The 141,345-nt window shown below is 42.3% G+C and overlaps 1 protein-coding gene across 3 annotated transcripts; it reads right to left on the reverse strand.

Moving 5' to 3' along the window:
• Window positions 1-1,536: 1,536 nt before the first annotated feature.
• On the reverse strand, window positions 1,537-95,964 carry kiaa0930. Of its 3 annotated transcripts, XM_073059191.1 has the most exons (11): window positions 95,621-95,964; window positions 52,451-52,599; window positions 42,432-42,536; window positions 40,501-40,578; window positions 37,230-37,331; window positions 31,501-31,641; window positions 28,677-28,871; window positions 24,820-24,852; window positions 17,429-17,603; window positions 11,189-11,344; window positions 1,537-8,009 (listed from the first exon to the last, which is right to left on the reverse strand). In XM_073059191.1, the coding sequence occupies exons 1-11, from the start codon at window positions 95,751-95,753 to the stop codon at window positions 7,969-7,971; spliced, it is 1,308 nt and encodes a 435-aa protein (XP_072915292.1). In that variant the 5' UTR covers window positions 95,754-95,964; the 3' UTR covers window positions 1,537-7,968. The 3 variants fall into 3 exon arrangements, with proteins under 3 accessions (XP_072915292.1, XP_072915294.1, XP_072915293.1); XM_073059193.1 differs by lacking the exon at window positions 37,230-37,331; XM_073059192.1 differs by lacking the exon at window positions 24,820-24,852.
• Window positions 95,965-141,345: the final 45,381 nt, after the last annotated feature.

Here is a 141,345-nt window from a genome sequence, read left to right on the forward strand (position 1 = left end):
TTTAATATGTTCCTTTTTGCCACAGCTGTGGCATTCTAAATCTTATACCAACATTCTTTTGCTGAATGCCCACTTTGGTAACTTTGCCAATAGGTGTCTTATTATTAAACTCAGTAGAGACTTCATGAACATGGGAAGATGCACTTAATAGCTGTGCTTCTTCAGATGCCATCTCCATGGAATTACTCATCTCAATTGCCTTCAGTAATGCTATTAATGCTTCTGTAAGCAAATGTTTCTGAATTGCCTGGCTGAACAGACCACAAACAAGTCTATCATGTAACATGTCATTCAGCGACTGCCAAAAATCAGTGTTCAGATAATTGCTTCAGTACTGCCACAAACTGTGAAACGGACTCACCCTCATTTTGATTCTTTCTATGAAGTCTAAAGCTCTCAGCATTAATCAGAGGTTCAGGTGAATAGTGGTCCTGTAAGACTTTATGTCTTTATAAAGGTTAGCGCCAGGCTTAGCAGGTTGCTCTAGACTGCGTAATAAATTTAACATTTTTTGCACCAATCAGTCTGAAAAGTTGGAACATGAATATCATCTGAAATTTGATTTGCCTGTGCAATATATTCAGTATTTAAACTCTGTTGCTTTGTTATTTCATCATATGGCCCCATACTTCCAAACATTGTTGCCATTTTCCAGATCATGATCATGTTCCAGAAATGTTAACTAGTCTTATCCATCTCTCTCCCTTTCCTATTTGTTTTATTTAACCATCCTGCTCCCGTTCTCTCCTCTCGGATTCTTTCTTCACCGCGCTTCCTGCGGCCATCGTCTTTTCACCCATGCACATTACACAGCGGTGCACCGCCGGCGTTGCACGCGGACTTCTCTTGCTGAAGGAAACAGAACGGTTAGTATCATGTGAGGATTCGTCATCTCGCTGCCAATTGTTAGGTTTGTGGTCCTGGAAAGCTGGGTGGTCGTGAATAACGCGCACACGAGAGATGGAGAGGTGAGGAACAAGCGTGCAGCTGTTTATTTTGTTTGTAAGTCGTCTACCCAGAATGCCCTCTCACATTACGTTCCGTATATAACATACAACTTGACAGAAACCCACAAGGGTCAAAATACACACGAATACATTATAATAAGGTTGTCTACTTATGTTTAACAGGAGCTTGGTCTATTGGTGCTGAATAACCACCTTCATTCCTTGTATTTTTGTATTTTGCCTCCTAGACACCTCACATTGGAGCTTAAAAGCTTTAGTTGAATGGTTTTGAGTAACAATAAACCTTGGTAAACAACCCCCCCCCCCCAAATTAAATTGGAACAAATAATTCAATAGAAGTTTCTTAGAGGTTTTGTGCATTCTAATTGAAGAACCAGCTTAAAATTTACGATTCAGCTGATATTGTCCTTTAATAGTTATTCAGCAGAGCCTTGTCAATCTGAGGTACAAGGAAGCACAGAAGGGGAGGTCAGCTGGGCTGTTGTACCTTGTGTATTCTTAAAATGCACTCTTTGAATGAAATGCTTTATTTTTACTGTTTCATTGAAATCATACAACAGACTTGTAATAGATTTATTGACTGTTTATTAAATTATTTTGAAGCATCAGGAACTTTAATAGTATATTTTCATACAAGACTGAAGCCTACTTTTTTCACAACTTGACACCTATAATTGGACTGTGTTAAACAATGCTTTTGGCCTCAACATTATTTAGGTTTAACAGCAGCACAGCTGTGCCTCAAGTCCATTTCATTTCACACAACAAAACACAAGGAGAAAGTGAATTATAAAGACAATTAGGAGGGCTGGAAGGAAGTTTAAATAACTTTTTTTTTCTTATGAATTATAAAAAAGCATTAGAAAAACTAGGAGACAAAAGATTGGTGAGCTGTAAATTATGCATACATAAGAATCAAAGTGAAAGATACATGGGATTTGAGGCTCCCATGAGAGAATGAACCACAATAATACCGTGCTCAGCCTGGCCATTAAAATGCCTCAATCATTCACTCGGACATACATATTCTTTGCTGTGTATCGAGGGTAGTATCAGTCCCAAGTACAGCACCTCAAATCAGATATTTCTGTTGATCTATCTAAAGGGAAAATACATATTTCAGATAAATTTTAAATTATTTAAAGGAGGTTTTAAAGCAAAGACAAAACCGAATAACTGAGGCTGGACTAGACCATTGTCAGTTTGACAAAATATTTTGGTGTTGGAATCAGCTGTGTTCCGCCACAGTAAAATGTCACAGATTCTAATGCAGATTGCAGCCCAAAGTACAGCAGCATTTTCCGTAATACGGTTATCCCCTACTAAATGTCAATCAGAACAAAGGCATTGCTCACCAATATTTGAGCTGAATCATACAGAAGCTAGGTTAGAAAAATTGTTCACATTCTATCATAATCTTGAACTCCCATCTTCAATGAAGCAAGTTCAGTGATGTTATATCTGGCAGCTCAAATTGCAAAAAAAAACATAAGTTTACCATCAAAGCATTTAAGCACTGCCTCACTTCCCACTGGGTTATTTCTTTGAAATCTTAATTCCCAGGATTGGAATTAAATAAGGAAGCTACACCTTTGTGGACAAAATCCCTCAAGTAAAGGATCGGCAAAATATTTTGTGTACATTTTTCCTGCTTTGGTTTGCCTTGGCGTAGAAGCCAGTAAATCCATCCTGGAAACTGTTCCTAGGCATAGGAACCCCCTCCCCCCCCCCAACCAATCACATTATTAAAGAGGAGCGAAGGGATGAGAAGGGGGAGATCAAATACATTTAGAAGTATCTACCATTTTAGTTGTGGTAGTACAGAAGAAGTGTTTACTTGTTGAGAAGTGGGGGTGATCTGTTCGGAAGTCCAAGTTAGGGCAGTGTTTCACTTGATTCACTGCCTGTAGGACAGGGTTACAACTATATTCATTGACAATTAAGTTTTGTATTAAAAGGATTCTTTATTTTATAAAGCTGGCAGAGGCATACTCCAACTGTGTGGATATGGTCCAGGCTCTTGATCTCTTTTGATACATTGTACTTTGGTATCATCCTGAGCATGGTAAATGAGATCAAGGGAGAAGGCAGACCATCAGGCACATTCTTTATCTAAATAAAGAAACTTGTCAAACTACTTCTGATAAAGAATAAAAATCTGGAACAATCATGCAGGCTAGAACAATATTAGAACAACAGTGTTGCTGAAAGAATGTAGGTTCTGTAGCAAGTACAAAACAAGTAGGTGGTTTTACAATGGGGAATTCCTGGAATTATTTCACATCAGACACTAGAAATCTGCACCTGCAAAAAGATGCTACAGGTAAGTGTACAGGTTTACACATCGCTATCCCAGCAGCTGTTGGAGAAATCTGATACAATTTCATGACTTTTTACAATTCATAGGAAGTTATAAAAATAACAAACCCAGGAGAGACTATATTTCAATAGACTAAATTCTCCTTCAATGAAAGATCCAATCAGTAGAAACATGGAGAAAAGTAGACTGAAAATTTGAAAATTACTGGTTCCTCTGTGGGATAGGGAGTGGAGTTAAGGTGAAGGTACGAATTCTTTTCCAAAAGGACTTTGTTCAGCAGCTCAAAAATCTCACATAACTTTTCACTGTGCTTAGACATAGATCGTATCTGTCTACAGACTGTGCCAAGTGGTCTTGTGATCACTGCCAGAAACAGACCGGAAATGTTGCAGCTTCCTGCTCTAATTGGCACATTGGAGTTTAAATATTAGCAGATAATGTTACCACGTGGGTAGCTAATAAAACAGACATGACTTTGTATTACTCGCATTGAACAGTAGAAACTAGCTTTTGAAACAGTGAGGTATTAAAATGCTATTTTGCTCCAAATGCCCAAAGTTCTATGTTATGAGAAAAATCAGAGTATATGAAATAATTTAGTGCATCATTGGATGATCAATCCACACTAAGTTGTAGTTGAGCCTATAGTTTAATCTGAAAGAATAGTAGCATCCACATTTTTTTCAGAATTCTCTGAAGAGGAACATTCTAACAAATGGTTTGACTGGTTCAGTCATTTTTATGATACAATCACTCTCGAGTCATGCAAAAAAAAAAGACAGAGTCCATTCTTCCAAAAGTTTGTCAAACCACTAAGACATCCTCCGGTCATAGACCTACTCCTAAACAATAAGAATTGGAGGAGCTATCAAGAGTGAAAAAAAATGTGTAGGTTTTCCATCGCATTGTTTAGGAGTAACTTGAGCCGATTATATTGCCATAATACTTAAATTTTGGGTTTACAAGGGTATTTCATCAAATATGTTAATTAATATTCATGATTAATGTTTAGCCATCTTCAAATATTAATAGAACTTCAACAGAATTGCATTTAAAATAATTCAAAACTCAATGTGTTATTGATGGACTCCAGTTTTTGGGTAAAAAGAAGCCATGCCAAGGCCAGAATCTATACGTTAGTCCCCTGTCCCGAGAAGCAGTGTTACATTTTGTACATCTAGGCCTTCACTCAAAGCTTAAATGATAAGGATGCAAAGATAAATATTTTGATACACACTGCCTAGCTAGAGCATCAAGGAGTAGGTAGCATTAATCTCTTGGAAGACACATGGATGGTTTTGATCTTGACCTATGCCATTGCCCAAATCATCTATACAAATAGATATAAGAAACTGAACAACTGTTTCAAAACAAGCCAGATTAAATGAATCAGCATTTTTACTCCATCAGAAGGAATAAATACCCACGTATCAGAATGAACTTCGCCTTAACTTGCAAAACAAATTCCTTTTTGAAAGAACCCATGAATCTCCTTCCTGCCTTCTAGCTTTCACTCTGAATCATTTCAGCATTTGACAAAGTACTGAATATTAATCTTGTGCAATGAGACAGCCTGTCAATTTCCTGCAAGAGCTCACTTATAGGAACTTATTTATTAAAGGAGAACTGTCAGTGAACAATTGAAAACAGCTCTTTTAAAAAGTCAATTTGGTTTGAGAGCGTTGAGGTAAATACAAAGGAGCAAAATAAGATGGCACAAACCCAAATAGAAATCACACAGATAACTTGTGTTGACGTTGGTTGGTAGTGCCTTTCAGAAAACTCCTACTAAACTAGAAATGTCAGCCCCCTTTGGGGAAAAATGGATTTTTCTGAGAATTAATCTTTAATGACAACTATTAAATATGGAAGGGGAGATAGGAGCATTGTAGAGAATATGAAGGTTTTCCAAGCAAATAGTTGGAGCACTCTTATTAGTGGTTGCGTGCTTCAGTTACTGAAACTTTTGCATTGTGCAAAACAGTAAGATGCTGAAATGGTGGACCAATTGTTTTGGAAGACTTTAAAAAATATGCTAGTCTTTATATTTTTAATACAGTCGTACTTAGGCATTGTGTCAACAATCCAAAGTTGTTTCAGCCACAGATATTTTTTACTGGCCATATTTCCTTATTCAGAATATGACGTTTGTTGAACATCTTCTGAATTAATCACATCTGTCCTTTCACCTCTGTTCCCTACTGTGAGCTTTCAACTGTAACCATGACACACAGCAGCACTCTGAAGCAAGCTGAGGATATGGTTGGAAGACTGTTCCTGGTACAACCTAATGTTGTAAAAACAAGCAATATTGGGGGGAAAGTGGCTGGTTTTGTCAGCGTAACAACCCCAATACAGGGCTATGCTACAAAACCTTTTAGTGACTCATTCAACAAAGCATGCAGGAACATCTGAACGCAACAATGGACAGCAAGTTCGCTTTATCACTGTCCAAGGTGAAGCAGAAAAACTACGGTTTCTGAGCACCAGATTCACAGCAGTGAATGAATCGCTGACCACCAGAACATTCAATAAAATAAGCTTTAGTTGCACTTCGTGGGTTCGGATTCCTGTTCAGTGCTATATCTATTTAGCGTACCATTTTTGTCCAAAATTTAAAAAAAATTACTTCCACTGAGCTCTCTCAACAACGACAATGAACCAATGAATTTGGCATTCAGCCATCTCATAATGGTAGCTCCCCTCACTCTTCCCTCCCCCGAAGGAAAGCAAGTATTTGAAGCTTTAGTTCCTTCCATATTATTCTAATCCTGTCACCACTTAAAAAATACACAAGTGGCAGATGTCCAGTCACTGTTACTGCAGTGCCTAGTAGCAGAAAAGAATAAATTTTTAAGCTAATAAATGAAAATATTACAACAAATACTCTTTTTAAAAGAGAAACACATCAATATCAGCAATTCAATTAGCCGTTTTGGGAAAGGGCAACATATGATCTTATTTATATGTACATGGAGTACTCTGTTACAAAACTTTACTTCTCACACACTTGTAGAGCTTGCCTTCGTGCAAAGTTTTCTATCAGAAGGTCATAATGGAACAGATTCAGTGTTAGCCACAGTGTTCATTCTCCTTCTACTTCATGAATGCACACCTATTCAATTTCAGGGTCTGCATTTAGGAGGCATCAAAAATGAAAGCCAAAAGTTAATATCCATTTGTGAACAAAACTTAATTTATGTTCCTCTAATGACTGGGAAGTTTTATGACATGGAAGCTACAGTTAGTAATGCTATTGCACTTTTCAATTAAACATCTCAAGAAAATCACCATGAAGTTGTTGTTCTGTAATGCAAGCAGCAGAATGTAGAAACTGAAGAAAGGTGCTATACAAGCATTTTAAATTTATCAACAAATAGAAATGACTTGTCTTCCATAAAGAAGAGGAAGAGGTCAGAGCAAAACCTTCCTGGATGGTAAAAATGGTGAAGCTCTACATTAAGGCCTGGTACAGAGGGATCCAGTGAGTGATTCATTAAATAGCTGCAGCTTCCTTATTCCACTTTGGCTGCATCAAGCAATGGACAACTTAAAGAAATTGTTAAAATCTTTAATCCCCAAATATGTACTGTATGTAAAATGGCATCAGCTGCAAGATTCCCTTTTCCCCTCACTAAAACTCACTTTTGTTTTGGGCCAGTTTGTACTGAGGGTTTCAATGGATAATTACTTAATCATTCTCCAGATGCACTCAAGGATTGCTACCAGGGCAAGCTATGCTGAGCTCCCACACAGGGACACCTCAAGACCGAATTTAGGTCATGTCACGTTTGAGAAAGTGCCAGCAAAATCCTAACTTAAACAGTTACGAATTAGTAACAGACACAAATCTTTACCCTTGCATGTAGAAATATTCCTAGAAAAGGGATTTTGCAATGACTTTAATATATACAATGTCCACAAAACAAGTTCATACCCAAATGTAAGGGTCCAATTAACAACCAACAGTCCAACTCCCTGGGGTTCATGAGCAACAGCCTAGATTTTCCAAGCATGTGTTTCCCTTTGAATATGATTGCCTTTGACAAGATCAACAAAGCTGCCTTTTCTTTTAAAATAAGGGCAGCCACTTTTCCCTCTTCCTTAACAAACCCCGTTGATTCATAGACTCCACAAAAATTAATAACACTGCATGGTCACAGTGGTTCCATGTCTTTTGTTACCTCTGCCCCATTTGTAAAAAAAAATCAAGTGTTACAACGTTACTGGTATAATCACACTATTCAAATGGTGATTTGACAAACGATAGAGTATGGGAAGAAAATTGTCCTCTACCTATTGAACACAGTTCCTTTAAAATTTAATGTAATGTTCTTTTTCTTTAATATAAATTTCAGCAGTTAATTCCCTCTGTCTTTGTTCTCCTTTCCTGGTGTTCTTGGGCACAAAGCAGTTGCCTTCGGAGACTATTCACGAAGCATTCTGTGTTGTTTATTAATTAAGCAGCAGCTCCTGACTGGACTCTGATCAGAAAACAAACGCAGTGTGATTACTAAATGAACACTGGCAACGTCCTGTGGGCAGGTGAAGGAGGCACTTTGATTGGCTGGTATTCTAATAAACTTCCCTTCCATCCCAACACTAGGTGGTAGCGTCGTCAAGAATCCAGTTGCATTTAGGCACTTAGCTGCGAGTTTGTAAGGCAGTGCCTTCTCTCTGCTATGTCATCAGGATTGGTTTCTGACGGACTTCTAAAATATCTACGAGAGAGAAATAGAGAGACCATGAATGTAATTTGAAAGGTCAAGATTAAATCTTAACACTAAGGTTCAAATGAGCGCTGGGGCTCAGGAACAATGATCCCAATTCCAATTTTCTCTTTATTTGGAATCAAAATATCTGATAGAGAGAAACATGGGTTTGTACATGGAATTACTCCAGAGCACTTAATGAGCATTTATAATTACTGGCTTTTTAAGAATAATCCTGTTTTAATTCAGTTAATTTGCTGTAATTCACTTTAGATAATAGGTTTGGAAAAAGATTATGGAATTACTGTGACCTGAGAATCTGATGGCACAACAGGATGTTGCTGTTTCCTAGCAAAACTGAAATTTAAAAAAACTGGATTAATATGGATTAGCAAAAAGGTCAGCGCGGATGTGGTGCCCAAGGGTCCCATTTCTGTACAACTCTAACCATTCTACTCTGAAGGTGAAAATAAAGAGAGTTGTGTTTAGAGGATTCCAGATTTCAGTGGGAGTACTGGTACTTGTGCGACAGAGTGAAGCCTTCAAGACCTATTTTTAGAACATTGAGCACAACGTTTAGTCTAACACTTCTGAATGTGCCAAGGAATTGCTGTAGTATCAGGAGGTGTTATCTCACGGCACTTTATAACATCTTACGGTGGCCATGTTCAGAGGCTTCACCTTATAGCTTCTTATGGTGGTCATGTTAGCAGAGACTCCAACTGCTCCTTTTGATGAATGTGGAAGATTTTATAAGTAGGCACGTTTTCCCACGTGTTCTGAATAGTATCATCAAGGTTACTAAAGTAAAATTCTTTTGTCACATTTAAGTAATCTGAGATCAGTACAAGACATTTCTTTCTTTAATTATTAATTTACACATTATTTTTGTATTGATTGGATGTGATAGGAGGGAGGGAATTCTGCAGAAATTCATTCACAAGCACTTCACCACTGGGCAAACTCTGCCTCCCATTCTTCTGCACAGTAGCCTGGTAGATGTTAGTGGCTGGAAAACATGTTTAGAAACTCAAAACAGCAGTAAACATATGGAAAAGCGGGAAATGAATCTGCCTAGAATACCCTACAGATTACTCGACAACTGCAAGGTAAACAGAAGGATTGATATTTCATGAGGTCCTTCCCAAATCTTTGATCCATCTGCTCACAGATGCTGTCTGGTGTATTTCCTGTTGCAGAATCAACAACTCCAGTCTGGGCAAAACTGAATGTTTTATAAGAAAAGAAATCTGATTTACCAAGATTCATTAATTAATAATGAATTATTTATGAACCGTTATGTTGTAGCTATGTAATAATCCATTTACAATTGAAAAGAAAATCAAAAGGGATGACTTAATAAATCAAACTGGAATAATTTGATATTTAAAGAACCTCACATACTTCCAGACATCTGTGCCTTCAAGGAAAGGTTTACTAAGAGGTAAATTAAATAAGTGAACTTGCCAGATTGAATCTAACAGAATTTGAATTAGATTAATTTAACAGATGGCATCACTTTTAAGACCAGTGAAAAGTATTTCATTCTGCATTCTTCTCTCTGATGCACCAAACTCGCAATAGTTCCTAGCTCAAATCCATGAATCAATTGCACACCCATTCTTGGCGCCTTGGTCTTTAAAGTTCAAAGTTCCAACCTCATTTATTAGCAAGTATGTATACTATATACAACCTTGAGATTAGTCTTCTTACAGGCAGCCATGAAACAAAAACACAATAGTGCCCATTAAAAAGTCCCACACAACAAACACCGTCAAACACCCAATGAGTGAGAAAACAAGAACAAGTCATGCAAACAATAAAATAGTAAACAAATAACATAGAGAACGTGAACTGCAGAGTCTCCAAAAGTTAGTCCACAGCCACACAGGCAGTTCAGTGCTGAGGGGAGTCCAGGAGCCTGATGGATACAGGGCACAGCCACACAGACAGTTCAGCGCTGAGGGGAGTCCAGGAGCCTGATGGATACAGGGCACAGCCACACAGACAGTTCAGCGCTGAAGGGAGTAGGTGATGCACCATCAATAACTCTCGGAGACGTGAGTCGAGATAGGCTTTTATTAGCTGGAAGAAAGCACAGCCAGCACTGTCAGCAGCCAGAGCCCACCACACAACATCCTGGAGACTGAGGGAGGAGCAGTGCCTCCAATCGCCTTTATACAGGGGTCTGTGGGAGGAGCCACAGGAGCAGTCAGCGGGGGGGGGGGGGGGGCGCATGTCCAGACAGGTAAATGTAGTTCACCACAGTAGGCCTCATGGAGCAGTCAGTTGAATATCACTTCATCCTTCACCCTCGGCCTTGACACCTTGATATTTTTAATTGGCCAAACATTGGCTCATTTTACACTTGTGGGCCCGGGCCCCGCCGCTTTGATCTGGCCTCAGGTCTGCTCCAGCAATGGCCAAGCATCAGTTTATTTCTTGCTTCCAGGCCCAGGCCCAAGCCCTGTGCTTCAAACTGGCCCCAAGTCCACTGCAGCAAAGGCCACCGTGGCTGTACCTGCGTTCTCAAGAGTGCATTTCACAGAATCCTTCATGACACCACGAAAACGCCAGTTCGTACAGACAGTTCAAAAGCACAGCTCCCAAAAGGAAATTACAGGCTGCAGGTTGCAGTGATTGTAATCCAGAAAATAATGTTATTAATAGAGTAGTTAGTGGTTTTGTTTGCTGTCTGTAAAGTGTTTCCGTGTCTTGCCAGCGCCATCTTTAAGAGGAAAAATCTTTAAAAGGAAATAAGAAACGCTGCCTTTCACAGGGCAAATGGGTAGCTATGTGTTAATTTAGTAATCACATTAAAATATTTTCCTTTATTTGGAAAGTCAAATACAGTGTTACTCTCCATTTTTCTCCCTTGGTGTCTCTTGATCAACTGTCCATTAATAACGAACGAGCAATACATTTCCTTTTGCTCTGATATTGTTTTTGGATGTCTACCAAACAGAAATGAATCTGAGCAACACACACAAAATGCTGGAGGAACTCAGCAGGCCAGGCAGTACAGTCGACGTTTCAGGCCGAAACCCTTCCCGAAACATCGACTGCACTTTTCTCCATAGATGCTGCCTGACTCGCTGAGTTCCTCCAGCATTTTGTGTCTGTTGCTTGGATTTCCAGCATCTGCAGATTTTCTCTTTGTTAGCAGTGAAACTGATGATGGAATTTACCTGTCGTAATGCGATGCATTGGTAATGTGACATAGGTGAGGTGTGCATAGAGTAGAAAATTTTCTTCTGTTCTATTCAGCTTTAGCCAGGACCCAACCAAGGATCTTCCAGTCCCTGACAAAGAGCGAGATCGTAGGTTGGATACACCATGCATGTCTGCAAAAAAAAAAGATCAGGTAAGGGATAGTGCTTTTAAAATGTAGACATATTGTATCAATCATCATTTCAAAACAGCCGGGGCAGGGGTGGTTGGAGGAAACAGTGGAATGATGAAACTCGGCAACGTACGTACACTACTCAAACGGTAACTGGAACTACAGTTTTCAGTACCCGTATGTAGTGAATTACTCTGCTGGGCCAGTAAGTTAGGATCAGAAAGCTGATAACGAGGTTGTACCTGAATCTTCAACTAGCAGTTTAAGGAGTGGGTTTTTAAAAATCATTAACTTTTAATCATTGCTTTGCAATGGATTGAAGGTGCCTTGGATTGCTTACCTTGGCAACCAACATTACCAATGCTGGAGATACTGCATCATTATAAGTTATTGGTAAAGAGCCCTCCTCCATAAATACATCAGCAAGAAGCAAGCCAAAAGAGGAGTGATACAGAGGGGTCCAAAGCTCATTTTAAAAGGGTTTGTAGAAGAGAGACAGACAGACGGAGGGAAGAAATTTCAAAACCTGCAAGTGCAGGAATCAGCAATAGTCTGTGGAAGTGGGAGACAGAAAAGCATGTATATGGAGCTTGAAGAAGAAACAGAGTTGGGGGGTTGCAGAGAAATGGATTCGAATACTAGGGCAGGAATATTAAATTAGGGACTTAAAATCTAATTCTGGAAGCAAAAGTAGGGCAGTGTAGAAATGTTTAGGCAAGCATAATAACACAGTATGTCCTAAACTCACAATATACTGAAAGTGCTAATAGAAACAATGCTGTAAATACTGAGCTGCAATGTGAAGGGAGATTTACCAATACATTTACCCTCCTTATCCATGAGAGATTGGTTCCGGGACCTCCCACGGATACCAAAAAACATGGATGCTCGAGTCCCTTATATAAAATGGCGTAGTATTTGCATATAACCTACGTACATCCTGCTGTATAGTTTAAATCATCTCTAGATTACTTATAATACCTAATACAATGTAAATGCTATGTAAGTAGTTGTTACACTGTAATGTTTAGGGAATATTGACAAAAAATCTGTACATGTTCCTCTCGCTCACAACACAAGCAGCAAACGAACGAGACACGAGGCGAACAATGATCAAACAATGAGTAAGACTTGTAATACCCGTACAGTAGTTGTTACACTATACAAATAATATGACAATGGCCACGTATCGGAAGCAAACAATTAAAATTGCTCATCTTCCTCTCTTGCCTTTCCCTTTCATGCCTTTTGTCATTTATTCCTTCCTTAGCATAAACATTCTGTTCATTCATTCCATCCCTTTGCTTTTCCTGCATTTTAGATCTTCTTTTTCCCTAACTATAACTTGAAACTTCTACTGGCCTGTCTTTATCAGTGCAGAACAGGATACCAACTTTACAGAGTTGTACGCGGTCATCTATTCGTTTATATGGAGGATGGAGGAAGAACCAGTAAAGGGATTTCAGCCAAAGAAGCACCTGATTAATTAAAATGGTGGCAGAGACGTGAACAAAGGTGTCAGTGGCAGATGGCCGAAGCATTAGAGCAGAGACACATTCCACAAGTAGCAGTCTCCGTGATGGAGAGGATATTAACTGTCCAACCTGTAATCTCAGTACTAGTCGGACAGGGCTCAAATGGTTGTAGAGCCTGCTTCACCTCAAGACAGTGGCAACAAAGGGAATTGGTTTTGAGATTATGTCTGAGGCTAGGGTTGACAGCAGTAACTCTCTATTTCCTAATGCTCAGCTTGCGGGGGGGGGGGGGGGGGGGGCGATCCTATAAATGCCAGAAAAACCAATCAACCCAACAGAGCTGGAGGAGAGTTCAACAGAAATGCAAGAGAAGTTGAACTAGGTGTCAGATGGAGATACAAAACCACAGATGCTGTAATCTGGAGCAACAAACTATCTGCTGGTGGAACTTGGTGAGTCAAACAGTATCTGGGGGGGATATTTCAGGATGTGAGACAGAACATCAATAATTCCTTCAATGACCTGTTCGTTGAACTAGGTGGTGCAAGCATTTATATGGAAGCAAATTAACCCCTTTGGGTGACCCCTTCAAGGGGCAATCTTTAGACGAGGAAACAGAAGGGACAAAGCATGGATCCTTGGAGAATTCCTAGATGAACTGATAATGGGAAAAGAAGCCATTGCCAGTGATCCTCTGGGCACAGTTGGACAGACAGCTCCAAGGAGCTTTGAGAATTCATGGTCAACATACTATTTTTTTGTGTGTATGGCCTCATTAAGGCCAATTCAGCACCTGTGGATGGAGTCAGACAGTAAAAGGCACAGCTAGTACAAGAGTCTGCAAACCAACATTGCTTCTGATCTAGTGATGAGGCTTTCCACCTCAGAACATCAGAGATGTCCTCCTATTTCAGAAAACAGTGTCTCCCTCCCCTCTGCTATTGATGGAGCCCTCACAAGCACCTCTTCCATTTCTTGCACATCTATCCTTGCCCTATTCCTCCATTCTCAAGACTTAACAGGTTTAGAGTTACCCTAGTCCTCACCTACCAACCCATCAGCCCATGCATTCATCATATCACTTTCCACAAATTCCAACATTACCAATGGGATCTCACCAACAGGCATATCTTCCCCTCTCCTTTCTCTACAGGGACAGCTCTCTCCAAACTCCCTTGTCTGTTTGTCCATCTCACTGAACCTTTTCCAGGCACCTATCCCTGTAACCGGCCCCTTTATCTCCACCTCACCACCCTTCAGGGCCCTAAGTACTCCTTCTAGATGAGGCAGTCCTTCACAAGTGAATCCATCAGTGTTACCGATTGTATCTGGTGTTCCTGACGCAGCCTCCTCTACATCGGTAAGACACAATGCAGGTTGGAGGATCATGTTTGTTGAGCAACTTCACTCTGTCCAGTATCTCCGGGTGGCCATCAATTTTAATTCCACTTTCCTCCTATACTGCCGCCTTGAGGCTAGACACTGATCAGAGGAACAGCACCTCAGATTCTGCCTTGGGAGGCTCCAACCCGACAGAATGAATGCCAACTTCCCCAATTTATGGTTTTCCACTTTCCTCTGTTCCCCCTCCCTATTTTTCTTATCCCACCAGCCCCCATTACATCCTCTCTTTCCCCTCCTTTGCTCTCTCAATCTGCCCATCACCCACACAGGCCTACCAGCTCTTCTCCCCACCTCCTTCCATTTACTCCATGGTCCGATCCTCTCCTATCTCACTCTATCTTCATCAGCTTCCACTTATCAGCTGCCAACTTCTTGCATCATTTCCACTCTCCCAGCTCCCCACCTGCCTATCACCCGCTTGCCTGTATCTTCTAACTCTTACTCCAGCCCTCCCCCCACTACCTTTATGCTGGCCTGTCTCCCTTCTATTTCCAGTCCTGATGTTTTGAAGTGTCTCAATCTCAAAATATCAACTGGCTGTTTCCCTCCATAGATGCTGCCTGACCGGCTGAGTTCCTACAATCTTTGTTGTTGCACCAGGTTCCAGCATCTGCAGTCCCTTGTGTTTGTCTCTCTCACTTGTGCTCTAATTTCCTGGTTTGCTGTTTCCCAAATTATCATATTAATCAGTCAGAAGCAGGCATTTCACTCAACACAAAGCTAAGTTGCTGCTTTTAATTCCAATGTAGTATACAAGGACAGAAAATCCCACACCAACAGATCTTGGTTACTCACCTGTGTATAATTCAAAGGTAATGGCGTTCCAGTTGATAAAAGATCCCGAGTTTCCGTGAAAGCATGATGGGAAATTGTTGCAACAGATGGAGCTGACTACCCCAGCTGCGGGTCTCCCTCCTGTTATCCAAACAACTCCAGGCACTTCCCTAATCTTACTCCACAAGTGACATCATGCGCAGGGATGACCTGCCCCAACATGAACAGATTATAATATGCAACTCCATCAAATTCCTTTGACGATTTGGATGTAATTTTAAAGAAATCAAGAGATGTTCTTGCTTTGTCCTCCCACAAGGTACTGAATTTAGATGATCAGACACGATCACATTGAATGGTGGAGCAGGATCAAACTGAACAACCAATTCCTATACTGTATTCTAGAGCAGCACACACAAAACGCTGGAGGAACTCAGCAGGTCAGACAGCATCTATGGAGAGGAACAGGTAGTCAACATGTCAGGCCGGGACCCTTCTTCTGGACTGGTCCTGACCTGCAGAATGGCTTGTGTCCTATACTTCCATGTTTCTTTTATTTCCTTACCTAGACATGGACCTCACTAGTAAAGTCAGCATCCATTGTCCACTCTCCCACTGGTCCCGGAAGTATCTAGCTGTTGCATTATTTCAAAAGTAAATTACAGTCAACAACATCTGTGGATTGGAGTCCCAGGTGGTCCAGAGTGGCCAGTTTCCCTCTCTAAAGGCCAGGTGAACCAGTCAGTGTTATGCAACAATTTAACAGCTTTACAGTAAGACTAATGGTGACCATCTTTTATCCCTGATTTACGTAATATACTAAATCTAAATATTCTAGTGGCCCTTATGGATGCAAATCAATGGCCTAGATCCATTGCTTAGGAATGTAAGTGTTTCTACTCTGACCTTAATTCTATTCCTACACGTGTTTTAGAACTTATATCTCAGGGCCCATGGCAAAAGTGTGCGCTAACCGTATCTCAGGGTCAGGGAGGCAGATGCAGAGGGAGAAAATGGTTGCCATGATACAAAGTGACCGGTTAGTTTTTAAACAAACTGTTTTTCCATGCCCAGGGGGAGAACGGTGATGTAGTTGCTGTTTTTCAGATCCAGGGGGCCAGGTTAAATCTCGACCTCCCCGGTGTACCAGACATCATTCTGAATGAGCCACATGCAGACATGAAAATGTCAGGTGACACTCTCCGAACTTAAAAGTACAGTCAGATTTTATACTTTTTAAGCTCAAAGATAACAGTCAGTGATTAAATACAGTGTCAATGGCCACGACGGCTGTACGCTTCAATGTTCCAGGTGTAGGCATGTGGCCCCCTAAAATACTTACAATGAGAGCACATCTCAACTAACGTGAGCACTTCTACCTATTCAAACACCTTCGCTGGAAATGCAGACATCCAAAACAGATTTATTTTCCCACTGGACTAAGAGAGCTCTCTGAAGGCAATGGGATGCATACTCTGGCAGCTTTCCACAGCCTAGATCGAAGTCTAGTTGTAGCCTGTACTAATTCCATACTGGAATTCCTGAAAGATGTCCCAACAATCCCTAAGAGTCCCTGTGACCGTGCCAGTTTTTTTTAACCAGGTGCTTGGGGTTCCTTTCAGATTCAAAAGATGTGCTGGTAGGTTAATTGGCTCTTGTAAAATCATCCCTTAGTGCAGATAAGAAGTCAAAGGAATTGGAAATGAAAGAGAACAAATTACAAGCTACTATAAAATAAGAAGGGGGAAATGCACCCATGACATTATTCTGTTGAGAGCTGGCACGACCTAAATGGCCAGAATAGCCCCCAGTGCTGCAGACAGTAACTACATGCTGTGGACACACACACAATATCATTTTGAAACAGACAACCCCACAGTCAGTTAATACAGTAATTCTCCAGCAGAAAACAGCAGTCTAAATTGTTTAAATCGGCAAGGAAATGATAGTTAAGCTGATTACCAATCAACAGAATTTCAGGTTGCTCCCCTTGGTAAACTTACTGAATTTAACTCTTAATTCCTGTCATTTCATTCTCCAATTAAGAAAAATTAAAGTGGATTGGGAAAGCAGCATTTTCAGTTTCTTTCTCAGAGTAGCAATTAGATTAAAATAATGAACTTTACCCTCCTTGGAATGGTTGTTTGCTTATGATGCTACAAGACAAAACAAAACCTCTGCTTAGGAAACGTGTGTGTTGCAAGTTTACTCTCATATTTTGCTGCTGGTTGAAATCTTGTCTCAACAGCCTGCCAGAGTAACGGAAAGGAACTTGCCTAGCTAACCATTGGAAACATGTGGATAGTCATCAGTTGAACATCGATTGGCACAGAAAAACACACAGCAGGTTACAACTGAAGATCAATTCAATTCATTGTCTACAGCAGGTACAAGTAACTCCTTAGAAACTACACAGAAAGTACAAGACACACCTGCTGAATCTCCGTTGTCTGAGCCATGTCTGAAGAACTCCTCACTGTCGTTGGCTGAATGAGATTTCTTCATCTCTGCCATTCTATTTTTAGGTGTTTTTCTGCGTAACGAAGGTGAGAAAAAGGATGGTCTGTTGTTGCGTTCGGGGGTTGGAGGTGTGCTGAAGGAAGTCACCTGAAAGTAAACCCAAAACAATTTGATTTCTCCCCCATATAGCCCTGATAACAGGCATATAGAAACAGGAAATTGTACAATGAGCGATGGATGATTTCCAGTGAAACAGAGAGCCAACAGATCACTATTTACTCTGTTGGGTTTGCCTTGTTAAATGATTGGTTGAAACGAAGCTGTCCCAAATGGTATTCTTCATAAAGTGGCCTCTGGAGGAAGTGTGACTAGTGTAAAGTAGTCACACTTATGCAGAGGGTTGCTGAAAGTGTGCTTGCCTTGTTAACGGGATTGGTTGAAATGGAGCTGTTGCACCCTTTCGTGTGAAGATGGATATACAGTTGATGCAGGAACATTTCAGAGATACACAGAGAGAGCTGCGCAACAGGTCTCATTGTGAATTATGCAGTCACTGAGACAATGATGAAACAAATATCAAAATTCAACATTATTCTCCTTATACATTTACATGTGTTAAGAATGTGTTGATGTGATTGCAACAAAAACGTCATTCAACAATTATGAAAGATGAAGAATTCCATAAAAATAAAGTTAGAGGTTAAACTTGGAATAAAAGCTTATGGAGTAAATATGCATAAAAGCAGTATATACATAAATACCAGCAAGTATTTACAATATAAACAGCATCTACTGTGTCTGGTGCACCTGATTCAGCCCCCTTAACATTGCTGAGACACACTGTAAAATGGGGACTGTTTCAATGAGCACCTCTGCAATATCCACCACAAGCAGGACCTCCCAGCGGCCAAACAGGCTAATTCCTATTCCCAATCTGACGTGTTGATCCATGGCCTCCTCTTGTACCAAGCTGAGGCCACCCTCAGGGTGAAGGATCGACACCTTATATTCCAGCTGGGTACCCTCCAAACTGCTGGTATGAATATTGATTTCTCCTCCCCCCCCCTCTATTTCCAATTCTGACCTTTCACTTCTCACCTGCCAGTTACTTCCAACTGGGTCCCTTCTCCTTCCCTTTCTCCCATTGTCCACTCTCCTCTCCTATCAGATTCTTTCTTCTCCAGTCCTTGACCTTTCCCACTCACATGGCTTCACTTCTCAGCTTCTAGCTAGCCTCCCTCCTCCCCAACTTTTATTCAGGCATCTCCCCCCTTCTCAGTCCCGAAGAAGGGTCTCCGCCCGACTGGTTACTCGTTTCCATCGTCGCTGCTGACTTGCTGAGTTCCTTCAGCATTTTGTGGGTGTTGCTTTGAATCCCCAGCATCTGCAAATTTTCTCGTGTTTGAACATAATAAACAGGTTTTTTAATGTTTACAGTGCAGTCCAATGACAGGGGTAAGACTGGGTTCCAAATTTTTCCTCCTTGTCTCTCAATAACACTGGACAATTAAGCATTAAACAAAGCAAAGCTGTCAAAACAAAAGTAAAAAACAACAGTAAATCAGGTCATATCTAAAATTAGAATTGCTGCCTAACATTGCTTGCACTGCTGAATCATAAGCACCCCAAGCCCTTACCCCACCTTCTCTTTCCCCTGAATTTTTAATAGGCCACTACATAATTCCTTTAAGGAACATACATACAGTACTGTACACAAGTCTTAGGCATATATACACACACAGTAGCTAGGGTGCCAGAGACTTTTGCACAGTACTGTAATTTTATGTATTGCGCTGATAAGACCATAAGACAAAGGAACAGAGTTCAGCCATTCTGCCCGTCGAGTTTCTCTGCCATTCCATCATGGCTGATCCTGGATCCCACTCAATCCCATATACCTGCTTTCTCGCCATATCTTTTTATGCCCTGACAGATCAGGGAATGATCAACTTTTGCCTTAAATATATGCACGGACTTGGCCTCCACCGCAGTCTGTGGCAGAGCATTCCAGAGATTCACGACTCTCTGGCTAAAAAAATTCCTCTTTACCATTGTTCTAAAAGTCTCCCCTCAGTTTGAGGCTGTGCCCTCTAGTTCTGGATACCCCTACCATAGGAAACACCCTCTCCACATCTACCCTATCTAGTCCTTTCAACATTCAGTAGGTTCAACCACCCCCCCCACATTCTTCTAAATTCCAGTTAGTACAGACCCAAAGCTGCCAAACACACCTCATGTGTTAACCCCTTTATTTCCAGAATCATCCTTGTGAACCTCCTCTGGACCCTCTCCAATGACAACACATCTTTTCTGAGATATGGGGGCCAAAACTGTTGACAACAGTCCAATGTGTCCTGACTAGTGTCTTATAAAGGCTCAGGATTATCTCCTTGCTTTTATATTCTATTCCCCTTGAAATAAATGCCAACACTGCATTTTTCTTCTTTAGCACAGACTCAACCTGTAAATTAACCTTCTGGGAGTCTTGCATTTCACGACAAATATGAGTGATGATAAAGCTGATTCTGATATGGGTCCCCATTGTAGACTAAAAATGGGAAGGGACCAACAGGAGGGGATTCATGGTTGGGAAAAGGGGAAGGGAGAGGGGAGGAAGTGGGAAGCATTAGACAGACATTCTGTAATGACCAATAAGCCAATTGCTTGGAATCAAAGGACCTTGCCTGGTATTTCAGGGCTATGTGAGTCAGCATCTGTGCCACCCCTCACCCCTGTCACTCTTCCCTCGCCATTCCCAACACCTTCTGCTCCTGCCAGATTTACAAACTCACTCTCCGCTCAACATTGACACGTACACTACTGTGAAAAAGTCTTAGGCACCCGAGCTATATCTATGTGCCTAAGACTTTTCCACAGCACTGTACATCTGCAAGTGTCAGGGGAATTGGAGAGTACATTTCCTAGGCATCACAGAAGGCAATTGGCACTGCCCACTGTTCTCACACTCCTGCAACTGGTCTTGGTACCCTGGCCTCCAGCCAGACAGGAGAAGTACCTTCTGGAGCAGGCTTTCCTCGAGGAAGCCGCCAATCTGACACACAGCCCACTGGTATTGTAACCAAAAGGTGAACAGCCACTCTAAAGGCCATCCTCCTCAACGTGTTCAGTATTGGGAGCGGTGACATGTCTTGTAAAAAGCATTTGTGTTTCACCCGGGCAAGGTTCCCAAGAACAATAATCAGTCTTGTCTTTGCAGGATTTCCCTGAGCACTGGAAGTCATTTACCCGCATGTTGCTTTCATTCATCAGCTGGCTCCATTCACTGAAATGTCCAGCTCATTCGTGGCCAGCAGCTTTGCAGCATATGGCATTGCTTTGCCTTCAGGGTCATCCTCTCACCCACTGAGTTTTGAAAGCACCCTCAGGTTGATGGTGTGGTCCTTAGACTCTCCAGAGTGAGGCATCAGCTGTAGACCTGCCTGAAGCTGTCAAAGTATAGATTACAGGGCTGGCGCTCAAAAGGAAAAAAACTGCCAGAGACATTTGAATCATAGAGCAACAGACACTAAATGCTGGAGGAACTCGGCAAGTCCGGCAGCATCAATGGAGGGGAGTAAACAGTCCATGCTTTGGGCTGAGACTCGTCATCAGGACTGGAATGGAAGGGGGCAGAGTCCAGAATAAAGAATGGAGGGGGAGGAGTACAAGCTGGTAGGTGATAAATGAGACCAGATGAGGGAGACGGTGGGTGAACTAAGAAACCAGTAGGTGATAGGTGAAGGAGGAGGAAGAATTTAATAGGAAAAGTCTGTGGACCATGGGATAAAGAGAAGAAGGAGGGGTACCAGAAGATGAGGAGAAGGTGTAGGAGAGGAGCCAGAATGGGGAATGGAGAAAGAGAGAAGGGGGGAGGGTGAGAGGTTACCAGAAGTTAAATAAATCGATGTTCATGCCATTAGTTTGGAAGCTACAGCTGGAATATGAGGCGTTGATCCTCCAAACTGAGTTTGGCCTCATCAATCTTCCCTCGCCCATAGTGGACTCCTAATTCTCGTAGTCTTTTCCTCTCCTCCCTCCCAGAGTGAGTTCCCAATCAGTGGCAGGAGCCCATCTGCACTCTGCAGACAAAGCTGACCTCACATCCCAGGTCAGCAAAGAGTGTGACTACTTCAGGAACTGAAAGAAAGACCAGTGGGCTATTTACTGGGATCTTCAGTTAAAGAAAAGAGCTTTTCAAAATCTGCATTCCCAATGCCTTCATAGTCAGATTGGTTAACAAGAGCAGCGGAAAAACACTCGTATTCCCTCTCATTCCATTCCACTCGGCCCAAAATTGGTGAGTAACATCACACTAATCTGATATACCACAAAAATCCCTGCCGAACTACAGTTAAGGCAGTTTGGTTGCCTACACCCACTCCTACGAGCTGCTATCTATTAAATCAGAAGCATATTCTCCTTACAAATAAAATAAATTTGCTAATTAAATCAATCAGTGATCAGTAAACAAAGCCCTGAGCAGTTTGAGAGTTAATATTCATTGCACGGATCAGTCTGTGGAAGACAGCTTATCTCAGCTCAGCTGAGATCTGACAAATATAAAACTGTCTTCAGCTTTGGGGTTGCACCACGCAATCCGTACAATGGATTTGACAGAAATCAGAGGAAATCATTAAAGGAACTATCCTGGCCTTACTCAAATCGACAAACCCAAGCACCTGCTGCCTTTGTCCTATGCCAACTGCAAACGGACCAGAGCCAGGCTAACTCTTTAATTAACTGACAGAGGTTCTAGTCAGATCTCTGCAGACAGCTCAGTTATGCTGCAGTCTTAATCACAGAGTCACAAGGCAGAGTTCATTACAATGCAGCACATAACTCCTGTCTTGCAGCACAAATAACGCCATTTACAAATCTTGGTACTTCAGGGATGGAAGATTAAGCAAAGGAGGGGAAAACAAGGCGGGAGAGGAAAGATGGAAACACCTTAAACATCCTGTCCCCATTATCAGCAGCTTTGCTTTGCACAGATCAAGTTGAAATAAAGCATATTAAATTCTGATTCAGCTAACAGGATGAATGCCCATTTTCCATGTCAAATTGTACGTGAAAAGAGCTACAGGAAATTTGTTTGACAGACCTTAACATAGGGCCTAAAGAATCACTGTCAAGATCATAAAGCCTGCCATTACCCCATAATAATTGGCACTGAACAATTTATTATGAATCCATAAAATGTTTATTAATCCACACAAATAATAAGAGCCAAATGAATTACTCTCCCAGGGAATCAAGCAGCTACAATAACTGATTAACCAAATTGCGAGACTTCAACATAACACTGAATATAAAAACATTTCATCAAATTTAAATGTTTTGTTTGATCAAATGAAGCCCGAGTTTGATTCCAAGCTTCCCAGAAGGCTATGCATGATTCTCACAGTATAGTGTGGAGAAAGCTCTCAGAACCACAAGGAGGGTAAGAATTTGGACAGATATAGACCGACGACAGATTATAGATATAGAAATGAGGAAACCAGCATGGATCAGTTAAAGGCAAGTTGTGTCCAGCTAGCCTGATGAAGTAGCAGACAGGGTTGATGGGTGAGTTGTAGTTAATGTGATTACATGGATTCCAAAAGGCACTTGAATTGGTGCCACATAAGTCACCTTGTCATCAAGGGTGAAGGCCATGGAATAAGAGCAGCTGTATCGACATACATAGAAAATTAGTTATGTAACAGAAAATCTGGAGTATTAGGTAAAGGTTGTTTTTCTAACTGGAAGGAAATGTGTAGTGCGGTTCTTCAGGGCCCGGCACTGGGACCACTGCTTTCCCCAATATATTCTGAATGAATTGGGCATGAGAGACAGGGTTAATTTCCAAATACATTTGACACAAAACTCTGATGTAGAGAACTGTTGGATGCTAGTAGTAGTTTATAAGGGATTCAGGCACCCTACTGGAATCGATGGGTAGGTGGAAGATAAAATTTAATGCTGAAATGTGAAGTATTCCATTTTGGTAGGAAGAATAGGAAGAAGAAATATCAACTCAAAGATATTGAGTTCTAAAAGGAGCTCAAGAACAGAAGTATCTCAGGTACATGCATGTGGTTAATTAAAAGAGGCAGGGCAGAGTGAGAAAGTGGTTAACAGAGTATATAGGTTCCAACAATTTAGTCAGAGGCAGAGAAACAAGAAGAGTTAGAGTGGTTTGGCCATTGCAGTCCAGGGTACCAACTCCAGGAAAAATGTGAAAGGATGCAGAAGAGATTCCAATGATAAGCAACTTTAGTTATATGAGTACTCTGAAGAACCTGGGGTTAATCTTGGAACAGAAGAGATTGATTTAAGTTCTAATAATGGTATTTCAAATCTTAAAGGGTATACACAGAGCAGATAGAGAAAAAAACTTCCATTGGTGAAAGCATCAAGGTTAGAGGATGAACTAGAGGCAACTGGGAAAAAACAAAAAAAAATTGATATGATTATCTTTTTGAACAAAAATACAGTAGTCACTAAGGCCTGAAATTTATCAGGAAAATGATCAATTGGATAATTTGAATAGAGTTATAACCATTCTATGATTAAAATGGATGAGAGGTGTTCAAATTTAAAAGAGCTTGATGCGAGTCTTCTTGCTGACGTTGCGCTGACTGACAGAGTTTACTCTCAGACAGAGTGAATTTACAAGGAATAAAATCAAAAGTCTTACCTCTTGGTTCATTAAAACAAAGCCTGTTTATATTTGAGAATCCCTGTTATTTCATTCACTGGCTTTGTACTGATTGAAATGTTGTACTAATAACACCAGAAGCTAAACAGCATTGACCATTGTGGCAGAGAAAGAAAATCAGCAATGGTGTACAGACAGTAAGTTTGTCAGGGGCAGGTAGACATGCAGGTACCTCCTAACCAGCAATGGCATACAGACAGTAAGTTTGTCAGGGGCAGGTAGACATGATGCAGATACCTCCTAAGGTCAAGGGTTCCTAACCTTTTTTATGCCATTGGACCCCTACCATTTGCCCAGGGGTCCATGGACCTCAGGTTGGGAAGCCCTGTCCCAAATGAATATAACAGAATGGTATTTACTGGTTGCAAATCAAGGTTCAAACATAACTAGTAGATTTTACACTTCTGTGAATGATGTTACCATCACAAGCATCTATGCATGCAACACTGGATCTTGCCACAAGGTTACATGAATGACCCAGTCCCAATCATCAGGCAGGCTTTAGAACAGGGGTTGCCAACCTTTTCTCATGCCATGGACCAATACCATTAAGGGTCTGTGGGCCCCTGGTTGAGAACCCCTGGTTTAGAGTTTCAGTTTGCTTTAAAAAAAGGCACAACACACAGCAAACACAACACAGACTAGTGGGTGCAGTCCACCTACCCAAAATGCACTGCAGGAAGGAGAAGCATCCCCCTGGTGATGAGAAATTGCAATCTTGTAAGTTAGATAATGTCACAAGCATGGGGAAGACGATCATTGAACTTCTTTGTAAACTATTAATATTAATTTTTAAGAGAACATTTTCTGGTGGAAATAAAAGGCGGTGCCCTTAGGAAAGCATTTGCAATTCTTTTATGATTTATTTTAAAAGGTCCATCATTCTCCCAAGATCTCTCCCACATCTCTATTCCTCCCTTACATATGCTAGTTAGTACAACCAAATCCGCATCAGTTTGCCTGACCCAAAGTGGATCTAGATTTGTGATCCGTAACTGTGAGCTTGGGGAAGTAAGTGACAGAACCTCAACAGGTAACCAAATTACATGCTGGAGCGGGAATTTCAATTGACTAATCACTTTCCTGGAGATAAAGTGAACTGTAGCATCCCAACTGTTGTCCTGGAAACAATAATGACAGAACAACGCTTACAGTGTACATCAGTCAAAATCACAGATACATAGTTTATCCATTTTGCTTATTCACACAAAGTGATGTAATTGAAACACAGGGATCCATTTCTAAACCAAATCTGGTGAATACATTTTGTTCAGACTACTGTGTGAATAGGGGAAGTAATGGATAGGTATATAAAAACCATATAACAATTACAGCACGGAGACAGGCCATCTTGGCCCTTCTAGTCCATTCTGAACGCTTACTCTCACCTAGTCCCACCGACCTGCACTCAGCCCATAACCCTCCATTCCTTTCCTGTCCATATACCTATCCTATCCTATATTAAATAGTTCTAGTGGGGCAGGAATGAAAAAGCATAAATTATCTTATCCTGTTCCACAAATATTTGATAATTCATTTCAAGAACTTAAGAACATTGGAGGATAATCCTTATTTGAGTCTGGTGCTTCTTTTGGACATTGTCCTCGGACCATTCAACATCACCTCTCTGACCGAGACCACAAATCAGAATGCTAACAACACCACAAGCCACACAAGGGTTGGTTTTTGAATTTGCACTTCCCCCCTACCCAAACCCCAACCTCGGCATAAAACTGATTAAAGAAACCATCTGATCTTCACGCTTCATCATTTTAACAACAATGTAGATAAGGAGGATTGAATTTAAACATACTTTTGCATCACATTGCCATGATCAACTGCATGGAGGTCTTCTAAAGGGCTGTCAGGTGCCTAAAAATAGGGTTCGATTTGGGTCTGACTGTGCTTGACTTGGTCCACAGCTGACATCTGAACTTAAATTCCCATTGCTGCACATGCCATCTGAACTCTAGGCCTCCCTACTGGGAGGTGGAATATTCTATGAGTGGTGAGTGAGTCTCAGGTGGCAGACCCCACCTCCACCCTAGGACAGCTAATGGGCCTTTGACATCTTGTGCTGCAAAAGGCCTTTCAAGTGTTTCGGAATGTCTCTGGTCATTAAACGTTTCTTAAAATTATTGGAATGACTAAATAAATATTTAAAAAACATATTTAATAATCTTTCACCTTTTCTGCAATTAGAACCAAGAGAAATAAACAACTTTACTCTTTCCATCCGGGTTGGCGACCCTGTTTGTGCCACGTGTGCCAACCATAGCTTGTACAAAGCTGAGAGGGTCAGACGCCAAGTGTATCCGGCCCCTCTGCTCAGAGTCCAGTGGTGGTGAGGATGCACTAGTGATCCATCTCCAGTGCAGTCCCAATTTCTGTGCAGCAAGGAGTCAGAACAAAAGTTAGGGACAGCCAGGGGTCTGTACCTGTGGCTTTCTTCCAAACTGCAGGTTAGTTGTGGTTCTTTATTACCAAATGGTGAACAGTAACCAATGGTGGATAACTGTTTGTCAGGTTGGAGGCCAGTGACTAGTGGTGTGCCTCAGGGATCTGTACTGGGTCCAATGTTGTTTGTCATATACATTGACGATCTGGATGATGGGGTGGTAAATTGGATTAGTAAGTATGCAGATGATACTAAGGTAGGTGGCGTTGTGGATAATGAAGTAGGTTCTCAAAGCTTGCAGGGAGATTTAGGCCAGTTAGAAGAGTGGGCTGAACGATGGCAGATGGAGTTTAATGCTAATAAGTGTGAGGTGCTACATTTTGGTAGGAATAATCCAAATAGGACATACATGGTAAATGGTAGGGCATTGAGGAATGCAGTAGAATAGAGTGATGTAGGAATAATGGTGCATAGTTCCCTGAAGGTGGAATCTCATGTGGATAGAGTGGTGAAGAAAACTTTTGGTATTGTTACGCCTGTGCCCCAACTCTGAGGGGCCGAAGAGTGCAAAGTAGCCCCCTCCTTTTTGAGAATCGCAAGATCGCTATTAATGCGGGTCTGGGACCCAGGAAATGAGAGAGAGACACGCAGAATCCACAAGGGGTTTGGAATGTCCTGGCCCTTCAGCGATACAAAGCCACGGAAAACGGCCATTGTCTCTTGGAGATGGAATTGTGTATTGAGTACTGTGCTATTCATTGAAGCCCTCAGGGGAATGACCAATAGTGGGCTGGTTGAGGGATGGCATCATCCCAACCTGATTGACATCTGAGACCCCGTGAGTAAGGATAAAAGAGGGTCTGGGGAACAACCCCTTCAGACGCACCAGGAGAAACACTAGAAATCCCGTGACAGCGTAATAGCGACAGCCGGTGGAGAGCCCACGTGCATCCTTTTCCATTTGCCTCGGAATTGGTGGACCTCACCACGGAAGAACAGCTTTAGCTAAAGGGAGAAACCAGCCCCAACGACATTTCGAATGATCGACATCATAAAAAGGAAAAACTGGCAAGTTCTAAAAATCCGTCTCTCTCTCTCCAACCAAAAGCTGCAGCCTGAATGAACTTGAGTGACTTTTATATTTCCATCGGACAATACATTATCCCAAAGACAACGATAGAGCTATTTCTTATTGATTATTATTATACCCGTGCTTTTAGATTTAGTATTGACAATATATATTATCTGTATGTTTGCATTGATATTATTTTTGTGTATTTTTATCAATAAATACTGTTAAAAATAGTACCATCAGACCTCAACGGACCTCTCTATCTTTGCTGGTAAGTGACCCAGTTACGGGGTACGTAACAGTATGCTGGCCTTTATAAATCAGAGCATTGATTATAGGAGTTGGGATGTAATGTTAAAATTGTACAAGGTATTGGTGAGGCTGAATTTGGAGTATTGTGTACAGTTCTGGTCACCGAATTATAGGAAAGGTGTCAACAAAATAGAGAGAGTACAGAGAAGATTTACTAGAACATCACCTGGGTTTCAGCACCTAAGATACAAGGAAAGGTTGAACAAGTTAGGTCTTTATTCTTTGGAGCATAGAAGGTTGAGGGGGGAACTTGATAGAGGTATTTAAAATTATGAGGGGGATAGACAGAGTTGATGTGGATAGACTTTTTCCATTGAGAGTAGGGGAGATTCAAACAAGAGGACATGAGTTGAGAGTTAGGGGGCAAAAGTTTAGGGGTAACACAAGGGGGAATTTCTTTACTCAGAGAGTAATAGCTGTGTGGAATGAGCTTCCAGTAGAAGTGGTAGAGGCAGGTTTGGTATTGTCATTTAAAGTGAAATTGGATAGGTATATGGACAGGAAAGGAATGGAGGGTTATGGGCTGAGTGCGAGTCAGTGGGACTAGGTGAGAGTAAGCGTTCGGCACAGACTAGAAGGGCCGAGTTGGCCTGTTTCCGTGCTGTAATTGTTATATGGTTATATTGTTTTAAACAACGTCCCTTGGGAAGATTAAGCCAACCTTGGCATTGTGGAGAGGTCACGGGGAGCAGGTGACTCTGAGAGCCTTGCTCCACTCCAAAGGCTTTCTGTACTTACTTGTTCATTCAGGGGTGACCCTGGCTCAGAGCCCTCTTCGGTGCCATAGGGTGAAGTGTCCCCAGTCGCTACACGGCTCACTGCCATTTCAGCGTGCCCCTTTCCCTGGGGCCCTTTCATCCGGACAAATTCCATATTGTTGTATTTATAAAACCCAAACGACATCTTCTGAGCCATCTTAGCAGCCACACTTACCTGAAAGAAAGAACACAACCCACACATTACTGCTTTAGTCAGCATTCTCTAGACCCCTCTCAGATTCAGCAGATCTGCGACTTCTCCAGTGTGCCCCGAAACAATCGGTCACTGCAGGTTCCCCTGCAGCATGGTTCATCCAAAGTCTTCTCGACATCATCTACTAGGTGACGAGGCTGCACCCAAGAACCAGAACTCATTTGCCCCTCTCTGGTCTGGAAACGGAGATCATTTGTGGAACTGCACTAGTGCTTTGGCAGAGATGTGTTGAGTCAAGGCAACAGACACAGAGTATCCAATTTTAGGACTACGACTGACCTCATGCAATTGATGAGTCAAAGCAGAGGATTGCACTATTGAAGAAGCTGGTGTGGTGGCTGAGAAAATGAAAGAGAAGTCTTTTCAAGAGTGGAAGTCTATCTGAACCTGACCGAGATTCTCAGAGCTCAGACGGGGCAGAGAAAGACAGAACACAAGAAACATTGTGTCAGTCCCTACTGGATGCCTTCAAAGCAGTGTGAACAGCATTTACTAATAGCTGAACAAGAAAAAATGTTTTTCTCTAATCTAATTAAAATTATTCAAAGAGATAAATGGTGTAATTGCTAGTTTACACACGTTTAAATATAAAGCAACAGTGTTAGCAACAAGACTGTGCACAAAGTACATCAGGGAGATGATTTGCTCATCTCACATTAGCAGAGCTGTTCTGAGTGCTGCAGTCTACCCAAAGGACAGTCGTTCTCTTTCTACTTCCTCCTTTAAAGAAAGAATTCCATGCACTTAACAAATTCTCTCTTCATTAGTAAACTAGGCCCTACTACAGAGCGCCAAAGTCCAGTGTTTAATCCCTGAAGTCAGCCCACTTCTGGAAGAAAATTATTGATCTGATAGAGATAATTCTGCTGTGCATTTTCAGTGTTTTCAAAGTTCAAAGCAAGTTTATTATCAAAATGCACACTTATTCAGAGTTATGCCAATCGTGCTTCCATTTATTTGGTGTGCAGTTAACTGATTATCTTACAGATGTGTTCCCCTCACACTCTTTCCCACATAAAAGGTGGTCTCTAGTCATCATCCACCACTGTCCATTCTTGCTGATTGTCGTGTTTTACATTTGTTAACTTGCAACACACATTCACAGTAGCCAGTGAAATGCTGAGCCTCTTTAAGGGTCTTTGGGGCTACCTTTAAGTTGGCAATGAAAACCTTTAAAAATATCTTGATTAGATTACTGTCAAAAGTAAGGACTGTTTATATATACTGTTCTCAAGTGAAACTTTAAACTCTGGGGTTATTCAGGAAACACATCCTTACCCTGAGCTTCAGTGATCAAACAGACACAGTATTCTAGAATCAGGTCTGACTGTGGTTCCAAGACACTTAGGACAGAATGGAAGGAAAGCTCATCCAAATAAAATGTTTTCAGTCATCTTCAGTCTCTCTTTCCATGTGTCCTTTTCTACCTAAAAGATTGCCATCTCTGCTCTGGAAATGGTAGGCAAATTGCTTGATATATCCAGAGTTATAGTGTCATGATCTATTGCTTTGCTACACTCCTGCTATGATGAAATTAAGGTCTTGTATTTTTCAAACAGTGCAACATTACAGAAGAACTTTGTTTTTCCTCCCCCTGCTTCCTGCAGTTGTCAGGCATTTAAAACTTAAAGTTGCTACTAACTCTCACCACCCCATCCCACCTCGCCAATCCTGTGCCTTGATCCTTCAATGAGTTGCAGTCAAAAGGAGGCTGGGGGTTCAAATAACCCATAGAGATATTAGAAGCTTTCACATTTATCGACACAGCACTACAGATTGGTATTCAAAAATAAAGGTATTCACTTCTTGCACAGAGGGTAATAGTAAAAATCAAAGAAACATAGGCAGGAACAAACAAAAAATACACAAGATGGTGACTAAAAATTTAAATAATACCTAACAAAAGAGATCATGAAATTATATTAGTATTTAAATCAAAAGTATGTGGTAAAAGCTTAAGTATGTAAATGTCTCATTACTGAACTGCAATTTTCTGAAAATCCCTGAGCAAAAACAACAACATTGGAGTTGCTGTAACATTAACTTGGCAACAAGCTTCTCGTTGGATTGCCAAAAAGCACCAGGTCCACCAGCAGGCAACACTGGTTTGTCATTAAACAAGAAGTCAGCTCTCTCTCTCATTTTTGTTCACCCTCTTTCTGAGCCAAACAACTCACTTTAGTACATTATTGATAGAGCAAATTCTCAGAGGCAGCTGGTAAAAGCATGTGGGGGAAGAGGGCATTGTTACCAATGTGGAGACGCACAAAACCAGAGAGAGATTAAGCACATACTAAAACAACATTTTACATTTTAATAGGGTTATGGTACCAAGTACAGGTGGGTGAAACAGAGAGGCACTGGCACTTAGAGGTACTTGCATTTCCGTACACACAGTTATACAGTTCCTACATTCAGGTCATAGATAGAGCCAATGCTAATTTTTTGTAGATCAATGTAGTCAGTCCTATTCCTCAATAACAACTCTTTACCCCACCCCACACTTGTAAAACCTAAACTCACACACAATCCTGCAAGATTACAAGCTAGCTCAGAGCTAGCACACCAGGTTAAAAAAGAGCTCTCTCACCCGGTTATCATACACCTTTTTCAGAGCTTCATATCTGATTGACCCCTGGAAGATCACACCTTGAAATGAGTTGTGTTTATCGCTAGCGACCAACTCCACACAGACCATTTCTCCTTCTCCCACAGACATGTCACTGAACACCTGTAACAAACATAGCAGAAGGCAAGGTTATGCAACCATCACAGAGGTAACAGGATAACTGTTCAGATACAGTGAATGACAAAATAGAAGTTAAAATCCTGATCTGGTTCTAGATTACACAGGACACTCACATCCAAAACTTTTTTAAAAAATCTTCTTTTGAAAGGCTGAGCTATGGACACTTCCTTATGAACTGAAATCATACAGCTACTCAAAATATTGTTAACTTGGGGTACATCAGTATTTTCACAGTTCTATGGCACTGAAGTTCAGCTGCATATAAAGTAAACAGCAGTAATTTAAAAAATATATAGCAAAATCATTAGTGTGACTTACAGCCAAAGTGTTGAGCATTTTAATAAGAAATGCACCAAAACTGCCCTTTGTAGATCACTTTGATGTTACAATATATTGTAACATTAAGGGAAGTGTAAGATTACTTGCCTTCCCTCAAATGATTAGAAGCTTCACAGATACATTTAATTCTGTCGTGTTATGAAACCTTTAATATTTCAGTTAACACTGGGGCAGGGAGCAATGTTCTTTGTAGAAAGGAAATATAATGAATCACTTATCCTAAAATTAATTTCTTTATTTATTTTGGTCATCTGTCCCAAAGTCTCCTTTTGTCAGATTCTGTTTGGTGAGATTTCCAAGGGCCTTTTTTCTACTTTCTAAATTAGACACAATATAAACACATGTTGTTGAAATAATCACAAAATGCATCTGCAAACTGACAGGCCTTCCTCCACAAACACGTGACGCAGTGGACGGGATCAAGGCCGTAAACCATGTGACTGACTCGCTGAACTACTCAACATATTTATCACCACAGGGAGAGACTGGAGTAGAATTGCTTCCTATTGGATAAACAGACTGCGGTTAAGGTAAGCACTCTGTCCAACTACAGTAAGCTTTGGGTTGAAGAAGAAAAAGTCATGAAAATACTTGACTTACACGAAGAAACAGGAGGTTTTTTTTGTTATGTTCCCATTCCAGGAGTCCAATCATATACAGTGTTCTCGAGTTTCTGGAGAACCGTATGACAGTTCATGTATTTGGTAAGCTATGGCAATCTATGGCCTTTTGAGGACAGCTATTGAGGGATGAGAAGGAATTTGGGACTGAAGCACGGAGTTACATATAAAAGCATTTCTATGTGCATAATGCTCTTAAATCATTTTCCGGTGCAGAAGAAGCAGTCAGTGTACTGAAAGCAATGCAAGACATGTTTACGCACTCTAATCTCAGACTGCATAAAATGGCTTCCAACAGTGCTGAGGCCAAGCAACGTTTCCCATCTGAAGATACGGCCAAAGTTCTACAGAATCTTGACCTTGGACCTTATCACTGACACCTTACGTTCCAGGTTACTGATACCAAAAGGCCCTTTAAAAGTTGTGGCAAGCTATTGACCATCTTGGACTTGATGCTCCAGTCAGCATCAAGGCACACTTCATGTTAAGAGAGTTGACCTCGGACACTTGCAGATGGGATGCCCCACTCCCTAAAGAGAAACAGCAGCAGTGGCACCAGTGCTGTTCTTTCCTTCAGCATCCTAAAGGTTTGAAGATTTCAGGAACCTACACAACAATTCCACTAACTACAATTCAAGAGAAAGAGGTCTGCATCTTCTATGCTCCGTCAACTAACGCTATCGCTGCTGTTGCGTACCTGAAGGTCACAGACACTGCTGGATATAGCAAAGTTGGATTCATCGTGGGTAAGGCAAAATTCACTTCAGAAGTGCAGTAACACGCACCCAATCGTAATTTCAGGTTAGTACCATGTCACTTCTCTGCTCATTGGACATTACTATGAGCAAGTATGTCACCAGTGCTTATAATGGTTGAAGACCATTGGTTGAATAGCAAGACTGTTCTCAAGACCAGTCTCTGATACTATTCTTCTTTCACCAAAGACTTAATGAAATGGTCGTATGAATTATAGTTTCAATAGTTAAATCTGACATCCTGGGGATACCAGGTGGGGAGCGTACTGGTCTCTAGAGCTGAAGTTTGTTTTGTATAAGCATCACTTTCTGTATGTAAGCTGTTTTTTTTTATATCATTTCCTGTGTGGGTTAATTGGGATTCAACTGGAAGCACATTTATTTGTCCTTGAAACAGCAATATCACTGATAACACACTTCACCTGTGAGTCGGTTGGTGTGGTATACTTCGTCCAGTGCTCCCGGTGTGGCCTTTTATATATTGGTGAGACCCGACGCAGACTGGGAGACCGTTTTGTTGAACACCTACGCTCTGTCTGCCAGAGAAAGCAGGATATCCCAGTGGCCACATGTTTTAATTCCACGTCCCATTCCCATTCTGATATGTCTATCCATGGCCTCCTCTACTGTCAAGATGAAGCCACACTCAGGTAGGAGAAACAACACCTTATATACTGGCTGGGTAGCCTCCAATTTGATGGCATGAACATTGACTTCTCTAACTTCCGTTAATGCCCCTCCCCTTCTTACCTCATCCCTGATATATTTAGTTTTCTTTTCTCTCTCTCTGCCCATCACTCTGCCTGTTCTCCATCTCCCTCTGGTGCTCCCCTCCCCCTTTCTTTCTCCCTATGCCTCCCATCCCATGATCCTTTCCCTTCTCTAGCTCTGTATCCCTTTTGCCAATCACCTGTCTGTCTCTCATCTTCATCCCACCCCTTCCGGTCTTCTCCTATCATTTTGCATTTTCCCCTCCCCCTCCTACTTTCAAATCTCTTACTATCTTTCCTTTCAGTTAGTCCTGACGAAGGGTCTCGGCCCGAAACGTCGACAGTGCTTCTCCCTATAGATGCTGCCTGGCCTGCTGCGTTCCACCAGCATTTTGTGTGTGTTGCTTGAATTTCCAGCATCTGCAGATTTCCTCATGTTAGCATATCACTGAGTCTTAAGCTATGTTAATACTGGTAAACATTTAGTAGATATATTTTGAAGGAACTATTATGTTTATTGCTCGTCATTATTAAGATATTGTTGAACCACAAGTTTACACTTCATAAATGGGGGGGGGGTGTGTGTACGCGCATTACACTGGTTGACACCAATTGTGAGAATAATTGACATATTGGTATATTCAGCTGCGCGACGATTCTGTACTGAATTTAATACTTATTTTTCTTAACTTTCTGCGGTTGCATATTAAGATCTCCTTAAAAACCTCGAAGGGAGCTTCATCTCAGGTGATACTTGAGAGGGAGTTTAACTCGCTGCATTGCTTTGTATGTCCACACTGTGAGTGCAGTAGACACAGTGAAGAGACACCAGCACATGTTAATTAGTAGTTCTCTCTCTCCCTCTCCCCAGAGAACTCTTTGATCCTGTGTTTGTTGAACTCACAGCATCATTAACCGATACCTACACTCACCACTCTTGAAGCCCCCATTTGACCACATTCTGTAAACTAAGTAGCAACTATAGGGCAACTTTATCTAAGAAAAGATGAGCTGGCATTGGAAAGAGTCCAGAGGAGGTTCATGAGATCTAGTCCACAAATGAAAGGGTTAACATATAAAGGCTGATTTATACGTGCGTATGGGCTACGCCACAGCCTACGCTACAGCCCTGATTTTCACTTCTGCATTGCTTTATGCCGTAGCGAGCATGCGTTGGTGTGTGCCAAAATGCTAGTTGGCGATGGGGTTTCTGTGCCACTGTGTGGAGTTTCTTTGTGAGAGACATGGACGAGGAAATGCATTTCAAGCATTTTTGCATGTCGGCAGGTAGATTTGACGATTTGGTTCATCTATTTTGTATCGGTGTACGCACAGCCTACAGACATGGTGGAGAAGAAGCAACCGGAAATGTGTAGGAGGAAATGCGATGCTACCAAGCGGACCAATCACAGATGTTGTGGTCTGCATCACCGCGACGCGTGAATAACTTTTCTGGAGAGGTGCACGTCAACCTATGGCGTAGGGTACAAGATACCTACAGTGTAGATGCGACGTACAAGTATAAATCAGCCTTAAGGATCACTGATGGCTCTGGCCTGTATTCGCTGGAGTTTAGAAGAATGTGGGGGAGGAGACCTCATTGAAACCTATTGAATATGAAAGAGCTGGATACAGTGGATATGGAGAGGATGTTTCCCGTAGTGGGGGGGGACGAGGACTGGAAATTACAACCTCAGAATAGAGCGATATCCGTTTAGAACAGAGATGAGGGAGAATTTATTTAGCCAGAGGCTGGTAAATTTGTGGAATTCATTGCCACAGACATCTGTGGCAGCAAGTCATTGGGTATTTTTAAAGTTCAAAGTAAATTTATTATCAAAGTGCAGATATCTTACCATGTACAAGCCTGAGGTTCATTTTCTTGTGGGGATACTCAATAAATGCAATAGCCATAAGAAAATCAATGAAAGACTACACCAACAGGATGGATAGCCAGTGTGCAAAAGACAACAAACTGTCCAAATATAAAAAGAAAGAAAATAAACAAACAAACAAACAAACAAGAAATATCAAGAACATGAGATGAAGAGTCCACAGGTTGTGGGAACAGTTCAGTGATGGGGCAAGTGAAGTTGAGTGAAGTTATCCCCTCTGGTTCAAGAGCCTGATGGCTGAGGGGTAATAACTGTTCATGAACCTGGTGTGTGAGTCCTGAGGCTCCTGTACCTCCTTCCTGATGGCTACAGTGAGAAGAGAGCAAGACCTGCGTGATGGGTGTTCCTAATGAGGAATGCTGATCTCCTTTGACAACATTCCATGTAGGTGTACAAAGGTTCACAGGTTCTTGATTAGTCAGGGTGTCGAAGATTCTGGGGAGAACGCAGGAGAATGGGGCTGAGAGAGCTAAGAAATCAGCCACGTTGGAATGGTGAAGCAGACTCGATGGGCTGAAGGGTCTAATTCTGCTCCTATGTTTTACGGTCTAACGCAGATTCTATTGCACTCTCTGTACTGAAATGATGGAAGCCACATTAGGTCTAATTTGCAGCAGGTTTGGCAAGAACATTTCACAGAATCACTGCTGAGAATCTGCAGGAAACTGACACCTCTGCTGCTGAGCACCACGAGGACACCAACACAGTACTAACACTGGAAAGGCAGAAGCCAGAACCTCTCACAGCAAGCTCACCATGTCACATTTGAACAAGCAACACCCAGAAGAAATCTGTATGTCAGTCTGGCTCTCCCTGCTAAAGGGGTTTACATCAACACTCTAATAAGAGGCAAACTTTGTGACTTTGGGCCATTGTGATTGGCTATGGTGCACTCTATCTTCCTTTATTCCTGAAGTGTCTTGGTACATCTACTTTACACTGGAATCTTTATTCCTTTTAACATTACCACCTTCCCCATGTGGTGTGCCCAAGTAGAGATGCAGAGAACGATTAAACTTTAAAGAGCCTCACTTTGTTGCAGGTGGAAATTAGTTGAAGAAACCAGACCTATCTGCAGCCTATAAATCACAAGGAGCTGCAACTGGGTCGTCATCCCACAGGCAGAACTTAAGTACCGGTAATGACTTGACAGACTCCAAGCAAATTAACTACTGAATGTCACAGCTGCACCAATTCACATTGGGTAGCATTCCTCACAAAGTCTTCCAGTAAACTTAAAAGAGACATTACCTCTTCAAAACTGTCAATCATGAAGAAGATGTTCGGATAACTGATTTTGGACTCTTCTCCTTTACTATCCATTGGATGCTTGCTTGGGGAAGCAAATACTTGCTATTTACAAAAAAAAGCAAGGAGAAACGATTTTTAACATAGAAAATGTAGTATGAGCATAATGCATGAGATATTGCATTTTATTAAGGTCTAATCACTGCAGAAAAAATTAATAAAACATATGAAACTGTGCAGGCCTGTGTAAACCAGTGTTGTGAGATCCACACGTCACTATTCATTATCTTCCAATTACAAGGAAATTTGTATTGACATTGTACGCCATTTAAAAACAGGCTATACTACATCATCTATTGGTAACTTGCCCACGAAACCTCCTGAGGCTACCAACCCAATGCAGCTTTTGGGTTGGGAAAATGTTGACTTTTGTTTACAGGTTGGGTTATTCACTGATTTACAGTGAGGAAAAAGAGTTGGGAGAAAGAAATCAGATTTAGGCCAAAGTGGAAAGAGTGAATGAAGCTGTAAAATAGAGATGTACAATATGTATCATTTGCTTCAAAGCATTAAGTCCTTTCATGAATGTTAATTACAGAAACAGAACTGTTTTTATATGTTTCAAAATTACCCAAATCTCAGTTTTAAACTGGACTGAGGTTCAGTCAGAGTCAATCATTTAATGTTTTTCTCCTGGTCAAGGCCAGGCTTGGAAGAAACTGTTGAGAACAATCAGATTTTGATGTATTCCCTTGGGTAGAAATGAGAATAAAAATGGCAGCTTAGAATGAGGTGATATTTTCAGAATAAGAGCATTCCTTCTAAAATGTAACACGAGTGAATCTGCAGATGCTGGAAATAAATAAAAACAAAATGCTGGCAGAACTCAGCAGGCCAGACAGCATCTATGGGAGGAGGTAGTGACGATGTTTTGGGCCGAAACCCTTCATCAGGAGTGAAGTAACATGGGATGGTCTAGGGGGGTTTAAGAAGTGGGGGGAGGGATTAAGTAGAGAGCTGGGAAGTGATAGGCTGGAGGGAAATGGGCTAGGGGAAAGGTGGAGAATTATGGGAAATAAAAGAGAAAGAAAGGTAGGGCTGGGGGGAGATTATAGTGAGGGGGGATAAAAGAGAGAGAAAGAGAACCAGACTAAAATAATAGATAGGGATGGGGTAAGGGGGGGCAGGGGTATCAACGGAGGTCTGTGAGTTGGATGTTCATGCCGGCAGGTAGGAGGCTACCTAGGCGGGAGATAAGGTATTGCTCCATCGACCTGCGTGTGGCCTCATCTTGCCGGTAGAGGAGGCCATGGACAGACATATCGGAGTGGGAGTGGTCTGTGGAATTGAAGTGTGTGGCCACAGGGAGATCCCGCCACTGTGGGAGGACTGAGCACCGGTGTTCGGCGAAATGGTCTCCCAGTCTGCGGCGGGTCTCCCCAATGTATAAATGGCCACATCGGGAGCACCGGATACAGTATATCACCCCAGTTGACTCGCAGGTGAAGTGGTGCCTCACCTGAAAGGACTGTCTGGGGCCTGGGATGGTGGTGAGGGAAGAAGTGTGGGGGCAGGTGTAGCACTTCTTCCATTTGCAGGGATGAGTGCCCGGAGGGAGGTCGGTGGGGAGGGATGGGGGGGATAAATGGACAAGGGAGTCACGTAGGGAGCGATCCCTGTGGAAAGCTGAGAGTGAGGGGGAGGGGAAGATGTGGCTGGTGGTGGGATCACGTAGGAGGTGGCGGAAGTTACGGAGGATTATACGTTGGATCTGTAGGCTGGTAGGGTGATAGGTGAGGACCAGGGGGACTCTATCCCTGGTGGGCTGGCGGGGGGGATGGGGTGAGGGCAGAGGTGCGTGAAATCCGGGAGACGCGATGGAGGGCAGAGTTGATAGTGGATGAAGGGAAGCCCCTTTCTTTAAAAAAGACATCTCTTTTGTTATCCCTTTCTCTCAATTCCTCCGCCTCCGCCGCATCTGCTCTCAGGATGAGGCCTTTCATTCTAGGACAAAGGAGATGTCTTCCTTTTTTAAAGAAAGGGGCTTCCCTTTGTCCACTATCAACTCTGCCCTCCATCGCGTCTCCCGGATTTCACGCACCTCTGCCCTCACCCCATCCCCCCGCCAGCCAACAGGGATAGTGTCCCCCTGGTCCTCACCTATCACCCTACCAGCCTACAGATCCAACGTATAATCCTCCGTAACTTCCGCCACCTCCTACGTGATCCCACCACCAGCCACATCTTCCCCTCCCCCCCACTCTCGGCTTTCCGCAGGGATCGCTCCCTACGCGACTCCCTTGTCCATTCATCCCCCCCCATCCCTCCCCACCGACCTCCCTCCGGGCACTCATCCCTGCAAATGGAAGAAGTGCTACACCTGCCCCCACACTTCTTCCCTCACCACCATCCCAGGCCCCAGACAGTCCTTTCAGGTGAGGCACCACTTCACCTGCGAGTCAACTGGGGTGATATACTGTATCCGGTGCTCCCGATGTGGCCATTTATACATTGGGGAGACCCGCCGCAGACTGGGAGACCGTTTCGCCGAACACCGGCGCTCAGTCCTCCAGCAGTGGCGGGATCTCCCTGGGGCCACACACTTCAATTCCACAGACCACTCTCACTCCAATATGTCTGTCCATGGCCTCCTCTACCGTCAAGATGAGGCCACACGCAGGTCGATGGAGCAATACCTTATCTCCCGCCTAGGTAGCGCCCTACCTGCCGGCATGAACATCCAACTCACAGACCTCCATTGATACCCCTGCCCCCCACCCTTACCCCCATCCCTACGTATTATTTTAGTCTGGTTCTCTTTCTCTCTCTTTTTGCCCCCCCCCCCCACTATAATCTCCCCCCAGCTCTACCTTTCTTTCTCTTTTATTTCCCATAATTCTCCACCTTCCCCAGCCCATTTCCCTCCAACCTATCACTTCTCAGCTCTCTACTTCATCCCTCCCCCCCTTCTTATCCCCCCTCCACCATCCCATGTTACTTCACTCCTGATGAAGGGTTTCGGCCCGAAACGTCGTCACTACCTCCTCCCATAGATGCTGTCTGGCCTGCTGAGTTCTGCCAGCATTTTGTGTTTTTATTTCTTTCTAAAATGTGTCTGTTGGATTGGCAGAGAATTATATTTACATTTTCAGTGTTTCAGGAGTTTTAGAATTTACACAAGCAAGACGTTATAAAAAATATCATCCAAACCATCAAATTGAGAGAGGCTTCCCATATTCACCAGGGACTCAGTTTGCAAAAGACAGTGTCTAACCTGGGATTTCTTCTTATGAATGTGAATGTCTCCTCCATCTGAGCGTGTGCACACAGCGCACGTCACTACGTATTCCAGCTGTAGAGGGAGAAATGCAGGTTTGAGGATCAGCTCTCAGCCTCCATGTTTCCTGTCCAAGTGACAATCTGCTGCATACTAATTCAGACAATGAATGAAGTTTATTTGACTCTACGGTGCACCGTGCATCAAGACAAAATGGTGGAAATATTGATTACGTCAGCTGGAATCTGCAGTATTTCCAGTTTCCTTCTCGTGCATCACAGAGCCAGCTTAAATCAGGCAATATTTTTCTCCCTCCATTCTACAGCCCACCATACCACAAAGCCTGCAGTTTTCTTGACTGTTAATTTTATCTAGGCTGAGATGACGTACAGTTCAGTCTTACCCTGTTCGGTCAGGCCCCAGTTGTCTCAGTTCACTCCTTATCTCCCACTGCTAGTTGTGGGCCCAGTTCGCAAACAAAACCTGCCACTAGAGGGGGTTCTGCAGCCAACCGCAGTGTGGATGGTGTGATAAACACAAAAATACCAGGGATTATCTGATTTAGATACAAAAATACCAGGAGTTATCTGATTTAGATTTGCCTCACCGGATGCTAAGAGAATTTGGGGAATGTAGATCAGATCTGCTAAAATGATGCATAGATAAATTGAGGAAACAAACCAAACCTATCAGCATTTTGTTAAACCAATCAATCTGAAGTATTCAACTGGCAACACAGTAAACACAGATCTAGCAGAAGGGCCATTAAATAACAGACAGTAAAAATCGCAGGCACTAACAGTGAAATAGCAGGAATATTAAATATGTTTGCTTCAGTATTTTTCACATATCCAGGCTACAATCAGGCATGATACAATATTTAAAATAAAGGGGAAATTTTACTTCAAACTCAACAGAACAAATAATACTGGTATAGACAGATTGCATAAGAGAAATAGTGGGGGCTTGTTACATTTATAAATTGAATAAAGCAGAGTGGCAGAACATTGATGGCTAGTTACCATTTTAATTCAATTCAAGTCATAAGTTAGAATACTTACATACCAGCCAGTTAAACATCAATAGTAGTAAAATATTAGAATCCTTACTATAAAGATACAATAAAATCTAGTAAAAAAGACATTGCTAATAAATAAACACTAGGATCTTAACTTGAAGCAGAGGATGTGAAAGTAGAATAAGGAATAGAAAGCAGAGGTATTGCCTAACCATAATAATAATGGGAAATCAACTATTTTGGGAATTATTGGGACAGGGGCTGCTGATTTCAAGGTGACCTGAGGTTTACAGAGACCAGCTTATTGGGGGCCATTGTAATAAAAATGCCCTGATGCAATAAAGACATTGAAGGATGTTGCAGATTTCAGCTGCAATCGAGTGGAGGCCATGCCCAAGTTGGGTTTTCACAGTGCGAGAAAGCTAATCTTTAGGTCAGGTGACAGAGCATGATTGTGAACGGTCTGATTCCACTCCTGCTGATTCCTGGTGAGCTGGTCATGAGGGAGGCAAACTCTCTGGGCTATACTTGGAGGTTTTTTCCTTATCCAGCACTCAGTTGAATAAACAGATGAACCATTTAGAGAGTGTGGGAGGTGATGGTTGGCTGAGATGGAGGGAGAGCTAGCCCAGAGACTCAGACTAAATAGTGGTAATCCCACTATAAACTCGAATGTGATCAACTCACTTGGTTTCAGAGCAGGCAGCAGTATTCCTCTTTAGTTGACTGAATTACCTGGTGCAGGAAACCTCAACTTGAGCAAAATTAAATAGACCAGGAATTGTAAAGTCTTTTAACACAAAAATCTAACAACACAGCAATAGTTTAGTAGAAACTGCTTAGAACAATTTCTAGCAATGCAACCTGAGGACAATTCTTGACAGTAAGAAACTACCCAGTCAGAATATACCTTCTGCAAAACGAGGTTCAGGTAGACACTCTCCTCCCAATCAATGTCTGGTTCACCGAGACCAGGCAACTTCTTGGAATCTCTGCGGTAAACTTCAACTTCAACCTAGCAGTTCACCAGGAGGGAGGAAAACAAATAATTCACATGTTCTTACTGGCAGAATGGATAGAATATCAGATCAGCATTAAATCATCATTCATATTAACAGAGGGAAACAAGATCAGCTTTGCTTTACAAGATATTTAGCCTTCCACTGAATTTCAGTAATTAGATTTTGGTTATATTATTGGACATCTATTTTATAAACAGGAACACTTCAGAATTCTCACTAAATCATGATAGGAATTCCTTAGAATAGAAAACATCAAAGCTCAATGTTGAAAGTGTATAATAATGTTATATTAGAATAACACAGGGAAGTGCATCTCAGGGCAATAAAATAACTTGGACAAAAATAGCGTGTTACTCTGCCGGATATAGGTCACTGGAGGTGGCTGTACAAAATTCATGGCTTCATTTAACTGATATAGAGTAGAACAAAGAGAGAATACTAAACTTGCACCAAGCCTTAGTTCATAAGTAAGAGCATTTTAAGATTCCCGCCATTAGAAATATAAAAGCATTGGACCCAGGGCAGCAGGGACTCTGCAAGACGTTGCCGGGGTGGTGCCGAGCAGCCAAGATTCATTCCTTCCACCATCCTCCCTACCCGACACGCGGACTCAAGCTCGTAAAGATTTATGCCAAAACAATCACTTCTTGGCAAGCTGGTATCCAGAGAGCATGAAGGGAATGACAATGGGAGACTAGATAAATCCTTTAGTTGGATGAATGCAGGATTTCTCTAATAGCTGCTGTTGATGCACAGCCTGTAAATTAAATCTGTCTGGAAAGTAAGCTTGGAATGGTGCTATTAAAAACTTGACTGGAATTATTGATCAGAGATAGCGGGGTTACACTGCTGACTCACAAAAAGTATTGTTGCAGACTGTTGTGCTTACTAAATCCATGCAGGTTCTTTGTAAGGGCAATTCGTTTAGTCCTACCATCCTACCTTTCACCAAATTCTTCCCTTTCAGAGGGAACTGGATAAGTATGTGAATACAATATTCAATCTGCCTCCGTCACTCCAGTTCCTAATCGCACACCTTACGCCACCTTGTAAATCACTTTCGTTCCTCACGGGTGCTGTTCCACTACCCCTTGGATCACCCTGCAGAGGACTGCCTTGTGGGAATTCAGTCACCGTGTTCATTCAAAACAGAGATCGACAGATTTCCGGCCACTACTTGAATCAGTGCTTACTGGGACAGCTGGAAAATGGCACAGATGTAGAAGATTGGCCACAGTCTTGATGAATCATAGAGCAGGTCACCTGAACCTTTCTTGCTCTTTTGTCCTTTTGAAGTATCCTGCCACCTTCAAATTTGGAAACCATGCCCTGCACACCCGAGTTCCGGTCATTAATTTGTAACAGGAAAAGCAGGGGTCTCAATAGCAAGTCTGGAGGTAAGCCTCGGTAAACCCACCAACAGTCCAAATAAACCATTCTCTATGTTTTCCATTTTCCATCCATTATCACTTCAGTACACTTTAGTCCATGGCCTTCAATTTTGATAATAAACTGAATCAGGTTTATTATCACTGACTCGAATGCAGTGAAATTTGTTGTTCTGCAGCAGCTGCACAGTACTAAAACATAAAAATTGCTATAACAAATTAATAGTGCAAAGGAGGTCAAATGATGTAATGCTTTTGTGTTATTTATCAAACCCTTTTTGACCACGCTCATTCAAAACAATTAACCATTTTAATAAATCCATCCTGTTTTTCCATGATCAGTCTGTTCCTGCCCAAGTAACTGTTAATTCTGTCCATCTTTATAGTTTCCAGCACCACTGACAGGCCTGCAGGTTACTGTGCTTTATCACAATTCCGTAACTCTTGTAATTCTCGCGTGTTCCCTCAGCAACCTTTGGACTGGGTGATGTTCCCCACACAGTACAAGCAGACATCCCAGGACCTTTGTTCCATTCATTTTTAGCCTACCCAACGCAACAACTAGAACCTCCTTTGCTGAGACCGATTTAGAAAATACATTTCCACTGACTCAGTGGGTTGAAAGGTTTGTGAGGAAGCAAGGTTTACTTAATGTTTCAGATATAGTTTGGGAATGAAATTAATGTATGGGGAACTTGGCCAGAATGGAGGTGGCGAGCTGAAAGGCTTACTCCCAAGCTGACTCTTTGCTGCCTGTATCCTCACCCCAAAAAGTGACCACAATAAGGTTCAGCCTAGAAGAATTTGAGAAAGCACCCTGGCAGGCCAGCAGCCTCATCTCGAAACTGAGCGGAGAAACTCCAGTCTGATGATCATGCATTCCAATTCTAGAAGGCTCCTTACATTAGCTTTGGTGGACACACAAGCTCTGTTCCACTGCACACCTAATGTCTTGTCGATTTCTTTACATCTCCCAGGTGACCTAAAAGACATCTGGAAATTTAACTATGGTGCAGCCTGCTTTCAATCTGCTTTATCCTTATGAACCATTGTTTTGATTCATACGCCACAGAATAACTAGCACCAGTTATTCTTCTGTTAGCTTCTTACAACTCTTCTCTGAGAAGTTTTGTAATCCAATTTTCTGAAGGAGCAGACCCCTGGCTAGAAATTATGTCCACCTTAATGATGAATCTGTTTCATTCTGTCAGAGGTAAGGCCAGCATTTAATGCTAAACCACAATCCCAGTGGCTTACTGGCGCAGTTCACAGAACAGTTAAGAACCAACCAGGTTGTTGGATCTGATTAGAGATCCAAGGTTCCTCTCTCTGTCCTTTCCTCTCCAATAGACCAGATGGATTTGTAGGGACAAGTTGGTAGATTCATGGCTTGATTGCTGATGCTGATATCTATTCCAGAATTTTGTACATATTTGATTTTAAACTTTAGCTGCCTGCGTGGGATTCAAACTCACAGCTCTGGCTACCAGTGCAGTCCCTTAACCACTCTGCTACTGCACCCACGAGGCCAAGTTACGTATGGTGCCACTCTGCAGCAACTCTCTAATTCCATATACCTGGATAACAAAATCAAGAATATCAGTGCTAATCAGGTTTGATTTCACACACTGTTCCAACTCTCACCCACCCTCTCCTCAAAAGAATTTATGTTGATAAGGGTGTCACAATCCAATGAGTGACACCGCCACTCGCTTCCCTCCATACAACACCAAACAATATCCCTCCTCCCTCATTACCCAGCTCGTATTTCACCAATCAATGGAAATGCACATCCGACAGTAACAGAGGTTTATTTGGTTGTGGGATGAGTAGTAGTGGGAATGGTGGTGATTGAGTTCATTTCAATACTAATTAAATAATTATGATTAAAATCATCGCCTGGTGCTGCTTGTCAGAGTAGGGATTTTCCACTTGTATGCAGACTGCCTACCAAGGCATCCCAGACAAGCTGAAGTCACCTCCATCCAATGTTCAAATATGCAGAAGGAATCTGATTGCTAAGACACCCATTACCTTGGGCTGGCAATGGGTAGCCAACTCTCCTAGTCTATGGGGCTCGGAGCCACTTCAACAACTGACCCCCATCAAACAAACATTTTGAGACATCAGCATGCTTCTCCCCACCCTACCCATCTTTCCACAATGAAATTTAAAATCCAGTTTCCAACTTACCAACACCTCCCACCCGCCTCGTCCAGCTAAAAGCTGGCTTCAGACTCAAAATTAGTATTAAATTGGTTCCTAGCTAGAAGTTAGCATTCACAAATATAAGTGAAAGTGAAATTAAAGAGCCTGAACTCATCCAACACGTAACATTGAGGTTTGCTCTCTGGAGGGACTCTGTCATGAAGCAGGAGGTTGTCAGATATGATAGCCACAGCCCGAATGTTAAACCCATGACCTCTTTAACAGATCCCTTTAGTCCAAACAGAAAGCTCGAAGAAAGATCTCTGATGGTTCAAGTGATTCATGAATTAATAGGGGGGGAGCAAAGGGCAATTGGTGGGTGAATATTTAAAAAGAATAAAAATTAATCATATGTAAGCTGAGCTGATATGCAGTTGAACGATTGTGCCCCACAGTTTAAGCCCCTTAAATAAGGACTGGGGAACCCTTCAACATTGTTTCACTTATAATCTCTGCTGATTCTTTTGCACTTTCCTGGTGAAGCTGCTTAGCAGCAAAGCTTCTTATGTGACGTAGTTTGCAGTTATTTGCTTTACAGTCCTTTCCCGCCGGTAGACCTGTGGAAGAATGAACCAGCAGCAACATCACACTCTCAAACGATCGTTCATCACCATTCACCGGAGGCTGCGCCAGTACCCACTCCGACGTGAATTGCTTGGGACTTGAGCGTTCTATGCATGTGAGGAGATTATCGTCATCATGAAGTCGGGTGACGCACCTTTCCGGTCAACAGGCTGAAATGCACCATTCCACAGCTGAATTCAAAGAACTAAGATACTACTCTGCCAGTTTTGATACTAGAAGGCAGCAAGAGTGTGATCCTTTTTAAAGTTTAAAAAAATCACTGAACAGACTGTCACACCAGGGGTCTCATTAAATACGTTCAAATGTTTGGGTATTTTCTTACTTGCTAGAAAATAAAAATACAACTGCATTTAGCAATTATTGAGTTACTCCGCTCCTATTTGCTGATGATTAAGTGACATTTCTGATTTTGTTGCTACCTATTGCTTGAGATGTAGTCTTCAATAATTCACAATTGACAGCTGAGGCTCCAACGTGCTGAATCAGGAGGTCAATTTTGGTTGCCATGGAAATAAAGCCATCATCTCCAGTTTCCTGGAAAGAACAAAATTCAGCCACGCAGCAGGGGCTTTGGTTCAAAAGGTTGAAATTTGTGGTGTACATTAGTTCATCATTTACAGAAGGCAGTTCAGTTGTAGTTTGACAATCTTTGCGCTACAAAACATCTGATTTGAGAATTGCAATACACGTGCAGTTGATGGAAGCACAAAGATAAAATGAGTACATTTCTCAGCCTGTCATCTTCCCTTACCTCTGATACCCCTTCAGCTACGCACAGGAGGCTGGCCAGCTGGACCCGGAGATTTCTGCAAAGCCTTTTCACATAGTAATCATGCCTCACGCAAACGGAAAGAACACGTTTCTGTTCTTTGTGAACAAAGTGCCAATAAATATGCGGGAGACTGGCAGTGCAGGTGTTTAGATTTATCCTAAAGGAATTGGTGTAGGGTTTTTGATCTGTAACATTCACTGTTTCCAGTATTATCATATTCCCAGCATTTTCTGCTTCATTGTACATTTCCAACATCTGCAGTTTCTTTCTAAATTTACAGTAGATCATTAGCAGCACTGAATTATAAACAGAGATCCAGCCTAGTTAAACCCTAAAGTAACAACCCATGACAAGCCACAGAAAGAAACTGAGGAACCGAAAGTCATACTGTCAACAATTTGTTCCACCTCTGGATGAACCTTAGTGCCCTGGAATTGGTTTAATTCAGGATCAAAATTGTTCTGAACTGCAAAAAGTGAGCAATCTTGAGAATGTACACAGGCTGAGGTCAGATGCAGGATTAATTTTCCAGTTCAGCTTCATTAACTTAGTTCCTGTATTCCACATCAACACTTTTACAATAAATCAGCTTTCACTTCCTGTGGCCATGGTGTGGTTTAATGAACACAATGCCTGCTGATCTTGCATTGCCCTAAATAACTCACTCATTTGACATGAACCTTCCATTTTTTGGTTCCTTAATACTGTCATAGCCGGGGGCAATAGTGGGATCAGCTCCTACAACCTATTAAATGCTCCCAATGGCATGCGTCTTAAATAGCCTCCGACAACCAAGCTCATGTGTGGATTAGCTACTAAGCCCGGCCGAACCATTTCTACCGACAGAAGAAGGGGCAAAGGCGGGTTGCTGGTGCCTTAAAATCAGTCATTTTGGGCAGATGGGGCTGTCTACTGTGGTTGGCAGCTCATCTCAAATGAAAATTCTGATCTCATACCTCCGCTGCCTTATGGCCATACCCACTCATGGGGAAGGCTTTGGGAATTAACCCTGAGGGAAAAATCTGGGACTTGAGTCCCTCAGGCAGTCCTACTTTGAGTTCAATGCTGACTGGCAACTCCTGTGACTTTGCTGGTGCCAAACTATATCAGCCTCTGTTGTTCCTTTAGGTTCATCAGATGTGTGGAGAGGGGGAGCTTGCTGCATGGGTAACAGCTTGCTCTCCATATTGTACTGCCCAGGCCTGTGTATCTAGACAACTAGGAGACAATATCCATGGTCAACCCTGACAGACAGACGCCTCAACTCTATTCCTTCATGCTTCTACCATCGGATCATATGAATCCTGCTATAAATTATGTCATAAAGTTTACTGAAGCCAGAAGTTAAATTCAGGGAATCATAAAATTTAATTCACTTGCAGAACATTGTACCTTCTCAATTTAAAAGGAAAACATAATATGCAAAATTTCATGGAATCTCCCCCAGTTGTTTCCTTTCTCAGTCCTACAAGCCCACCTACAGTTTTTTTCCTTTGGTACACCATTTTCATCTCTCCTTCCACCTGATTAACTAGGTCTACCACCCTCACTCACCTGGATCCATCTGCCCATTATCCATACATTCATCTCCCTGGGTTTCTACTCCTTAAGGTCACCTTTCCCCATAACCCTCAGCCATCTTGTTCCATCTGCTCATCATCCCTTACCTGGCTCCACCAGCCTCTGTCTCAACACCCCCCTCCCTCTGCCGCACTTGGCTTCATCTGCCTATCTCTCCCACTCATCTGGTTCCACCCATCACTCTCAGTTCTATATACTGGTTGCCTTCCCTCTGCATTCAGTTCTGAGGCAGCCTCGCAACCCAAAGCATTAGCCTCCTGCTTCCACAAATGCTCCTCAACTACTACCCCCTCCTCACTCAGCCACCGAGATTTCCAGCAGTTTCTTTGCTGTGAAAGAATTGATGCACGAATGCCTCCGAATGTTCAGAACCTTTTGAGTAATTGGGACATGACTGGGCACCTGACTCGCACGATTGTGAAGGAGACCATGAGTCAGTGTTACTGTCCAGCCACATTTCACCAGAGACTCAGATCCATACCAGAGTGAAGCAACTTCCCCTATAGAAACTAATGAACCACAAGCCTACAGAGTCAGATCACCCTGCCCTAAACCCTCTCCATTTGCAGTCACCAGGAGTGGCGAAAGCACGAAGGAAGCTACGCCAGCGTTTTTGTCATTTTTTTGTTGCCAGCAGGCCTCAGTAAATTCCCAACACATGTAAATGTACCTGGTGAACTAAGCTGATCCTTATCCGCATTGCCTCAATTAATTATCAAGATCATGAACCATACGAACACACCAGAACTTCTTTGATGAGAATGTGACCTGGCTATGGTAATGTTATATTAAAGACAAATACACATCTTTGACCTGAAAATAAATGGGTAGCAAAGAATGACTGGAGAGAGACACAAAAGATGTCTCACCACAGCACTTGAATTTAGAGCTCAAATTCCATGGAGTGCATTTCCTGGGTAACGTACATATTGTCCAATACAAAATAACTGTACTTCATAATGGAACTAATTAACATCTATGGCAGAGAATTGTACTGTGGCCCATTGCTCAGCTCATGAATAATTATTAGTGTACACTCACTCCCTGGGCAATTACTGCTGACTCGGAATTTCTGCAGTGCTGAATTATTCGCTGCTTTTAATGGATGGGGGCAGAGTCAGGGAACTGCTTTGGGGCAGGATCAGGCTCTGAAATTAACCTTGCTCAAAAAATCTGGAAGTATTGGTGTAAACTCAGAGGCCTAGGGGATGAGTGTGGGTGAGGGGGGCAGGCAATGGATTATGATTCATAAGGTTTAGTGGAAGTGCCTTTTTAAAAATTGTATTTGGCAATTATCAAGCAGAAAAGTTGCAGAGATACACCACTGGTGTACACAGTGGAAAAAGAAACTACAAGCAGTGCATCATATTTTAGGGTCACAGAGCATGAAGTTGGAAATGAGATTATATTTGGTAGCAAGCTTGGATACGATATTTTTGGGTCATCATCCTAGAATGCTGTTTTGTGTATAACACCCAAACACTGCATAACGTCATTAAGGACCCTGACTGTGATACCAGGTTCACTTTTGTGTAGAGCATAAGCACAAGGACAGTTCGCTCATCGAGACCATTCCTTTTGAAAGGAACATGAATTCTCGATCATGAATAGCATAGAAGTTATACCTTTATATTTCACACTTCTAAGGTTTGGCTCACAGGAGGAGAGAGCAAGTTCCTTAATCCAAATGAAACGATTATGGATTTACATAAATGTTGGTCGACAATGTGCCTTCAAGACCTGTGTTTTTACATCAACATTAGCAAACGTGACAAACGTAAGAGGATGCAGCTTGATGTAAAACGCTCTGAGTGATGATAGCACAAGTAAACTAAACCCTATTCAGAAGGTAGGCTTCGAGGGCTTACAGTGGGCTTCTCAAAAAATAGGAAACTGCCTGGAAGAGCTTCTTGTGCCTCGAAGAGTAAATGTTTGTAGTAGAATATGTGGTGATTAATTTTCAGACAGCTGTAAAGTCTCACAAAGGGCCTCCAGGGGATCTTAACATACTGCAGTTTTGCAAGATATAGAGCACTGGAATTGCCTTCTTGGAGATGGATAAGGATTTGGTTCCATCTAAGATCAATTAAGTGGCTGTCTTTGAACTTCAGCATCAGAAAGTCTCCCGTGGACAGGAAATTAAACCCGATTTTAGAAGTGCTACTCAGTCATTCTGCTCAGATCTCCTGAACATGAAAGCAAACCAGCTGGGTAGCCAGACACAATTCCCTCAGTAAATATTTATGCATCTTATACAGGAGAACCAACAGTTAAGAGGAGGTGACTTAAGTAAACAGCAAATTAAATACATTTGTATTGTCAGGATTTACCAACAAAGGAAAGTCAAAGGCTTAATTTTTTTCTCTATATACAGTATATATATATATATATTTAAAAATAAATGTAGGTGAACTATCCTTTATTGATGCATCAATATGTTGCTCTATACATGAGCAGCCTTTAAGAAGGGAATGTATTGATCTGCCTACATGACAATAGCTGCATGGAACTGGCTCCCACGCTGGAGCTTGGATCCTGATGCTAATTCTGCAGTGATACATTCTGACACGTCTCTTCACAAATGAGAAAGAAAGTTTTGAGTTAACTTGACAGTGTGCGTACAGGCAACTTAACTGAACCTACAGAGACTGTAGATATCTAGTGGTCTCTTCCCCTTGTAGGTTGCAGCGAAAGTATAACTTTACTGGTAAATTATTTTAAATGGACATATCCAATCAATTATAGATAAACTACTTGAAAGAGCAGGGTTTGACAGTTCAGCAAGTGGCCTTTCCTCCTTCAGTTTTGTGCACAGAAAATTACTGGATACATTAGCTGAAGTATGAGGTGTGGTTCAATTGATTAAACACTTATCTCTGGACCAGCTGAGATAAGCAGAAACATGACCTCTAACACCTGTCTCTGGGAACTCTGAGGATACAATTTTTCCAACAATATGTTTAATAGCGATCACATCTGTTCCCTCATGTGGATGCAAAAGATCCAACGTCAAAATGACCAACATTCTTTCTGTAGTGCTTCAGTCAACTTTCATTGCTCGATTCTAAAAAAAAGTTTCTTAATCATCACATTGCAGTCATTGGGATCTTGCTGTGCTTGGCTCCTACATTTCATGCACTTCATAAATGACTACACTCAGAAATGCATCGTTGGCTATAAACTGCATTGAAATGCTTTGACAAGGACATGAGAAGTGCCACAAAAATATAGCTGTCCACCTTTTCAAAACCTTAAGAGTCAAGTCCAAAAAATGAGAAGTCCACAGCAAATTAGCTGCTTGAGAAGTTTAGAAAAAACAAACTAATTAATACAACTTTTTTTCCTGCATTGATTCTGAATCTGCTGTGCATACCTGCTTCCCATCACCGCTGTCTGGACCGGCAAAGGTCAACTTCCGACGAACATAGAACAACATGTCATCCTGTCTTGGTGCCCACTTCTCCATGAAGTACGTTGAAAACATCCAAGTCCAAAAGACAATCCGATCATCTTTGAAGCAGCCTATCAGCAAACAAACAGTTTCATAAACGGAAGCTTAAATAAATATTTTCTTGTAGATGTTGTGTAATCAATCCCTGCCAACAGAATCATCTAGTTGTTTTCTTATCCCCTTGAAATACTGTTTGCAAATTACAGTTCACTGTTCTGGACCCATGACACAAGTCATGCAATACAACTCAAAATAAGTTAAGGAAACAAAGTCAACTGGGTTGCTGAGCAAAAGTAGGTAGAAAATATGGTTATATTTCTTTTCACCATTTGAAATACTAAAAAATAGACTTGAATAGCTCTGAGCACTGCATTGAGATTTTGCCAATTTAGCAAGCATTATTAGTTTACCACCACATCCCTAATTCTTAATTTAAACATAAAATTTCTCCACTGTTGAAGCACTGCTAGATTATAGTTCTATAGTTTATTTACTGAACAGCACCAGTATAATTTTAATCTATTTCAATGACTGTTGTCTGGCAAACCAATTTTACAAATATATAGTGTTTGAAATCAAGACCAAACATTTGACTCTGTGAATCAGTACATTAGTAAGTCAAATTTGGATCCACAAAAAGGTATTAAAAGGCCACTAGGTTTACACTGATGATTTATTACTATTGTAAGTTTTCAGGTAGTAAGTAGATAAACCATTTCCTGCAGATCACCTTTACAGGAAGTATCCATGCCAATCAAGGAGCCAAAGTTATCATTGCTCATCTCATTTCAAGCGCTTGACATGTTGATGTACACAGATAACACGCAACCACTGTGATGGTGATCTTTGTGCATATTCCATTTGATGCAAAACATTATTCAAGAAGAGTTCAAAGCTATCTTCAGGGCTCTACGCTTGCAGTAAATTTTAAAATATTACAAAGAAAAGATGCAAAGTGAAAAGCATGGCAAGTGGTATTAATGGGTTCTGCTTTTGACGATTTGTCGGTTGACAGGTAGGACATTGGTGAAGATCCTTCAGCATTTCAGTAGAGGTCCTATCCTTGTGGCAGGTGGTAAAATTCCATCTTCTGTAAAATGTACTGTGCAATTCCACATTGCTACCATAGAGAGCAACCTCACGTCAGCCATTACTGGCTGGTTTGGTGCAGCATCTTCTCACAAAATGCAAAAACTACAGCAAACAGTCAGGACAGGAGAAAAAGCCATCGGCTGCAGTCTATCACTGCAGGACTTGTATTTGTCCAGGACAAAGAAACAGACAGGAAGAATCATTGAGGACACCACAATAATAATAGGCATCCATTAGCCTCGTGAGACCATGGATTTGCGCCTTGGAAGGGTTCCAGGGCGCAGGCCTGGGCAGGGTTGTATGGGAGACCGGCAGTTGCCCATGCTGCAAGCCTTCTCCTCTCCATGCCACAAATGTTGTCCAAGGGAAAGGCAGCTTGGCACCGGTGTCGTCGCAGAGCAATGTGTTGTTAAGTGCCTTGCTCAAGGACACAGTGCGCTGCCTCAGCTGAGGCTCGAACCAGTGACCTTCAGATCACTAGACCGATGCCTTATCCACTAGGCCACGCACCAACCCTGAGGACACCACAACAAATTATCTTTTCCAAAAGTTCCCTTCTTGAAAGTGCTATAGAGCTGTTAAAACAAAATCTTCACAGGCTGTTAATCTGATCAACCATCCTAGCTAGACTCCACCACTCTCCTCTATAACCTCACTCACTGCACCATAAGCTCTTTAGACCACTTTTTATAAAGTTGTTTACACTGTAAGTGCATGCTGGTATTTATAATTCATGCATACTTCCAATGTGGATTTACTGAGTATGCCCACAAGAAAATTAATCTCAGCATTATATATGCTGACATTAATGTACTTTGACAATAAACTTACTTTGAATTTTAATTCTTTATTCTGTATAATTGTTGAATGCTTTTGTTACACACTGCACCAACACACCACAACAAATTCTAATATGTATAAATATATATATGGCAAACAAATTTGATCCTTGATCTCATTGAAAATACAAAAACATCAACTCTAATGAAGCTAATTTACTTGTGAAATAAAGTCACCAATTGAAAGCAATGAATCAGTAAACAACAGATCGCATAAATTCGACTGTTGCCATGGTTGTCTCAGCTCAAGTATTCCAAACCTACACTGCAAATGGTACAATGGGCAGAAATGACTTGTAGGAAATGTACCATGTGATCCACTTGATGATAATTTCCCCCCAAACAGAATCCTAAGCATGTTGAAGTCAACAGTGGAGAAGCACATTGTCACAGTGTCGTGCTGATTTTAGACGGTAAGCAGCAGTGCAAACATGTCAATTAAGAAAAGGAATCAAAATTCCGTGTATTTTATGCAAAGAGCAGCCACGTGAATTGTGCTTTGGAATTACTAGAGAGTTAGGATGTACCATGGAAGTTACAGAACAGAACCCTACACTTATCCGAGTTCCCACAGATTGCTATTTTTTCCCAATACTTCGGCTGGAACAGATTGTGTAACACACGTACATGCAAACTTATTCACATATCTGAAAGGGTTTCTGCAGCCCCACCCTCTTCACCTTTTATCATCCAGTACGGGGGCTTCTTTAGCCCGATCTTTAGTCATCCAGTATGGTGGGGGTGGGTAGGGAGGGAGGAAGATGTCTTAGTAAAGCTGCTTCTGTAGCTGGCTTGTCCATTGGTCCTGAAGACAGGCAGCAGGGGGTTCCACCCGGGCTGACTGCCTCGCAACATGTAGGAGGTATGTCCATGTCTGGCGAGCGGTAGAAAAAGAACACACAGTGTCCATGGTGTCCATGGTCGTCCTTGAAGACGATTGGAATGTGTTAGTTTAGTCTGTGTTAGCCATGATTTGTCTGGTTTGTATTTGTAATGTGATTGTACATTAACATTGTAGTGGTTTGAATTCATAATAAATTTATTTTTGTAAATAAAAACTGTTTCCTCACACACCATGACACCTGGAAATTACCAAGTTATCAGATTTCCACCAAATAGAGCAGTTCTGTCTGTGTTAAGGCTTCCGATAAATCCAAGAATGCAGAAAGATGAATAATGTATTTCTCATTGACGAGAGAAGTTCCAGCCTATCTATCCCTACCAGCTCCACGAGAAAAGACTGCAACTGGTAACAGATCAATGAGAATTCTGCCGTTCAACAAATTTGTAGAAGGTTCCATAATTTTATATACGAATTAATACTGTCAAGAAAAAGAAGTTAATGTGCTTCAAATTATCCAACACTCAGTTCTATAACTTTATGAAATAATGAACTTTAGATCTTTATTACAGCTTTTGGGCAGAAAGCCAAGGCACAATGTGTATCATCTGTCAAGTCAAGGAAAAAGCTTAAAAATAGACAGTCAGCAATCAATTAAATGTTGAATCAATGAAACTGCTTTAGTCTGCTTTGCCACTGCTTAGATTTTCCCAGTTAAACTTTTCAAAATAACTCCTCCACAGGGCATTAATGGACACTTATTCAGAGCTGTCTGTAAGTAAATCCATGAAAAAAAATCTTTAACAGTTGTAATCCTGCTGTGGTCCAGAAGATCATCTTGTTGGGAGGGCCCTTCGCTGCCCCTTGTCTTATAAATTCTTGGTTCTTCAGCTGATTGCAGCCCACATCACACAGAGCCAGAGTCGCAATTTTGGCTCTTTCTGCATCTTCCATTTCAAAGAGAAATTAACATCTCCTCAGACTAACTTTGTCATTGGCAAGCACCTTTGGATATGCAGAGTATTCCCACCATTTTATGTTATTCTTTCAGATTTCTGGCATCTGCGATTTCACTTTTTGCTAGTTAATGTAGGCTGCTGCTAGCACATTTGTTGGCCTTGTAAGGAAGTGAAAATTGAAAAACATTGCAAGAAGAATTAGTGCTTGAAGTATAAAAATAAAGGCTAAAAATTCCTCAGTGCTGCAATCTGTATTTAAAATGTGGTAAGTCTGCTTAGCATGTTTTCAAAAGCTCCAAAACCAGTGTGACAATGCAAATTATACACAGAAACACACTGCAATCTCCCCATTTACTGGCGTGTACTGATTACTGAGAGATAACAACATTGATTCTTCCAGAGGTTTAGTCCAAGGAGCCTGGAGAGACAATAGACAGTAACGCTGCATGTCCCATGGTGCTGCCATCAGGAGAAACTTTCTCCACAGAGATGGCCTGCGGGCAACATACCCTGTCTTACCACCCGAAAACCCTTCATCTGTAAGGAAAGGAATGGTGCAGGCACCATGTCTTTTGGAAGAGGAGCTTGTATTGTGCCAATAAAACACCAGCTCATGTACATAGGTAAGGGGAGTGGCTTCCATGCTAATAGACACTAGGCACTAGCGAGCTATGGTCGGGTAACAGAAGGGGAGTTACTGTTTCAGATCCACAGAGGTCAGCTTCAGACAACAGTGCTGACTCACCATGATTGGATCATCCCTCTTGCCCAGAGATATTTTCCTAAAGTACATTTTGGGTAAGCAACAGTCAAACTATCTTCAGAAGATGAGTGGTAATGTGGATTCTATGATCATATTCCTTCAGGAGCCTGTACAGATGCTCACTGCCATTTCAGAACAGATTCTCTTCTCTGGGTCACCAGTGGAGTGCCAAGGGAACAAACTGGCTGAAGAAGCAGGCTTCTGCTTCTGTCGAGCTCAGTCCCAGTTCTCCAGGTCCTACTAAGTCTGAACTAGCGGGTTGGAGCCTGCGAGAATTCCGTTTCACAGTCAGGAAGCAGACAGCCGTGGCCCATGGCTACACCAGTGTGGTCTGCCCACTTCCGATTCCTAGCATTTGCAGTTTCATTTCTTACAGTTCCAGAGAGGGGCCTGGGCAAATCTGGGGACCTGGGGGGGCAAAGATTCCCACAACCCCCCTCCCACCAAGACTGCACCTGCAACTTCTTGGACACCATCCTCACCAATGTACTTTAAAATTGTAAATGAAAATTTACTCATGTTTAAACCACAACTGGGTTTTTTTAAAATTTAAGTAGTTGCTGATTTATATTATGCAACTCCTGCAGAGTAAAACTGTTTAATTTAACTGACAATAGATTCCTCTCAAGCACTCTATCCCTCAGCTTTTACCTTACTGAACTATGGGTACTGATTTGGACTGTTTGTGAAGCTCAAAAGTACGAGGTGAATCCTGCTGTCAATGGATGCAGCTTGTCCCAAGCCTTCAGGTGCTGCAAGAGGATAAAGCCCCCTTCCTGTGCTGTTGGCCCATTCCTTGGCGAAGCTTATGAGGATTTTTAATTGAGCAAGAGAGTAACCCAGGCTGATTTGGCTAGTCTGTGGTTCATATTATGAGACTAAATTTTGATACTTGGACTACTTACATTAGGGAACAAACAATACAGCTGGATAGAGCCGGCTATTGTCAGTCTCCCTCATTGCAAGATGATTTACAGTTTACAACATAAATGCGGTGTCCTCTTAATTATCCCCAATAACTGAGATGTATAGAACTAGGGTAAATCACTGCCACAGACAGCTATGGAGGCCAAGTCATCGGGTATATTTAAAGTGGAGATTGATAGGTTTTTGATTAGTAAGGACATCAGGGGTTACAGGGAGAAGGCAGGAGAATGGGGTCAAGAAGAAAAATAAACCAGCCAAAATGGAATAGCAGAAAAGACTCGATGGGCTGAATGGCCTAATTCTACTCCTCCCATGTCTTTTGGTCTTTAGTATGGCTATGAATGCAGATTGTGTGTTATTGGCCATTCAAATAATATTGCTTCCAAATCTTAGCAGTAAACACCAAAAGCTCTGCAAGCAAACAGTTGGCTATTTTGCAAACCAGAGAGTTTGAAAATCCTGCTGTTGACAGAGTTTTGTTACACCTAGAGATGGTACAATAAACTTGAAAATTCCACTGGGAAAAGGGGGAGGCAGTGTTACCAATGGGAGCCCATTTTATTTTGATACATAATAAAACGTTTAGAACTGACCTAATTAAAAGATGCACTGTACAGCTGCCAGAAATTAAATTTCATGACTTAGTCACTGATAATAAACTTGACTCTAAAATGGTTTACAGTACTGTGCAGAAGTATTAGGCACGTATATACAGCTAAGACCTTTGCACAGTACTGTAGTATTTTTATGTATTGCACTGTATTGCTGCCACACAAAAAAACAATTTTCATGACATATGTGAGTGATGACAAGCCTGATTCTGACATGGGTCTCTATTGTGGACTGAGAGTGTGAAGGGGGCAGGGAGAGGGAAATCATGGTTGGGTAAAGGACAAGCAGGAGAGGAGGGAGCAGAAGCACCAGAGAGAGGTTCTGTCATGATCGATAAACCAACTGGAATCAAATCACCTTGCCTGATGTTTCACGGCTGGGTGTGTCTGCACCCGCACCACCACCCACCCCTGCCACTCCTTTTCTGCCACGTGTCCCACCCCACTTCCATGGCACTCCGACCTTGTCGTTCCCAAAATCCTGTGCTCCCGCTCCATGTTGGCAAATACAGTACTGTGCAAAAGTCCCCAGCTATATACATATATGAGCCTAAGATCTTTGCAAAGTACTGTATATCTAAGCCTTGCCTGGGTTACAAACACTACTCGTGGACACAACCTGTACTTAAGCATTTAGGAGACGGGTGGAGGGATTTACCAGCTGCTGCAAGGCTGCAGGTATCTTCTGTCAGACAGAAATGGAGCATTTCCTTGTGCCTATCTCCCCACACCCCCTACTGGGGCTGCAAAAATGGGGGTGGGGGTTGGGGGAAGAGTTGTGGCTGGGTAGAACAGGGAGCGGAGGGCAGACTTACTCAGTCACTGGTGACCACTTTTCTGTGCCTGTTTGCTCTCCTGACAAGCAGGAGATCCTCCCACACACTTGTTGTTCAGTTTTCAGGAACTGAGAACCCTGTTATAAACTGGGTCATGCCTGCCAAACTTCATTAGGTCACAAGAGACTATCAGTGTATCGCACAGCTCTAAGAACAATTTATTTTGCCAAAATCCTGCAAGTTTCCACTTTGCTTCCCATTGAATTTCACTCCAACCTGCGCACATCTTACTGCAGAAAATTTCCCCTGTCTCACAGTTTCTAGCACAGGGGTTCCATCGACCCCTTGGTAAATGGTAAGGTTCCATGTCATAAAAAGATTTGGGACCCTCTGCTCTAGCATTTTATCTAACCTCTGCATCCTTTAATTGCTGGCTCCTGACAGTGGAGACCACTTTTCCCTTATTCATAAGAATATAAGAATTAGGTGCATGTGTTGGCCGCTGGCCCATCGAGCCTGCTCCACCATTCAATAAGAACAAGGCTGATCTTGCTTGGCTGCTATTGGTTTATTGCTTGTTGTTTTCTGTTTGCTTATGTCCTGTGTGGTCCTGCTGACCATTGTAGGCATACGATGTTGGCGCAGAAATGCATGGCCACACTCTTGGGCTGCCCCACCTATTTTATGTCGTGCTGGCTGTTCGCGCAAACTACTCATTTCAATGTAACCTGATAACAAAATGAAACAAATCTGAATTAATTTGATCAGGCTGTGGACTCCGCCCCACCTACTTCCTTTCCCCCCCAATAACCCTAATTCCCTTGCTAAGCAAAAATCAATCTATGTCATAGATAGATTAATATTTAGTGAGGTAGCCTTTACTGCTTTCCTGGACAGAGAATCCCTGACCCCTGTGTGTTCTCGGGTGAAGCCTGAATTCATTAGTTGCAATTACTTCAAAGAGATCTTAGATACATTCTAAAATCTTGAGTGTACACCTCCTTCACACTAACTTTCCTGAAGGAAAGAAGTTCATGATCTTCAGACACCCTGTAACAATGAGTAGCAGAAACAAAGCACTCCAGAAAGAGTTTCAAAGGTTCCAGCCATCCCACTCGCTAGGACGTGGAGTAAAAACTGGTCTCCCAGAGGGTACTGTTTCAACTGCGTAGAAAGTGCTTGTTTCCTCAATGTGTACATGTCTACATATAGCCTCCAGTGGCCACTTTAACATGCACACCTGGTCATTAATACCAATGTCTAATCAGCCAATCATGTGGCAACGGCTTAATGTATAAAAGCATGTAGACATGGTCAAGAGGCTCAGTTGTAGTTCAGTCCAAACAGAATGGGGAAGGAAGTGTGATCTAAGTGACTTTGACCATGGAATGGTTGTTGGTGCTAGACAGAGTGGTTTGAGTACATAGGACATAGACAGTACAGCACAGTACAGGTACAGGTCCTTCAGCCCACAATGTTGTGACAAACCAATTAAATTAGTAATCAATCGGCTAACTAAACTATTCTCTTCTGCCTGTACAATGTCCATATCCTTACATTTTCCTCACATTTATGTGTATGCCCCGTGGTATTAGACATTTCAACCCTTGGAAAAGGTATTGTCTATCTGTTCAGTCTATGCCTTTCAGAATCATATAAACCTCCATCAGATCTCCCCTCAGCCTCCACCACTCCAGAGAAAACAAGTCGTGTTTGTCCAACCTCTCACAATAGCACATGACATCTAATCCAAGCAGCATCCTGGTAAATCTCTTCTGCACCCTCTCCAAAGCCTTGTCATCATTCCTATAATGGCTGACCAGAAATATATGCAATACTCCAGATGTAGCCTAACTAGAGCTTTAAAAAGCTGCAACACAACTTCCTGACTTTTGAACTCAGTATTTTAACTAATAAAGGCAAGCATGCCATATGCCTTCTCAACCACCCAATCAACCTGTGTAGCCACTTTCAGGGAGCTGTGAACTTGGGCCCAAAGATCCCTCTACTCATCCACACCATTGGGGATTTTATCCGTAACACTGTACAGTCTCTTTTCATTTGGCACAACAAGGTGCAACACTTCACATTTGGCCAGGTTAAACACCACCTGCCATTTCTCCACCCTTATCAACAACTGATCTATATTCTGCTGTTCTCTTTGTCAGTCTTCTACACCACCCACAACTCCACCAATCTACAGTTTCATCCAGATCATTTATATACCTCACAAACAGCAGAGGTCCCAGGATTGGTCCCTGTGGAATACCACTAATCTCTAGCTAGAATAAGTTCCCTAGACCACTACCCTATGGACAAGACAGTTCTGAATCCAAACAACCAGTTCACCATGGAGCCCATGCATCCTAATCTTCTGAATGAGCCTCCCATGAGGAATCCTGTTAAATGCCTTATTAAAATTAATATAAACAACATCCACAGCTCTACCTTCATCAATCTTGCTCGTCACCTCATCACATACCCAATCAACTTTGTAAGACACAACCTTGCCCTGACCAAAACTATGTTGATTCTCCCTAATTATGCCATGATTTTCCAAATGCTCATAAATAAGTATTCTCTTCAGTAGCTTCCCTACCACTGACACGAGACTTGCCGTCTATAATTTCCAGAATTATTCCTGGTACTTTTGTTGAATAATGGAAAAACATTAGCTACTTGCCAGACCTTGAGGATCTCACCTGTGGTTAAGGAGAACACAAATATGTTGGTCAAGACCCCAGCTCTGGCAAGGATATTGGTTCCCTTCCAGTTTAGGTGCAACCCGTCCCTCTCATACAGGGACTTATGAGAAGTAATATTTAATAGAGATAAAGGTTCCAATTATCCAAGAACTTGAACCTGAAACCCTGCCCCCTGCACCAGTTCCTCAGCCACTTATTCTTCAACACTATCATCCTATTCCTGCTGGGACTAGCACAAGGCACTGGGAGTAATCCAGAGATGATTACCTTGGAAGTCCTGCTCATCAGCCTCTTCACTAACTCCCAATACTAGCTGCGCAGGACCTCTTCCCTCTTTTTACCTATGTCATTGGTGCCAATGTGCACCACAACCTCTGGTTGCCACCCTCCCCCTTGAGAATCTTCTGCAGCTTCTCTGAGACATCCTGAACCCTAGCACCTGGGAGGCAACGCACTATCCACAGAATCTCCTGTCTATCCCACTAAGTATAAAGCCTCCTATTACTCTTACTCTTCCTGCCTTTACCCTTTCCTGCTCAGCGTCACAGCCAGCCGCAGTATCTCAGAACCTGCTGACCTCCTGGGATTTTCCCGTACAACAGTCTGTAGAGTTTACAGGGAAACGAAAAAACATCTAATTAAAGTGGCAGTTCTGTGGGCCAAATGCCTTGCTAATGAGAGAGTTCAGAGGAGAATGTCCAGACTGACAGGAAGGCGACAGCAACTTAAATAAATATGTGTTACAACAGCGGTTTGTAGAAAAGCACCTCTGAACCCGGAAGTTATGGAAGCAGAAGACCACGAAGATACACTCAGCGGCCACTTATTTGCAGGCTGCAGTATTTCACTGTTGACAAAGGAGACTGCAGATGCGAGGATCTGGAGAAAGATGCAAGACGCTGGAGTCCAAATGAAGGATGCACAACCCAAAACATGGCAGGTTCACTTCCCTCCGTAGGTGCTACCCTACTTGCTGAGACCTTCCCCCAGCCTTTGTGCAGTGACACTGTTCCGCCAACGACATCAGCAAACCTTTTGACACTGCTTGTGCTAACAGTTTCATTTGTTCATTAATAGCAACCGCAGTGACTGTTAGGAATACGGAAAGACTTGAAAACTGAATGAGGCTTTAATCAAGGAGTAGAATTGTCAAACCTCGACATATGGTGCTGCAAACTCGGTTCAGCAAGCAAGATTCAACTCTCTAGCTAGCTGAATGGCTCCATGCAAACAGGAGTTGCAGACTGGTAAAAGAAAGGTGTGAAGTTCTAAATATAGTCTTGTGATAATGCAGTGAATAGTGAGTAATTACCCTTCTGTTTGCATTCTTTGCCTTTGGATGTAAAGCACTTTCATTCAACCTACAAAGGTTCCTGAGCTGCAGTTACTGTAGCAATATAGGAAAATGGCAATTCACTTTCATGCAGCAGAATCCCAAAAACAGCATGAGATAAGGACTTGACAATCCTATTTGATATTATTGATTGAAGTATTACACAGTGTCATGATAATAACTCCCTGTTTTTTCTCCCACACTGAAAAAAACAACTGTCGCTGTGGAGACCCAATTCATCCAAGAACAGAGACATCGACTCATCCCGAGATGCTTCAGCTCCAACATGAAACACTTCCCGAAATTGTTGGAGAAACGTTACCCAAGATTCCTGTGTTTATGTCTCCGGAGTGAGATCTGAACCCGACATTCCAACGTGCCACTAACTGAGTCATGCCTTGAATTCAGAGTATAAGGATGTTCGTGTGCATGTGTTATTGAGCTGATGGGCAGGTTGAATGGTAATTAGAATTTAATTTTAAAATCCTGCTTTAAAACTAAGGATTCAGAGAGCAAAGAGCAAGACTAAATTTATTTATTTAGAGATACATTATGGTAAAATGCCCGTCAGGCTCAACAAGCTCCCGCAATTACACCCAAATGACCAATTCATTATCTAGCTGACCTGTATGTCCACGAGGGAAAACTGGAGCAGCCAGAGCAAACCCACACAGTTACTGGGAGAACGTACAAGTTCTTTACTGGTAGCCAACAGTACTGAACCCGGGTTACTGGTGCTGTAATAATATGACACTAACCCCTGTCACCCCAAGTTATAGAACCATAGAACACTACAGCACAGTACAGGCTCTTCAGCCCTCCATGTTGTGCCAACCCATATAATCCTTAAAAATAAAAGTACTAAACCCACACTACCCCATAACCCTTCCATTTTTCTTTCATCCATGTGCCTGTCCAAGAGGCTCTTAAATACCCCTAATGTTTTAACCTCCACCACCATCCCTGGCAAGTCATTCCAGGCACTCACAACCCTCTGTGTAATAAACTTACCCCTGATGTCTCCCCTAAATTTCCCTCCCTTAATTTTGTACATATGCCCTCTGGTGTTTGCTATTGGTGCCCTGGGAAACAGGTACTGACTATCCACCCTATCTATGCCTCTCATAATCTTGTAGACCTCTATCGAGTCCCCTCTCATTCTTCTACGGTCCAAAGAGAAAAGTCCCAGCTCTGCTAACCTTGCTTCATATGACTTGTTCTCCAAACCAGGCAACATCCTGGTAAATCTCCTCTGCACCCTCTCCATAACTTCTACATCCTTCCTCAAATGAGGTGACCAGAACCAAACACATACAATATGTTGGGGGTTAGTGGGACCTTGCCCAAATACCGCGTGTAATACTGGCTTCCTTACCCAAGTGTGCTTTGTTGTCAGAAGTAACCAGATCTGAATGGACAGATGATCATGGGGGAAGGTGACTAAAAAGAAATTGTCCATCAAGGAGAGGGTGATCAGACTAGCCTGATATTACCCTGAGTTCAGATTGTATCATGCATGAAATGGTTAAGATTGATAGGGCTGATGCTAGGAAGGTGTTCCTTTCTTGGGGGCTTTAAAACTGGGTGGAGGAGGTTGATCTCAAAAAGGATTAAAGACTCAGATGAGGAGAAACATTTCCAGACAGTCCATTAATCACTAGAATTCTCTACCACAGAAGGCTATAGATAGTCAATGATTCAGCACAGCTCTTTCCCCAGTTGCCTGTGTCGAGGTGAGTCTTAATCTGGCACCATCCTGGGAGCCGGGGGTGGGGGGGGTGCGGTCTGCCGGGCTGCACAGCCCCCGCAGGGAGATTGAGTGGGCGATGAGGGGCCCCAGTGTCCCACTGTGGAAGGGGATGCAGCTTTACTTTGTGCTAGATGTGGTGGCGGAGGGTGTCGGGCCTGCCGATGGGGTAAGGAGAGAACTCACCTCCGTATAGTGCACTGGCCGCCTCTATTTACATAGAGTTGCTTGGGGGTGGGGGGGGAGGGTGGTCTGTGGACAGCTTGATGTGCACATTGTACCCAGTCAGTCTGGCACTGGCCACGATGAGCAGGGTTTGTAGTGCACCAGCTTAATGGTATCCCTTCTGGGTTTGGGAAAATTTCAAATTAGATTTGGGCCACATTGTTTTTATTGAACCGACTGAGAAGCACAATCTAGTTTGTATCATCCCTTGGAATGATGAAAGAATGTAATGTATTTTGCTAAGTGCCAGGTGGTTTAACTTGGACAGAATGTATCCAGCTGTTAAAGTGCTTTGACACTGAACTTCTGAATTTGAATAAAACTGTTAATTAAAGATGGTTCTAGTCTGGTTGCACATCTGATTAGTGTTAACTTTATGTTAGAGCTGTGAGCTAGCAATATAGATGCATTACTTGATATAATGTTTACATTTTCCTGGGAACAGTACTCTGGATTTTTAGTATGAGGTTAAAGAATGGCAGTCTAGGGCAGGGGATTCCCAACAGAACTCTGCTTAATGGTGTTGGTCCATGGCATAAAAAAGGCTGGATCGCCTAGTCTGGGGTTTTCGAAGTGAAGTTTATGTCTTAAACAGCTGAAGACCTAGGGTTGAACAAAACTTGTGCAAGTACTGATGTGGCTAAATGAGGGATCAATGGAGAGACAGAACTGGGGTGTTGACTGGATATGGTTTAGATGTTCGATATTTGAAAAAATGCACAACAGTGGAAGTGCATGCACTTTCAAAGTCCCGGGAGTGCACATGTTGCACAACATCTCATGGTGCCAGAACACATTCTGCAGGAAAGCTCACCAGCACCTCCACTTCTGGGGAGGCTAAAGAGAGCCAGACTTCGCACATCTATACTCAGGTCATTCTACAGATGCACAGTAGAGAGCGTCATGACAAACTGCATCACTGCATGGTACGGAAACTACACTGCAGTGGACAGGAAGGCTCTTCAATTGCAGAGCTGGAATCTCTAGGAGCAATTCCGAAGGCACAGGATATATACATCCCAAAAAGGAAGACATATTCTAAAGGAAAGATGGTACAGTCATAATTAACAAGAGAAGTCAAAGCCAACATAAAAGCCAAAGAGAGGGCATACAGTAGAGAAAAAAAATAGTGGGAAGTGGGAAGTTAGAGGACTGGGAAGCTTTTAAAAAAACAAAAAAGTTACTAAGAAGGTAAAGATGGAATACGAAAGAAAGCTAGCTAATAATATTAAAGAGGATACCAGAAGTTTCTTCAGGTACATTAAAGTGTAAAAGGGAGGTGAGAGTGGATATTGGACCACTGGAAAACTATGCTGGGGAGGTAGTAATGGAGGACAAGGAAATGGCAAACGAACTGAATAAGGATTTTGCATCAGTGTTCACTGAGAAAGACACGAGCAGTATGGTGGAAGTTCCAGGTGTCAGGGGTCTTGAAGTGCATGAAGTCACCATTACTAGAGATAAGGTTCTTGTGAAACTGAAAGGTCTGAAGGTGGATTTGTCACCTGGACCAGATGGTGTACACCCCAGGGTTCTGAAAGAGGTAGCTGAAGAGATCATGGAGGCATTAGTAATGATCTTTCAAGAATCACTAGATTCTGGAATGGTTCCGGACCACTGTTCAAAAGGGAGAGAGGCAGAAGAAAGGAAAACATAGGCCAGTTAGTCTGATCTCAGTGGTTGGGAAGATGTTGGAGTCGATTATTAAGGATGTGGTTTCAGGATACATGGTGGCACATGATAAAATAGGCCGTAGTCAGCATGATTTCCTCAATCTTGTCTGACAAACCTGTTGGAATTCTTTGAAGAAACGACACGGAGGATAGACAAAGGAGAATTAGTTGATGCTGTGCACTTGGATTTTCAGAAGGCCTTTGACAAGGTGCCACACGAGTCTGCTTAACAAGCTATGAGCCCATGGTATTACAGGAAAGATTCTAGCATGGATAAAGCAGTGGTTGATTGGCAGGAGGCAAAGACTGGGAATAAAGGGAGCCTTTCCTGGTTGACTGCTGGTGACTAGTGGTGTTCCACATGGATCTGTGTTGGGACCAACCCTTTTTATGTTATATGTCAATAATTTGGATGATAGAATTGATGGCTTCACGGCCAAGTTTGCGGACGATATGAAGATTGGTGGAGGGGCAGAAAGTTTTGAGGAAGTAGAGAGTCTACAGAAGGACTTAGACAGATTAGGAGATTGGGCAAAGAAGTGGCAGATTGAATACAGTGTTGGAAAGTCTATGGTCATTCACTTTGGTAGATGAAATGAAAGGGTTGACTATTTTTTTAAATGGAGAAAAACTACAAAAAAACTGAGGCACAAGGCAGGATTCCCGAAAGGTTAATTTGCAGATTGAGTCTGTGGTAAGGAAGGCAAATGTGATGTTAGCATTTATTTCAAGAGGACTAGAATCTAAAAGCAAGGATGTAATGTTGGGACTTTATAAAGTGCTGGTGAGGCCTCATTTGGAGTATTGTGAGCAGTTTTGGGCCCCTTATTTTTGAAAATATGTGCTGAAACTGGAGAGGGATCAAAGAAGACTCACAAAAATAATCCTGAGATTGAATGGCTTGTCATATGAAGAGCGTTTGATGGCTTTGGGCCTGTATTCACTAGAATTCAGAAGAAACCTACTGAATGGTGAAAGGCTTTGATAGAGTGCACTTGGAGAGGGTGTTTCTCATGGGATGAGAGTCTAAGACCAGAGGACATAGTCTTAGAGTAGAGGAGCATCCTTTTAGAAAGGAGATGAGGAAGAATTTCTTTAGCCAGAGAGTGGCGAATCTGTGGAATTCTTTGCCACAGGCAGCTGTGGAGGCCAAGTTTATGTATATATGAAGGGATATGGGGGGAAGGCAGGAACTTGGGGCTGAAAGGGAAATAGATCAACCATGATGAAATGGCAGAGCAGACTTGATGGGCCAAATGGCCTAATTCTGCTCTTATATCTTATGGTCTTATATACAAGACTGTTATTTTTAAATAAATATGGTTTCAAGGATTTGGGGATATTGCAATGAGCCAGAGTTGAGACAGAAAAATATCAACTTAATTTTGTTGAATGACAGTAAAGTCAAAAGGGATGAATGATCTTTTATTCCTGCTACTGTAATCTTATTTATATCCATAAATAAGCTACAATAGATGTATATTCCAGATGCTGGTGACTGCTCTCACTTTACTGCTTCAAACATTTTCATCTCCCAATGAGGATTCTTGAAAGTAAATGTTGCCTCCCTTGAAGGGGTACTGTACTCATATGTGTAAGGAAAATATCAGGTTCAAACATTAAATCTTAATTAAACTGACAATGCTTTCACACTAATCAAAATTTCTTCCAAAAACCCCTATTGAACCTCTACAACTTAAATGAGACAAATCAAGAAGACCAAAGTCAGCCAGTATCACATTATCTCCTTCAGTACATCCAGCAGAGTCCACTATGTATCATCTACAGACTATGAGATTTACTCCTTCTCTTTGAATAAAATGCAAATTAAACTATTTTGCACTTAACAAATGATATGCAAAGAAACAAATCAAGTTAATCATGTGTCAAAATCAAAACCTGCCTCTTAGCCCCATCCATTTGTATTATATATGCCTCAGGGGCTAAACAAACTAATTTCATACAAAATGTCCACTTCTACAATCCACAAATCCTGTCTTAACGTCCCACCTCCCCTTCGACAAGGGTTCCCCAAATTATGGATAACCTGGCTTTAAACTTTATGCAAATTCTCCCAGACATTTTAAAGCATTTTTCAAAATCATAATAATGTTTCATGGTGTTGGTGATTGGATGTGGTATATTTTCCATTAGTTTAACTAGGGTGAGTATTAGGGTGAATAATAAGACCACAAGACATAGGAGCAGAATTAGGCTACTCAGCCCAATGAATTTGCTCTTCAATTTCATAATAGCTGCTTTATTATCCCTCTCAATCCCATTCTCCTGCCTTTTCCCTATAACTCTGACATCCTGACTCACCAAGAACTTATCAACCTACGCTTTAAATATACTCAATGACTTGGCAATGAATTCCACAGATTCACCACCCTCTGATGAAATTCCTTCCAATCTCTGTTCTAGATAAACAACCCTCTATTCTGAGACTGTGCCCTCTGGTCCTAGACTCACCCACTATACATCGTCTCCACATCCATTGTATCCGGGCCTTTCAATATTCAATAGGTTTTTATGAGATCCCCCCCCCAACATTCTTCTAAACTCCAGCGAGTACAGGCCTAGAGCCATCAAACACTCCTCCTACATTAAGCCTTTCATTTCCTGTACAAGGCCTCCTGTCCCTTTTGCATCTCTGATTTTTCAGTTTTCTCCATTTAGAAAATAATCTACCAAAGTACATGACTATAGAATTCCCTACATTCCATCTGCCACTTCTTTGCCCATTCTCCCAATCTGTCCAAGTCCTTCTGCAGATGCCTGCTTCTCCACCTATCTTTGTGTCATCTTCAAACTTGGCCACAAAAACATCAATTCTGTCATCCTAATCACTGACATATAATGTGAAAAGAACCAATCCCAATACTAATCCTTATAGAACACCACTTGTCACTGGCAGCCAATCAGAATAGGCCCCTTTTATTGCCTTCCTGTCAATTAGCCAGTTTTTAAAAAATCAGTGCTAGTATCCTCCCAATAATACTATGGGATCTTATCTTGTTAAGCAGCCTCATGTGTGACACCTTGACAAAGGCCTTCCTAAAATCCAAGTAAACAACACCCTTTGTCTATCCTGCCTGTTATTTCCTCAAAGAATTCCAACAGATCTGCCAGGCAAGATTTACTCTTAAGGAAACCGTGCTGACTTTGGCCTACTTTATCACACACCTCAATGTACCCCAAAATCTCATCCTGCCTAATGGACTACCGAATCTTCTGAACCACTGAGGTCAGGATAACTTAGCTTTCCATAATATCCTTTCTTCCACCTTCCTTCCTTCTTAAAGAGTAGAGTGACATTTGTAATTTTCCAGTCCTCTGGAACCATTCCAGAATCTAGTGATTCTTGAAAGATCACTACTAATACCTCTACAATCTCTTCAGCTACCTCTTTCAGAACCCAGGGGTGTAGTGCATCTGGTCTAGGTCACTTATTTACCTTCAGATCAGCTTCCCAAGCACCTTCTCCTTAGTAATAGCATTTCTGCCCTCTGACATTCTCAAATTTCTGGCACACTGCTCAGGTCTTCCATAGTGAAGACTGATGCAAAATACACATTACTCTCACCTGCATTTCTTTGTCTGACATTACTACCTCTCAAATGTAATTTTTTCTTTTACTCTTTATATATCTGAAAAACATTTTGGTATCCTCTTATTTTATTAGCAGTTTTCCTTCATATGTCATCTCTTTTCTCCTTATGGCTTTTTTAGTTTCCTATTGTTGGATTTTAAAAGCTTCCTAATCCTCTAACTTCCCACAAATTTTTGTTGTATTATGTGCCCTCTCTTTTGCGTTTATGCTGTAGTTGACTTCCCTTGTACTCACCTCTCTTCAGAATACTACTTCTTCTTTGGGATGTATCTACCCTGTGCCTTCTGAATTGCCCCCAGAAGCTCAAGCAATTGCAGTTCTGCTGTCATCCCTGCTAATGTACTCTACTAATCAACATTGGCCAGCTCCTCCCTTATGCGCCTATATTCCCCTTTACTCCACTGTAACACTGATATATATGATTTTAGATTCTCCTTCTCAAGCTGTAGTGTAAATTATGATCACTGCCTCCCAAGGGTTCCTTGACCTTAAATCCCTAATCAAATATGATTCATTACACAACACCTTATTGCCTTTCCCCTAGTGGGCTCAACCACAAGCTTCTCTAACAAGCCATCTCATAAGCATTCTACAGTTTCCCTCTCTAGGGATCCAGTACCAACTCGATTTTCCCAGTCCACCTGCATATTGAAATTCCCCGTGATAGTTTTATCATTACTCTTATTGCATGCCTTTTCCACTTCCTGTTGAAATTTATATCCCACATTGCAGCTACTGTTTGGGAGCCTGTATATAACTCGCATAAAGTTCTTTTCCCCTTGCATTTTCTTAACTCTAGCCACAAGGATTCTACATCTTCCAATCCTATGTCTTCTCCTTCGAAGGATTTGATTTCATTTTTTACTAATAGAGCCACCCCAGCCCTCTGCCTACCTGCCTGTCTTCTCAATGCAAGGTATTTCCTTGGTTGTTAAGTCCCAACTGTGATCTTCTATCAGGTATGACTTAGTAATGCCCACAACGTCATATCTACCAATCAATCCATAACTGTGCTACAAGATCACCTGTCTTATTCCATATAGCATGTGCATTCAGATATAACACCCTCAGTCCTGTATTCATCACCCTTTTTGATTTTGATCCCATGTTACACTTCACCTCAATCCACTCACTGCAATTTTACCTTATCATCTGCCTGTCCATCCTTACAGTCTCACTACAGACTGCATCGTCTGATGAAATGATAAAACTAATTTGATTAAATTAAATTATAGATTGATACAATATGGATAACTGTAGAAAATATTCCTGACATAGAGAAATCAGCTTATGGCCACTTCTGAGAAACAGAAACCGTGTGTGGTTCGGAGACTGTCTGTACTTGCTCATACAATTTTTATACAAGCACAATAATAGTGGTAAAGACTACAGTAAAACATTCCTAACATAAAGCATACATGTTCTTGACAACTTAGACCTTATGGATACATGTTAGAATTATCTTAAGCTAATATCTTTTTCAAGTTCATATACAAAGAAAATGTTTCACAATGGCACAAGGATATTAGTGCTCTCGATTTCCTTTAGGACTAAACTCCTGCCTGCTCCACCAAAGTTCTTTACACTGTAGTGCCTATTCTGAGATGTCTGAAAATGTCCTAGTTCCACTGAATTTAAGTCCTTCTTGGATATCAATCTGCAGTCCTTACGTGAAACACAAGGAAACTCCAAATTACTTAAACACAAGAGATTCTGCAAATGTTGAAATCTAGGGCAACAACACAAAATGCTGGAGGAGCTCAACAGGTCAGACAGCAACTATGGAGGGGAGAATTATTTTCCCATGTAAACCACAAGCTGTTAATTTGTTCCTGCCACATTCACACTTATCTCATCTTCCTCTTCGGGCAGATCAATTGCTCATCCCCCCACTCTTGCCTTCATCAGCTCTTTGACCACAATAGTTCAGTCAATTTAAATGTTAAACAAACAAGCAACTGATTACATCAAAGATTGCTGCACTGAAAGACTACATTAACCAAAAGAGGTATTTACTCAGCTATATAAACAAAACATTCTTATTGCGTTTAACAGAAGTAACAAGTGTATACTTTCTTACCCCTTGACTAGTTTAACTAAGCTGTCCATCATGCTTTGTAATCAGCATTTTACAATAAATGTGATCAAGAAGTGTTGGTTTGATAGTACAGCCATTGTCATAGTGCAGTTTGAAAAAAACACATCAATGCAAACAATTAAATGTAAAATTATCACCATTCACAGCTGATAGTTGTGTAGCTGCTCAGTATCAGAGCACGTCGTTAAGTAGCATTGAGGGTTGTAGGTGAAGGTAGCATTCTTCTCTGGTCCATACCCTTGTGTCTTTTTGTAGGACAAATATACAGGAACCCACAGAAGATATTTCATTGAAATGCTCTTTGATTTTCATTTATAAATGACTGTAACTCTTAAGCTTCATTCACCATGCTCCCCCCACCTCAAATTTCACTTCCTCTCTTCAAGACCCCAGTCAGATTGGATTGGCAACAAATTTTCTCCACAATCACCATCAGCACAGGTTGTGTGCTTATCCCCAGCTACTCACTTTGTAGCCGTGATTGTGTGGCTATGTACAGCTCCATTGCCATATTTAATTTTGTTGATGACAGCATTGTAGTTGGCCAAATGAAAGGTAGTGACACATCAGGATACAGGAGCAAGATTCAAGACAGTAAAGCCAAAGAGTGTCCGGACGAAGGGTCTCGGCCTGAAACGTCGACTGTACTTCTCCCTATAGATGCTGCCTGGCCTACTGCGTTCTACCAGCATTTTGTGTGTTGCTTGAATTTCCAGCATCTGCAGATTTCCTCGTGTTTGAGCTGATTATTGACTACGGGACAGGAAGCTGGAGGTTCATGCACCAGTCCTCATTATGGGAATGGGTCAATAACTTTAAATTCCTGGGGATTACCATATCAGACGATCTGTCCTGGGACCAGCACGTAAGTGTCAAAGTTCAAAGTAAATTATTATCAAAGTACACATGTCACCATATACTACCCTAAGATTCATTTTCTTGTGGGCATTTGCAATAACACGACAGAATCAATGAGTGGACACTTAATTGTGTGGACAACAAACTGCAAAAACAAAACAAGAAAAAAATAATAATAAATAAATAAGCATTGAGAAAATAAATTGTAGAGTCCTTGAAATTGAGTCGATAGGTAGTGGGAACAGTTCAGTGATGGGGCAAGTGAAGTTGACTGAGTTATCTATCACCTCTAGTTCAAGAGCCACGTGGCTGTGGGGCGATAATTGTTCCTAAACCTGGTGTTGTGGGTCCTGAGCCTCCTGTACCTTCTTACTGATGGCAGCAGTGAGAAAAGAGCCTGACATGGATGGTGAGGCCCTTTGATGATGGATGCTACTTTCCTGCAACAGCAGTGTAGGTGTACTCAATGGTGGGGAGGGCTTTACCCGTGATGGACTGGGCTGTATCCACTACTTGTAGACATTTCCATTCAAGGGCATTGATGCTTCCGTACCAGGCTGTGATGCAACCAGTTAGTTTACTCTCCACTGCACAACTATAGAAGTTCATCAAAGTTTTAGATGACATGCTAAATCTTCACAGGTTTCTAAAAAAAGTAGAGGCGCTACTGTGCTTTCTTTGTAATGGCACTTACGTGCTGGACCCAGGACAGGTCCTCTGAAATAATAATATTGAGAATTTAACATCCTTTCCATCTCTGATCCCCCAAAAAAGTTGGGCACATAGACCTCCAGTTTCCTCCTCCTGAAGTCAATAATCAGCTCCTTGGTCTTGCTGACATCGGGTAAGAGGTTCTTTTTGTGGTTGTTTACAACCTCCCTCCTATATGCAGATTCGTCACTGCCTTTGATTCAGCCAACAATAGTGGAGTTGCCAGCAAACTTAAATATGGCATTTGGAACTGTGCTTAGACTCACAGTCATAAGTATAAAGTGAAAAGAGCTGAGGGCTAAGCACACAGCCTTGTGGTACACCTGTGCTGATGGAGATTGTGGAGGAGACGCTGTTGCCAATCCAAACTGACCGGGGTCCGCACGAGAGGAAATCGAGGATCCAGTTAAATAAGGAGGAGGTGAGACCTAATTCTTAAAGATTATAGAATAGTTTTGGGGGAATGACATTATTGAATACCAAGCTGTAGTCAATAATGTATGCATCTTTGATGTCCAGATGTTCCAGGGCTGAGTGAAGAGTCAATGAGATGGCATCTGTTAATCACCCTTTGTGATGTTAGGCAAGTTGGAGTGGATCGAAGTTGCTTCTCAGACAACAGTTGAAATGTTTCATCAACACCTCTCAAAGCGTTTCATCACGGTGGATGTAAGTACTGCTACATGATAGTCATTGAGGCAGGTTACCACGTTCTTCTTAGGCACCGGTATAACTGATGCCTGCTTAAGCAAGTGGGCACCCCAGACTGCTGAAGCAAGAGGTGAAGGTTTTCGGTGAACTTTCCAGCCAGTTGATCAGCACAGGTCTTTAATACTTGGCCAGGTACCCCACCTGGGTTAGTAGCTTTCTGTGGGTTCACCTCCTGAAGGATGCTCTCATGTCGGGCTCAGAGACTGAAATCACAGGGTCACCGGATCACAATTTGTAAAGGTGCCTCCATGTTTTGACGGTCAAAGCAAGCATAGGAGGCATTGAGCTCATCTGGGAACGAAACCTTGTTTGCACCTACGTCACTTGGTTTCACTTTGTAGGAAGTGATTGCATTCAAGTTCTGCCACAGTTGTTGAGCATCCTTCAGTGATTTACATTTGCTGCAGAATTGCCACTTTGCGTGTCAGACGGCTTTTCAGAGATCAAACCTGGACCTTTTTGTATTTTGTATTTTGAAGATGTTCTCGATGTTGGGGAGGCTTGTGCCCATGATGGAGCAGGCTGAGTTTGCAGCTTTCTGTAGTTTTTACTGATCCCGTGCAGAGCTCCTCCATACCAAATGGTGCTGTACACAGTCAGAATGCGCTCATGATACATCTGTAGAAAGTCGCAAATTTGGTGATATACAAACTCTCCTTAAATTCCTAATGAAATATAGCCACTGTCGTGTCTTCTTTATAAATCCATCAATATGTTGGGCCTGGGATAGATCTTTAGAGACCCAGGAACCTGAAACTGCTCACCCTTTCCACTGCTGATCCCTCAACGAGGATTAGTGTGTGTTCCTTCTGTAAATGCTGCAAGAAAATGAATCTCAGGGTTGTATATGGTAACAAATATGTACTTTCCTAATAAATTTACTTTGATTTTCAAATGTGACTATTTTTCCATATAACCATATAACAATTACAGCACGGAAACAGGCCATCTTGACCCTTCTAGTCCGTGCCGAACGCTTTCCCTCCACAGGTATTGCCTGACTGGCTTTAGAAACTAGTAATTAAATCCAGATGAACCATGAGTGGTATGAAACATAGGTAGGCTATGAAAGGGATATCGATAGATTAAGTGAATGGACAAATATCTGGCAAATGTGGGTTAACATCCATTTTGGCAGGAAAATTGGCAAGAGACTGCAGAACTCAGATACAAAAGGATCTGAGCTTATTAGTGCATGAATCACAAAAATATAGTAGCTAAATATGAAAGTTAACAGGATGTTATTGTTTAGGAAATTCAATACAAATAGGGGGATAAGCTTTATTTATATAAAGCATATACTAACCACAAATATGGCTGTTGAGTCATGATTTTAAACACTCAATAATATTCTGAAAGAAACATAATAGGAACACACATGCACAGATTCTGTTTTCAATTTCTATCAACAAACCATACAAATATATACAAGCATTCACCATACAAATAAGAGTTGTTGAGGATCCCTACCACCCATCCCACAATCTCTTTGACCCACTACCATCAAGAAGGAGGTACAGGAGCATCAGGACTAGGTCTGCCAAACTGGGTAACAGCTTCTTCCCTCAGGCTGTGAGATTAATGAACATCCTGCCACCACTGAGGTCTTGTCATGAGGACTATGAGCTGTTTACTGTTTACCTGTGGTGTTCACCACATCCACTTTGAACTAGATTTTGTTAACTTACTTGTGCTGCATGATACAAGTTTAGTAGGTGCACCATGGGCCGGAGGAACATTGTTTCATTTGGTTGTATATATTTACAGTCAGATGACAATAAACTTGAACCTGAGTACAAAAATCACATGCCCTGTAACATGAGCGTCTATACTTGGATTTTTACCAACCACACAAACATGGTTTATCACAAACTGGATTCCCAATGCACCTGATACGGCTGACCATTAATGTTGGACAATAGGGACCTACGTATATTTGAGGTGCTTAAATTTCCAATAATTGCAAATATCCTCATTGAAGCCAGCATATGATCAAAGTACTAACTAGGTTATTTTGTGCCATTACAATTCTGTGATACATTGAAACCATTCGCAAGTAAATTTACTAAAATACTTTGTTGTCGTCATACACAGATTGACTCATACTTGCTAAAAGAAAAGCCTTAAATCTGCAAAAGGGAATGATGGGTAGTTGAGGGAGGTAATAAAATCTAATTCATAATTCTTCCTATTTTTATTAGCATTACATTAAGGAAGCTGCCAATGGAATAGACTTAGTGATGTAGTTTACATTGGTCCATTGCTATTTGACTGCATGAAATGCCAAGCTACTGTAAGTATTATAAAGTGTCAATTAGTGCAAAATATCAATTTTTCTTGGCTTCCATAAGATTTGTTCAGAAGCTGAAATTTTCCAATTTTCAAAACTAGTCATATACAAATTTCTCCTTCCTTTTCTCAATGCTTTTGATGTTTTTCCTCCCCATTTTCACTTCTGTAATGGTAATTGGATACTCAAAGAAAACAGCAGATGGGAAGAAATACAATGCATCCCGAAATCTTTTTCTGATATAAGATTTAAAGCTTGTGGGTGAATTCCAAGGTTGGCAGGGAGAAATAGCAGATGTTCTGTGGTTTCTGGAGTGACTTCCTATTGGAGTTTGCTAATGTATTCCAACAAAACCTGATGTGGCAGGCCTTCCAGTTTCTAGTTAATGTTGCTATTTGAATAAAACTACAAACATTTCTAATATTTAGATAAAATTTACCTAGAGATGCATCACAATTTTCCCCCATAATCCCAAGGGATATCAGAGAACAAAATCTTCTGCTTGAGAATCTACTGCATGCTAAGAGAACTGAAATTTCACTCGTGCATCCTATCATTAAGAGTTTATGTGTAAGGATATTGTTGGGCTTCATTTCTTCATAACATCCCTGGCAGCCCCTCAGGTTAATTGCCAGAAGAGGGGGCAAGTGTTTGTATTACTACAGTGTTTTATTATTAAGTGTTTTTATTACTACAGTGTTTTTATTACTGTAACCAGCTGTGTCTTAAACCACTACCCACCTCCATTCTTAAACCCTTTCTGAAATCTGTAGTATCCGTGAGTTTATCCATCCTGGAACTGAGAACGTAAACCTTCTTTGAAAAACCGAATCATATTTCACTCAAGGACCAGACTCATTCATAATCTTACGATACAAGAAATAGGAGCAGGGTATAGAGCTTTCTGGATTGTTCTAACATCTAACAAGATCATGGCTAATCCTTTGATTTGGATCCTGTCCTCTGCCTAATTTCCACATCCCATGATTTAAAAGGCTCATTTATTATCAAAGTATGTACGCAGGATACAACTCTGAGATCCTCCTTCTCCAGATAGCCACGAAAGAAGGAAAAACCATTAAAGTCAGTTCCGAGAGATACAGCATCCCCCCGCCCCCCGCCCCCGGCACAAGAAAGAACGGTGACACAATCATCAACCCCTAAAACCTCTCCCCTGCATGAAATACAACAAGAACAATGGCCCCCAAATCCCCCTCTAAGTGCACAAAAAAATAACAACAATGCAACAAGAACTTTGACCCTTAGTTTCCCTAAAAAATATTCGATCAATATCAGCATTAAATACACTCAGTGATTCCAAGGATAACACAGGAGAGAATGTGAGCAAGGAGGTTCATGTGCAGACTTAACCAGCAGTTTAATATCAGCTGGCACTGGAAATACAAATTTGAATCAGCGGCTTGGAAATACAAATTGCTCGAACAACTTGCATGGAGACCAAGGGAAACAGCCTGCCGATATTTGTAGGTCACTCTGAGGTGATTAAGGAAATCCCTGTTCATTGCTCAGCGCATGGACTAGTAAAAACACTACATTGGATAGCAAACCCTTGTTCAGGGAGCTTAGGGAAGCATTCATAGCAATTCAGATTTTAAAGAACACATAAAAATCTCATTACCAAACAGAGTTCAGGGATGTCATCCAGTTAGTTATTAGGCATTTAATAATTAGGTGCAAATAAAATCATATTAAAGAGCAAGCAAGAATTTAGAATATATTATTGACTGCTTTCTCTTGGAAATGTGTCTTTACACAAATAGACCTTTTTAAATGGAGAAATGTACACATTGTTATATAAGTAAAATTCTGGACACTAGCCTTTTGGCGAGATTGACTGGAAACTGAAAGGTGCTATGTATCAGGTAATGTGACCAATTTTATCACTCATTAGCATGTGTTAATAATGAATCCTCTGTAGTATCCAGGATATCTACAAGGAGCGGTGCCTCAGATAGGCATCGTTAAGGACCCCCACTATGTAGGACATGCCCCCTTCTTACTGTTACCATCAGGAAGGAGGTACAAAAGCCTGAAGGCTCACACTCAGTGATTCAGGGATAGCCTCTTCCCCTCTGCCATCTGATTTCTGAATGGGCATTGAACCCGTGAACACTATCTCACTACTTTTTTAAATTTCTGCTTTTGCACTGGGTATTTTACCCATTTAATATACAATAATCAGCTTTTCTCCTATGCTTATCACGTATTTCACTGTACTGCTGCCGCAAAGTTAACAAATTTCACGACATATGCCGGTGATATTAAACCTGATTCTGATTCTGCCCTAAAGATCAGGCTTTGGACAAGCAGCACCACATGAAATGGTTAAAGTGACTTTGAGGAGTCAGTGACATGTCCAAGGGCATGCCATCTAACCCAGGAGTTCCCAACCCTTTTTTACGACATAATATCATTAAGCAAGGGGTCTGTGGGAAGCCCTGATTCAAATTAAGTGTAGCAGTACTGAAACAGAGGGAGTCACAGAACTTAATCTGACATTTGAGGGTTAAGAACTGGCACCTAGAAATAATTACACACGACAAAAATCTTAGGCACATATATATAGGAAGGGTGCCTAATACCTTTTAACAGTATTGAATTTATCAACGTGAAGCGGAGAATGAGTTTGTAAATCTGGCAGCAGCAAAGAATGTTGGGAATAATGAGGGTGGAGTGCCACGGGTGGGGTGTGGAACAGGAAGCAGAGAAGGAATGCCAAAGCGGGGGTGCCACAGGTACAAGCACACCCTTGAGACACCAGAGAAGGTAATTTGATTACAAACAATTGGTTTATTGATAATCACAGCATGTCTCTCTGGTGCTTCCTGCTCCCTTCCCCTTTTCCCAACCATGATTCCCCTCTCCCTGCCCCTTCCTACTCTCAGTCCACAACAGAGACTCATAGCAGGATCAGGTGCTGTATATATGTGCCTGAGACTTTTGCACAGTACTGTAGATAAAATTAGAAAGGATTGGAGGGATTTATGTCTACACGGTGGATTATATGTGAAGCCTGGTCCTCCTGTATGTTGCATTCTTTATCTGCTTCATACTTGGCCTTTCAAATACATTTTAATTCAAACAACAACACACACAAAATGCTGGTGGAACACAGCAGGCTAGGCAGCATCTATAGGGAGAAGCGCTGTCGACGTCTCGGCCCGAAACGTCGACAGTGTTTCTCCCTATAGATGCTGCCTAGCCTGCGGTGTTCCACCAGCATTTTGTGTGTTGTTTGAATTTCCAGCATCTGCAGATTTCCTCATGTTTACATTTTAATTGACATCACTTTTGGAACCTTTAAAGATGTGTTGACTTTTGGAACATCAGTATGATATTGACGTTGATAAAATATTCTCAACATCAAAATTTAGTTTTTAGCAAGATATGAAAAAGATCAAATGTGCTTTTGCTGAAGCTGTTTCTGAAACCCCTTCTCATCCTCCTGGAGGTAAATTATTGATCAGATTAGCCATTCCTAGATTTTGTCTGTATTGCTCTAGAATAGATCTTGAGAAGTATAGATTAGCTGAACGTTTACTTGCTGGCCAGCCTGCATTGGTACGTGGTATCAGCCCCATCAACCAACTTACTGAGGCACATGAGCATGTAAAGAATGACGTGTCCATGTCTGTGTGCTGGAAGTTAACTAAGCTTCTGTCTCTTTAATTGGATGGGTAAATTCAAGGAGATAAATAGTGCAAATCTCTAGCTGAAGTGCAGGGGCAGAATAATGGCACCAGTAACAGTCTCAGAGCGTGGCCACCTAAGCCTGGAGGGGCCAGGACAGTACAGATGGATGCTTTAGCACTTGGATGAGAAGTATTCAGATTAAACCCTACAGGAAACCAGAAGACGGAGCCGAGGATGAACCGATCACACACTGTCTGCTTGCATGAGAGTTCTACCTGTGACTGTTCTCAGTTAGAAGGTTATTGGAAACCTTTGTTTAGGGCTTTGTTCCAATTAAGGGATCAGAAATTAATATCGCAGTGGCAAACATCTGTGAAGGAATTTTTAAAAAAATCTCACTTCTTAGCGTCTACAACTGTATCAGAAGAAACCGCCTCTCATCATTTATGCTATCAATGCCCAAGTTATTTCAATTAGACCTCCAATTCCTATGGAATGGCACAATAGTAGAGCAAGCAGAGTTGCTGTCTCACAGCTCTATTGACCCAGTTCAATCCCACTCCGTGTTTCATTCCAGAGTGTTGGAGGGTGAGGGGAGACCGGAGAGAAATTTTTAAATTATGAGAGGCATAAGTAGATAGACAGTTTTAGTCTTTCTCCCAGGGTAGAAAAGCCAGGACCAACAGGCTCCGGGACAGCTTCTTCCCCCAGGCCTTCAGACTGATTAATTTACGCTGACACAATTGTATTCCTAAGCTATATTGACTGCTCTGTTGTATATCTTAATGTACATACTAATTATTACAAATTACTATAATTTGTGCATTGCACATTTAGATGGAGATGCAACGTAAAGATTTTTACTCCTCGTGTATGTGAAGGATGTAAGAAGTCAATTCAATTCAATTCTTAACTCACGTGCTAGATATCATGCATATACACATAGATGAGGAGAAAACAATTGAAAGATGTACGAGGCAAGCTTTATTAAAATACACAGGGTGGTGGGTGCCTGGTTTAAGCTGCCCAGGCTGGCGCTGGACCAGATACAGTAATGGTGTTTAAGAGGCTTTTAGGTAGACATCAATATGCTGGGAGTGGGGGGAAATTAGTTTAATTTGACCAACATTGGAGTCAGAGAGATACAGCAAATAAACAATTTCTTTGGTGTTGATAAATGCTCAGAGTACATAATAGTCTTATGTCATATGTCCTTTAAATTCACAGAGCAATAGCAACAACATTGTCAGCTCTCACCATTACTTGCCAGCCTTTGTTGAATCATGCACTAGAACGTGCAGGTCACTGCCCTCCAGTGCTCTGCAAACTTGCACCATTCAGAGAAGCTTCCTAAAGAAAATAATCAATTTCCCTGATAGGATGGACAAATTTAGATTGTGCCACATTACATTTCATATGCCAGACTTGTGCCTACTCGCTTAATCTTTCTTTGTAACCTCCTTCTTTATTCTTCACAAATACCTACTCATCTGTGTCATAAGATTTAGCAACCAAGCCTTCAGTTAACCTTCAGACCCCAGCATTAATCCCAGTGCCACACACGTATTACATCTTGTTAATCAGAAAAAAGAACTTTTGTGCCTATTGTTGCCTCATAAGGCAGTCAATATTACTCCCTAAACTGTGAACTTTTAATTTCCAAATAACCTTTGGCAAGCTACCTCATCAAATGCATTCTCCTTTATAAATGATACATACCACTTCTTCAAAGAACTCCAGTAAAATGAGTAATGAAATCCCTTTCACAAAACCATCTTGACCCTATTTGATTACTGTACTTTGTCCTGCTACGAGATCTTTCACAAGAGCTTCCCACATTTTCTCTATGATTAAAGCTCAGCTAATAGGCCTCTACTTTCTTGCTTTCCATCTCTTCCTTTTTGAGGGAAATAATATCTTTTCCAATCTCGAGGAATCTTCCCAAATCAAGAGAATTTGGGATGCAAGAATTAAAACCAATAAATCACCTCAGTAACTGCTTCTTTTAAGACGTTATGATCCATTAGAACTCAATTTCTTGTCAGCCTATTTGCTCACTGCCATCACCCTGGTGATTGTAAGTTTCCCCATGTTTCTCCTTCCATCAGAATTCCTGATTTACAGCTATCTCTGACCTGTGACTAGTATCTTCTACTGAGAAGACCAATGCAAACTGCACGGCCGGAGCCTGAGTAGTCACATTGTCAAGTTTGCCAATGACACAACAGTGGCAGGGCTCATCACCAACCATGATGAGATGGCCTATGGAGAGGACACGGAAGAGCTCAAAGCTTGGTGCCAGGCAAATTACCTCTTCCTCATGTCAACAAGACAAAGGAGATAGTTATCAACTTCAGGAGAACTCATACCACTCGCACCCTTCTTTACATCAGCAGCACAACAGTGGAAGCTGCGAGCAGTTTCAATCTTCTGGCTCGCACAACCTCTCATGGTTCCAGAACACCATCAGGAAAGCTCGGCAATGCCTCTACTTTCTGAGGAGGCTGAAGAGAGCTGGACTATGCACATCATTACTCACAACCATCTACAGATGCGAAGTAGAGAGCATCCTACATGTTGCATCACTGCATGGTACAGAAATTGTACTGCGGCGGACAGGAAAGCCTTAGAACAGGTACTTTAAACAGCCCAACACATCACCAGCACCAGCCTACCCACCATCAAGACAGGTACTGGAAAAAGGCCAGCAATATCATGAAGGGTCCCACCCACCCTGCTCATGGACAGTTTGTCCCACTCCTAGCAGGGAGGAGGCTACATAGCATCCACACCAGGACCACCAGACTCAAACACAGTTACTTTCCTCAAGAAGGCTGATCAACACCTCCACCCACTAACCCACCCCACCACCACTACTTTACCACTTCCTGTCACAGTCACCTTATGCAGAGACACTCCTGCATCTCGCCTCATTTTATGTACTGGATGTAGAATGAATCAGCTTCTAAAGAACTTAAAAACAATTTAATGAAAAAGTTACTGCTGGAGCTTTAAACTCAACACCACATTAATACAGCAAAGCACATGAAGAAATAGCCACAAAGACTGCAAATCTGTAAATAGTAACGTAGTACCTGGAGAACCACCTGAATTGGCAGCTTCAGTGCACAGGATCGCAAGAAGCTGCAGAGGGTTGAAGATTCCATCACAGAGCTCCATAAACCTGTGCATATAAGCCATCTCATCTATTTATATTTATTGTGTTTTTTATATTTACCTGTTCTTTGTCTTAGTGTGTCTTTTTATATGCTGCATCAGATCCGGAGAAACACTTATTTCGTTCTCCTTTACACTTGTGTACTGGAAATGACATTAGACAATCTTGAAACATGTGACCAATTCATCTGCAATTTACATGTCTTCTATTATTAATTCCCCAAGCTCACTTCCTACGGAAGTAATGCTCACTTTGTTACAGTCAATAAAAACAATTCTCTTAGTCATTTTAATTATTTTTGACTAGCATCATCTTGTAGTCCAATTTTCCTCCTTAATCTTTAAATTATTTTAAATATTCTGCATAATTAAAAAAAATCTGACGGGTGCAATTCTGCACTTTAACTTCAAAGTCCTCCTGTTGGGATTTTTCTTCCCTTCTCAACTCTACTTCATGTCAATATTCACACTTTCTCACAAGTGCCTTAGAGGCTCTCAGGTTGTGAAGAATGTGCTTTACAAAGCCAGTGATCTTTGGATCTCCTGGCAGTGACAGCTTCTAAAGAATTTAAAAACAATTTGATGAAAAGATTACTGCTGGAGATTCAAACTCAGCGCCACCTTAATTAGGCAAAGCACATGAAAAAATATCCACAAGGACTGCGAATAGCCAAGTAGTATCTGGACAAACACCCTGAATTGGCAGCTCCAACACACAGAATCACAAGAGGATGCAGATGGTTCAACCAGCTCTATTACAGGCACAACCTTCCCCATGATTGAGGACTTCTTTAAGAACTAGAGCCTCAAGAAAGCAGTATCCATCACTAAGGACCCCCTCCATCCAGGACATGCCCTCTTCTTGTTACTACCATTGGGAAAGTGGTACAGGACCCTGAAGAATATATTCAACGATTCAAAAACAGCTTCTTCCCCTCCAGCTTTGGATTTCTGAATGGTCTATGAACACGACCTTGTTTTTTTTTGTACAATTTTTGTAATTTTTAATAATCTTGTCTTTCCACTGTACTGCTACTGCACAAAGAATTTCACATCACAAGTCAGTGACAATAGCTCTGACTCTGAATTGCCGAGGTACAGTAGGCAATGGACGAAGTGCTGCTAAATGAAATCAATACGGTTACACACTCAATGGTTGGTACAGGCTCGATGGTTAAAGGGCCCAGTTCTCCACTATATGACTAACTCCACAATTTTTACATTCACTTTCGAGCACAAACCCAATTCGGATCTCTGTGCATTACATCTCAAATAGATGTGTCAACTTTCAGAATTATTTATTTCTCCTGTAAACATCAGCTGAACTTCAAAATGATGTTATATTTATAAAGATCTGGAAGCAAATTAAGCCACTGAAATGCTGCATTATTAAAAGAGCTGACGTTGCATCAGTCAGAGCAGTGTTTTAAACTGCATAAGCTTTTTTCCCCCAGAACCTAGAAGGAGGCAAGGAATCAACCTTGGATGCAAAAGCACCTTCTGCCCAAGCAGCTTTGCATACTTATGAAACGGCAATAAATTATCCTGAATTCTAAACGGTTGATCAAATGTGGACCTCACAACTATTACCATGGTCTGGAGAAGATACCTGGTGCAGCAGTGGAAGCTGAAGAGGAAAGTACAGGCAAAAGTATCAGCACATTCAGATAAAGAATTAATTCATTGTCCAAACACAGAGAAACTAAAATTAAAAACTAATTATGCTATGAAGTATATTTTGCAACAGGAATTAACCCCAACAGGTCCATGTCAGGCTTATACTCCCTACATGTCTCCATTTCATCCAGTTCTTATCACTTTCAGGGTATAATATTCCCTAAATGATTTACCAGACAATGTCATTTTATACCCCCCCCCCCATTTGCTTTCAGCTGCAGGTGAAAACATCTCTATGAATCCTTATCAAAACTTTTATACCCCAAAAAGCAACTACCAGGTCCTATCAGATTCCCCCTTCTCTAGCCTTTTATCTCTTTTACCAATCGACTTCCCAGCTCCTCTCCCAGTCTCATCAATCACCTACCACTTTGCACTTCTTTCTCCCCTCCGCCACCCCCACCTTCTAGCTCTAACTTCTCATCTTCCCCCCCCCCCCCCCCAATTCTGATGAAGGGTCTTGGCCCAAAATGTCAACAGTTTACTCTTTTCCACAGATTCTGCCTGGCCTGCTGAGTTCCTCCAACATTTTTTATGTATTGTCAGGTCAACATCCTATCACTTCTCCAGATACAAAAAAAAAGTCAGAAAAGATGCTGGAATGCATAATTTCATTGCTCTAGTATCAGTCTAGTGCTCCTGTTTCAAAACAATGGAGTATTGATGGTCCAGCCAAAGCATTATACAACTACAGTGTAACTTACCACTTCCCTCTCACTAGCATTGAGCCTATGACCTGTGCTGGGTTTGCTTTGACCATCAATAAAATTACGGTATTTTTTAACTGACCTTCTGATTTTAGTGATCCATATGTACCTTTCAGTCAATTTCTTGAATGAATTAAAGGATACAGAGGATTATGCAGCATGCTTGTCCTTCTGACTCAAAATGTTCTGACAGTTGGGAATCTGCTATCTGGCTACTGGCCAAATGTATTTGGAATTACAACAAATTTTTATCTAGTACATTACCCCTAACTTCTATATTTCTCCAAGGCATGTAATAATTTTGGCCAAGAATCAATGTTCATTTTTGATGATCTAACTACACATTCTGGAGACTTCCATCCCTTCGTCCCCATTTTGTTGCTTGTAAAAATAGAAAAATAGCTTAGAAAAATAGAGGGCTATGGGTAAAGCCTAGTTAGTTCTAAGGTAGAGATGTGTTCGGCACAGCTTTGTGGGCCAAAGGGCCTGTATTATGCTGTAGGTTTTCTATGTTTCTATGTAAGTCACAAGGATGTGTCTTTCTTTGTATGGCATATTCTTTACAGATCTTCCTTTTGTCTTGACAATTTGCCATTTTACTTTGGCTTACTCCCAATAAATCTCTGGGATACTTCCCTAAAACACTGCCTATTGTAACAAATGCAAAAAAAAAATCCAGACCAATCAAAAATGCTGCCAATGAAAAATGCATCATATGCATGAAACAAGCAGGAATTGGGGTAAAAGACAGGTGGTACAACAACTTGGATAACATAAATATTTGTGGATATTTTAAGGCAAACCTCGGTTAACAAGAAACATCAATTGAATCATAGGTTAACTTTAGAGCAATAAATTGTATAAGTTGTCTCATTTATTTCATTATCCTTTTACTGAATGCATCACTATTCTTTAATAGATGCTGAAATCCTAAAAATGCTTCCAAACAGCACCGTGAGAGTAGCTTCACCTCAAGGATTGCAGTGGTTCAGCAGCTGTCTTCCCACCACGTATCCCACGAGCAATAAATGCTGGCCTTGCCAACAACACACACACACTGAGAAATAAATAGATGCATAAGTTATTGCCCTAGACATGGAGCAAGCTGGAACCTTCATACAGATTTCCAGTCTCTGAATATTACAGTCAAGCTTTCAAAAAGTAAAAAGCACAAGGTAGAAGAAATCTAGAACTTACTCCCAAGAAACTCAGCACATCATGGTTCAATTAAAATTAACAGGACAAAGTGACAGTGTTTTGCTATTAAAAGAGGACATCAAGGGATATGTATCCAAGGTGATTAAACAATGTTAAGGCTACTCCATCTGAAGTGTAGAACTAATTGAGGGAGTAAATGGTCTAGACAATTCCTTTGACAACTTTTATTATTACTGAAGTGCCACATTTTTAATCTTCACTTCTATAAAGCCTCAATGTTCTAATCCTTTCCCTTTCAGTAAAACAGAGCCTAATCAATGAACAAACCAAAATAGAAATTGACCTAAAATCTCTCTTTTGATAGAAGATAAACTCATTAAGCAAATTTAAAATTCCTATCACAACAGTGCAATTGCAAAACCTTAAAAATGACCATATTATGGCAAATAAATCTCATCTAGAATTCACAATCGTTTTCCTAATTTCTGAATGTACATTGAAATGGTGGGTAGACTGAATTACTGTTTAAGTAAAAATCCATGCCATTGAGAAATAGAAGTCTTTGACAGTGGAAAAGAACAAGGGTCCTATGAATTGAGAGCTCAGGACACCTGTTCACAAACTTTTTACCCTCATTTAAAGTAGAGCATTCATCACTCTCATGACCTACTTCACCCCCAAGTTATTCACAAAGCACACAAGACAAAGATATCATAATTGTTTTAAAGGACTTTATGAAGAGCAAAAACAGAACTGCCTACACTAAAATGATTTGATTCCACTGAGATCATCATAATCTATTAATGACATAATTTATCTGGAGACTTGGATCTATTAAAATGTAGATTAACTGGTATTAAAAATGTAGTTTAACTGGTATTAAACAGGACTTGTTATTTTATCAGATCTCTCACATTTGATTGAGATTCATTCATTAACCAACTCTTTAGAAAACCAACCGAGAAACCAGAGAGTAAAATAATTTTAAAGTCCAAATTATGGGAAGAATCAGAATTAGGTTTAATATCACTGGCATATGTTGTGAAATTTGTTAACGTTGCAGCAGCAACAAAATGCAATACATGATCATAAAGAAAAAAGCTGTGAATTACAGTATACATATTAAACAGTTAAATTAGTGCAAAAAAGCAGAAATTAAAAAGTAGTGAGGTAGCGATCTTGGGTCCATGTTCTTTCAGAAATCGGATGGCAGAGGGAGAGAAACTTTCCCTGAATCGCTGAGTGTGTGCCTTCAGGCCTCTGTACCTCCTTCCCGATGATAAACAATGAAAAGAGGGCACGGTGTCCTGGGTGGTGGGAATCCTTAATGATGGACGCTGCCTTTCTAAGGCACCGCTCCTTGCTGATGTCTTGGACACTATGGAGGCTAGTGCCCATGATGGAGCTAACCAATATTACAAGGCTCTGCAGCTTACTTTGATCTTGTTCAGTAGCGCTCACCACCACCCCCCCCATACTAGATGGTGATGCAGCCAGTTAGAATGCTCTCCAGGGTAAATCTGTAGAAATTCGAGAGTGTTTTAGGTGAGATACCAAATTTCCACAAACTCCTAATGAAATATAGACTCTGCCTTGCCTTCTTTATAGCTGCATCAATGTGTTGCGACCACGTTAGGTCCTCAGAGATAGTAACACCCAAGAACCTGATGCTGCTCACTCTCTCCATTACTGATCCCTCTAGGGCGACTGGTGTGCATTCCCTCACCTTACCTTCCTAAAGTCCACAATCAGCTCTTCGGACTTAGTGACGTTGAGTGCAAGGTTGTTGCTGAGACACCACTCAACTAGCTGGTCTATCTCACCCCTGTACGCCCTCTCATCACCATTTGAGATTCTGCCAGCAATGGTTGTATGATCAGAAATTTATAGATGACATTTGAGCTGTGCCGACCAACACAGTGATGCGAGTAAAACAGTGGAAAGGATTTTTTAAAGTTTAAAATGTTGCCCAATTAACAGCCTTATTTGTCTGCAAGTATGCATTGAAACAGACAGGTAGGTCAGAAGACTTGAATGCCAGTGACATCAATTACCCGCAGTAATGATTAGATGCTGAATGGAACAGATGATCATCACATCAATGTCATCTGGTACGTTTCTTTTAGTGAGGATTTCTAGATAAAGTATTTATTTTTCATGATAACAAGATTTTATGGCACCTTCACATTTCATTGTATTATAATGAGTACATATCTTTCTTGTTTCTTGGTATCTTTAACACCAAAGCAGTAAAGGACAGCCAGCACAAACCCTCCCCTAATAGGTGAAAAACAATGTGTGGAAAACAATTGAGGAAAGAACTCTTTGCAGCATTTTTCTTTATCCAGGGTTAACCAACCTCAACAAATAGTGAGATGGGTGGGGGTAGATTACTCATAAGTTATGTGATGCACTGAAAGTTATAGTTTGTGAAAATTGAAACAGATTTTTGAAATAAAAACAAAGTGCTGGAAGCATTCAGAAGGTCAGGCAGCTTCTGTGGACAGAGAAACAGTTATATTTTCAGATATGGTACTCTTCATTTGAAAGCAAAAGCTACCTGCTCCTAATCATTTGTTTGAAGCCGTTGGTTAACAGTGGCCATTAGGCTGTGAACAGATGACATCTGTGAGAAATAGATAACCAGTCAGCAGGCGAGTTGAAGGGCAAGAAACATCCACTGACAATTTCACTTGGTAGTAAATTTGGTAAGCCAAAACTGACTTTGAACATTCCTTTCAAGTGAGCCATGGTGGAAATTACAAAAATGCTGCCTAGGAAAGAAGTTTTTAAAATAAAAAAAACATTCCCCTTCCTACTCAAACCACAACCAAAGGAGTTGAATGACTTCAGACCTGTTGCCTTGACGTCGCACGTGATGAAGACCATGGAGCGGCTGATAATACAGAATCTGAGGCCACAAACCAGGCACGCCCAGGATCCTCTTCAGTTTGCTTATAAGGAGAAGGTGGGAGTGGAGGATGCTATCACGTATTTGCTGCACAAATCACTCTCTCACCTAGAGGGGGTCAGTTGTGCTGTGAGGATTACATTCCTTGACTTCTCTAGTGCCTTTAACACCATCCAGCCCAAGATCTTAAGGCACAAACTAACGGAGATGGGAGTAGACTCTCACATGGTGGATTGGATAGTGGACTACTTGACAGATAGACCTCAGTATGTGCGGTTGGGAGACTGTAGGTCTGACACGGTGGTCAGCAGCACAGGGGCGCCGCAGGGAACCGTACTCTCTCCGGTCCTGTTCACCCTGTACACATCAGACTTCCAATATAACTCAGAGTCCTGCCATGTGCAGAAGTTCGCTGATGACACGGCCATAGTGGGGTGTGTCAGGAATGGACAGGAGGAGGAGTATAGGAAACTGATACAGGACTTTGTGATATGATGCAACTCAAACTACCTGTGTCTCAATATCACCAAGACCAAGGAGATGGTGGTGGACTTTAGGAGATCTAGGCCCCATATGGAGCCAGTGATCATTAATGGAGAACGTGTGGAGCAGGTTAAGACCTACAAGTATCTGGGAGTACAATTAGACGAGAAGCTTGACTGGACTGCCAACACAGATGCCTTGTGCAGGAAGGCACAGAGTCGAATGTACTTCCTAAGAAGGTTGGCGTCATTCAATGTCTGTAGTGAGATGCTGAAGATGTTCTATAGGTCAGTTGTGGAGAGCGCCCTCTTCTTTGTGGTGGCGTGTTGGGGAGGAAGCATTAAGAAGAGGGACGCCTCACGTCTTAATAAGCTGGTAAGGAAGGCGGGCTCTGTCGTGGGCAAAGTACTGGAGAGTTTAACATCGGTAGCTGAACGAAGGGCGCTGAGTAGGCTACGGTCAATTATGGATAACTCTGAACATCCTCTACATAGCACCATCCAGAGACAGAGAAGCAGTTTCAGTGACAGGTTACTATCGATGCAATGCTCCTCAGACAGGATGAAGAGGTCAATACTCCCCAATGCCATTAGGCTTTACAATTCTACCTCCAGGACTTAAGAACTTTTTAAAAGCTATTAATGCTTCTTGAGACGGTGATTTAGATGCATATCATATTTTTTTACTGAGTTAAGTATTGTATGTAATTAGTTTTGCTACAACAAGTGTATGGGACATTGGAAAAAAAGTTGAATTTCCCCATGGGGATGAATAAAGTATCTATCTATCTATCTACTCCAAGTTACAGCAGCCCTCAACCTGCAGGTAGCTTGCTTAGTCACTCAAGCACTCAACAGTTAACCATTTAGTAGAGGCTAACATCAACCAGTTAATTACTATGATGCTTGTTTTTACTGACATTAATGTAGTACTGCCAGGTTTTGGCACAGCTTTAAAAATTCAAGTTCAAGTTCAAGTTTAATTGTCATTTAACTGTACGTGAATGCAGCCAAAGAAACAGCAGTGTTCCTGGGGCCAAAGTGTAAAATGCAGTGCCACCACACAAACACAACACAAGGCACATATAGCTATTTAAGACAGTGAACACCTAAGATAGCAGTAAAACACAATCACACAAAATCTATATAGTCCAAGTCCCAGAGTCCGCAAATGTTGCAACAATCTGCAGTCAAACACAAAACAGTTTGCGTTCTGTAAAGCAAACACGAGGGGGCAGTACCTGGATGCTATGTCACACTGCCTTCGGCACTCTGGTGCAGCACCTGACTCTGATGCCTCCCCCAGGGCAGCTGCAAACAGGCAACGCTGCAGCTTGAGGCCTAGTTCCCACAGCTCCCCACCGTTCACCAATAAACCAGTGAAGTGGACTTGCAGCACCCCACACCAACAATGTCCAAGAGAGTCGTGCAATCACAAGAAAAGCGACTGAAGCAATCACTTGCTGTTTTACTGCACACCTCCTTCGAGTACTGAGTCCAGCTCGCTGTTGGGGTAGACCTGAAGGACTTTAAGTTCACAGTGTCCAGCAGGGTCTTGCAATTGTTAAAAAAAAAGCACTTTAAAAAGGCAATAACACCTTTAGCGGACCCTGCAGAAGTTGCTGTGTCCGAGCACACGAGAAGTTTCTACGTAATCAATGGCACCACCAGCCAACCCATCTCCCAGTGCAATGATTGTTCACAGGTGGTGAACATATCAGTAAATGGAGAAATGGAGTATATTTACATGGAATTCTTATAGCAGCATTCCATGTAAATGTACTCAGTGATGGGAAGGCTTTTGACTAGGATGGACTGGGCTGTCTCCACCACTTTCTGTAGTATTTTGTTGTTCCTGGGCTTTTTCCACGTGACACAATTGGATAGAATACTCTCCACTATGCATCTGTAGTAGTTTGTCAAAGTTTTTGGTGACATGCCAAATCCACGCAAAGCTCGAGGAAAGTAGAGGCACAGTTGTGCCGTCTTTATAATGAGACATGCTTTGTTCCAAGATGGATCCTCTGATCTGTTAATGCCAGGGAATTTAAAGCTACAGACCCTCTCCACTTCTGATCCCCTAATGAAGACTGACTCATGGGCCTCCCGCTTCTTCCTCCTGTCATCAGCAATCAGCTCTTTGGTTGAGTGAGAGGTTATCGTTGCAGTGCCACTCAATCAGATGTTCAATCTCCTTCCTATAAGCCATTTCATCACCACCTTTGATCCACGAATGACATCCAATGATATTGTGATAAATATAATCCATTCCTCTTCATCTTTCCTTGTCACTGCACAGCTTTTCATATGATTGACTATAATATTCCCTTCAAATGCCTCCCTATCGCCAGTTGGATGGGACTATGCCACACTGGTTCCATTTTTACTTATTCACTGAAGGCAGTCTGTGAATTAGATTTCAATGGCTTCTAATTCAGGTACTTGTGTCTGTCAAAGATCCATCCCAGCTCCCACTTCCTATCTATCTATCAAAAGCATAGCATTCTTTCTCACCTGCATGCTGACAATACCCATTTTGACTTTTCCATTCTCTCAAATTGCAAACTGTCCAATTTCTAGTATTGGATGGGCACCAAACCATTGAGAAAATCATATCAATCATGTTCAGCCCCCACCACAAGGCGATTTCCTGGCCAGTAAGTATCTTCTACATTTTGCCAATTGCCTGAACCAAAATAGAAAGTTTACAACCTTAGTGTAACATTCCACCCAAGATGAGCAGCGCTGCAGTCTCTTATGCAGTCTCTTATGCACCTCATCAGAGTTGCTTTACTTTGCTTTTTCATTTGTTGTCATACACAATATTGTGATTTCCAGGCCATAAAATGGACACCTAAAACTTTGCTGTGTTGTTTTAACATTTCTCCTAAGTATTAACATATTCTGGCTCTAAGTTAGTTCACACCATTTTAAAATTCTCCGCTTGTTTTTTTTTTAAAAAACACCTCCCATCTAAGCTCTTCCAGACCAATAACCTTAAATATATGTTTGAGCATCTCTAATTTTACTCACTTCAGCATTGTGTCTTCAGCTGGTTTGCTCTGTTGCTCTGGTTTTCCGGTGTTCAATTCTCCACCTGTATTATTGTTAAAATGTTCCAATCGCAATCTATCTCTCCGCCAAGCTTCTGGTCTGTATATCAATAGCTTCTGGGGTGGGGGGATAAATGGCCTATTATTTAGTAATATATCTGTGAAGCATCTTGAATCAAGGAGCAACAAAAACTGGAGGGTTTTTATTATTGTAAGTTGCACTGATTTTTGTTAAAAAAAGATCCAGAAGTTAATTCATGAAGATATTTGTGAATAAATGCCGCTGACTGCAGAGCATAAGAATTTTCAACAGGTACCCATGAGATTACTGGTTGCATTGGGCAGTCCTGCCATCTATCCATTGGGAGGGTCAAGGTGGTTCTGATAACAATGACATCATCCTTCTCACTGAGGCTGGCCGACAATGAGCGCACTCCCTCACCCATGCACTGTGGGACACGTAGTTCTCCGCGGTTCCACTTCCCGTCAAACTTGCTGCAAGCTCGGTTCCCGTGACTGCAGCTCCCAGGAGCCGCTGCGACTCGACGCATGCTCACTGGACACCTGCGGTTTCCTTTCAAATTGCGGGTTACCTCATCCCGAGCATTGCACACAAGACAAGGTAATTGAATTAATGAACGAGGAGAGGGAGATGATTCTTCATTACTCTTACTTCCAAAGATTTACCTTTATAACCCACCTTCCAAAAATCTCTTTAACCCAAGTACAGTACCAATTTAAAAATAATACAGCTGTCAGCACAGTCATCCCACAGTTAAGTAGTAAGACAGATCAATAATGAAATCCTTCAACGCAAAATGTACAACGATTACTGGGGTCAGTACACTGTCTGGAAACAATGGATTAATCTTCACCATTTAGCTGTATTTGAACACCAACAGCGAGCTGAAGCCTTTGCGCTGGCCAGACATTAGATTATTCACACTGACACAACCCACACCCACATATTTGCGTTAAAGCCCGCTAAATCTCTGGACGGCGTGCTCTCCCGATGCAGCCTCATAACGGAGGCATTTAGGTAGCCACAAACAACGAAGTGTCATGCTCAAACACATTTAGTTCAAGTAAAATGGGGACAACGCTGCAATCGTGATGGCAAAACGCCCTGACATTATCACAAAGTCCATCCAAACCCCACTGGGGTTTAGTATAGTGTCCCTCAGCAGGCTATCAAGAACGGAGCTGTGGTGTTTCAGATTCAGATTCAAGCTAATCACACATTAGGTTTTTAAGGTGGTTTGAGTGAAGGCGAAGTGAACTGCTGGGCTTCAAGGTACTGAATACGACAAGACCAACTTTGACAAGTCGATCGTTTTTCTCTGCAACAATACGAATAGTCCTAGTGAATAATGTGATCTTTTTCAGTATGACGGATCTTCAGCCTATATGAATAAAGTAAGGAGCCATGGCGGAGATCGCTATCCCTGGCAATATCCAGCACTGACAGTTCAAGGCGAGACCAGTGGTCGCTTTCACTTACCCAGCACGCTCATCTCCTGTCTGAGGCTCGCTCTGATCCTCTCCTCCTCTATCGCTGTCAGCATTTTGTGCAGAGAACCGTCCTCGCCGTCCTCGCCTTCTTCTCCCGTTCGGGTCTGTTGAATGGATGCCATCCCTGACCCTCTGACACTCTTCTCATTGCAGGAATCACTTACTCCTGTCCGCCTTATTCCCTGACGCCCGCTCTTCCCTCACTCGCCGCCGAGGCGATGCGAAAGTAACATCTTTCCTCACTCGAACATGATTCCCGTTTTTGCAAATCCAAAGTATAACTGACCGGCTTAGCCCTGAGACAGCCGAACACAACTCACTTCCGTCTCTAAGATCAGCTGAACCATGGAAGGAGGTGGTAACAATTCTACTTCCTGCTCCATGCAGCCAATTGCAAGCAGCAGACATCCCAAGTCCCCCAGACATGACCCCTAACAGCTGTAGCCTTCACAATCCCGAAGAAGACCCAGCGTAGTCACTCTGACACCCGCGTGTCCGTTTTAATGGTGGGTTGTAAACAAATACTAACTTGCGAAAAATGATACTATTGGAGTAATGATTATTTCATTTACACTGTCCGCCTGTGGTTCAGTGTTCCCCCGAATGGGCACCTGTGGACATCTACCACGGTCTGTGGAGTACGGGACTCCCCCCAACGCAGCAGATCAGGAAGGCGCCAAGCGACAGCCAGTTCTCCACGAACCGCTCGTCAAAATACTGAACATGGCAGTCAGTAGCTACAACTCGTGTATAAGCTGATATGATTACATCCATGCTCACGTGTGTCTTTCATATCAGAACCACAATGAGCTAATTTGCGTCAGTTGGATTTTGAAGTGAAGTTCAACTCCGACGCCCGCAGACCGCTGATATATATGAGACGTTTACGATTTTCTGGGTAATCTCTTTACCTGATTGATTTCCACATTTATTTACATTTTACATGAATGAAGAAAGGCCCTATCGATTTGGCATAAGAGGGGGTAGTATTACTAGTCAGAGAAAATGTCCCGGCAATGCTCGATCAGGACAGACGAGGTAACTCGTCTAGTGAGGCTTGATGAATGGAACTGAGGAACACGAAAAGTATGACCACGTTAATGGGGCTCTATTGTAGACCACCAAACAGTCCCGAGATTTAGAGGAACAAATTTGTGAGAGATCGCAGACTGTTGCAAGAAACATAAGGTGGTTATAGTAGGTGATTTTAACTTTCCACAAATTGACTGGGATTTCCATACTTTAAAAGGACAAGATGGGATAGAGCTTGTCAAATGTGTTTAGGAAAATGTCCTTAATCGACATATAGAAATCCCAACGAGAGAGCGCGCGATGCTTGACCTGCTTTAGTGAATGGGACAGGGCAGGTGACATAAGTATGTGTACTACAGGAGAACACTTTGCACCTAGTGATCATAATACCATTCGTTTCAAAGTAAATACAGAAAGGTCAGAGGGTTGAAATTCTAAATTTGAGAAAGGCCTATTCTGATGGTACCAGAGCTGGCAAGTGTGGACTGGGTCGGGCTGTTTCCAGGCAACGGTGCACTTGGTAAGTGGGAGCCCTTGAAAAGAGAGATTTTGAGAGTCCAAAGTTCGTCAGAATAAAAGGTAAAGAGAACAGGATTAGGGAGTCTTATTTTCCAAGAGATATTGAGGCCCTGGTTAAGAAAAAAAGGAGGTGCATAGCAGGTATAGGCAGGCAGGAACAAATGGGGTACTCATGGAGTATAAGGAATGCAAGAGAACAGTTAAGAAAAAAAATCAGGAGGGTTAAAAGAAGGCATGAGGTCACTCCAGAAGATAAAGTGAAGGAGACTCCGAAGGGATTCTATAGATATTTTAAGAGCAAAAGGGTTGCAAGGGACAAAATTGGTCCTCTGAAAAATCAGAATGGTATTCTATTTGTGGAGCCAAAAGAGATGGGGGAGATCTTAAATGGATTTTTTTTGCATCTGTGTTTAATTCAGGAGATGGACACAGAATCGACAGAAGTAAGTCAAAACAGCAGCGAGGTTCTGGGCCCTGTACAGATTACAGAGGAGGAGGTGTTTGGTGTCTTGAGGCAAATTAGGGTGGATAAATCCCCAGGGCCTGACAAGGTGTTACCTCGGACCCTGCAGGAGCCAACTGCAGAAATTGCAAGGGCCCTAGCAAAGATATTTAGATCATCCCTAACAGCAGGTGAGGTACCAGAGGATTGGAGGATGGCTAATGTTGTTCTGCTGTTTAAGAAAGGCTCCAAAAATAAACCAGGAAATAATAGACTGGGGAGCCTGACATCAGTAATGGAAAGTTATTGGAAGGTGTTCTAACAGACTGGATATACGAGTACTTAGATAGACATGGACTGATGAGGGATAGTCAGCATAGCATTGTGTGTGGTAGATCACGTTCAACCAATCTCATAGATTTTATTGAAGAACTTTCAGGAAAGTTGATGAAGACAAGGCTGTGGATATTCCCTACATGGACTTCAGCAAGGCATTTGACAAGGTCAGGAAGGTTCAGTCGCTTGACATTCAAGATAAGGTCGTAAATTGGATTAGGCATTGGCTTTGTGGGAGAAGCCAGAGAGAGGTAATAGATGGCTGTGACTAGTGGAGTGCCACAGGGATCGGTGCTGGGTCTGCTGTTGTTTGTCATCTGTATCAATGATCTGGATATGATTAACTGGATCAGCAAATTTGCAGATGACACTCAGATTGGGGGAGTAGTGGATAGTGAGGAAGACTATCAGAGATTGCTGAAAAATGCCAGATGAAATTTAATGCAGACAAGATTGAGGTGTTGCACTTCAGTAGGACCAATGAGAGTTGATCTTACACAGTGAATGGTAGGGCATTGAGGAGTGTGGTAGAACAAAGGGATCTGGGAATACAGGTCCATAATTCAATGAAAGTGGTGTCACAGGTAGATAGGGTTGTAAAGAAAGCTTTTGGCACATTGGCCTTCATATATCAACATATTGAATACAGGAGATGGGAAGTTATTTTGAAGTTTTATAAGATGTTGATGAAGCCTATTTTGGAGCATTGTGTGCTGATTTGGTCACCTACCTACAGGAAAGATGTAAATAAGGTTGAAAAGTGCAGAGAAAATTTGCAAGGATGTTACCGGGACTGGAGGGCCCGAATTATAAGGAAAGATTGAATAGGTTAGGATGTTATTCCTTGGAATGTAGAAGATTGAGGTGAGATTTGATAGAGGCATACAAAATTATGAAAGGCATAGATAGGGTAAATGCAAGCAGGCTTTTTCCACTGAGGTTGGGTGGGACTACAACTAGAGGTCATGGGTTAAGGGTAAAAAGTGAGAGTTTAAGGGGGACACGAGGGGAAACTTCATCACTCAGAGAGTTGTGAGTGTGGAATGAGCTACCAGGTTTAGTGGTACATGCAAGCTTGATTTCAACGTTTAAGAGAAGTTTGGATAGGTACATGGATAGCAGGGGTATGGCAGCTAGTGCAGATCAATGGGAGGGGGGGGGTAGATAGTTTAAATGGTTCTCACTGGACTAAATAGGTCAAAGGGCCTTTTTCTGTGCTGAACTTTTCTAAGACTCTATGACTCTAAATATACAATGAGAGGAGTTTATAATGCCTTTGTACTGACCCTTAACTATCATAAAAGCCATTGCATCCTGCATAAATTTTGTAAACTCCAAAAGAAATTCCACTATATGCACTTGTCTATAACAAGGTGTCCTATCACCATGGCATCCTGTTATCAATTTAATGGTATCTTGTCACTAAATGAACACTATTCCATGATATCCTAACATCAATCCCACTGTATACTGTTATCAATTTAATGGTATCCTTTTGCAGTTACATACAATCTTGTTCAGTTCTATAGTAGCCATTAGTAAGAATAAGGAGATTTTGATCCAGTTTTATAGGGCATTGGTGAGTTCACTCTGCAAATACTGTACTATTAAAGAATGTGGGGACCATTGGAAGCAGTCCAAAGGAACCTTACCAGTCTAATTCCTAGGATGAGGAGACTGACAAATCAAGAGATGCTAGTCAATTGGGGGCTATATTCCTTGGAATTTACTAGAATGAGTGGCAAATTTCTTCAAACATACAGGATTATAAAGGGGCTTGATAGAGTAGATTTTGATATGCTCTCACTATAAAGAGGACATAACTGTTAAATAAGAGGCCAGTCATTTAAAACAGAGGTATATAGAAATGTCTTTTCTCAGATGGTAGTAAATTTTGGTAGTAAATTCCCTTTTCGGGATGAGAACAGATCATTCAATATGTTTAAGGTGGAGAAAAAACAATATTCAAAAATGGAAGAAATGAGAATATGGAGAACTGGCATTGAAAGGGCATTAATGTCAATTTAGATTTGCATGATCGTATTGAATAGTGGGGCAAACTTGAGCTGGTCTATTCCAGCTTGTATTTTCTTGCATTCTTTTCTCCTCCTATATGATATCACCAATCTTGCAGTGTCCTGTCATTAATTCTGTGGCATCCTATCACAAAATATGTGGTATTCTAATCACCCATCCAACAGCACATCATCAATCTCATGGCATTTAACCAGTTAGCCTCATGGCATTTAACCAGTTAGCTCATGGCATTTAACCAGTTAGCCTCATGGCATTTAACCAGTTAGCTCATGGCTTCCATCATAAATTGCGGAAAGTCCATTTTCATGATTTGTTCAGATTTAAGTTTATTGTCACCTGAATTTAAATATATATATATACACACACACAACCAAATGAAACATCTTTCCTCCAGACCACAGTGCAGCCTTACAACATATATCACACACAGCACATAAAACAAAATATTAACAGAAATATATTAATAAAATATAATTCAAAATGCATGTGAAGTGTGCAACACAGATGAACAGTAAACAGTAAATAGCTCACTATCCTGGGAACGAAACTTTGGTGGTGGCAGGGTATTCATTAGTGTCGCAGCCTGGGGGTAGAAGCTGTTACCCAGTCTGGCAGTCGTGGTCCTGATGTTCCTGTACCTCCTTCCTGACGGTGGTGGGTCAGAGATTGTGGAATGGGTTGTAGGGATCCTCAACAATGCTTAGGGCCTTTTGGTTACAACACTCCCAGGAAGTGGGATCCTCTCGGCAGTTTTTACTACCCTCTGTAGGGACCAATGCCTTGCAGCTTTTGTACCATACAATGATGTAGAAAGTTGTTAGAATGGGATCAGGGAGCTTTGCACACCTCATTCTCTTTAAAAAGTGTCGGCGCTACTGTGCCATCAATGGATTGGATAAAAATGTAGTTAGGCAGATCAGCAAGTTTGCATATGACACCAATATGGGTGAAGTTGTGGACAGTCTAAAGTACAAAGAGCACAGCAGGACATAGATCAGTTATAGGTATGAGCAGATGGAGTAAGTGCCAGCTGTTGCATTTTTTGAGGTCAAATGAAAGGAAAAAGTATGCAGTTAATGTTAAGTCCATAATATCATTGAGGTACAGAGGGATGTTGAGGTGTAGGTCCATTGTTCAAGTAGATAAGATGGTAAAGAAGGCATATGGTGTGTTTGCTTTCTTTGGCTCGGGGTATTTATGTACAAGAGTAAGAAGTCACACCTGCAGCTGTATAAACTTTAGTCAGACTACACAAGGTTTTCTGTGCATTTCTGGTCACCCCATTGTCAAAAGGATATGGAGGATGTGGAGAGGGTGCAGAAGAGGTTTACCAGGATGCTGCCTGGATTAGAGGATGGGAGCTATAAGGTTGGACAAACTTGGGTTGTTCTCCCTTGAGCTTTGGAGGCTGAGGGGAAACATGAGAGAGGTTTTTAGAATATGAGAGGCAGAGATAGAGTCGACAGTCAGAATCTTTTCTCCTGGGTAGAAATATCAAACACCGGAGGACATGCTTTTAAAGGTTAGAGGGGGAGGTTTAAAGGCAATGTGAGGGGCAAGATTTTATGCTAAGAGTGAGAGGTGCCTGAAACACCCAGGTTACCAGGGGTAGCAGAATCAGATCAGACATATTGATGAAGTTTAAGAGACTTTTACATAGACACATGAATCTGAAGGGAATTAAAGGATATGGATGATAGAGAACTGGAGGAGAACATAGAAACATAGAAAACCTACAGCACAATACAGGCCCTTCGGCCCACAAAGTTGTGCCGAACGTGTCCCTACCTTAGAAATTACTAGGCTTACTTATAGCCCCCTATTTTTCTAAGAACATTTAGTATAAAATAGCATCAAGTTTGGTACCATATCATTGGCCAAACGACCTGTCCAGTGCTGTACTGCTCTATATTCTCTCTTACTCTCCCCATTATTTGTTATATTTGCTTGTCAGATGCAGGTGGCTGCAGATTTAGGTAGAAAAAAAAGAACATGGTACAGTGGGTAGGCAAATGGTAGATGAAATTTATTTGAAAGAAGAATGAAGAAATCTGTACTGACAGGAAGGATAAGAAAAGCAATATAAATTAAATGGTAGAGCTTTAAAGGAATACAGGAACAGGTATCCTTAGGGCACAAAAGACCTTTTAATAAATAAGGGGGGAATGAAAGAACAGTGGAATAAGATAGTGAAGAGGAAAATATGCAAAACAGCAAATTCAGATTTGTAAATAACTAAAAAAATCAAAGCTTTATGTTATTTATTTCAATGCACATAGTATTTGCAAAAAGGTAGATACGTTGATAGCACAGACACCAACATATAAGAATGATGTAATAGCTATTAAGAAATGTGGTTGCTAGGTGACCAGGATTGGTGCTCAATATTCCAGGTTATATGCAGTTTCAAAAGACCAAGACAAAGGGAAAGGCATGTGGGGTAGTGTTATTAATTAAGGAAGGTACACAGCAGTGCTGAGTCGTGATATGAAGGCAGTGGATAGTGACGTGGAAACAGTTTGGATTGAAATCATGTATTGCAGGGGAAGGAAGACAAGGGGGGGGTGTAGTATATAGACCGCCATAATGTGATGTCTCAAAAAGTCAGAGCATAGCTGAGGAAATATAAATACCTATGGCACATTTGAAGGGAGCTGCAACTGCATGGGAGACTTTAATCGACATATTGATTGAACAGACCAAAGTGGGTATATTCATAGTAGAATTTGTTGAAAACATCGGAGGTTGCTTCTTAGAATGTACCTGGGAGTGGGAAATTTTAGATTTATTCTTAAGTATCGAGGAAGGATTGATAAGAAATCTTGTGGTTGAAGATCATCTAATGGGTAGTGACTGCAAAGTGACAGAATTCCAAATGCAGTTTGAGGATGAACACACGGGCAGCAGATGCTGGAATCTGAAGCAACAAACAATCTGCTGCAGCAACTCAGCGAGTCGAGCAGCATCTGTAGGGGAAAAAGAATCATCAACATTTTGTGTCCAAACTTTGCATCTGGAGGGGAAATAGTCTTTACAAAGAGGAGATTTGCAAACCCGGGAGTGGGGGTCTTCACAACTCTTTCTTTCTGCCCACACAGAACTCCCGCTCCAGAACCTGCCAATGACACACTGACCTGGGGGAGCCCTCGTCCACTTTCTGCCGGTTCAACACCTGACACCTAACCACGGATGCCTCTTGCCCACGTTGCTGGCTTTTGAATGCGGGGCAGAGACTCAGACTCCGGGCTAGTTCTCCCACATCCCATAATACCCATTTTGGCTTCTTCAATCAATATGCAGATTAAAATATCTCAAAACAAGAAAGTAATTTCAACAAAAATTGCAATGAATAAATTCTTTACTACAGGTATATAGTATGAAAGATCTCCTTGAGGTTCATTCTATCCATTCAGTTGCTGTCGTATTCTCATAGGTTAGTTTCAGAAAGCATGGATTAAATATTAAAAATAGATCTAAATCCATGAACTCAAGAAATATAGTAACACATTCAGGCTAAATGTTGAAGGCGATGGTTTGGAGTTTGTCTCCTGGTACACCAACTTCTTTCCATTTAATTCCCAAATCTACATAGCCTTCCAGGTTAAAAGTTCAGCATATTTTTTATTACACTCATTATAATTTTAATCATAAAATTGGAACAAGATAAGTTAACTTGTTTGGTGGATATAGAGAATGTAAGAATAGTCTTTTATAGCAAAATATTGTCTGAGAAATTTAAAATTTAATTTTCAGTATATGGACTTGGCTGGCAAAGTCTCCAGTTAAGGCAGATACTTAATTTGCCTTTCAAAGGTGTCCATGTGCTGTCTTCTTGAACCACTGCAGACTTTCCAATTTACTCATGTGTTGCTGTCTGGAGTTCCAGGATTGAACCGGCAACAATGAAGGACTGGCGATATATTTCCAAATCAAGATTATGTTCAACTTGGAGGTGAACCTGCAAATGGGGGTGTTCCCATGCACCAACTGACCTTGTTGTTGAGGTAAAAGGTTGGGAGGAATGTGGGTGAGCAACTGTGGTACATTTTGTAGTCTGAGGCCTGTTGCAGCCACTGTGCAGCAAGTGCATACATAGGGCTGGAGTTAGGATAGCAGTTTGTTTTGGATGGTGTCACGTTCCCTGAGCGCTGCTAGAGCTACACACACACAGACAAACTAAAGTGTTCCACCATACTCCGGACTTGTACCAGATGGTAGAAAAGCTTTAGGGGTATCACAAGATGAGTCACTAGATGTGGGATACCCAGCCACTAAACTGCTCCTGTGGTCATTGTTATTAAAGTGGCTAGTTCAGTTGAGTATCAAGTCAATGGCGATCTCCAGAATGTTGATAGTGTGAGTGCAGTAAAGATAATGCCATTGAGCACCAAGAGAAGGTGATCAGGCAAACAAATATGCTGAACTGTCCTGGAAGATCAGAATGGTGCATCTTTCTAAATTACTTACCGTTTTACCGAAAGTGTTGGTTTATCGTCTCAACTCCTCAGTTTGTATTGCCAATTCAAGTTGAAAATCTAACAGGCAGTGCAAAAAAAAACGGAACAATAATTAGACAACTGTAACAAAAATATTAATAATTCATACCTGATGTAGACATGGAGATTTAATCATCTAATTACTTAAAAATTAGTAACAGTACACAGATTAAGTTATAGAACAATAAGCTTATTTACAAATACAGTCAACTCTCTGTGTTCGGCACAGATGATGAAAAACATTCTCAAAACAATAAAAGTGTCAAACTTATTGTACAGTACATGAAGGAAAGAATAAAGTACATCTTTATGCTCCCGATGTGGCCATTTATACATTGGGGAGACCCGCCGCAGACTGGGAGACCGTTTCGCCGAACACCGGCGCTCAGTCCTCCAGCAGTGGCGGGATCTCCCTGTGGCCACACACTTCAATTCCACAGACCACTCCCACTCCGACATGTCTGTCCATGGCCTCCTCTACCGTCAAGATGAGGCCACATGCAGGTCAATGGAGCAATACCTTATCTCCTGCATAGGTAGCCTCCTACCTGCCGGCATGAACATTCAACTCACAGACCTCCGTTGATACCCCTGCCCCCCCTTTACCCCATTACTATCTATAATTTTAGTCTGGTTCTCTTTCTCTCTCTTTTTCCCCCCTCACTATAATCTCCCCCCAGCCCTACCTTTCTTTCTCTTTTATTTCCTATAATTCTCCACCTTCCCCCAGCCCATTTCCCTTCAGCCTATCACTTCCCAGCTCTCTACTTCATCCCTCCCCCCACTTCTTATCCCCCCTCGACCATCCCATGTTACTTCACTCCTGATGAAGGGTTTCGGCCCGAAATGTCGTCACTACCTCCTCCCATAGATGCTGTCTGGCCTGCTGAGTTCTGCCAGCATTTTGTGTTTTTACGTCTTTATGCAATGTCATTTCAGGAAAAATTTCAGCCCAGTACGGGACTCCGGCAAGAAGAGCAGCAGCCTGCCCTGGAGCTCTAGCTGCAAAAGTGATAGGAAAGCCTGGAGCTCTGGCTGTGACTTGGCAGCCCGATTCAAGCAGTAACCAGATGAGAGGTGGCCTAACCCAAATGAGTGGCTCCAGTTGGGTGAGAAGCTTGTGGGGGAAGGGGGACGTGGGTTGGATCGAAGTGTGATGAAAAGCGTTTGGGAGAGGAAGGTGTTAGTGTTGGCATGGCTGCTCACTTAACAGGATAATCCACTGCCAGATAATCAGGGGGATTTTATAGGCAGCAGACTAGGCTCTTTTTCAGCTACACAGACCAGGAAATCCACAGTACCTTTCTGAATTAACAGGGACTTTTTTCATGGTAGGTTACCTCAGCAACCAAGGGAGTAGAAATTCCACCCATGATCACTCTATAGGTTTTCCAAAAAGTGCCTGCACAGGTGTGTGTGTGTGAAAACAGGTTGGAGCGGACATGCTGTGCTGATCGTTACACATCAGCAGCTGCTACTCAGGAAGCTCCTTTACTCAAAGTTCAAAGTAAATTTACTATCGAAGTACGTATAAACTACTTCGAGATTTATTTTCATGCAGGCATTTGCAGGAACAATAGCAAAATAAAATAGAAGTGATGAAAAGCAATACATGAACTAAGACTGACAAACAACCAATGTGCAAAAGAAGACAAATTTTTTTTATTAAGCAAAATATACTTTATTCAAAAATAAAGTATGTTGTGCAAAGAAGAAATAATTGAAAGTGAGTCTGTAGGCCATAGAATCAGTTCAGATTTGTGGTGAGTGAAGTGATTGTAGGTTAATAACTATTCCTGAGTCTAGTCTCAGGCTTCTCTACCTCTTGCCTGATGGCTTTAGTAAGAAGAGGACGTGGTGTGGATGGTAGGTGTCTTTGATGATAAATTTTGCTTTCTTGTGGCAATATTTCATGTAAATGTACTCAATAGTGGGAAGAGCTTTGGCTGAGATGCACTAGGCTATATGCACCACTTTCTGTGGTATTTTTCATTCCTGAGCATTGGTGTTTCCATACCAGGCCTCCTTGCAACCGGTCAGGAGACACTCCACTCTGCATCAGTAGACCTTGTCAAAGTGTTTGGTGACATGACAAACCTTCTCAAACTTCTAAGAAAGTAAAGGCTCTATCATGCATTCTTTGTGATAACACTTACATGCTGGTCCTAGGATAGAGTGTCTGATATGATAACACCAAGGAATTTAAAGCTACTGGCGCTCCCCACCTGTGATTCCACGAATGAGGATTGCTCATGGACCTCTGGTTTGTTCCTCCAGTAGTTGATAATTAGGCCTTTGGCTTTCCTGACTTTGAGTGAGAGTTTGTTGTTGTGGCACCACTCAAATGGATTTTTACCCTTCCTCCTATATGCCAATTCATCACCACCTTTGAGCTGCCCCACAATAGCAGTATCCAAATGCACTCAAAGTTCAAAGAACATTTATTATTGAAGTATGTATACTATATACACCCTTGAAATTCGTTGCCTTACAGGCAGCCACAAAACTAAAAAACCCAGTAGAACCCATTAAAAAAAAAGACCGTCCAATACGCAATGTGCAGGAAAAAATAACAAATCATGCGAACAATAAAAGTAGCAAATAACATTCAGAACTGAAGTTCATGAAAGTGAGTCCACAGCCATGAAGCCAGTCGTCCCTGCAGCCGATTCAGGAGCTCGTTAGTTGCAGACCATGCCCCCAGTTCCACACAGAGACAAGGAAACCTCACCTAGCAATGAGCTGAACCGACCCATTCCTTGCCTCCAGCCCCGACACCCTGACCTTTTCAATCTGGCCCAGTGCTTAGATCATCCAAACGTCAGGTCACTCCTCACTCTCGGGCTTGGGCCCTGCCGCCTTGGTTCAGCCCATACCCAACCTTTCCAATTCGGCCCAGCATTCAAATCAATCAAACCTAGGGACTTTCCCCACTCTTAGGCCCGGGCCCGGCTCCCACTGCAACCTTCCTGCACCTTCAAGGCTTCAATTCACACTGCAAAAATGGCATGTTGTACAGACGGTTCAAAAGCTCATCCCCAAAAGGGCAGTTACTGGCTATTGATTGCCATGATCGTATCCAAGAAAAAGTGTTGTTATACAGTAATTTATAGTTTTGTTTGCTACCAGAAAGTCATCACTGTGCACCACCCAGAAGTGTGGATATTGTTATGATGTTTCCCATGAAATAACAAATTGTGGTTAGAAGTATAGTTAGCAAATTGGAAATCTTGTTTCAGGCTATTTCTGAGGCCAGATACCTCACCAAATGGGGACGGAGAAACATGGTGTCCTCATAGATAGATAGATACTTTATTCATCCCCATGGGGAAATTCAACTTTTTTTTCCAATGTCCCATACACTTGTTGTAGCAAAACTACTTACATACAATACTTAACTCAGTAAAAAAAATATGATATGCATCTAAATCACTATCTCAAAAAGCATTAATAATAGCTTTTAAAAAGTTCTTAAGTCCTGGCGGTAGAATTGTATGCTGCTGCACAATTACACATTTAAAATGGCTTTGCTCTTTCAAATGCAAATGAGATTAATGAAGAGGAAGAGGTGCCAGACCGAATGTCAACAGAAAATTCCGAACTTGCCTAAGAGGGAACTCGGTGGATCATGAATTGGTATTTTGAGCATGAAAGCATTTACACAGAATTATGGCCAACTGCCTTGAAGCAAAATAATTTTGACAAGAAATGCAAATTTAACCTGTTATAGTACTTCAGAATTTCCATTGTTACCAGATTGAGATAAGAATTATACTGCTAGGTGTTACTATACAACAGTAAGTAAGTAGTTATACTTATGAAACAGCCATGAAGCAGGGGATGAAGGCTGAAACTGAACTACATTTCGAACTATAAATCTTAATCTGGCACAAACAAGAGGGAATCTGCAGAAGCTGCAGATGCTGGAAATCTAAGCAACACACACAAAACGTTGGAGGAACTCAGCCGGCCGGGCAGCATCTACGGAAAAGATTGTGGTCAACGTTTCGGGCCGAGACCCTTCATATGGACTACAGAAAAAAAAGGTGAGGAGTCAGAGTTAGAAGGTGGGGGAGGGGAGGAAGAAACACAAGTTGACTGGTGAAAGAGATACGGGGCTGGAGAAGGGGGAACCTGACAGGAGAGTCCAGAAAGCCATGGAAGAAAGACAAGGGGGAGGAGCACCAGAGGGAGGTGATGGGCAGGCAAGGAGATAAGATGAGGGGGGGAAAAGGGAATATGGACTAGTGGGGGGGGCGGTGGCATTACTGGAAGTTTGAGAAATTGATGTTCATACCATCAGGTTGGAGGCGACCCAAATGGAATATAAGGTGTTGTTCCTCCAACCTGAGATTGGCCTCATCACGACCATAGAGGAGGCCATAGATCGACATGTCGGAATGAGAATGGGAAATGGAATTAAAATGGGTGGCCACTGTAAGATCCAGCTTTTTCTGACGGACAATGTAGGTACTCAGTGAAGCAGTCTCCCAATTTACATTGGGTCTCAACAACGTACAGGAGGCCAGACTGAGAGCATACAGTAGATGACACCAACAGACTCACAGGTGAAGCATAGCCTAACCTGGAAGGACTGTTTGGGGCCTTGAATGGTAGTGAGGAAGGAGATGTAGGGGCAGGTGTAGCACTTGTTCCACTTGCGAGGATGAGTGCCAGGAGGGAGGTCAGTGGGGTGGGATGAATGGACAAAAGAGTCACATAGGGAGTGATTCCTGTAGGAAGCAGAAAATGGAGGGGGGGGGGGAGATGTGCTTGTTAGTGAAACCCTGTTGGAGGTGGTGGAAGTTATAGAGTATTATGTGCTGGATGCGGAGGCTGGTGTGGTGATAGGTGAGGACAAAAAGAGCCCTATCCTTGGGTGGGTAGCAGGACAACGGTAGAGGTCAGACGAGCACGAAATGGAAGATGGCAGTGTTGATGTGGAGGAAGGGAAGCCCCTTCCTTTGAAGAACGACATCTCCTTCATTCTGAAATGAAAGGCCTCATCTTGAGAGCTGATGCAGCAGAGAAGGAGTAATAGAGAGAAGGGGATGGCATTTTTACAAGTGGGAAGAGGTATAGTCCATGTATCTGTGAAAGTCAGTGGGTTTGTGATAGACATCGGTAGATAAGCTGTCTGCAGAGAAAGAGACAGTGAGATTGAGAAAGGGGAGGGAGGTGTCAACAATGGATCAGGTAAATTTGAGGGCAGGGTGGAAGTTGGAGGCAAAGTGGATGAAGTTGACGAGTTCAGCATGGGTGCAGAAAGCAGCACCAATGCAGTCGTCGATGTAGCGTAGGAAAAGTTGGGGAGTGACACCAGTGTAGGCTTGGAACATGGACTGCTCCACATAGCCGACAAAAATGCAGGCATAGCTGGGATCCTTGCGAGAACCCATGGCTACACCTTTTGTTTGAAGGGAGCTAAAGGAGAAATTACTGAGAGTGAGGACCAGTTCTGCTAGACGGAGGAGAGTTCTGGTGGAGGGCAACTGGTTGGGTCTGGTGTCCAGAAAGAAACAGGGAGCTTTGAGGCCTTCCTGGTGGGGGATGGAGGTGTATAGGGACTGGACATCCATAGTAAAAATAAGATGCTCGGGGCCAGAGAACCTGAAATCATTGAAAAAATGTTAAGTGTCACAGATATAGATAGAAGGGACTGAACCAGGGAGTTAAAACCGAGTCGAGGTATGAAGATAAGTGTTCAGTAGAGCAGGAACAATGGGTCTACCTGGACAGGCAGGTTTGTGGATCTTGGGTAGGAAGTAGAAACAGGAGGTGCAGAGTGGGGAACTATGAGGTTGGTGGCGGTGGATGGGAGATCCCCAGTGTTAATAAGGTTGATGATGGTGTGGGAGACAACGGCCTGGTACTCCTTAGTGGGACCCCGTTTGAGGGGTTAGTGAGAGGAGGTATCTGACAGTTATTGCTGGGCCTCAGAAAGGTAGGGGTCAGTCTGCCAGATTACTACAGCAAACCCCCCCTTCACTATTCCCCGTTCCCTTTACCCTCTCTCACCTAAACTTCCTATCAACCCCATCTGGTGTTCCTCACCCTTTTCTTTCTTCCAAGGCCTTCTGTCTTTTCCTATCACCTTCCCCTTCTCCAGCCTTGTATCTCTTTCACCAATCAACTTCCCAGCTCTTTAGTTCACCCCTCCCCCCGATTTCACCTATCACCTTGTGTTTCTTCCTCCCCCTCCCCACCTTCTAACACTGACTCCTTGTCTTTCTTTTCTCCAGTCCTGAGTCTTGGCCCAAAATGTCAATCATAGTCTTTCTTATAGTTGCTTCTATAATCTGGCAGCTTAATTTAAAAACAGTGCTCTGGTAAACAATCAAAGTGTACTGGCATATCTGGACAAAACTGCTCCAATAACTAATTGTGTATACAGTTCCCCTTTCAAAAGAGAAGTTATTCTCCCCATTTCCCTTATAATTACCCTGAAACCTATTCTCCACACCTTCCCATGATATTTAAAGATCGTATACACTCAGTAGTCACTTTATTAGGTATAGCTGTACACCTGCTTATTAATGCACATATCGAATCAGCCAATTATGTAGTAGCAGTTCAGTTTATAAAAGCATGCAGACATGGTCAAGAGGTTGAGTTGTTGTTCAGACCGAATATCAGAATGGGGAAGAAATGTGATCTCAGTGACTTTGACCATGGAATAGTTGGTAGTGTGAGACAGGGTGGTTTGAGTATCTCAGAAACTGCTGACCTCCGGAGATCTCCATGCACAACAGTCTTTAGAGTTTACAGAGAATGGTGTGAAAAACAAAAACATCCAGTGAGCGGAAGTTCTGTGGGCAGTACGTCTTGTTAATGAGGGAGGTCAGAGGAGAATGTCCCGACTGGCTCAGGCTGACAAGAAGGCGATAGAAACTCAAATAACCACATTTTACAACAGTGGTGTGTAAAAGAGCATCTCACAACATGTCGAACCTAGACGTGGATGGGCCACAGCAGATGAAGACCACAAACTTACAATCAGTGGCAATTTTATTAGGTACAGGAGATACCTAATAGAGTGCCCACTGAGTATATATTCAGATATGATACCTGCATTCATTATACAAATGAAATAAAAACAGCAAGTAATATGCAATATCACCACTATTTCCAAATGCAGCTCACTGGAAAATTTACATTAGTTCCTTAAAATCTTGCTAAATTTGTTGACACGCAGCATATCCTGATGGGAGAATGTTTTAAGACGGGGATTTTCTTGCTGGAGATTTCAGGGATTGCCACTACCATTATCTTAATTAATTCCGAAAAAATACACTTGCACCATTTTCGGCAGATATTATCTGCTAGTATAATTGCTACTAATAGCTGCTTTTATATCATTGCCTGGTTCTTGAAATGTATGTTATGCACCTTCTACTTCTTTGACATGGTGTTATGGTCCAGTCTGAAGCCCGCATTCCGGGTCTTGATCCAGACCGCGGACTCCGGACTCCGGGTCTTGTAGCTGTCCCTCCTTTCGCCCTTGAGCCCAATTAGTCACACCTGTGGATCATCGTGGCTTGTTGGGGCTCAAGGAGGCGCACCTGATGCCCATCGGCTGGTGGTGTATATAGGGGGCTCTGGGACTGGGGGAGGGGGGGTTGTCCTGCTTATTCTGTTCCTTTGGTTAAAGATGAGTTCTTTGAGTAAGTCTGGCAGTCACCCTGGACCTAGTTCCCTTCCTATCCCTTGCCTCTGTTGGGCAAGCCTGGCTGGACTGCTGTTGCCTGGTGGGGGACTCTGCCTCTTTCCATCCCTTGCTGTTAATGGGTTGTGCCCTGCAACCTACCCAGGTGCCCCACGACCTGCTCAGCTCCCTGTGTTCCTGCCTGGGAGGTCTGGGCCCTGCCCAGTGAACTCTGGGATCCTGCCTTGCCTGAACTCTGACTCTCCTGGAACCCCAGAATCACCTTGAATGTCATGTCCCTCATGCACACCATGGTCACCACATCTTGTCTATTGTTTAGTTGTTCCTGTTCTGCCCCTAGTACTTCGGTGCCTGTGTCCTGCACTTGGGTCTTGTCCCATGTATGACACATGGCATCTACATATTCTTAATTTTTCTGATTCCCATCCCTTCCTGTTCTCTCCTTCTCTGTCCTTCATTTTCTCCCTTCAGACTTTTCATCCCCTCTCTTCTTTGTTCATCCTTTAAATTTAAATATCAACACTTCCTCTCTCTCCCCAGCTATCACATTCATCTGTCCTTCACTCTGTCATCCCTCCTCACCTCACCCTATCAAATCTAATCATTTCCTGATTCATTTTGCTGCTTGGGCCTTTCCATTTCCTTCATCTGTCCCTATTCACCTTGACCCCTGCTTCTTCCTGTTCTCTTCCTACCTCTACCTCGATAACCTCCTCTTCATCTCTTTTTGTCTCCCTTCCACTTCTCTATCTTCCCCTTCTTGTCCTTTCTTCTCTCATGTTCTCCCTTCTGTTCTCTCTCCTCCCTTCCACATACCCTTCATCTGCCTTCTCCCTTTTTTCTCCTCCAGTTTAGTTGTCTTCCCACCCCAAGTTCTTCCAATCCCCAACTTTGTGATATTTGTATTCAATCACCTTCACTGCGGCCACTTACTCTTTAACTTCCCTTCCTTCTTCTGGCATCCGTGATGTGGCCCCAAAAATTCTGAATGACATTTACTGTACGTTAACAATGGGAGATTTGGTTACCTGATCCACAATGGGAAGTGATTGCTCTCCAGTGTGTAACCCTAATCACACGAAGCATGCAACAATCCTGTCCCAAATCCATAAGTGTGAAGGGCACATCAAAGTGATGCATGACTTCTCCTGGTGCAACCCACGTGCTGCTCTACATCTGCCACATGAGAAAAGAAGGAAAGCATCTGGCTGAGACCTGACCGATGTTTTATACAGGTAGCATGCTGTAAAGTTTCACTGCTAATGTAATGGCCTCTCTGTAGCATCAATGTTTGGGTTATGACTAGAGACAATGGGGTTTTGGAATGCGGGGGCTATCCAATGAGAGAAATGCTGTTCTTTCTTTTGAGTCTGGAAGAGAGATTTTTGCTGTCTTTTGCCGGGGAGAGATGAGGAGAGAAGACGTGAATGGAGAGAGTTGTTAGACCACCGGAAGGAGTGGACTTGGAGCGAGGGTCCGAAGGTTAGCGACAATCGGAGGAGGTCGATGGTAGAAGACTGGCTTATCAGTGAGTTCCAACGTTTGCACATTCGACTGTTTAATGAGAATGGGCCCTTTTTCTTTTTTAGTTTACTGACTATATAGTCAAATTAAGAATTATAAAGCTCAATCTTTTAATTGCATATTGTGTACTGTTTGTTATTTCGGGGTACTGATTTGTAACAGGGGACACATCGTGCAGCATCCACCCAAACGAGATTTCTTAAGTTTGGTCCGGCCAGGGGCTATCACCCCCTATATTAAGCCGCTAGCCGAAACGGCTCTGGAGACAGCTTATCTACTGATATCTACTATAAGCCTACAGACTCTCACAGTTACCTGGACTATTCCTCTTGCCACCCTGTCTCTTGCAAAAATGCTATCCCCTTCTCACAATTCCTCCGTCTCCGCCGCATCTGCTCTCAGGATGAGGCTTGTGTGTTGCACAATACAGGCCCTTCAGCCCACAAAGCTGTGCTGAACATGTCCTTACCTTAGAAATTACCTAGGGTTACCCACAGCCCTCTGTTTTTCTAAGCTCAATGTACCTATCCAGGAGTCTCTTAAAAGACCCTATCGTATCTGCCTCCACCACTGTCGCAGGCAGCCCATTCCACACACTCACCACTCTCTGCATAAAAAAAAAACTTACCCCTGACATCTATTCTGTACCTACTTCCAAGCACCTTAAAACTGTGCCTTATTGTGCTAGCCATTTCAGCCCTGGAAAAAGCCTCTGACTATCCACAGATCAATGCCTCTTATCATCTTATACACCTGTATCAGGTCACTTCTCATCCTCCATTGCTCCAAGAAGAAAAGGTCGAGTTCACTCAATGTATTCTCATAAGGCTTACTTCCCAATCCAGGCAACATCCTTGTAAATCTCCTCTGCACCCTTTCTATGGCTTCCACATCCTTCCTGTAGTGAGGCAACCAGAACTGACACAGTACTCCAAGTGGGGTCTGACCAGGGTCCTATATAGCTGCAACATTACCTTTCAGTTCCTAAACTCAGTCCCACAATTGATGAAAGCCAATGCACCGTAGGCCTTTTAACCGTGAGTCAACCTGCAGGTTTTATAGTGAGGTTGGGATTGGTGCGAAGGGAGTGGAGAGCAGAGCGTTCGGAAGGAGATGTCTTCCTTTTTTAAACAAAGGGGCTTCCCCTCTTCCACCATCAACTCTGCTCTCAAACGCATCTCTCCCATTTCCCGCACATCTGCCCTCACCCCATCCGCCTGCCACCCCACTCGGGATAGGGTTCCCCTTGTCCTCACCTACCACCCCACCAGCCTCCAGGTCCAACGTATAATTCTCTGTAACTTCCGCCACCTCCAACGGGATCCCAGTACCAAGCACATCTTTCCCTCCCCCCCCTTCTTTCTGCTTTCCGCGGGGATCGCTCCCTACGTGACTCCCTTGTCCACTTGTCCCCCCATCCCTTCCCACCGATCTCCCTCCTGGCACTTATCCTTGTAAGCGGAACAAGTGCTACACCTGCCCTTATACTTCCTCCCTCACCACCATTCAGGGCCCCAGGTCCTACCAGGTGAGGCGACACTTCACCTGTGAGTCGGCTGGTGTGGTATACTGCGTCCGGTGCTTTTATATATTGGTGAGACCCGACGCAGACTGGGAGACCGTTTTGTTGAACACCTACGCTCTGTCTGCCAGAGAAAGCAGGATCTCCCAGTGTCCACACATTTTAATTCCACGTCCCATTCCCATTCTGATATGTCTATCCATGGCCTCCTCTACTGTCAAAATGAATCCAAACTCAGGTTGGAGGAACAACACCTTATATACCGGCTGGGTAGCCTCCAACCTGATGGCATGAACATTGACTTCTCTAATTTCCATTAATGCCCCTCCTCCCCTTCTTACCCCATCCCTGACATACTTAGTTGTTTGTTTTTCTCTCTCTCTCTGCCCATCACTCTGCCTGTTCTCCATCTCCCTCTGGTGCTTCCCCCCTTTCTTTCTCCCGAGGCCTCCCGTCCCATGATCCTTTCCCTTCTCCAGCTCTGTATCACTTTCGCCAATCACCTTTCCAGCTCTTAGCTTCATCCCACCCCCTCCGGTCTTCTCCTATCATTTTGCATTTCCCCCTCCCCCACTACTTTCAAATCTCTTACAACCTTTCCTTTCGGTTAGTCCTGACGAAGGGTCTCGGCCCGAAACATCGACGGTGCTTCTCCTTATAGATGCTGCCTGGCCTGCTGTGTTCCACCAGCATTTTGTGTGTGTGTTGTTTGAATTTCCAGCATCTGTAGATTCCCTCGTGCTGGCCTGTATTGTGCTGTAGGTTTTCTATGTTCTATGTTCTAAAACCTTCTCACTATTATATGTTTAAAAAAAACGTGGTCCTATATTGATATTGGGAGAACGTTGGTGTATCTTCAAGACATCAAAAAAAAAGCATGAAAATAGTCAGCAAATCGGGAAGTACCTGTGAAGATAGGAATAAGGAAGATGTTTGGATCAATAATCATTCATCAGAATACGGAGAAATTAAATGTAAATGGGGCACATAGAGGCAGATAAAGATGAGAGGTGATGGAGAGAACAAAGGAACAGACAGGTGGGATGAATTGAGAAAAAAAGGATGGTAAAAAAAGAAAGGTGGGTGGTAAAAGAACAAACAGAACAAAAAGCTAGGCAAGAAGTAATCTTTTTTTTGAATTAAATTGAATTGGCTTTATTAATTACCTCCTTCATGTACATGAGGAGTAACAATCTTTACATTACGTTTCTGTCTAAATGTGCAATGTGCAATTTATAGTAATTTATAATAAATATCAAAATGATTAGAAGATTACGGTCTTGGCACAATACAATAAGTGTGAATTCTTTAAAACAAGCAACGGCTACTGTGGTTACATTTTTTTAAAAAAACCTTTTTTTATTGTGTTTTCAAATAGTTACAGAATAAAAGTAGGGAATAGGGAAGAAAATGCCCACAGCTGCTCTCCTTTGGACAGTAGTTATTACTTAGAAGTCAGTATTGAGCCCAGAAGGCGGCAATGTACTCCAATATTCAACAGAGTTTGTTTTTTGTTTGTGGTGTGAGAGGGCTGTTGAGTATTGTTACCCTAATGAATTGGAGACAGACAAAAAGTCAGAGAAAAAATATCCACCAAGTTGACAGATAAAACACAAACTTGAATTTGTGCTTTGTGATTTGAGCTTGAGCTTTGTGGTTTGTGCTTCACTGCTGGGAACGAATAGATCTGATGTATCTGTGTTAAGTCTCTAATTAGTTGGAAGAGAAAACACTCGCAGGTATTTAACTAATTCATTATGTTGTTAACGTGCTTCCAAAATCCGATATCTGTTACAGTTCTTTCATTGCGAAGTGGATCTGTTGGTTGATAATCCTTGCCTAGACCATAGAAGAAAGTAGGTGGGGACTGAGTCTGCACAAACTGATATCACAGTGAAGATCCCATTGGCTGCTGTGGGTTTTAACTGCTGTAGCTACAAGTCCACAATTAGAATATCAAAAATAGTACACTGAATGCCATCGTGTCCATCTCGGCATGGGCATTCTGTGATGCTAGAATGACCTGCTGGTGGTTTGTGACTTTGCTGGAAATCTGGTAGTTTCAGCGAAGACGAATTTCTGGTAGAGGGAAGATAAAGTGAAAGGGAGGGGTGGAGTAAGCAGTGTAACATGTGCTTCAATGGATCCTCTTGTAGTTTTGTTCGTGCTTCTGAATTGATGTGCCACAGTTCGTATTGTGGCATCTGACATAATACTGTACCATTCTGTGGCCAGAAAGCATTGAAATTCAGTGATATTCTTGGGTTTTCCAGCCATGGCAAAGGCCTTGGCTGTTTCCTTGACTGGTTATGCCTTTGCATCGATTCGCATGCTAAAATAAACAACTTCATTCTGCACAAAGTGCAAGTACTTTGCTGAAAGGGTAAATAAGGTAAAAGCAGTCAAAGCCATGAAGGTATTGCAGTATGTGCTATGAAGGGAGAAGTATGAGATCACAGGATAAGATTCTCATGTTGAGATGCCAGAGTTGTTGATACATCAACAAATACTGAGTCTTCAAAGAATCACGAAGCAACTCACACATAATGCTGGAGGAACTCAGCAGGCCAGGCAGCATCTATCGAAAAGAGTAAACGGTCGACATTTCGGGCCAAGACACTTCATCAGGACTGGCTCACAGCATCAATATCACAGTTATGCTGATCAAAGAGGAACTGAAATCCAGTTACTTTGGTTAACTTTTAAATTTGTAGACATTCCCCATATTACTCCGCACAAACCGCACCAGAGATGAGGAACCCACAAGGGCGGCTCATTAAAACAACCTTTACCATCAGTCAATCTGTTTCAAGCTCAGTGAGGTAGAGGGCACCATTGTGCTATGCTTTGTCATCCTGGACCTCAAGGTATAGCCTCAGAGAGAAAAGCAGATGGGAAGAGAGTAGGAAATGGTGTAAACACACACTCACCTTTTAGTGAGAGGGAATGTGAAAGAGGATGGTCATCAGCACAGCCAGCCTAAGCACCACCCTAAATACTGTGATTAGCTTCCATATGCTATGAGAGATAGCTTCAGACTTTAATGAGGACAGTTTGTAAATTCACCACTAGGTGTCCTATTGAGCCAAGTACATTAGAAACTCATCGATTTTGTCCCAGGTTGCCCTGACTTAAATTCTCATTCTCCCTCCTTCCAATTCCCCTTTCCCCTTTGACCCCACACCTTCCACCCTCTCTTCTTTCCTCCTTTCTTTTGTTCCCCTCCCATCCTCGTTTTACCTATTTGTTGGATCTGATAAGGGTAATATTCTTCTTCGAAGGTGCGTTCTTGCAGTGCATGTTGTCAAAGCACTCCCTGCAGTTAACAAGGACTTTACACATGCAGACAGATTTGATTCATTACCTATTGACTTGCGAATGCTATCAAATACAGTGAAACCATCAGCAAGCATCTTTCACCTTAAGCAGCTCCTTTTAATTGACAGCAAACATCCCAGATTGTGACAGCATGTAGAAGGGAAAGTCATTTATTAAATTGCCAGATAGTTGGGATTGATCCTTCCTTTTCCCTACTTTATTCTCCCTTCCTCTCATTTGAGCTGAAATACTAACTGTAGGGATATCATTTTGAATCTACTAAGTAATCAGCCTCTCACATTGCAAACTTATCAGTCCTCTAAGGGTTGTAATTTTAATTTAGGTTTACCAATCTTTATCAGTCTCTGTCATTTCCAACTCTTTTTTAATTGACATTTAGTACTAAGTTTTTTTATATTGCAATTACCTTGTTAACTTCTGTCACTTGTTTGATTATTTTTGGCATTTATTTATTTATTTATTTGTTTGTTTGTTTGTCTGTTGAGTTTCACTGTGAAACAGGCTCTTCCAGCACTTCAAGCTGCCGCCCAGCAACCATCGATTTAACTCTAGCCCAATCATGGAACAATTAGTTTACCAGTAGGTATGCCTTTGGACTGTGGGAGGAAACCAGAGCACCCAGAGGAAACCCACATTGTCATGGGGAGAACATGCAAACTCCTTACAGACAGTGGCGGGAATTGTTCCGGCATTTTTTTACTGACTGAATATTGAAAGGCTGAGATGGAGTAAACATGGAGAGGATGTTTCCAATAGTGGGAGAGGCTAGCACTAGAGGGTGCAGCCTCGGACATCCCTTTAAGAGCAGTGATGAGGAGGAATTTCTTTAACCAAAGGGGGTGAATCTGTGGAATTCATTGCCACAGATTGCTGTAAAGGTCAAGTTATTTGGTATATTTAAAGCAGAGGTTGATAGGTTCTTGATTGGTAAGGTCATCAGACATTACTTAGAGAAGGCAGGAGAATGAGACTGAGTGGAAAATATAAATCAGTTGTGGTCGAGTGTCAAAGCAAAGTAGTTAGGCCAAATTTTGCTCCTGAGTCACATTGTCTTTCTCAGTGAACTCTAACTACTAACAAGTGAAACTCTAGAGAGGGTTTCACTATAGAAAAGGCTTGTGGTACAGAACGACTTGTTATACAGAAAAAAATCATTGTTCAAGAGAGATTTATCTTACAGTGGACTTGTTATTCATTCTGGTTCTCTGTACAGAATGACACAATATATGCAAATTCTCGTAGCAGACAAAGCCAGTGTTCAGAGGGAAATTACAGATTGTTGGCTGTGCAGAGGGCTTCACTGAAAAACTAGATGGAAGGATTTGCTGCACAGAGGCCCACATTATCTCTGTACAAGGGTTCTTTTTTGAGATCAGGGCTACATGGTCTTTCTCCATTTGAGCTAAGGTAATAGTTATTTTAATCAGTAATTTGTATATTAATGTCACATGTACTGAGGTACTGTGAAAGGCTTTGTTTAGTGAAGGGCAGAGTTCATTGAAGTTCGAAGTAAATTTATTATCTAAGTGCATATATGCCCCTATAAAATACCCTGAGATTCATTTTCTTGTAGGCATACACAGTAGAACAAAGAAATACAGTAGAATTAATGAAAAACTACACATAAATTATTAATGCTATTATTAATGCTTTTTGAGAGAGTGATTTAGATGCATATCATATTTTTACTGAGTTAAGTATTGTATGTAATTAGTTTTGCTACAACAAGTGTATGGGACATTGGAAAAAATGTTGAATTTCCCAATGGGGATGAATAAAGTATCTATCTATCTATCTAAAGACCAACAAACAATTAATGTGCAGAGGAAGACAAACTATGCAAATACAAGAAAAGCAAATAACATATAAATAAATAATAATGAGACCATGAGTGTATAACCCTTGAATATAGGTTGTGGAATCAATTCAATGTTGAGGTGAGTGAAGTTATCCATGCCGATTTAGAAGCCTGAGGGTTGAAGGGTTATAACTGTTCCTGACCCTGGTGGTGTGGTATCTAAGGCTTCTGTACCTCCTTCCCAATGGCAGCAGCAAGAAAAGAGCCTGGTCTGGATGGTGGGGGTCAATGAGGACAGATACTGCCTTCTTGTGGCAGTGCTCCTTATAGATGTGCTCAATGGTGGGGAGGCCTTGTTTGTGGTGAACTGAGCTGTATCCACTTTCTGTAGGTTTTTCCGTTCCTGGGCATTGGTGGTTCCATACCAGGCTGTGAGGTAACCTGATAGTGCACACTTCATTGTGCATCTACAGAAGTTTGTCAAAGTTTTAGATGACACACCAGACCTGCACAAACTTTGCTATGTCATCTTAAACTTCGACAAACTCCCATTGCTGCGCAGTGGAGATCTTTACTGTGAGTCTATTCAAGACTTTTATGACACTGGTATGGCAGTTGTCTTTGTGCCTGTTGGTACATATTCTCATGTCTTTGTATCTGCTGCCCAATGAAGAGGGGAGAAGAGGAAATGACTGGGAGGGGAAGGATTCTTGATGATGTTAGCTATTTTTCCAAGGAAGCCAGTGTCAACAGTCAATGAAGGGGAGGCTGGTTTTTGTGATGGACTGTTCTATGTTCACAACTCTGCCATCCGAAGCTGTGAAGCAACCTGATAGAATACTTTCTACGGCGTATCTGTAAAAATTTGTGGGGGTCAATGGGGACATGTTGGTTGAAGTTTATTCTTTTGAAAATTGATCATGCATTTGCATTTGGTAGCAGATTGATGATCTCAAGTGAGGATATGAAATTTACTTTACAAAAATAAATGCAGAGTATTAGCAGTTTTAATAATAATAATAATGCCTATATAGATGACTATGAAGATTAGTTAACCTGCTGAACTTGTTTCTCTATCCACAGTGATCTCACCAGAGCTGATGCAAATTGGAAGTATATTTGGACTTTCAAAGTTGATAAGAGGCCTTAGTTTCTTAATCTGGATCTAAACTAATATAATGTGTGGAACCATAGTTTCCAGAGTCTGTCTTGTGCTGAGTTAACAGTTCATCACGGATGCAGTCAACCTTAGGCACGTGGATGGAATAAAAATAATAACTCATAGCAACTTCTAAATAGTTAATACATTCCTTCACAGAAGGGAAATAGAGAGGTGCTGGAAGAAATACTGATGAGAAGACATTAATGGAGGCTTTCAAAGCTACGGTTTACTATGAGTTGCCAGGGGTCTTGCAGATGCAAAAGAAAGCTTTTCGACCATAGGGGAATGAGTGTTTAGAAATATTGTGTCAGATTCAGCAGAGCAAAGGATGTGGGCAGGCAGCAGATTCAGGACATGCAAACCTGGGACGTTCCCACTTTGAATATCCAGGCTACTGTCTTGGTAAGTTTACAGAAACAGCAAGGGAATCAAATGTGAAATACGATGGAGAGTTCTGACAAGTTACTAAGGGTGTATTGTAGTACAGACGTCTGCATCTGTACAAAAATCATTGGACTCTGGTATGGTACCAGAGGACCGGAAAATTGTAAACGTTACTCCACTCTTTAAGAAAGGAGAAAGGCAGCAGAAAGAAATTATAGACCAGTTAGCCTGTCCTCAGTGGTTGGGAAGATGTTAGAGTCAATTGTTAAGGATGAGGTGATGGAGTACTTGGTGATACAGGACAAGATAGTACGAAATCAACACGGGGTTTCCTTCAGGGAAAATTTTGCCTGACGAACCTATTGGAATTCTTTGAGGAGATTACAAGTAGAATAAATAAAGGGGATGCAGTGGATGTTGTATATTTGGACTTTCAGAAGGCCTTTGACAAGGTGCCACTCACAGATGCCACTTCCTGTAAGCCCATGGTATTACAGGAAAGCTGCTAACATGGTTAGAGCATTGGTTGATTGGTAGGATGCAGCGAGTAGGAATAAAAGGATCCTTTTCTGGTTGGCTGCCAGTGACTAGTGGTGTTCCGTAGTGGTCAGTGATGGGACCATTTCTTTTATGCTCTATATAAATGAGTTAGATGATGGAATAGATGGCTTTGTTGCCAAGTTTGCAGATGATATGAAGACTGGAGGAGGGGCAGGTAGTGTTGAGGAAACAGGCAGGACGCATAAGGACTTAGATAGATTTGGAGACTGGGCAAAAAAGTGGCAAATGAAATACAATGTTGGAAAATGCAAGGTCATGCACTTTGGTAGTAGAAATAAATTTGTGAATTATTTTTAAACGGGAAGGAAATCCAAAAATCTGAGATGCAAAGGGACTTGGGAATCCTTGTGCAGAACACCCTGAAGGTTAACTTGCTGGTTGAGTCAGTGTTGAGGAAGGTAAATGCTATGTTGGCATTCATTTCAAGAGGTCTCGAATACAAGAGCAAGGATGTGATGCTGAGGCTTTATAAGGCCTCATCTTGAGTATTGTGAACAGTTTTGGGCTCCTCATCTAGGAAAAGATGTGCTGGTATCGGAGAGGGTCCAGAGGAGGTTCACAAGGATGATTCCAGGAATGATCCTGGAATCATTTGATCCTGGAAACATTTGATAGCTCTGGGTCAGTACTCACTGGAATTCAGAAGGATGAGGAAGGAATCTTATTGAAACCTTTCTAATGTTGAAAGGGCTAGACAGAGTAGTGTGGAAAGGATGTTTCCTATGGTTGGAGAGTCTAGGAGAAGAGGGCACAGCCTCAGGATAGAAGGGCACCCTTTCAAAACAGATGTGTTAACCAAAGGGTGGTGAATTTGTGGAACTTATTGCCACGTGCAGCTGTGGAGGCCAGTTCATTGGGTGTATTTAAGGTAGGGATTGATAGGTTCCTGATTTAAGATGGCATCAAAGGTTATGGGGAGAAGGCCAGGAACTGGGGTTGAGGAGGAGATAAAAAAGGATCAGCTATGATTGAATGGTGGAGCAGACTCGATGGACCAAATGACCTAATTCTGCACCTATATCTTATAGTCTTATATCTTATCTGGGACTTGTATCTGAACAGACAGGTTCAGAACTCTAACTGCTGTCCCGGTTGGCATAAGCCTAAACTGAACTGGAATATTTGTTTTTATTTAACCTTGGGGTACCACTGTGGTACAGTTAGCAGAGATGGTAGCATAGTCTAGTGACCTGCCATACTTTTATTTCCCCCATATTCCTGTCTGTGTAGAATTTGCATGCCTCTCCTGTGGGTTTACCCAAATACTCCAGTTTACTTCCACTTCCCAAAGGTAGGTTAACTAGCTTCTGTCAATTGCCCCTGATAACCCTGCCATGGATGGTCTCAAGCCTGGCTGTGAAATAAAGAGGCCCATCCATTAAAAATCCAGTGCTATTAGAAATGCCAACAGAAGCTCCAGATATCTTTTCCCTGGGAGAGGAAGGATTTTTGTCTAGAAGATGAGCTACACCTGAGGACAGCTTGAAAGACCGGCCCAAGACAGAGGATTCTGGCAAGATTCTTTCAGAGGCCTATGCCCCAGTAGGAGTGTTGGGCTGACGTAAGTAAGTAATTGCCCTAATGGTAAAATTTTGGGGGCAGTAGAGCAGGATGTGGGGGGAATAGAATGGGTTTGCTATGGAATTATTGCCAATAGTTTCATGATGGTGGCACGGCTCGAAGGAATGAATGGCCTGGTTCCATGCTCTATGCACATTTTGTCATTGAGAAACTTGCTTTGTTAACTCAGCTAACATTAATAGCCTAACATTTAACTTAACCTAAACCTGAATCCCAATTTTAGAGGAAAAATATTCGGGCTGCTCTGGAATCTATCCCTCATTGGTTGTGATCACTCTCCTGAGTCCGTGAAATTGCTAAGTCTAAGGAAAAATTTGTAGCAAAGGACATGGAGTGCAACTAGAGACTCTTTCTTTGAGAAATAGTTAATGAGCAGAACACATTACAGGGAGGCCTGCCGAGGCTCTGGAATGTAAACAATCCAAACTGTTATTTATCCTTGGAAATTGCAACATCGGTATGCAGTTCTGGGGTTCTCTAACAATGAATCAATTAATGAGGTACTGCCAGGTTTTAAAGTCTATAGCCATTAGAAAGGAACATTTTTGTGACGATAACAATGCGATCTGTTCATAGCCCTGGTACGTACCATTTTGAGTTTTGGACTTCCTGTCTGTGCAAAGATGTTGTCAGCATTCCCATAGATATATAATTAGCAACCCAGATGATCCTGTAAGGGGTGGATACCTTCATTCCTTATGAGCTTCTGGAACCAGTCATCCATCGGATAAAGATCCTGCGATAGGAAAGGTGAAAGCTCTGCCAGTTTGCTGCCACGCACAGAAAAACAGAAGTACACTTGTCATACAGTGATCCTCTTAGCAGGGGCCACACGAAGAACGCTTTCGTGCCGGTGCCTCGCCAACCAGGCCTGAACTAGCCACCTCTCAAAGACAGCCTTAACTGTCGTCGTCGGAGGAGATCAGCAGCAGCGTTGTTCTGAAGTGGAAGTTTGTTTTCCTGCGCGAAATCAGTACAAGAGCACCTGTTTCCTCGAAATTTTCTCCGTGCCTTTCCTACAGAGGCTGAGCTCAGCGGTGGACTTGGCGACCCTTGACCAGGAGTCGGAGAACGGGTATAATAGGCAGGTTTCTGTACGTGGCAGTGAGCACCAGCCACTCAACATTGACCTTAACGTAAATTGAATCAGACCTTAAAGCAATCCTCCAAGCAGGAGTTTCTTGGAACCACTGAAATCACTTACCATTAGCCAGAACAAGCCCCAGTCACTGCGTCTTCCCTGCAAACTGCTGCTTTGAGCTGCGCATTTTGATACAATACTAAGGTTTCATTTTTCTGAATCTGACCTTAGCTGGCATGGCCAGTGTTTATTATCCTTCCCTAATTCCCTTGGGAAGATGTTGCCGAGCTAACTTGGTTTATTGCTGTCCTTCTGGAAAGGCACTCCCTCACTGCTGAGAGCACAATATGTATCCACCAAGGATATTCTAGTTCTGGTCAAGATGGTGCTGAGCTGTGGTTTCAGTGGAGGACGTGGCTCAGACTTAGTTGTTTTTTTTTAAGGTCATAGGAATGGTTTTGGGGATAGAGAGGGGAGTTGGGGGTCATGTTAGGGGTCAGGAAAAGTACGTGGGGAGTTAGAGGTAAGGCCAGAGTCTTGGCCCACACTCACGTTGGAAGGCCTGCAATATGGATGGTCGATGAAGGAAATCTGAAGTCTGGGCCTCTGCTCTGTGTTTGAAGGCCAGCAACGTGCACGTGTGACTAAAGACATCCATGGTTGAATGTCAGGCTGGCAGATCAGCAAGTGCTGGTCGAATTCTGTGAAGGCAAGAGCACAGGCAACAGTGACCTCGAAAGTATGCAAATCAGTGAAAATGGAATTCAGGCCTAGTGCTCGTGGTCCTGTCTTTGACAAGTCTGGAGTGCTGAGTCCTCTTTGCTATTGTTGTTTTGTTTGGTTGCTTGTTGTGTTCTGTGTTGTCCTTCTGAACAATGACGGCATGCTATGTTGACACTGGAATGTGTGGCACCACTTGCAGGATGCCCCCAGCATAACCTTGGGTGTGTTGGCTGTTACAGCAAATGGCGCTTTCCACTTTGTGTTTCAATGTACACACGATAAATAAATGATTCTGAACCCAAACTTCCACGACTTAGACCCAGCAACAATGGAGGGGCAGAAGAATCCTTTGAAGTCATGTTACAACTTGGAGGAACACTTCGATGGTGCTGCTTCCAAGCCCCTGCTGCATTTGTTTTTATTGGGTATAAAGTTCTCAAGTTTGAGATGTGCTGTCATTTCTTTTGTCTTGTCATTTTTTTCTTGAATGTGGTCCAGATTTGAAGTAGTGAGTGAGAGAGAGAGAGAGAGAGAGAGAGAGAGAGATTGTTGCAAGGCAGAAGCCATTCGAAAAGAACAAGTCTCGCTGTGAGTGAGTTTTATTTGAGCCAATGGAAAGAGGGGAAGTGTAAGCAGAGTGGCCATTGTTGGAGTGGCAGGTTTTGGCTCAACAGGTTTGGGCAAGCACAGGTGGAGGTTCTAAGTAAGTTACTAGAAAGTTCTTTTTCTCTTTCTTTGTCTATTAGGACATAGCTAGTGTGCTGCGAATGGGTCCGGAGTCAGTGGTATGCCCTTTGTGTGAGATATGACAACATTGGGAGACTTCCAGTCTCCCTGATAACTACATCTGCATGAAGTGCTTCAGGCTCTATCTCTTTAGAGATAGTGCTGAGGAACTGGAGCTACAGCTCAATGACCTTTGGCTCTTACAGAAGAAGGAGGAGGTGATAGACGGGAGTTACATGGAGGTAGTCACCCTTGAGGAGGTAGGTACCTGGGTGACTGTCAGGAAAGGGAAAGGGAATAGAGTACTCCTGTGGCTATCCCTTCAATAATAAGTTCACCACTTTGGAAACTGTTGGTGGTGGTGGTGGGGGGGGGGGGGGGGGGGGGAAGTGACCTACCAGGGGAAACTGCGTGACAGGGTCTCTGGCACTGATCCTCAGAAGGGGTGTGGGGAGAAGAGGAGTGCGGTAGCAATTGGGGATTCCATAGAGGAACAAACAGGAGGTTCTGTAGATGTGAAAAAGACACCTGGGTGGAATTTTGCCTCCTCCCCCCGCCCCCCCAGGTGCCAGGATCAGATGTTTTGGATTGGGTCCACAGCATTCTAAAGGGGGAGAGCAAATAGCCATAAATCATGGTACATATGGGTATCAATGATGTAAATAGAGAAAAGGGGGAGGTCCTGAAGAAAGAATAAAGGGGGTTAGGTAGAAAGTTGAAAAGTAGGACCCCCAGTATAGTAATCTCTGGATTGATGCCTGTGCCACTCTACAGTGACGGTTTAGAATAGGATGATTTGGCAAATGAATGTGTGGCTGAGGATTTGGCACAGGGGGCAGGGTTTCAGATTCCTGGATCCTTGGGATCTCTTCTGGGGAAGGTATGATCTGTACAAAAGGAATGGGTTACTCTTCAATCTGAGGGGGACCAATATCCTTGTAGGCAGGTTTGCTAGAGCTGTTGGAGAATTTTTAAACTAATTTGGCTGAGGATAGGCAGTTGGTATATAAGTAGATGCAGTGTATAGTGAGACTGTGAGAAAGGACAGGCAGGTGATGGGGCAAACCTATAGTCAGTGAGATGAGTTGAAGTGTAACGGGTTGGGGGGGCAAAATAAAAAATGGTGATGAAAACATGACCTAGTGCACGTAGCAAACACAATAAGGTAGTCGATCCTGTAATGCAGTTAGAGATTGGCAGGTAGAACATTGTGGGCATCACTGAGTCATGTCACGGTCCGGTCCGTTGACTACTCAATTCAGTTAATTCCCTTTTCCCTGTGTTCCACCGGGCTCCTTGATTAGGGCACCTGATCCTCATTCGAACCGGCAGCATAAAAACTCCAGCTTGCATCTACTTGCTGTTGGTTCGTCAGCTCAGCAGTGTGGCTATGCTCCTTCCGAGCCGCCAGGAATAAGGGACCGTCTTCTGAGCTGCCAGGAATAAAGGACCGTCTTCATGAGCTTCTCCGTGTTAAGACCCTTCCTGTTTGTTTTTGTCGTCTTGTGTCTGGCTGAGTGTTGCCGGCTGTTTGCTACTGCTCCGAGCCGTGATACGAATTGCCTGTTGTTGTTCGTTTTTGTCATCTCATGTCCAGCTGAGTGTTGCCGGCCGTTTTGCCACTGCTCTGAGCCGGGATGTGAGTGGTTTGTCATTGTTTAGTTTTGTTGAGCCCCAGTCCCAGTCCAAGTCCAGGCTCCGAGCCCCAGCCCCAGTCCCAGTCCAAGTCCAGGCTCCGAGCCCCAGCCCCAGTCCCGGTCCTGGTCCAGGCTCTGAGCCCCACTCCCAGTCCCAGTCCCAGTCCAAGTCCAAGTCCAGGCTCCGAGCCCCAGTCCCAGTCCCAGTCCCAGTCCAAGTCCAGGCTCCGAGTCCCAGTCCCAGTCCCAGTCCCAGTCCAAGTCCAGGCTCCGAGCCCCAGCCCCAGTCCCAGTCCAGGTTCCGAGCCCCAGTCCTGGTCCAGGCTCCGAGCCCCAGCCCCCAGCCCCAGTCCCAGTCCTGGTCCAGGCTCCGAGCCCCAGCCCCCAGCCCCAGTCCCAGTCCTGGTCCAGGCTCCGAGCCCCAGCCCCAGTCCCGGTCCCGGTCCAGTTCCAGGCTCCGAGCCTCAGCCCCAGTCCCAGTCCTGGTCCAGGCTCCGAGCCCCAGCCCCAGTCCTAGTCCAAGTCCAGGCTCCGAGCCCCAGTCCAAGTCCAGGCTCCGAGCCCCAGCCCCAGTCCTAGTCCAAGTCCAGGCTCCGAGCCCCAGTCCAAGTCCAAGTCCAAGTCCAGGCTCCAAGCCCCAGCCCCAGTCCCAGTCCCAGTCCAAGTCCAGGCTCCGAGCCCCAGCCCCAGCCCCAGTCCCAGTCCAAGTCCAGGCTCCGAGCCCCAGCCCCAGCCCCAGCCCCAGTCCCAGTCCAGGCTCCGAGCCCCAGCCCCAGCCCCGGTCCAGTTCCAGGCTCCGAGCCTCAGCCCCAGTCCCAGTCCTGGTCCAGGCTCCGAGCCCCAGCCCCCAGCCCCAGTCCCGGTCCAGTCCCAGGCTCCGAGCCCCAGCCCCAGTCCCGGTCCAGTCCCAGGCTCCGAGCCCCAGCCCCAGTCCCGGTCCCGGTCCAGGCTCCGAGCCCCAGCCCCAGTCCTAGTCCAAGTCCAGGCTCCGAGCCCCAGCCCCAGTCCCGGTCCTGGTCCAGGCTCCGAGCCCCAGCCCCAGTCCTAGTCCAAATCCAGGCTCCGAGCCCCAGTCCAAGTCCAGGCTCCGAGCCCCAGCCCCAGTGCCGGTCCTGGTCCAGGCTCCGAGCCCCAGCCCCAGTCCTAGTCCAAGTCCAGGCTCCGAGCCCCAGTCCAAGTCCAGGCTCCGAGCCCCAGCCCCAGTGCCGGTCCTGGTCCAGGCTCCAAGCCCCAGCCCCAGTCCTAGTCCAAGTCCAGGCTCCGAGCCCCAGTCCAAGTCCAGGCTCCGAGCCCCAGCCCCAGTCCTAGTCCAAGTCCAGGCTCCGAGCCCCAGCCCCAGTGCCGGTCCTGGTCCAGGCTCCGAGCCCCAGCCCCAGTCCTAGTCCAAATCCAGGCTCCGAGCCCCAGTCCAAGTCCAGGCTCCGAGCCCCAGTCCCAGTCCAAGTCCAGGCTCCGAGCCCCAGCCCCAGTCCCGGTCCCGGTCCCGGTCCAGGCTCCGAGCCCCAGCCCCAGTCCCGGTCCCGGTCCAGGCTCCAAGCCCCAGCCCCAGCCCCAGCCCCAGTCCCAGTCCTGGCTGGAAGTCTTAGTAATGTCCAAGACTGTCTCCGTGCCTGTGTCCTGCACTTGGTTCCGCACCATTGCAGCAAGTCGTGGCTGAAAGAAAATCATAGCTGAGACCTTAACATCCAAGGATACACATTGTATCAAAAGGACAGGCAAGTAGGTGGGGGCTTCATTGGTAAAAAAAAAACTAAAATCAAATCCTTAGAAAGAGGTGACATAGGATGAGAAGATGTGGAATCCTTGTGAATAGAGTTAAGAAACTGCAAAGGCAAAAAGAACCCGATGGAAGTTACAGACAGGCCTCTGAATAGGAAATGGGATATAAATTACATTTAGAGATAGAAAAGGCATGTAAAAAGGGCAATGTTACAATCGTCATGGTGGATTTCAATATGCAAGTAGATTGGGAAAATCATGTTAGTGTGCTGGATCCCAAGAGAGGGAATTTGTAGAATGCATTCAAGATGGCGTTCTAGGGCAGCTTGTGGTTGATCCCTCTAGGTGAAAGGCAATTCTGGATTGGGTGTCCTGTAATGACCCAGATTTCATTAGAGAGCTTAAGGTAAAGGAACCCTTAGGAGACAGTGATCATATTATCACAAACGAGAAAATCTGCAGATGCTGGAAATCCAAGCAACACACACAAACTGCTGGAGGAACTCAGCAGGCCAAACTGAAGCCCTGCTGAAGGGTTTTGGCCCGAAACGTTGACTGTACTATTTTCCATGAGTGATCATAATAAGATAGAATTCACCCAGCAGTTTGAGAAGAAGATAAAGTCAGATGTATCAGCATTGCAGTGGAATAAAATGAATTACAGAGGCTGGCCAAAGTTGATTGGAGTGGGGCACTAGCAGGGATGACAGCAGAGTAGCAATGGCTAGAGTTTCAGGAGGCAATTTGGAATGCACAGGAAAGATGCATTCCAAAGACGAGGAAGTATTCCAAAAGGAGGATCAGGCAACTGTGACTGACAAGGGAAGTCAAAGACAGCACAAAAGCAAAAGAGAGGCCATATAATGCAGCAATAATTAGTGGGAAGTGAGATAGGGAAGCTTTTAAAAACCAACAGAAGGCAACTAAAAAGCCATAAGGAGAGAAAAGATGAAATATGAAGAAATTCTAACCAAAAATGTAAAAGAGGATATCAAAAGTTTTTTAGATATATAAAGAGTAAAAGAGAAGTGAAAGTGAATATAGGACTGTTGGAAAATGACACTGGATATAGTAATGGGACAAAGAAATGGCGACCAAACTTAATAAGTATTTTGTGTCAGTCTTTACTGTGGATGACACTAGCAATATGCCAGAAATTCAAAAGTGTCATGGGGAAGAAGCTAATGTAGTTGCTATTACTAATGAGAAGGTGCTTGGGAAGCTGGAAGGTCTGAAGGTAAATAAGTCACCTGGATCTGATGGGCACACCCATGGTTCTGAAAGGAATAGCTTAAGAGCTTGAGGCATTAGTATTGATCTTTTAAGAATGGTTCCTGAGGAGTGGAAAATTGCAAATGTCACTCCACTCTTCAAGAAGGGAGAGAGGCAGAAGAAAGGAAATTATAGGCCAGTTAGCCTGACTTCAGTGGTTGGAAAGATGCTGGAGTCCACCATTAAGGTTGAGATTTCAGGTGATAAAATAGACCAAAGTCAGCATGGTTTTCTTAAGGGGAAATCTTGCCTAACAAATCTGTTGGAATTCTTTAAGGAAATAATAGATAGGATAGACAACGACAGTCAGCGGATGTTGGTTTCTGGGATTTTCAGAAGGCCTTTGACATGGTGCCACCTGTGAGGTGGCTTAACAAGTTAAGTGTCCAAGGTATTACAAGGAAGGTACTAGCTTTGATTGTTTGACTGGCAATAATGGGGAATAAAGGGGGGCTTTTCTGGTTGGCTGCTGGTGACTAGTGCAGTTCTGCAGATGTCAGTGTTGGGACTGCTTCATTTCACAATATATGTCAATGATTTGGATGAAGGAAATGATGGCTTTGTGGCCAAGTTTGTGAATGATAAAAGTTATGTGGAGGGGCAGGTAATGTTGAGGAAGTAGGAAGTCTCCAGAAGAACTTAAACAGATTGGGAGAATGGGCAAAAAGTGGCAGATGGAATAAAGTGTAGGGAAGTGTATGGTCCTGCACTTTAGTAAAAGAAATAAAGGCATAGGTGATTTTATAAATGGGTAAAATATTCAGCTAAGAGAGGTGTAAAAGGAGTCCTTGTGTGGGAGGTTGAGTTGGTGGTGAGGAATGCAAATGCAATATTAACATTCATTTTTCAAGGACTAGAATATAAAAGCAAGGATGTGATGCTGAGTTTTTTTTAAGGCACTGGTCAGACAACACTTGGAGTATTGTGAACAGTTTTGGGTCCCTTATCTAGAAATGATGTGCTGGCATTGGAGAGGGTCCAGAGGAGGTTCAAGAGAATGATGCTGGGAATGAAAGGGTTAACATATGAGGAGCATTTGATGACTCAGGACCTTACTCGCTGGAGCTTAGAAGAATGTGGGGTGATCTCATCAAAACCTATTAAATATTGATAGGCCAAGATAGAGTGGTTGTGGAGAGGATGTTTCCTCTCATAGGTGAGTCTAGGTCCAGAGGGCACAGCCTCAGAATAGCGAGATGTCTCTTTAGAACAGAGATGATGAGGAATTTCTTTAGCCAGTGTGTAGTGAATCTGTGAAAGTCATTGCCACAGATGGCTGTGAAGGCCAAGTCATCGAGTATATTTAAAGTGGAGGTTGGTGAGTTCCTGGTTAGTCAGTGTCAAATGTTACAGGGAAAATGCAGGAGAATGGGATTGAAAGTGATAATAAATCGGCCATGATGGATTGATTGGCTGAGAAGACTCGATGGGCCGAATGGCCTAATTTTGCTCCCATGTCTTATGGTCTTATCGATCTTACTGTTTGGAGGTGTGATCTTCTTAATTTGCTTATGAGATTCAAATGGATTGAAAGTTTGTGTAATCAAAACCAAGCATCTCTTTTTTGTTCCGAGCATTGATGAAGCTGCTGAAGATATCTGGGTCTGAGGAATTCCTACAATGAAATCCAAGGATGATTGACATCAATAACCACAATCGTCTTTCTTTATGCAATGTGTGACTCCAGCCATTGGCGAGTTTTCCTTTTGACGTTCATTGATATCATTTTACTGGAGATCCATAATGTCAGATTCAGTCAACTGCTGCCTTGATGCCGCAGTTGCTTCACCTCTGGAACTGTGTTCTTTAAAACATGTTTGGATTAAGGCCGTGATGGAGCCTAGTGTTCTCAATCTAGACACTGGTGAGCAGGTTACTGATGTTTTAAGTATCTCTGACTGCAATTTTGACTTCACCTTCCTGGTGATAATTGAAAGTAGACACTTTGGACAGTGACCAACTAGATCGGATTTGTTCAGGTTTTGTGAACAAGTCATACCTGCTCCACCTCATAGGGAGATGCCCGTGCTGTAACTATTCTGCCATAGTTTGTCTAAAGGTGAGGGTAATTCTGGAACACAATTCTACCCAAGAAATGTTGGCTGATTCAATTGCTTTTGCTCTATCCAGTGTCCCCTTGATGTCATGTAGAGGAGAGTTGCACTGATTGGACAATGGCTATTATTTCAGGAAGAATTCAAGATGTTTCATCCATCTGATGCTCTTGGCCAAACATGGTAGCAAAAGCTACAGCCTTTTCTTTAACATTTCTACTCTGGATCCTGAAATCATTGAGGATGGGAATGTTCATAGAGCCTCTTTCTCCTCCTGTTACCTTTCCACAAATTGATGAGATATAGAATGCAGAGCTACCATCTGGACCATTGATTATAAAATCACTTAACTCTATGTATTGTTGTTTGTTTATGTTTCACTACCAGATGAACTCAACGCCTTCTATGCACGCTTTGAAACTACAGCTGTGAAGATCCCTGCTACACCTGATAACCCTGTGATCTCCGTCTCCAAGGCAGATGTAAGACTGTCTTTATAGAGAGTGAACCCTCACAAGGCAGAAGGTCCCCATGGAGTACCTGGTAAGGCTCTGAAAACCTGTGCCAACCAACCAGCGGGCGTATTCAAGGACATTTTCAACCTCTCACTGCTACGGGCAGAAGTTCCCACTTGGTTCAAAAAGGCAACAATTATACCAGTGCCTAAGAAGAATAAACATGTACAAACAAGCTGGATGAACTCAGCAGGTCGGGCAGCATCCGTTGAAAGGAGCAGTCAACATTTCGTTGACAATAGGTCAATGGCAGATGCAATCTCAATGGCTCTCCACATGGCTTTAGACTACTTGGACAACACAAACACCTACGTCAGGATGCTGTCCATCGACTATAGCTCAACATTTAATACCATCATTCCCACAATCCTGATTGAGAAGTTGCAGAACCTGAGCCCCCATATCTCCCTCTGCAATTGGATCCTTGACTTCCTAACCCCAAGACCACAGTCTTTGCAGATTGGTGATAACATATCCTCCTCGCTGACGATCAACACTGGCGCACCTCAGGTGTGTGCTTAGCCCACTGCTCTACTCTCTGTATACACATGACTGTGTGGCTAAGCATAGCTCAAATATCATCTATAAATTTGCTGATGATACAACCATTGTTGTTAGAATCTCAGGTGGTGATGAGAGGGCATACAGGAGTGGGATATGTCAACTAGTGGAATGGTGCTGCAGCAACAACCTGGCACTCAACGTCAGTAAGATGAAAGAGCTGATTGTGGAATTCGGGAAGGGTAAGATGAAGGAACACATACCAATTCTCATAGAGGGATCAGTAGTGGAGAGAGTGAGCAGCTTTAAGTTGCTGGGTGTCAAGATCTCTGAGGATCTAAACTGGTCCCAACATATCGATGTAGTTATAAAGAAGGCAAGACAGAGGCTATACTTTATTACAAGTTTGAAGAGATTTGGCATGTCAACAAAGATACTCAAAAACTTCTGTAGTTGTACCGTGGAGTGCATTCTGACAAGCTGCATCAGTCTGGTGTGGAGGGACTACTGCACAGGACCGAAAGAAGCTGCAGAGGATTGTAAATCTAGTCCTCTCCATCTTGGGCACTAGCCTACAAAGTACCCAGGACATCTTTAGGGAGCGGTGTCTCAGAAAGGCAGCATCCATTATTAAGGACCCCCCAGCACCCAGGGCATGTCCTTTTCTCACGGTTACCATCAGGTAGGAGGTACAGAAGCCTGAAGGCACCCACTCAGCGATTCAGGAACAGCTTCTTCCCCTCTGCCATCCGATTCCTAAATGGACATTGAATCTTTGGACACTACCTCACTTTTAAAAAAAATACAGTATTTCTATTTTTGCACGTTTAAAAAAAATCTATTCAATATACATAATTGATTAACTTGTTTATTTGTTATTTTTTTAAATATTTTTTTTCTCTACTAGGTTATGTATTGCATTGAACTGCTGCTGCTAAGTTAACAAATTTCAGGTCACATGCCGGTGATAATAGAGCTGATTCTATTCTGATTGTTGTTCATCTTCACTGGGTTGATACTCTCTGCCGCTGTACCTGGCTTGCTTTTGTAATCCTATTGAATTGCGGTTGATTTCTCAGGCTTGACATTTATGATGTGGTAAGCGATATACTGGCCATGGGATTACAGATAGTGGTGTACATTACTGCTGCTGAAGGCCCACAGCACCACATGGATACCCAGTTTTGGACTATCATATTCATTCTGTTTAGCATGATTGTAGAGTCACTCAACATAATTCAGTGTCCTCAGTGCAAATTCAGGACATTGCCTTCACAACGACAGTAGGTTGGTCACATCTCCCAATGTTGTTGTCAATGGATGTACCTGTTATAGCTAGATTGGTAAGGATGAAGACAAGTATACTTTTTGACTTGTTCACTTGCTACCTACTTTTGACAATGACGTTCGAGATTTGACCAGTTTGCTCTGTGGTGGTGTTACAGACACTTGGTGATGGGCATCAAACATCCCACCCATAATATTGTGTAGTTCTGCGTTATTTAAAATCTTGTCTTAAAGTTCATTTTGTGGTATGTTCAAGTTAAAGAGATACAGTGCAGAGACATCCCTTTCAGCTCAACTCTTCACTGATCATCAATCACCCTTTTACATTAATCCTACATAAATCCAATTTTTAAAAATTCTCATCTGCTCCTCCCATATTCCACCACTCGCCTACAACATGGCCATTTGACCTAACAATGCTCATACCTTTGGGATAGGGTAGGAATGCAGAAATTCCAGAGGAGATCTACATGGTCATCAGGAGAATACAGAAACTCCATGTTGGCGGCAGCCAGGTATCTGGCATCATAAGGCAGCAGCCCTGCTAGCTGTGACACTCTATTGTTATAATTGTGGCTTTAGAAAGTCAGGACTAGGATGTGTCAACAGAAATACACAAAAGCAAATTTTCTTCATGCTTATTTTGAAGTTTACTGATAACTTCTCATTACAGCACTGTCAAAAATGTAAAATATGTCCAATTAAAATACAAAACATTTTTAATTGAATGAGGAAACATTCTTTTGGTACATTGTTACTCCAGTCTTCTATTTACTGTGCCTATAAAAAGTATTCACCGCTCCCCCCTTGGAAGTTTTCATGTTTTGTTGTTTTAGAACTTTGAATCACAGTGGATTTATTTGACACAGATCAACAGAAAAACACTCTTTCGTGTCAAAGTGAAAACGATCACTACAAAGTGATCTAAATTAATTACAAATATAAAACCACGAAATAATTGATTGCATAAGTATTCATTCCCCCCTCCCCCCCTTTAACATGACCCACCAGATCATCACTGGTGCAGCCGTTTGGGTTTTAGAAGTCATATAATTAGTTAAAGGGGGATCACCACATGCAGTGAACATGTTTCAGTAGATTGTAGTAAAAATACACCTGTATCTGGAAGGACCAACTACTGATGAGTCAGTATCCTGGCAAAGACTACATCTTGAAGACAAAAGAACTCTCCAAACAACTCTGTAAAAAGGTTATTGAAAAGCACAAATCAGGAGATGGATACAAGAAAATTTCAATGTCACTGAATATCCCTTGGAGTATGGTTAAGTCAATCATCAAGAAATGGAAAGAACATGGCACAGCTGTAAATCTGCCTAGAGTAGGCCGCCCTCAAAAACTGAGTGACTGCAAGAAGGTGACTAGCGAGGGATGTCACCAAGCAACCAATAACAATTCTTGAGGAGTTACAAGCCTCAGTGGCTGAGATGGGAGAGACTGCACATACAACAACTGTTGCCCGGGTGCTTCACCAGTCACAGCTTTATGGGAAAGTGGCAAAGAGAAAGCCAATGTTGGGAAAAAAACTCTCATGAAATCTCGGCTAGAGTTTGCCAGAAGGCATGTGAGAGACTCTGAAGTCAGCTGGAAGGAGGTTCTATGGTCTGATGAAACCAAAATTGAGTGTTTTGGCCAACTGACTAAATGTTATGCACATAATCAAAAACACACCATCCCTACGGTGAAGCATGGTGGGAGCTGCATCATGCTGTGGGGATGCTTCACTGCAGCAGGCCCTGGAAGGCTTGTGAAGGTAGAGGGTAAAATGAATGCAGCAAAATACAGGGAAATCCTGGAGGAAAACCTAATGCAGTCTGCAAGAGAACTGCAACTTGAGAGAAGATTTGTTTTCCAGCAAGACAATAACCCCAAGCATAAAGCCAAAGCTACACAGGAATGGCTTAAAAGCAACAAAGTTAATGTCCTGGAGTGGCCAAGTCAGTCCAGACCTCAATCCAACTAAGAATTGGTGGCCGGACTTGAAAAGGACTGTTCGCTCATGATCCCCATGCAATTTGACAGAACCTGAGCAGTTTTGTAAAGAAGAATGGAGAAAAATTGCAGTGTCCAGATGTGCAAAGCTGATAGAGACCTATTCACACAGACTCAAGGCTGCAATTGCAGCCAAAAGTGCATCTACTAAGTATTGACTTGAAGGAGGTGAGTAATTATGCAATCAATTATTTTGCATTTTATATTTGTAATGAATTTAGATCACTTTGTAGAGATCTGTTTTCACTTTGACATGAAAGACTTATTCTGTTGATCAATGCCTAAAACATCAAATTAAATCCACTATGATTCAATGTTGTAAAACAATAAAACATGAAAACTTCCGAGGTGGTGAATACTGTTTATTAGGCACTGTAGTAAAATGATCTTTGTTTAACAAGTTAAATGTAATAGAAACAGCCCATGCTTCCCATCAGAAATTCATCATAACTATTTGGCTAGGATGGTCACCACTTGAATTAGATTTGGAAGGTGGAAAGCCAATCCTCTGACTTTGCAGCAAACCTTTGAACTGGATATCTAACAATGGAATTAAAAATAAATAATAAACGGATCTCAGATAATGGTTCACTGAAATATTGTAAGACACAGCAATGAAGAACAGATTTGGTGAAATACAGATATCTGTGGTTTCTTCTCATATCCTTTTATCAATCTGATAGTTTATCTCTTTCCATTGTGCCTGGCCTACCAACTATCTCCAGCAGTTTCTCCTTTATTGTCAGATCAGGTGAAACTACTGAACTGAACGGAAATCAGCCCAGTCAGGTGACACTCATTCTGCAAGCTGCTTAAACAAAGTGCTAGAAATACTCTGTAAATCAGGAAGCATATGTCACAGGAGAAAAAGAGTTTATACATCACGTTAATGACCTTTCTTCAGAAAAGCTTTATGGCAATGGAAAAGTGATCAGCAGGATCACTCAGTGCTCCTTTCTGGAGGCATTAGTGAGAAAAGAGCAAAAAGCACACACTACAGAATTGAGAGAAGCTTGTGGAAAGTGAACAAAATGTGTAGATTTTGCGGAGATATAATCGATAAACTGCAATCAATTGATTAGTAGCGTATAATGTGATCCAATGTGTATGGTAACACTGGGAATAGGAAAGCAGAGGAATGTGTTAGAAATAGTAAATACTTGGTCCATAAAAATTAGGGACATCTGGGGTTACTGCACAATATATTCCTGAATCCCTAAACACAGTGGGATTGAATACCAAGGTTGGGCAGAGAAATTAGGATTCACAGAAAAGAGTGGTCATCCTGGAAAAAGTCATTGATTTTCATAGGCAATTTTTCCAATGTCTGACAGCTTTGACTGTGTAAGGTAGCTATTTATCCAAGGCCACAGCACACCGTGAAACATTTCTAAAGGTCTTCAAGAATGTAAAGAATGTGCCATCAATTCTGTTCCTCTTTCATGATTCAGTTGTTCCAGTTGTACCAGTTTCAACTGGCTTCTCCTGGTATCAGGTAACCAAGTCAAACATTACAAGAATATTTTATGAAGTAAAACAGTCAGGAACAAAGTAGTTTTTGTTCAGACAACATCCTGCTTGTATTTTCTGGAACTACTATTTAAATCAAATGTTAATGAGAGTTCTCCACCAGTGAAATATTTACATTTCACGTATACTACAGACAATAGTTTGAGGCAAACATACCCTAACATAAAATAAAATCAACAGTGTGATATATATTTGATGCTCTTCAAAATACTTAAATTTGTTTCAATTTTTCAGTGTTTTCTTCCTCTAATGTCATTTATCTGTCCATTCTTAAATAGAATTGAATGAGTCTCTGCCAATGATTTTCTTGACCAAATCTGTTGAGGATGCCCAGAAAGTCAGAGTCATAAAACACTACAGCACTGACACAGCTCCTTCGGCCCATCTAGTCCCTGCCAAACTATTAATCTGCTGAGTTCCATCGACCTGCACCCAGACAATAGCTCTCTATACTCCTCCCATCCATGTTGCTATCCAAATTTCTCTTAAATGTTGAAATCAAACCACTTCTGCTAGCAGTTTGTTCCACACTCCAACCGCCCTCTGAGTGAAGAAGTTCCCCCCATGCTCCCCTTAAACATTTCACCTTTCACCCTGAACCCATGACCACAAGTTCTAGTCTCACCCAACCTCAACCAAAAAAAGCCTACTTGCATTTACCCTATCTATACCCCTCATAATTTTGTATACCTCTATCAAATCTGCCCTCATTCTCCAGTAGTTGAGATGCAAGCTTGTTTGGCTTTTACATGGTCACTGAATAATGCAGCATGTCGGAGCTCTGGGAACACTGATAAGCCTTTCACTTGTAGAATTTACACCGGGTCCTATCCCAGTCAATGACATCTGTAGTGCGTCATTTATGTGTGACGAGTTAAGATGTCAAAATGTCAAAAATATCCATGCTTTATTCTGGGAGAAGTTTTGTTTCTCAAGATGATGCTCAAGGTAGGGGAAATACAGCCCTTTCACTTCCTTGTTCCTCATTAATAGTGTGTCATCTTATCCAATAGAATTGTTTTAAACATAAACAAATTAGAAATACAACATGAGCATCCCTTTGGCTGTTTCTGATTTTCTACATTACACTGAACATTCGTTTCCCTACCAAGTCACTTTTAAAGAACTGAATTAACCACTTGCAGGAGACAAAGTACATTTTAATATTTTGATTAGTGGACAATAATTCCTAATCACTGTAATATAAATACTACCATAATCAATACTATTGTAATATGTGGTCAGCTGAGCTCCTGTCCTGAAACAAGGCTACAATCAGCTTATGATGAATTTGCCAGGGAATCTGCATGTTACAATGGCACAGTCAATTATTTTCTACAAATATGTTTATATTTCTTGAATCAACTATAATGGTTTCCAGGTTCTATCTTAACGTTTTTGCACTCTTTAGCCTTCCTCTTTGTCCTAGGAATTAGCCCTGAGAAGGACACGATTTTACACTTATTGGTAGTTCTCTAGTTTCTTGCTGAAGCATGCCTAATTAGTGGGAGTTCTTTGACTTTGGAAGGTGGCAGAGCAATGTTGGCAGAACTTTTTCCCCTGTTACTAAATTGCATTGGTGGTGATAGATTTATTTTATATAACTTTGTCCTTTTTGAGTATGAATTATCATTCAGTCACTGGAATTGAGTTGTAGATAAGCATATTTAAGTTTGCTGATTACTGTTACTGGCCGAATCAAAGGTGGCATATTGGAGGAAGATTGGAAATCTGGTTGAATGCTGCCGCAACAACAATCTCTCACTCAACATCAGCAGAGCTAAAGAGCTGATTATTGACTACAGGAGGAAGAACTAGGGGATCCATGAGCTGGTCCTCGTCAGGGGATCAGAAATGGAGAGGGCCAAAAAACTTGAAATTTCTGAGCATTATCATATCCGAGGATCTGCCCTGAAACCAGCACCCAAGTGCTGGTAGAGGCAGTGCCTTTACTTTCTTAGAAGTTTGCATAGATCCGAAATGTCATCTAAAACTTTGGCAAACTTCTATAGCTGTGCAATGGAGAGTATCCTGACTGTCTGCATCCTGGTCTGGTATGGAAAATCCCATGCCCAAGAACAGAAGAGCCTACAAATAGTGGTGCATACAGCCCAGTCCATCGCAGGAAAAACCCTCCCCGCCAGTGAGCACACCTATTATCAAGGACCCCCACCAAAGTTCCCTCTAACTCTTTTTACAGCTGTGCAGACCAACCATTGTTCAGAGCAGGAAGGTTTTAGACTGCTCAAAATCTGTGTGA

This window comes from Hemitrygon akajei, chromosome 10 (assembly GCF_048418815.1).
Source record: "Hemitrygon akajei chromosome 10, sHemAka1.3, whole genome shotgun sequence".
Lineage (NCBI taxonomy): Eukaryota > Metazoa > Chordata > Chondrichthyes > Myliobatiformes > Dasyatidae > Hemitrygon > Hemitrygon akajei.

What these genes read in the sequence shown, in the direction of transcription:
- kiaa0930 (XM_073059191.1), bottom strand. Translation starts at nt 95,753, where the DNA reads ATGGCATCCATTCAACAGACCCGAACGGGAGAAGAAGGCGAGGACGGC. An exon ending in AAAAGGTGTATGATAACCGG is followed by an intron (nt 28,872 to 31,500) that starts GTGAGAGAGCTC and finishes TCTTTCTTTCAG; the next exon opens with GTAAGTGTGGCTGCTAAGAT. An exon ending in CTTCCTGCAGTGCATTTTGG is followed by an intron (nt 17,604 to 24,819) that starts GTAGGTGGACTG and finishes GTTTACTTTCAG; the next exon opens with GTGACTTCCTTCAGCACACC.